The following is a 144,179-nucleotide window of genomic DNA, read 5'->3' on the forward strand; positions in this document are numbered from 1 at the left end:
TGCTGTTTAGAGTGATTAACTTTGGATGGATCAGTGGCTGTGGCGGTAGGCAGAACATAAACAACAAATAGGGACCCACATCCATGACTATAGAGTGCTGTAGTCACTGACGTTATGTCTTTATGGCACTAATGACTAAAATGACTCAGGTTTTATTATCAAGACAAAGGCAATGCTTTGTAACAGTCAGCGTACACTATGATGTCCCCAAAATTCTCCAAAAATCATTATTTTATTCAGTCTTAACATTTTTAAGTTACTTGTTCCAGAATGTGCGCAAATAATTCAAACCCTTATGTAGTACAAAAACCTTGCAGTCACTGATATTTTTAGTAGAGACTGTAGATGTTAACTGATTCAGTTTGAACACTCATTTTAAAGATGCAGAATTGTAAAATATTTTGATGTAAATATCTCAAGTTCTTCTCTTAGTTTAGTTCAGTTAGATTTTATTCATAAACCACAGGAAATTTAAAATTTTGTGGCCTTACAGAGAAACCAGCCTAAATGAATTTTGCAAGCCAATACTCACTTCTTTCTCCCTCTTGTATGAAATAAACAAGCTCCTAGTTGCAGATTAAATTCAGGACTATCCTTCTAACCTCATTACCTGCACTTGCAGTATAATCAAGCCACAAAAATATGGGTCCAAGGCCTGTCATGTCACTACATATGGAGGCTACAGCACACACCCTGGGGGCAACACCCAAATCTGCCCATGCAGCTCTCCTGCTATTCTGCCCCATCTTCACTTGTGTAGTATTGTACGTGACACGGGTGAGTACATGCACACACACACACTTCAGTGAAAATGCATCACATGCATGCACACGCTGCTGTACGCCAGGCCACACTTAAGCTGTAGGAGAGACCCAATCTGCTTGGTCGGGACAGTTGTCTTGGGAGGTGTCCTACGCTGACTGGACATATGCTGACCCCTTCCAATTTTTTTTGTGCTGACTTCCTCATTGGTTCGTGTTTGTGTTACGACTTTGTGCTGAGTTTTGTTTAGTGGGGTATGCAAAGGGAGGAGGGGTCTAGTGTATGAGGGACGAGAGAATAGTTCTTTTGCTTTTTCTGTGTAGAACAATGCTACTGAGCAGGATATTGGTTGCTTTGTACATGCGTGTGTGTGTAGTTAGAGTGTTTGGTAGTTCTGACAGAGCCGTGCCACTTGAAAAGTCTAAACTGATCCACACAAATGCACGTACAGACACACATTCACTTGTTGAGTACATGTAAGAGTACACAACCTCGAATATAACAGCTGTATACTAAAATACAGGCTAATCGGCACACCAAAACTCACAGCGGTCCTCCACTACAAGTTCAATCTCTGTCTAGTCCCTGTGAGTGACACCTGACAGCATGTGTGTGACTAGAGTTAAAGGTAAACACACACACATGCACTCTAACACCTCTACAAAACTTGTCACCTGCTCTCACCAGGCGAGTTGAAGAAAGGAAACCGGGATGGGCGTAGGGGTTATGGGGACAACAGCCTAAGCGTGTGGACATTGGTGCTGTCTTGTGAAGGTGTGAATCTGTCATTATAGAGCATAATAACTCTCTCACACACACACAGGCACATGGGGACACACACTGGCACAACAAATGCTTGCACACACAGGCAACCGGAGCCGTTATATGGTTAAACACGCTTGAATATCAACATGCCCCCTATGAAAGCAATATATCGTCATGTATGCCCAGATGTACACAGGCATCAGTACAATAAGTACACGGCAGTCCTTGGTTAGTACTGGGAGGTCACACACAGTAAATGTCTACTGTTCATCATGCCACGTCAAATCCTGCTGCGGCGTAGCTGTGCATGTCAAAAAGGCCTTTCTCTGAGAAGCCTGACAAGATGCAGAAGGATCAGTCATGCTGTACCGGAAAGATAACGTCACCAGAATCTGTTACGACATATTGAGGGGGGAAAGGAAAAAAAGCTGTGACACATTCCACAAAAGCCGAGCTTAAAACAGGAGCTGTACAGTTATTTGGTGATATTAATGTATGGCGACAACAGGCAAAGAAAAAAAAAGGAAATCAATAAAATTTTTTATGACATCTCCATCTCCCCTAGCCAGCATGTCTGTAATACTATTCAAATAGGAGCAATGATGATAAGGTTTGGCCAAGGCTTCTATAAAGGAGGGGTAATGGGAGACGAGGATGATAGAGGACCCCCAGATAGCTCGCTTGAGGCTGTCTGCAGTGCCATAAGCTGTTGTTTTATTTCTCATTTTGCGGATGTAATCAGAAAGAACAAACACAGTACGTAGTTGGCAGGGAGGTCTGAGGGTTGTCCCCATCTCTGAAATCTTACGGTACATGATCTACATACTGAATGCTACAAAAGGAATTACAGAGAAATGTGTCATCTTGGATCTATAGATGAGAATATGGCCAGAGGTTAAACCTTTTGTTCCAGCACTGCTGTCTGTGTAAACCATATCCTAATATATGTTTCATATATCAGAATTCAGAATGCAATAATACCATATACGAAAAAAAATACACTTGACTGAAATCATATGAAATCCTCAGCTGTCAGTGCCAAATATTTGGTTTCTAATTAAGAACACCCCTGCTGATTATGTGCAATTTACTGAACTACGTGTTCCCTTAATCTATGAGCACTTAAAGATCACTTGCTTCATGCATTTTATGTGTATTTGCTTGTTATGAGTGTGTTCTTCCTCATAGAATTAGGGTGCATTTTATCCTAATCTTCTGGCTTTACTTCATGCAAAGTCCAATGGCAGCTATGGCTCATAGGAATTTTTGACAGTTGACAGTCACTCCTGGTTGGCTTGTTAGAGCTCAGCAAGGCAAGCACAAACGCACACACACACAGAAGCGGAAGGAGAGCCAACTGTACACTAAATAAACCTGCTTGTCATAATAATGATGAGAGCCGACTCCATTATGTTCTTTTGAGTTTATTTCTCTGATTTACCGCAGTCAAAGCAACGCATGCCTGGGACGGTCTCCAAGGTTGCTGTCAGGGGGAATTTAATGTCCTTGGCTTTAGCGTCTTTCTGGGAGCCTGTCACATCGGCTCAGCACTGACTGGCATACCAGCCGGGACCTCTGGCATTGTGAATATTAATAGAATATTGATACCGCCAAAGCTCTGTGGTGGGATGCTCACGTCTTCTCCCCTGTTCTCTTTCCGCAGGACCTTAACCCAGCTCTTTCTTTTCCTTTCTCTCCTCTATGTCCTTGTGTTCGCCTTTTTTTTTCTTAATTTGATCAAACCTGACACTTCCGATGTTACGCAAAACCCAATTCATTAGCATTTTTATCACCTTTCCTACTCATTAAATTGATCGTTAACAAAGAAAAAAATACAGGTACTTTAATTATCAGCAGAAATGTTTACAGTCAATGGGAGCTACTCACACACACGGAAAATGTATACGAGTATACCTGCAGACTGGCAAACTAACACCTCTGCCACAGCTGTTGCATAAACCACACTATGCATGTACCTTCATGTGGACATTTCGTAAAAACGGTGACTAAGCTGTGAAGAAACTGGGAGCTCATCCAACTATCTTTATTCATGTTTCCACCACAGCTACAACAACAAGTACTGGCATGACCCCACAAGTGCTTCACATTTTCTTGTATTATTTAACTGATGCCGGTTTCCTTTCCCAGTCTTGTTTTGGATCTCATAAAGTGGTAGCGAAGTGCAGCAGATTTTAAGCACGAGTTGCAAATTCATCTTCAATTTGCTGAGAGCTGGATGTAGGTTTGACATGTCAGTTATTCTTGTTGTATAGAGGGTTGCAGTTACACTTTAAAGCCTGTGAAAAACTTGGCCTCAGTGCTTAATATTTTTTTGAAACATTAAATATTTAGGATTAAATTAGCAATTATAAAAGCCAAAATCTGTTTTAAAATTACTATTTTATAAATATACTGTATTTAAAGAAAAAAGTAGCTAATCAGTTTCAGCAGGACTGTGTGGTTCATTCAAATCTCTTGGGTGCTGACAAAATGTATGTGATATATTTTTCTAACTGAGCTCCATCCACTTTAAATGTGTGGGAAGACAAAGAACAAGAAGAAAATTGCAGATATTTCTCATTTCTCATATATTTATCATTTCATAGAACTCCATTGTTCACAATAACAAGCTGACTGACAAAGAAGGGTTTTAAATGATAGTTTTCCTGCCATATATACCACACACACAAACTTTGAAAACATTTTTATTACAACTTCACTGCATTGCCTTCATATAGTATTGAGCCACGTGATGAATTGTAATACATTTCATCACAAGGGGCATTGATTTTGATGTAAACATAATTATCAAAGAGCGTCAGACTAAATTGGCCTGACAAGATAGAGAGTTCATTATCAGCCAAAACACTTGGGAGTGGGTTACTCTAATTAATTTTCTATAATGAACCCAATGTTTTTGTTAAGCTCAGAAATACCTCAATGACACTTTGTTTACTGAGAGACCTCATACAGCACAAGCTCCGCTGGGCTTTGCGGGGGAACCTTGTGTTGGCTTACATGTTGCTGTAGCCTGGCGTATGTTTCATTAGCAGCTCAGAAAGAGAAAATTAAAAATAACTTTTAGAAAATCTGACATTCTGTACCATGATTGAAAAAGGACGCGATAAGGTTATTGTGTTCTGGGACTCACTTCTTGTCTGCAAAGCAATACTTCAACATGATGAAAGTCAAAGCCTGAACTTAAGGCTGTAGGTTTTCTATCAATTAAAAAACATTTTAAAGTTCGCCCCACCTTGGTCAAGTCAGTGCTGTCCCCTCTCTGCATGCATTTTCACTCCCCCATACCAGGCGGCGTTGGCATCAGAAACTATTTTCAATAATTGATTCCGCACTCTAATTGAACAGCAAGACTGAACGACATAGCTCATTACTTTACTCATTAGTTAATTATCGGAGAAGTAGGACAAGTCAATAAAAGTGAAGGCAGTAAATTCCGATACTAATTAGCCGAGCTTCCTTCGAGACATATTTAAAGGCAGATTAGTTACCTGAATGTCCCGCGACGGGATGGGTGGGGGCTCGTGCGGGGTGGCGGGGAGGGGGGAGGGCGAGACTCAGATGGGGAAGTCGGTTAAGGTTAGCTGCCTGGAATCATTAAAGCGGGAGAGATCATAGTTACAGCAACGTAATGGGACTCCCCGACAGACAAAGTTTTCAACCGCATGGGGATTCAAAGTGAGGCGAGCTGAGGGTGGCAAATGAATCCAAAATTGTGGCATTTGCTGCTTCCTTTTCTTGAAAAATCATAGTGATATAAAGATTTTATTGTGTTAACAGTCCAGTGTCTGCTTTGCTTAATAACATGAATAATAATCATCGTATATAAAGTAAAAAACAACATCTAAAAACTACAGTGATTCCTTGTGAGTGAAGGCTTTCCAGAATAATGTTTTATGTGACTCGACTGCAGCATCAACTGGGATTTTGTCTTTGACATATTGCTCCGAATTGATTAATGAGGAGAATTGATTAAAACTATTTATTCCCTTTCATTATGAGCCTCTCTGCCTCTATTTGTTTTCCTGGCTAACGCTGCCAATAATAACCGTTTGACATATTAGGCCCACTGCGAATAGCCGTGACTGGGTTCATGCACTCCTAACAGGGGGGCTTTGCAACAGTGTAGCACAGATGCCCCGTGAGCCAATCAGAAGGCAGGAAAAAGGGCCGGGCGAAGCGAGCGCTCGCGTCTTTTTCACATGCAAATGCTACAATGTGATAATAAACACCTGACATGGAGCATGACTGAATTATCCTCCCTGTTTAATCAAAGACGCTCCTTATTACAGCTCCCAACCCTTTGTTGCCTTCTTTCTTTCTGACACCTTCCTCTTTCCACCTTTTCTTTACTGTCTTCTTCTGTCCTTTTCTTCATTTATATCCCTCTCTACATCTTTTTGAATACTTTTTCTTTCCCTCCTCACTTTCTCCATCCTCCACTTCCAAGCCTGTTAATCTCCTCCTCTCTCTCTCCCTCCCTGCCTTCTATCACTCAGCTGTTTTCACAGTCATACATTATCACTTTTTCCGTCAATTGGCTTTAACAGTGCTAAGTTTTGTGAGAAACCATTGGCGGGGGCCCCTTGGGGACAAGGAAATGACAGAAGGCGGCCTTTATTTACCTCTGTGGCCCCTACCATGTCATCTGCTTAATCATGTGACTAATCGACAACACTGTCTCCCCGCTCGCCCGCACCCGGACAATGGGGAACCTCATTCATATTTAATACAATGGAGTGTTTAAGTCATTGCACGCGTCTGAGGAGGAGGATATTGTGTTTCATTGTGAAGGGCTCCACAGGGACCTCCTCCCTGCCCACCCAGGCCTCCCTATCTGCCCTCCTCCTTCCAACTAGCATATGCTTGGCACTTCTGGTGTTAAGCAGGCGGGCCCCAGCCAGTGCAGCTGGCTGAATGTGAGGGCCGCGGCTTGATATCAAAGCATTAATTCCCATGATTAATTCAAATGGTTAATTCTGCTTTATCACAGCTTAAGAAAAATAACCAAGACAAATATGTACTCCACTGAAGAATGAATTACGTAGAGGTGTGTTTAATTATGCAACAGGGTGTATAATAGGGGCTCTTTTCTCTGCACTAATCTGCTTGCCACCTCCACTTTAGGGAGCATGGTGTCAGATGCTGGGCACCATGTGCTGCCTCAGTTCTCTCTAAAAGGGGATTTATCCCACAAAACGGATCATTGTGTACTGTATCTGTTTACGTGTATGTTGCTACTTAACCACTCCCCAAAGCCGCTCAGTATGACATTTCAGCAGACCAGCCTGTCTTCGGCAGAAATCTTACATAACTGCAAACACTTGTTTTGATGTGAGCAGCTGATATCTAGTCCCTCTCTGTCCTTCCTCTCTTCCTATCGCTCTTTCATTGTCTGCTCTCCTCCTGTTTCTTTAAAAGATTAACCAGGGTCATTAAGGACACAGAGAAGGTTCATTTCGTCATTATGAGTGGCAAATTAATCATGGGGGGATGCCATTTAATGACACACTTCCCTGGACTGATTACTTGTGTTCTTGCTAATTACATTGGTTAACTACAGTGCACCTATGATGGTCCTTTTGGTATTTGGTCTCTCAAGTCCATGGGCCTCCTTAAACACATACTCACATGCTTTATTTTCTCCTCCGAGCAAATTAAAGAACATAAAAGAAACAGCTGTGTACGGCACAGTGCCCTGACGAGCCCATTACTGACACGTCTGCCTGTGCCACGGAAGGAACTTAACTGTGTCCTATAACCTTAAAATGGGCCTACGCCACTCACCGCAGTTTTACTGTCGCAGTGTTGCGGCAGTTTGCCTCCTCATCTCTCACTTCTTGCCTAAATGAAAGGAGCACAAAAGCTCAGTGTCATTAAAAACCACCACCATTAGGGCTGGCTGCCTTCATTTGTCCTCCATTATTACGGAGGACGGCTCAGCCTTCAGAGCCTCAGAGCGGTGGAGGGGGTGATAGGCAATAGAATACAGGTTAGACAGAGGGCCACAGCCCAGTTAATAAGGGAGGGAATCTTGGGGCTAGGTAAGGGTCAAACTGGACACTTCCTAGCATGCAGCAAAGAGCCATTCATCTGAATGGAAATGTCAGCGGAGACCATCAGGTCAACAGCTCCAGGCTAACTTGGACCTGGGTGTGACTCCTGACACTCAACAGTGGACAGGGGCCAGATAATGGGTTTAGGACCCTGATGGTTATCTCTTCAACTCTGGCTTTTTTCATTCCTCTCCTCCCCTGTCCTCCCCTCCTTCCATCCCTCTCTCCCCCCCACTCTAATGACAACTGAGGAGGGGTTAAATGGTCTAATTCCACAGAGATTTTTTTTGGGAGAAGATACGTGACAGATGTATTCCGATAAACACGACGCTGGCGTTACTTAGAAAGAGCAACTCAGAAGCAAAGAGACATGAATGGGAATGTTGTTTCCTTTGTGATGTGTGCCAGTACTATTTATAGGGTGTGTGTAAACAACAAGAAGCCCCGCCTTATGGCTATCATAATTGGTAGGTTTATTTATTTATTTTTTTTAAGATTAGAAGTATTCTTTTTTTCATCACTCAAATTCTCCCTTTGACAAGTGATCTGAGCCTCAAAGCTGTTTTACAGATATTTTAAAGTGTAATAGATTTCTTTATTGATTCATATAATTCTTATCATCCTCATTTAAAATAAGTTGATTGTTAGAAGAAAATTGCTGCAATTTAAATGTGACCATCTGTAGTTTTAAATGACATCTTTGATTTGAATTTCAATCCCAAGGGGAAAGAAATTCTTCTCCAACATGTGAAATGTGGAGCACTTTTCTTTTTTTTTCAGGAATCCAACCCCTTTCTATGGAAAACAGCAGACAAATATCCACATCTTCTTCATGTCAAAATCTGTCGAAGCATTTGGAGTCCTTTGATTTTTTTTTTCCCCTCTTATTCATATTGAGACGGCTTAGAGGAGATCCTGAAAAGACCTTTTGAAATGGACCAGAGCTGGCAGTCTGGCTATTTGGTAACCCCCTCCTTTTCCTCAGCCTGTTTTACAATCTCATTAAATCGGCCCTTTGTTTTGCCACTTTCCAAGCTCTGATCTCTGGCTTAGGACGAGTCAAGAGGCCGAGACAGTTTGAAAAAGGCTCCCTCCGCCACAAAGAAGCCGCTTGTTCACAATCATTCCCCTCTTCAACACCACCCAGACAAAAAAGAGAGGGCGAGAGCAAGAGGGTCATTCACTGGCGCGATATCGTGAGAACTTAATGAAAGTTTTATAACTCTTGAAATGTTTATGACCTTCCCACTCAGCAGCTTGTCCTACCAATTAATGGCTGATTCTGACAAGAGTCCTTGAGCCCAGCTGGTCCTACCGGGCAATGGGAAAAATATAGTAGAGAAAAAATATTTCACATATTTGACGTTGTTGACGTGCATGTGATTTAATAATATCATGTGATGTGGTAACGTTCAACTCTGAAAATATCACATGAGAAAGGAAATTATTCTCCCATTCTAATCTAGGTGAGAGTATTGCTACCTGGCCTGCTCCTTACTTCCAGATATGCCATCAGTACTTTACCACGGCTGTTCAGCTCCTACAGGGAGGCACAGCACACGCAGATATTCTAATCTCTTTGGCAGCCCTGGCCTCTCAGGCACAGCTAACAAAGTCTTCTTCCTCTTCCCTGCCCAGCAGCTTTCTAGCTCTTGATAAATACTGCTCTATTGTGGCCTTATTATGCAACATTCCACTCGATTATGTCACTATGTTTACAAGGTGTAAAAAAATGGGGAATTGAAAAGGCCACAATCAAAGGCAGACTCTGCTGCTGTTACTGCATCGTGTTAAGATCCAAATAATGCATTCAGAAGTGTTGCATCAAAGACCAAAACGAAAACTGAATGCAGCCTCTTTCACCCACTAGATAGTAGTTACTGAATTACTCATCTTGCAGGGACTTAGCAGAGATCCATCTTGGTACCGTGAACCTGTCATGGAGCAATGAAGGGGAATCCAGCGCCCATCTGAAACAAATGACAAAGTCTATCGCCCAAGGCCCCTCTCTCCCTCTTCTTAACAGCTATGCTGAGAACCCATCACTGTCCACAAAATATGATAAACCCCATGCCATAATAGGATTCATAAACATGCCCAAATACAATTTGCTGAGATGTATTTCAGGAAAAGACAATCATTTACAACTTCTGAGGGGGATTTAGAATAAGTATGTTTGTATGCAAATCCGGCAAACACGTTTTATGTACTCCGCTCGCACAGATCATGAAAGCGCATTAGATTTATGGCAATGCGTGTGCATAATTGTGAAAATGGTGGGGTGGGAGAAAAGAAGAACAGGAGAAGAAGAAGAAGAGGTCTCAGGATTTGTACTGAGACCTTTTTGGGGGTTTTGATTAGTGTAAAATGAGCCCAGCTTTCATGCCCCCGACATGGAAAACAATCGCTGCCACTTGGCTGAGTCCTGGGCATCCAGGCCCCCATTGCTTCCACATGGGATGCCGCCAACATTCGCTTTTGGCAATAAAGATAGCTGAGGACAAAAGACAGACAGCAAGTACCTCTTGGCAAAATCTTATTTGCAAGCAGGGCCTCTTAATTTATAGTTGTTGTTTTTTTCCTTAAAAAACAGTTATAAGTGAAAAGTTTAACAAGGAGGTAATTTGAGAGGGGAATTATTATACAGTTTTATTCCTGAAGAAATACAACTTAAACCATTGCTTGACTTTAATTTAATGTCTCTGAAAATTAAATAAACTGGAAATCCAAAGTGGGTGCATGTGCCTAAAATTTCCTTGTTGGGGTTTAGATTTTTCAGTTTTTTGAGACAATCCAAAATTATTTTTCAGCTGTTGTCGTTTGTTTTTCTGTGTTCCCTGTCATACCTGTAAAATCTAATCCTTCATGGCCTTCATCTGAGGAAACTACTAACATTTAGCATTTATCAGTTCTTTTTTAAAAGAATGAAGAAATAATCAGTGTCCATTAATAATGACACAACTTTAAATGAAGACACTGTTACAGTGTCTAACAACTTCATGCTGCCTTGGCCTTATGTAAACACCATTAGAAAGTTTAATCCAATAAAGTTTAATTTACAAACTCATTTATTACCAATAAAGAAGAAGAGAAACACCTGCTTCATGCCACCTTAACCTTGTTTTGATGTGATGTGTTTTCCCTTCTCACTCACATCTTGTCTGAAGAGTCGTTCTGTGCAATGTGGCATGAATTTGGGCGTCGGAGACAACAGTCTCCTCTTCCTCTATCTGAACCACTGGTGGGAGAGAAGTAGGAAAAGAGTGGGGGGGATTGACCCAGGAATCTGGAGATTTTTGGAATGAGAGTTCAAAGGAACTCCCCGCAGCCTACATAAACCACCCTCAATTGGCACAAAGAGGAAACTCAATTTGCAGGGAGCTGTGCTGTATACTTTTTATAGAGGAACTTTTAGTCATTAGGCCATATACTCCATCTCACTCAAAGAGCCAGGCGACTCGGCAGGAGGCCGCAACGTGCTTCTTCTACAAAAAAAGCAGGACAGAGCCCCTCAACTCCAGAGAAGAAAAAAAAATCTGTTAATGAGAGCCCAGCTAGTTCCTGTGTCTTCAGATGGTGTCCTGTTTGTTCAGCAAAGCAGGGGGATCTGTGTTAACCCTTCCACAACGAAATCTGCTTAGAAGGTGTAATCCTATCTAGTATGCATGTAGCAGTCTTCAGGCGGGGCTGTGCAGGAAAAACAGCCAAAGATGCTGTATCAAATCAAACATATGTGTGAAAAAAAGCACACTGTTTTGGGCAACAATCAGACCGCATTGAAAGAGATTGAATTTCTTCTGAAAATCTAGTTTAAGGTTGTCATATTCATTTTAGTCAAATGGGATTTGAGAACAAAACACAGTTTGAAACATGACAAAAACAGACCCAATAGTTGATCTGTTTACAAAAACATTCACATTCACTATGCATTACTGTAGGACTTTAATCAAAGCAAGGCCACAGCAGCTTACATGAAATAGGGAAATATAATAAACACATTTAATTATAAAAAGAGCAGATACATTTGAATATGATTGAGTTAAATGTTTAAATATATCCTACTAAACATGAAATGAAAGTTACTACTACAGAAGGTCAAATTATATGAGAAATGAGGCAAATTTTGATAATTTTGTACCAAGGTGGGCAAAATTTTTTGAAGTCTGGTCCTGTCATGAAAATCATGAAATCACACAGCATTTCTATTTTATTATTGAAGGTTTCTAAAAAAAAAAACAACAACAAAAAAACAGCCTCATGAATCATTTGCCCCAATTTATTTTTATAAACATTATACCTTTGAGTGTATAAGTCTGTACTTGTAGTTTTTCCACCTTTGTCATCTTTTTTTGTTTACTGAAATGAGTTCTCTTAGTACGATTTTTTTTATCCTTTTACTTGGAAATAGCATACACAGGAAGCAAATGTTTTATTTAATTTTTGACTATAAAATTTCTTTTGGTAGAGATATGTGAGAATTGGTAAAAGTGTAAAAAATTGCTGTACTGAACAAAAGTGATTGTAGTCGACCTATCTTTGCGTTTTGTCCCCTTTGTTCACTGAGCAATTTTTAACTGTCAAGACTCTCAGTGCACGTGATGAAAATTAAGTTGCTTTAGCCTTTTGTATGCTGCAATAAACTTTAGGTCTATTCCCAGTTTAAGGCCTCATGCATATGCCATCTTTCATAATGTACACCTCCTCTGGCCCACCTGGGTTCTTGCTAACCCTTGTGAACTTTGACCTTACCACACAGCCCTCGCCAGCCATCATATTTGTCTCTTTGTGTCCTTTGTTGCCCTTCTCCCCCCATTCTCCCCCTTTACTATATATGGCAGATTAATGACAGCTAATAATATCTGATGTTCCTGGACATTGCGTCTGGTAATGAGATGCATTCCCAATGGGTAGGCAAGGTGTCACCACTAACAAATTCACCATCGCTGTGTGCAATTAGCCTGTAAAAAGGGTGGAAAAATACACTAAATCAGTATCGGCCAAGATGGATGAAGCGCGCTGAAAGAAAAATACCCCTTTGTTGCCAAACACCCAACATAGAAGAAGTGAGAGAGAGGGAGAGAAAAAAATGTCTCTTTTCCTCCTCCACATCTTTCTCCTGGAGCAGATGTGGACAGGTTACCTTTATGGAAACATTATTCCTTGACTGCTCTCTGGCAGGAGTTCATTACAGCACAGCCTAACGTTGAAATATTCTCTGCAAAATGTCAGCATATGTAAATGAGGATTCAGCACTCATTCGCATGTCATGTTTTGTTAAAAGTTGTTGCAACCTTTCTTTGCTCCTTATTTCTGGCTTTCCTTTCCCTATTCTTCCTCATCACCAGGGATTCGGTCCACTTCCAAAATGATATATATTCACTCTGGATAAAAAGGAAAATATGTACCTATTATTTGATATTGATCTTTTTGAGTCACTGATGATCATTATGTGTTAAATAAATAATGTTCTTCTTTATTTCTTGGACATTGTTTTTAAATGTTTTTAAGATTTCAATTTGAAATGAAACCCATATGATTTCTTGTCTGCTTAAAAAGTTAAATCAAACACCAAATAATCGATTTTCTGTGTTATGTGGCTGTATTTATATCTCTACTAGTAGGCCATATTAAATCATGTTCAACAGCATTGATCCCTCAGGGCAGTTTAAATATTAGTGAGCATTAAATCAATATCAATGCAGGCTGTTGTTACGCACTAAAAGGACTCTGGCATGATTCAACATTTATGCAAAACAACAGCTAAACTCTGGCATAATGTCTTGGCTGGTGCCATCTTCACTGTACAGGCCCTGTGGCTACTCCAAATGATGAGAATGGATAGAGCTTCCATTCACAACCATCCATGTGTGCCCAGTAGCTTAAAGCATCAACTAGTTGCCCAGTCATCCCCCAATGTGACAGCTAGCACCAGTCAGAGTGAGCCACTAATGCTATGCTAATGTTGAAACACCATCCATTTCTTCCTATATGCTTGTATTGTCTGTGCTCATTGGCACTGCACTCAAAAACTCTTTTGCTTCCCAGGGCGAGTGTAAAGCCGACTTGGATTGGGGGCAATATAGTAAATTATTTCCCACTTTTTGAGGCTTTGTAAGGGGGTTTGCTCGGTTTACGCTGCTATGCATGTATGAATGCATCAACTACTCAGTGCTGCACTGTCAAAAATTCATTTTATGCAAGGATACAGAAGATGCCAACTAGTTCACCTGGAGCTGCAAGAAAGGGGGATGTGGTGCATTGTGTGCCTCTGAAAAGAATGCTGCAGTACTCCCATATTCAGCAGCCAGCTCCCTGCTCTGGTTTGTGCCCGTACTGTACCCCTATGCACAGGCTGAATCTGTGGGGGCTCTATCAGCCTGATGAAAATTACATTCACACCCGCACCACTCCTGCCTATACAACCTACATTATGCAACAGATGAGCATTGGGGCCATGGTGTCTAAGTTTCATAGCATTTCTTAAGCAGGATCAAACTGGAAGCGCGGGAGGAGTGTTGGCAGTGATGTGAATTTGATGAGTTCAACAGTAAAAATATTCACTTTTCACGTATAATGAGAATGACAAACAGGTCGGCGCTGGGTAGACTTTTAGAGTTGACTTTTTAGGGGGGAATCTTCTCTCCAATATCATTATGTGGGGTAAAATTGATATAAAAATGAACTTTTTGGAATAATTGACTCTGTGCTCATAAGGAGAGGGGATCCCATCATTTGTTATGAGCCAAATGTATGCTACAATATAGGAAATCCAGTTAGAAGAAAAGTGATGAGTTTCAGGAAGGCACTGAAATCTACATGCAAATGCATAATAATCATACATCTACAATATTGCAGTGTTAAGAAAAAAATACCTTGAATTCAATTATCATGTGGGCTGGAATAATCATAATGTTATTGGAAACTCAATTATGGAGGCAGCCATGTCTGGAAATTAGCTGAACTTAGCTAAGGCAAGTCAGCCCCTTGAATTCATCAAGTATGGATTATCACAATATTACGTGTTCACTTTGATTCTGTTGTCCAAAGACAAACATTCACAGTCACTGCTGCATAGTCCCCACGTTTGTTTTATTCATGAACTGCGCTCTGATCTATTATACATACAAAACTGATTCTATGCTGATCGCCTCGGGGTAAGAGGCTCAGACATAGAATTAATTATATTATATACACATGCATGATAATTGTGTACGATTTGGTCAAACACAGAGGTATTTCTCTATGTGTGATTACCATTGTTGCTTCACCAGCAATTATTTTCATTATTGTTGCTAATATTGTTAATGTTATTGTTTTCTCATTACAGCATTTCTCAGGGGCTTATTTTTAAGATATTAGGATGTATGTGACCGCTACTCTGGAATAAATCATGGCATTGGCTGACGAGGCCCATGACATTAATACATAAACGGCACGCTCATATAGCAAGAAAATTACTTTGAAATTAAACACCAGGCTAGCACAGGTCGGGCACAGGAACTAGAGATAAGGCTGCTAATTCATTAAAAAATATTAATGAAATATCCCCCTCTACACAGTGTGCATGGAGACAACCATACTTTTGAATATTGCAACATTACAAGCATTTCCCCTGGCTGATATGAAGGGTAGATCTTTCTTTATTATTAATATTATATTGGTTGATACTTTTACTCTGTCTTCCATGCCTGAGCGTGATTGGAAATATCATTTCCATTTGGTACTTGGAGCTTCATGCGTGGTTTTGTTATCGAATTCCTACACACACGGCAAGGTCCAATATGATTCCACCCCAAGATTGTCCAAAGACATTTATAGTAACTACATTGGGTTTATGCAGAGTTTTCTATGAAAAAAAGCACTGCACCTACAAAGGTCAATTGCATGCCTGGGTGGCATTTCTAATAAGAATAATATACAGTATTTAGGCATGAGCCGTGGAAAAATGGTATAAGGATCTTAATATTTGCATAGATCCATCTACAACGTGTGTGCACTGGTAGGTCAGAGTATTGTACAAGTGCATGGAAGAAAAAGCCTATTGTGTTCACAGAATAAATTTCTCCTTTTTAACCGCTTTTGTATTAAAACTGGACAGAACAATTTTTTAATAACTTGCACACTGAGGCTAAAAAATGAAAATCAAGTGCTGTAATCTATTTATTTATTTTTTTTGCTGCTGTCCAGCATCGGTGATTCTTGCAATTTATATGTTCATGTCTGCGTATCAGTGTCTGTTTTCCGTCAACTTCGAGAGTTCCTTTCAGTTCGCTCTGTCACCAGTGTTACCCCTGTTCCCTCTGCACCACTGCCTGCCATGGCTGAGCTGGGGAACATGCAGCCTCGCTCCGAGACGACTTCAATCCCCTATTATCAGGAGAGCGCACATTGCCGCTCACAAGGGTTTAATTTATTTGTGCCTGTTTCAGCCCAAGATTAAAGTTTAATTGGCGCTGACTGGCAGCTCCCAAGTTTTGACTAATTCTCCTTATCGGGAATCCTTACCGAGTAGCTGTGGGCAATGTGAGGCCTAGCTTGCCTGTGTGCGTGGCAGCAGTTGCCCACACACACACACACACACACACACACACACACACACACACACACACACACACAGACATTTATGCACAGAGGCACACATGCAGTCAACATAGTAATCCCTTATTTTAATTGGTCGATACATTGAGTACCTGTGACTTCATGTTTATTTGAGTTGTGTGTTTCTTAGGTGTGTGTGTGCGAGTGTGAAGGCAATTATGCGTGTTTGGATTTGTGTATACGTGTGCGTTTGAGTGGTAATACATGTGTTAGCTTCATTTCTTCTTGGCAAGGCCCCCAAAAGATTGTGGATTGTTGGGTAATTAGACATGCATCGTATTATTTACTGCAGACTTTATAATTGATTTGTAAAGGTGGAACCATTGTGCTGTAGTGCCGACCACTCGTGTTTCCGAAATGCAACCAGAGCCTTTGTGACTTGACATATATGGATGTACACATTTACAAGTAATCAGAAGGGAAGAAAAATGCTGGGTAAAAAAAAAACAACAAAAAAACATCAACTTTGGATTGTGGTTTGATGCTGCTTATGTTGCCACATTTTCCATGAATCGTTCCAGCATAAATCATTATAAAGTGTATTACCATAGAGGGATTGCATTTCCATAAGTGCGTGTTTATGCCAGAGTGATACACAAGCGTAAATAACACTGATAATCTCAGCCTGTGTTTGATCAGCCAAATCTGAGTCTGAGGGTGCAATCATTTGTGACCTGTAATATTAGTGGCAGCTATTAAAAGCTGTAGAGGATTTGCAAAGCTTCATTTAGTCAGTCGGGGAGATGTGCGTGAAATAGAGTGCCTTTGGTCGTAACTAATGTCTCTAATTCTAATGAGCGGAGCCTCTGTGTTGCAGCTACATGCTCCTAAACTGGGAAGCACTGGATTAAGAGAGTTCTCATGAGGGCAAATGGACCCTAGTTCAAAGTCATCAGCTTTGATCAGGCGTGCAGATGTACACACTGGCACAAAAGCCTGTATCAAATCATTCTACTGATGTACTTTATATGTGTAGCTGAACACACACACTCACTTTCATCCTACTGAGTTTAGGCACATTTGAATATATGACATTTTTCCAACATTAGATTTATAATTTGTCAGTGTTCCCCAGAAAAGCTTTGGCTGCAAACACAACAAAAGTGACTCATTGCAGGGTTATGTCCTCTACTAAATTACAAGCGTTTGACAGGCTTTAATGAATTCAATCAAATGATTTCAAAGAAAGACCAGGGAAAAAGGCAGAGAAAGGAGTAAACAGAGATCTATGGTTGTAATTGAAGACTGAAAAGAAAAGACAGGAAGGAAGGAGGGGCTGATGCAAGTTAGGAGTGTGGATAGGAATAAAAATGAGTGACACACATAGGTGCTAGAAGGGAGAAAGGAAGGGAAGGTGACGGAGCCAGCCTGACTAGTTGAAAGCAGCTTCTCACCTGCCAAAAAAAAATCTGGGATAATGCCAAACTCAGAGGGTAGCATGTGAGCTGTGTCCAGCTTGAGACAGCAGGCAACCCTGTGATACCAGTAATGTGTTAATGTGCCATCCCTGACCATATTACCAAACTGAGCTGCATTTTGAGATGAAATATGTAGAGAACAGCATACAAAGTGAAAACATCTCCCTGCTTAGTATATATAAAGATACACACTGATTAACCACAACATTAAACATTTAACACTGATCATTTGTTACAATGCAGTGTTGAGCTGCTGTCATTTACCACCTACCTAAGCACTGTTTTAGATCATCGCAAAAACTGCACAAGTCAAAGAGCCCAAAACCAGCCTCAGAAATCCCCAGATCCCATCAGATCAAGCATCTGTGGGATGCACCAAAACCGGCCCTGTCCATAGAGATCCCATCCCATAAACCAGAGGTCCCAGAGGATCTGCTGCCAGTGTCCTAGTGGGGGACACAAAAGGAGACCCCAAGGGGTCCATCCATGCCCTGATGGCTCAGGGCTGTTTTATCTACTTAGGGGGAACTACACAATATGAGGCATATGGTTTTAAAAGTATGGCTGTGTGGTGAATCTGCATGTAATGCCAATGTGGGAAAAGTTCACACTTAACAGGAGCTACATAAAGATTAAAATGAACCAGTTCAAGTTAATTTCTTTTTCTTTGCCAACTGGGTGCAATTTTGAGTTTTAAAACATGCGGGTTTTGTATGTACCCCATGTCACTTACAAGCTGAATGGGGACACTGTGGTTTACACATTTCAAACTAACAAATTTTCTCTGACCTGCTGATCTGACTTGACTGTTAAGTACATCCATGTCCTCCTCTCTGGTACTGCTTTGTGTTCTGGAAAGATCAAGAAGAAGAAAACAAAAATTAAAGATCTTCATTATTGAGTTATAATGGTGGTCTAATGGTCTAACCAGCCTCTTAAGCATGCATTGTTTATGATTTTCATGTTCTTTATTTGCAAATGATTCACATTGAGCACTTTCAATGAACACGCTCTTTTTAGTCAAGTTGAGTCATCATTATATAGGACATTTGAAGTAATACATGTTGACCCAAAGTGGTTTCCAATAGACAGTGTTTAGCATCTTCATGCAAAACATTGTTTATAAATATGACCACAGACTTTGTAAAGTTGTGCTGATTCAGGACAAAGTGTTCCTCAAGGCCATGATCAACATTATAATGTACTTTAGGTCAATGATACGACATTTTAAGTTTTAGTGACTTAAAAAATAGTTCAACATTTAGGAGATGCATGTAATATTTTTCCCTCCAAGAGTTAGATGAGAACTTTATTACTACTATCATTTATCTGTTACATATGAGGTATATAGCTAGGAAATGGTTTGCTTTGGTTACCACAAAGAAAGAATTCAGGGGAAACTAGTCTTGAAATGTCTAAAAATACGTAAGAATAAAAAAAAAGGCTGCAAAATAGTGAGCTTTAGAGGTGCTTGTAGGTGGACGTTTGTTACCTTCGACCAAACTGACCGCTTGCTGATTCCATCCATCCATCATCTATACACCACTTAATCCTCATTAGGGTCATGGGGGGGCTGGAGTCTATCCCAGCTGACTTGGGCAAAGGCAGGGGACACCCTGGACAGGTCGCCAGTCTGTCGCAGGGCTACATATACAGACAAACAATCCCACTCGCATACGGGCAATTTAGAATCACCAGTTAACCTCAGCATATTTTTGGATTGTGGGAGGAAGCCAGAGAACCCAGAGAAAACCCACGCATGCACAGGGAGAACATGCAAACTCCTTGCAGAAAGATCCGGGGAAAGCCGGGACGTGAACCAGGGATCTTCTCGCTGCAAGGTGAAAGTGCTAACCACTACACCACTGTGCAGCCCTCACTTACTGATTCTAGCAAGATATTTAACAGACATATGTGAAGGTGGCAATGATGCGCTCATCCATCTCCCAGCAAGAAGGTGAGATATTTCCCTTTTTTACCCTGCTTGTCTCATTTAATTTTTTCTCACCTACTGCTGTCTAGCCATGCTGATAGTTTGGTGTGGTGTCAGAAGTCATAGGTACAACGAGCTTAAACCAATGCCTAGACACCATGCGAGAAAGAAAGTCTTTTTTTTTGGCAGTTTGGGTATAGTGTACCTCACAATGTCAAATCAGTATAAAGTAGTACAATATAACATGTTGAAAAATTGACACATTCCTCGCAATCACCATCACAACTGATCCAGCTCTGGTGTTGTTTTATTGGAAGAGACAGCAAGCTTGTTGGATTGTAGAGGCAGATACTTGTGAATGATGTTTTGTAGTCGGTGTGGTGTTTGCTGAAACGGCCCTGAAGCATCACACATTCGCACAGGGAAAGACAGAGTGGGCCAGGACACATGCACATGCACTGATGAACACACACACGCATGAATATACACTCCTTTGGACTTGGTGAGACTTTTCGCTGGGAGTCATTATTTGGATCAGACAGGGATGGAGTGTGTGTACAGTGTGTACAGTGTGTACGTGAGTCAAGGGTGGAAGTGTGAAGGGCTGTCAGTGCATCGAAACGGGGGAGATTGTCCCTAATGAATCCCCCAGGTCTGAGGGTCTTTCATTGACGGCTGCTAATTTCACCTGACACTGCCAAGCCGCCGCTGAGCACAGCCTGGCAACCAATCGGCACACATCAGTCTCAATCAGAAGGAGATGCCCCCACACACATACATAAACACTTCACACACAGGGTCAGGGCTGATATCAGGGTTTCCACATCGCACATCCGCAAACATGAGCACCTGATCCTGACCAGGAGGAAGGTTTTACAGAGTCTAACTCTACCTGACCTCCAGGTGCTAAATACTGTTCTGACTCTGCTGTCACGTCTGTCACACCTGGGGAAGAGGGCTATCAGTTCTGCAGAAACACACTGATACAACACTCAAGGCCTCTTCTTTGCTCTTGTAGACCAAAGCAGAAACTCTTGATAATATCACGTTGGCTTATTGCTACATTTGCACGCTTCATGACAACTCCTCTAAAACACTGTGTGTACCACCTGAGGAGTGCTACAGTGGATTCCTCTCAACCTGAAGTCAAGCAGCACCAAACAAACAGCACCCCAGTAGACAGATGGTGTCACGCTGTTGAGCCGAAGCGGGGGAGGTGGTGCCAAGTAACAGGGGTTGCCAGTTATGGTATAACAGACTCTATAGAAAGTGTGTGGATGTGTTTGTATGTTGAGAATTTAATAGCCTGTGTTTGTGTGTCTCCTACACATGGTTTCAGTGACTTGGATGGAGAAAGTGTATGATATTATATGCCGCATAACAGAGAGACACGTTGGCAGTCTCTGCTGGTCATCTGTGCAACAATAACTCAACAAGCATCTCTTTTATTCAGAAATCTGACAAATGCACCATCGTTGTCTGCCTTCATCATCCTCCCACTGGTCCATTTTATTTAGGCTTTTTTCAAGGTCGTTACTCCCGGGCACAAAAAAATGTAGTATTTTTTTGTGTTGTTTTTTTTTCTTTTCTGCCATCCAGTGTCGGGTTATGATGAACAAATTGTGAGGCAAGAGTTGTTTACAGGAGGAACGAAAACAAGAAACAATGTTGAAAAATGGGCACCGCAGTTAGCTTTTGTGAAACAATTAATGTTGCTTGTGGTGGGCAAAAAGCGCTCGCGGCCAAAACCCATCTCTCGTCCTCCTCAGCCGTGTGTATGCAGTTGACGTTGTGGGTTTCTCACTGTGTCAAGAAAGAACATATTCAAATGTGTATGGCTATTAAATGTTAATTTGCACAACAGATGAATGTCAAGTACAGTACTTTATCAACGAAATGCCCCTTTGTTTCAGCTTGCAAGAAGCCGGGCTTTCACCGAGTTAAATGAGCTCTTGATTTTGGCATTATCAAAACTCATAAAGCATTTCAACAAATTTCATTTTAAGCTTTCAAAAGTCTGAACATGTTTACTAATTTTTCACCTACCTTCACATTTTAATACAGTAGGTGTTTTTCTCAAGAGTAAGCTTGACAGTAATGGTGAAGTTGCAAGGGAGAAGGAGAGTAGAACTACTTTTTAAATGATTTTACTATTCCTCGTTTTTTTTCTTTTTCTTTCTTGGCTTCAATTCAGCTTTTGAACAGTGACTATCAAAACACTTTGCTGTTCTGCTTGTATTGACTCAAGGTTTCTCAGTCTCTGCTGTTTGGAGAATTAATCTTGAGTGAGCAGTCTGAATAGACCACAGACGTGAAGTGACTAATGTGTCTGCCCTCCATGTATCACTGTACAGAATGGGGCGTGTTGAGCCTTTATTGAAAAATGTTGACTTTCACTACAGCAAGCTTAGTGTGCTGATAGATGGAGATTATCAGAGTGGTCGTGAAAATTTGTACCTCTCAACGCCCGATTGAGAATTTTAAACTCAAACTCAAACACAGTGTGGGATCCACTAATGCCTCGTGGCTTCAGCTAAGGAGTATGTTGCGTAACATTTTGTTAACAGTCTGTAAAGCTACATAACTAAATCGAAATAAATCCTTATTATAAGTATTATATGGGTCAGCATAGAATTGTGGGACTTTTTGTAACATGACAGGTATCATAGTTGACATTTTTGCTGTTTTCAGGCTTAAAATCAACATGACTGCCTATAACCAAACACCACGTGGCATTTTTAGAGAAAGATTCTTCTAAATATTATATATACAATTGAGTAAAATTGAGATTGAAAGCTATTTATAAAGATATTGTAGTAAACCTGTTGACATGCGATAAATCCACACTTGACTCACACACTACTTTATATTAAATAACTCAGAAAGCCTTGGAGTCTTGCCAGTCTTTTCTTCAGGAGGAAATGACATCATGTGGAGCAGGTCATATGACTTGGAATTATCACACCTCCCAGAGAGGTGTTTTTGTAATGAGTAACTTAGTTGAAAACTGATTTCTCAGACACAGATACGATTTGTTATTTTCCATATAAAATTTGATATATTGCCAAAAAAGAAATATCTGTCATGATTATCTCAACTTAATAAAAAGAACACAATCAAAACTATTTTGGAATAAGGTCATTTTATTATTGTTTAGCTGATTAGAAGGTGGTTGTTGTTAAATTCAGACAGTTATTTAGTTGACATTTTAGTAATGTCCAGTAATTTTTTTTTAATACATGATTGTTTCCATAATAACTAATTATGGAATTTGTAAAGACATGATCAGAATGAATATAAAAAACATTAGTTTTTTTAAACTTTTAATAAAATATATGTACGATATATCCTATGAACTTCAAAAGTCCCTCAATTATATATCGACCAATATATATGTATATAACTATAAATACACACTGTGTTGTGTATATACTGCCTCTGTTTTAAGTTTACTATAGAATCATGTATGACTCAATATTTTTGGCTCTTAACCGTAAGTCAGGCATGAAGCATTGTCCAGAGGTGAGTCAACCCTCCTCTCTTTCATATACACACAAGCACTAAAGTGCTCCTGTCAGGAGTGCTCTGATGACCACCAGTGCATACACACCTGACAGCTTCTTCCAATTACATTTGCGATGAAGACACAACACACGCTCGCACTCCAGATGCTGATACAGAGACTCATAGAAGTAAAACAGCCTCCTGTGCCTTACACCGGAGCTTGAGCTGATGTAGCTTGACATGGTCAAAACAAAGCTCAGTGTTTCTTCACCGCTACGTTAAGCATCAAGGCTGGCGTGTCAGGCCTTACCTGCTTCCTGTTTGAAGGCTCCATGGAAACCCACAGTGACGACGCCACCTGGTCAGTGTCAGCGGAAGTCAGTATGAGCGGCACAGGGGGGAGATAGAGAAGAAAAGGAGAGGGAGAATAAAGGAGCACCAGAGCCTCCTACTGTATCGCTTTAGGAAACTGTTGTCCATTTTTACACATATCGATTGTTTTGGTCTGGAGCAGCAACATGCTGTACATACTGGATAGTCCAAAACACTGACCTTTGCTCTTAATTCAGACGATTGATATTCAATTTTTATTAAATTCTAAGCATGCACTGTAAATCACACCGGATTTGAGCATAAAATAAATGCTTAAATGTCTTTAGCTCTATTTCTTGCCATGTAGGAGAGTAATACTGTGCACCTGGATTTAAAGCCAGTTGGTTTTGGGAGACACATTAGAGGTAAAGCTCTGAAAAGTTTCATTCTTCCTTATCCCACTGCTTATTCTTTTGGCTGCAGTGTTGTCAAGTGGTTGCACACTGAAGATAGAGAGCCATGAGATGCATTAGGGGGAATTTTTTAAGCTGCTGGTGCATTTTGAGGAGTTACATATATAAAATTTATTCATTGTCAGCCCAATATTTATGATCACTGAAGCTGTGGAACATGCTCACATTTTCTATAAGCTGGAGGAATAACAATAATAGTCTTAGTCATAATGTTACTACAGGCTTAATCTAAACTATAGATGATTCAAATTAAAGTTGATTATGTCAAGTGTCAACCTGAAGTGTTTGTGAAGAAAGGCAAATATAAAATAGGTATGACATCTTTTTAGTTCCTGTCAGTGTTGCTATTTCTTCGCCTAATCTGCCAAAGGAGGAAACACCAATGAAAGAAAGCTGCTGGTCGACTTGCAGGGCATGCATTAAATCTACATCCACTTTGTTGAGATCAAAATTTGTGAACAATTGCCATCCAATAAAAGTCGGGCACTGCAACAGAAGTGGAAAAGAGAAAGAGGAGCGGAACGCTTGTATGTGTTTTCAGCCTTCGCCCAAATTGAGGCCACACTTTTAAGGTCAGCAGAGTGCGAGGAAGTGCAGCGGGTTGCAGAATGTTGCTGGCACTTAGCTTGGCGCACTTCTGAACCTCCTAGACGTCTGTGGCAAGGTCACTGCAGGAAGCATAAATGGGAGTTGATGGCTCCGTTGTTCCGTGTCATCCGCCGTGCTCTCCACCATACTATTTGGGGACGGCACTACTGAGCACAGCTGACATCATGTACATATATGCACAAAAGAGGCAGGCAATATTAAAAAAGCGTGGTGAAAAATAGAGCCCAGCCTGACATCATTAAGACACAAGCTTCAGTTAGCCCACACAATGTGATGATGGAATATAATTGATGCATTTCCTGTTTTCAACCCCAGAGAGCTTTTCATTCTGGCCTACACAAACACACATCCTTGTGTCTGACAGAATGTTAGTGGAAGTTTTTTGTAAGTAACTGTTGGATTTTTTTTTTTCAAATCTCCTTTTTAAATGCAAAGGGGTAATGGAAATTCATGATGAGAGGCCAGAGTGGTCCTGATGCTCCGCTCATCCTTTTCCCACTCAAGACTTTTTCTACTTTGAGAATGCATTGTTTTACTGCAAATTATAACCATAAAAAAGCCTCTGATCCCCCATTCTGTTAAATTAATAGAATTACGCAAAAAATGTAATGATAGCAATTAAGTCTTGAAAATGCAAATTTTATAGTCAAGGACGATTACCTCATTTATAGCATGTGCTGGAATGATGCCAGACGAAGGTAATTTAGATCCGGGTTGCTCACGGTTACATCATGATGAATATGAGACGAGTGGGGCCTCATCACGCACCTCCAGTCACCCAACTCTCAATCAAACGGAGAGGTGGGGGCGGAGTTTGGGGGAATGAGGAACATGTATGCTGTCAGGGACAACTCTTCCTCAGGAAAGAAAGACATACATCAGGAGTTAATGGGACTGAAGGAGTATGAGGAGACAAACTACAGGTATTCTTCAAAAGATCTGAGTGGTAGGACGTCTAAAATGACTGCAAAGGGCACTTCCGCACTGATCATAAGTTTTAAAGAGTCTGCTCTTGACTTTCGTGACTTTACAAATATTATGTATTCCAACCGCTTCACACAGAGAGTAACTGTAATGCATTTTACAACTAATCCTGACATTTCAGACCAAAATGGATTCCAACGGAGGTTTGATAGAAGTCTCTCAGGATAACCCCGAATGCCCTGTTAACCTCATAATGTTTATTGTCTGAGATTAAAAATTCACATCAAAACTCCATGCCCAAATGACATTTAAATGCAAGGATTTTTAAACCATAACTGCGTTTGGCTGAGTAAAATACTCACATTAGTTAATTATTCGAGCAGGCAGCTGTGAATGGCATGAATCTTTTATGGGGGTCTGCCTGGTGTCATGATCTCTAATAGCTTAACATTTCACTTTCGCACTCCCTCCCTGGTGCAGTGCAACCCAGGACTGCTCCAATCAACAACTGTTTTACATGCTGGAGTGTGGTGCAGTGGTAGCCTGGTGCTGAGGTCCAAATCAAGAGTTTTTCCTTTTAATATGGTCGACACGCTGAGATCAGGACAGGATCATTTTGCTTTTCATCTCAAAATTTCCAGTCAGATAACATTATCATCAGTATCACTCATATAATGTTTTCAAATATATTGATTTTGTGTGATTTTCACCTCCAGGGAGATTTAATGGTGAAAAAGCACAGAGATAAAATAAGAGAAATAGCAGAAATATCCCTCTTGGTTCTTTTAAAACTGGAAAGCCATTTAACTAACATTTCACCCAGGCCTGGCTATTACACAGTCTATTGACACACATTGCACCCGGCTTGGACTCTTTCTCAACCCCATCCATCGGTCACACTGATTGTCCCCTGGTAGGCAGAGGTCTGCAACGTTAATGGAAATGGGGCGATGCTAGGAGCATAGAGCCTGGAGAAGCCTGGATGATCCCTCAGGCCATGGCTGCCACGGGATGAAATAGAGAGACTATTACAGCAGAGTTGTAAAGCCCCACACGCTCCACGCACTATCATAATAGAATATTGATTCTATCAGATGCCAGGCCCCGGCCTGTCCCTGCAATGAAGAAAAGAGCACTAAAGGTCATTGTGTAAAAGAACAGAGTCGGGGAGAGAGACATAGAAGAGCAGAGAGGTAGAGGAACAGAATATTGTGGACTGGAAAGAAAAACTGGACTGTTGTTTTGATACTGTGTTTCTCAAATAATAGGAACTTATTATGCTGCATGCTGTAAAACTATTAGAAAAAAAGTAAAAGGACAAGCAGAAAGGATTTCAGTAGTGTATGAATGAAGTTGAATAAATCTTAACTCATTTCTGTTGTTCAATTAAACTCCCTTTTCTCCTTTTATTTATTTATTTATTTATTTGCATTGCCGCATCTGTCTCCACAGCCATAAGTAACAGGGAAGCAATTTCACCCATTAATTGTTGATCAAGGCGGTTGGGAAAAGCGCCAAAGGAAAAGGATGACAAATAAGCGCCCACCACGCGAACAGCAGTACAAATTACACCACAAGCAGGAGACGTTTATGCTTGATTGGACCAATTTAATGTTTTCTTACAAAAAAGCCCACAAATCCTGGGAGGACAGTTAAGGAAATGACTTTTTAATCATCCAAGGAGCCGCTGTGCCTTGTCTCTCCTGATGGGCCCATATTGAAGACTTAGAGCCATTAGGAGAAGGACTTCATTGGTGGAAGTCGTTGTTAGCAACAGTTGGACTTTTTAGGCATGAACTTCAGTCCAAACTGAGCAGTAGCTGTTCGGATTCAGGGCGAAACAGCTTTTTATGGTGATTTTTTGTTTGCTTGTTTGTTCATTTTGTTGCTTGGCTCGCTCTCTGCTTAGATTAATATAGGTATACACTACATTTTATACGATTTACAGCAAGATGCTACTGCCAATGCCATTAAATTTATGTACTATTGTTTTAATTATGGGTCTAAATAATTTCAAAACAGGCCCAAGCTACACTTTTGTCAAACAACATAACCCTAGCACCAGCCTGCAACCATCACACTCTGTAACCAAGTCAGGCGAGGCATATGCTTAACAATGACACAATACCTTAGGAAATTGACTAATCTTTGCTGTGACATTATGGCCTGTATACAAACTTCATGATGAATTCTGTTTTTCCCTGGCCCTTGGAAAATATATTCATGAAATTTCAATGTCTGATGAAACAAGTCATCTTTTAACCAGACCTTGACTGTGACATACCATTCCTCATTTCTATTCCAGGCAAGGCTTTATTTTAGTCAAATAAATATCCATTTGTCTTGCTGTATTTCTTTTTTTTTTTCGCAATTCACACAGCTCCAGTAATTGAACAGTAGTTGTTGTCGAGGGCCCCTGCAAATGAAACTGCCATTGTAGAATCAAAAATAATCAATTTGATGAGTCTTGTATATACTCCCATACTCAAAGTAATGTGATATTGATTCGGCACTCTGATATAGTACTCCTCTCCTCCACCAGAATGATTATTGGCTTTTGACAAATTCCAGCTTTTATTCCCCCCCTCCTGCTTGGCCCAGCCATGTCTTTTGTCTCAAAGCACCGATGCCAAAGCCCTCAGCTCCAATTCCGCTCTGCAGCCCGACTCTCTGTGTTTGTAACACACGTGAACAATAAAAGACTCTTTTTATTGCTGATCAACAGCAGGAATACAATTTGACCTGATCAGTCTGCATCAAGCCATTTTACACGCAATTCAATTTGCATCTAGAAGACATGCAATTTTGAATCCTTTGCCTCTGCCTTGCTTTCTTTCACCTTCACACACACACACACACACATACACACACACACACACACACACACACACACACACACACACACACACACACACTAGTGCATACCTTTAAGTTATTATGTTTCATAGCATTGTGAGGCATTGTGGATGGTAGCTCTGAAAAACTAATACATTATTTAAATCCAAATCACCCTCCCCTGTCCGGCCATGTTATAGATGACAATAATGCTGCCACCCCACCCTTCTCCACAACCCCTCCTCTCTCACACACACACACCTCCATACACATTCTCACGCCACCTCTCTCACTCTAGTTGTCTCTCTTTTCTCTCTGAATCAAAGGGATGCCAGGGACCAAGACAATGGTATGGATGGAGTGATGGTTGGGGCAGATGAAGATGAAGGGATGAGGATGATGGATGCGCGGCTGGACGGCTGGATGGATGGAATTCAGGTGTGTGGAGGGGCAGAGGAGGGATGGAAGGAGGGATAGAAGAATGATGGACGGTGGGGGAGGGAGGGGTGAGGAGGGGGGCGAGAAAGCCGCAGAGGAAAGATGAAAAGATGGCAGGCCTCAACACCAGGCCAGTCTGTATTGATTAGTGTGTGTAATAAAGAAAGCGAGACACCTGGCCCCAGAGAGGACATGGTTCACTTGGTGTCTGCTTTAACAAGGAGTGTATGTGTGTGTGTTCGAGTGTGTGTGTGTGTGTGTGGTGTGTTTGAGATCTAAAGCCACTAAATATGCCGATGCGTGCATTTTACTCACAGAAATGCCAAAGGGTGTCTACGGAAATGAATAAATGAACAAGTACAGTATGTGTGCGGACACGTGTGCGCACCTGTGTGTGTGTGTGTGTGTGTGTGTGTGTGTGTGTGTGTGTGTGTGTGTGTGTGTGTGTGTGTGTGTGCGTGTGCGTGTGTGAGTCTGTTGGTTCATGTCAGCCCATGTACAGTGAATGCAGGTGTGTGTGTGTTTGCACACGCTGCAGGCTGCATCCCCTATGCGCTGTGTGTGAAAAAACACTTCACACACGCACACAACAACGGCCTGCTCATGGAAAAATCAATATGATGGTGATAGAAATATGCTTGAATGTTCTCTAGGTGAGAGATTGATCTGAGTTCCACAGAGGGTCTGTCCAAAACCAAATAATGGTTAGGGGCCAGCGACCTCCAGATCTCCACAGAAAACAATAATTAGAACCACACTGGTTATGCTTGGACTAACCATAAAGGCCAGAGTCAATGAAGGCTAAGCGCTAATGCTGCAAAGGTTACGCTTCAGCATAAATAAAAAAGGAGCTTTGGACAATATGTTCGCACTGTAATGGTCAAGAATGATGTTTTAAATCATATTTTCACCTAAACTTCAAATAAATAAATGAATTACAAAAAAAAACATATTTCCCCTTATATCTATAGTGGTGCGGTTCAGTTTGATTTTATTTGCAATAAGTATTAGATACCTGCCTCTAACCCCACCCCCAAGGCTCTGACAGTAAAATGTCATCATTCCAATTGTACATTGTGTTTATAATGAATTTCTTTGGCACAATATTGTTGGTACTGTAAAAATAAAAAAAAACTACAAACCAACAAATCTATATTTTTATTTAACTTAGGTGAACTGACCCTTTAACGTGGCAATTACTAAAATATAATTATTTTTTCTTTATGTTGCTTTTTTCCGTCCGTACTTGATACTTGACAAAGTTTCTGCTTTAGAAAAATATATCATAGTTCCATTTTGAACAAAATTGGCCATCACCTAATATTGAAACTATTCAATCCAAAAAATGAAAAAATAGACAGATTTTTTTTTACACTTTCCTTTTGAAATTTTATTAATTAACAGATCATGTCTTAGGAAGTTCAGCCACAACAATCTGCACCACAATAACCTCACACTACACATACATGATCGATATTTGGTACGGCAGCAACTTCACCACTACTGGGCTCTCCAGTGTTTTGCATATAGCAACACCTACACATATTGTTGCTCTTCTGAGCATAAACCAATATGTTTGAACTTCGATGTTCTCCTTAGCTCACTGACTGCCAAAAACTGCCTCAGCATTATTTTGCTGATCTCCATGTCCAGGTTTTCACTTGCAGGTGCAGTAACTATGACTTTCTATGCAAAAGGGTTCAAGACAAGCAGGACAGGCTGATAGTGAGGAACAGTCAAGCCAGAGATTATGTTGGAGGTGCTCTGTGTGGCACAGAAATATCAGGGTCCAACCACATAGTCAGGCATAGCCAAGTGAAAATAAAGTCCCTCAACCATATTTTATCATTTTATCCAATTATGTTACAGGAGGCAAAAGGTTTCAATATTAAAAAGATTTCTGGGCAAAGGCTCAGTCTTTAAAAGGGTTTCATGGAAAATAACAAGATATTAAAATGTCCAAGTCAAAATTTTTAAGTACTTCCTAATCTTGGAGGAAAATATGCACACATATAAATTGGTCTTACTCTCCCAAGGCTGGATTGGCCAACAGAAATTCCTGATATTACCTACCCAGCCTATCATCAGCACAGCCACTTTTTGAGTGATGAGTCTCCTACAGGAACCAACAGCTGTATGTGCAAATCATGCATATAAATCAATTACCAGGGCCCTATGTACTTTAAATGCACCCATTAATTAAGCAATGTCAGACACAATGAACCGTGAAGTTCATTGCATTTTTAACATTCAAACCCAGGATTATTTGAAGAGTGCATGAGAGAGAGGGAGATGGGTTTACCTAATGATTAGCCCCATAGCTCAATGTCGGGCAGACGCCAGCGGAAATTTCAGGAAAGCTGTTGCGAGAGGAGACAGAACAGCAGCGAGCTGTCTCAGCAATCTACAGAACACGGATGGGTTGATCAAAAGGAACGCAAGGAACAACAACAACTAGCCACTTTTAAACTTTCAACTCAAAACAGCTAAATGCTCCTACACGATACATACTTGGTCTATCTGGTGGACTGATACGAGTCCCATTTTTCATCTTGTCTGCATTTTCTGAGAACAGAGTTTCTGTATGCAAATACTTGCACAAATGAAACATGTAATACACAAGTACAGTCTACAGAGAGTGTTTAGACCCCTTTACTTTTTAGACACCTTGCTTCATTGTAACTTTATTTTTTAATTTGAAAAAATTACTTTTTGTCATTACATACACTATGTTAGCCTTCCTTTATTTGGCTGAATTCAAACTCCCTTACATTTTGAAAAGTTTCCTTGTCCCTGCTGCTGAGAGGGACTCTATGTTATGATGCTGCCACCACCATGCTTCACTGTATTAACCAGAAAAAAGAGCAATGCCTCGGGTTTGTGAGACAGGTTGCTTAAAGTTCTGTCCAAAAGTTTCTGACTCATTAGAATATTATTTTTCTCATGCTCTTGGAGTCTTTTAAATAGAGTTTGGTAAACACCAAGCAGGTTCTTATATGCACCTTCACTTACAATATCTTCATTAAAGTCATTTTATAATGCAGATGACATCTAAAACTCTGTTAGTGATCATTGCATCCCTTGTCACTACTCTGACCAAGGACCTACTTGCCCTGTATTTTTGCTAATGTGAAGGAGCGTTTTCAGTGTTGGATATTTAATATATTGGGGAAAAATCCTAAAACATGTTTTCACTCTGTTATAATATGTTATTAAGTGTGAATTGATGTGAAAAATGTTTTAAATTAATGCAAAAAAAAAAAGGAAAATAGTGAAGGGGTCTGAACATTTTAAGATGCAATTGTACAAATTAAATATTCTGTGACTGTATGACACGTGCGATGATAGTCTACACTGAGATTAGAGCAAAAGCACACAATGAACAGCATTATAACATTTTTATTTATTCAGTAAGTCTGTCTTAAAAGCTCAACACTTTCAAGAATTGTTGTAATCCCTTCAGTGAAGTGATGAAAAAGAAAAGTAAATCTACAAGGTTTTCTTTCAACAACTGCAATAAGCAGGTGCTGTGGATTTGTGCGTCTGCATGTGCATGCTTGTGCGTCTGTGAACTATGTGGTGCCAGGCTGTAGTTTGGTTCAAGTTGCTGTGAGATGACAGGAGAGGTTGGGGGGAGCTCAGAGAGAAGAAGCTGGGCCCAGCTGCCTGGCATTAAGCAATGACCTCTGCATAATAAAAGATGGCAACAACATTTCCCACTCATTACAAGGTTCCACACTGTGACAAGATTTGCATATTCATATATTTCTCCCTTCGCCTCCCCTCCATTTTTTTCACCGCAAATTATTTTTCCTGTGAGCAGGACATCTGCCTCCCTGACACTGTTCTGGAAAAGGAAAAATAAATAAATATGTGTGTAGGGAGGCACATGATCTACCCAGATGCCACAGAAATATGGCACGATGTTGACATCGTCACACACCCCATCCGTGTGTGTTTTCCACAGCTTAAGCACCAGGAAATCACGTTTGGGGTCAGTGGACAAGAATACAGCTTGGGCATAAAAACCTGATAAAGGTCTGGAATGTAAATCTGTTTTGCATATTACTGTTTTGATGCAGTGCCATAAAATACCACTACCGTACTGGTTTTGCAGGTTCCACATTTTTAGGACCGACTAAAATTTATCACAAAGTGGTAGACTACCATACTGTTAAAGCTGAGGCAGGTGTTCTTTCAACACTATCCTAAAAATAAAAGATGGAAAATAAAAAGGAGACTTGGATCATGCTTTTATTTTAATCATAATGATCAATCAATTATAAAAAAATGACCTTCTTATTAATTTTTAAGGAATGTGTGCGAAAGTATACAAAGAAGTTGAAATTTAAATGATTAATTTGGATGTAATATTTAAGATTACACATTTTCAACATTTTTTTTATTATAGGTGCTCCCAGTGCCCCCAGATATCCTTAAGGTTTGTAGGTTTTCTCTGATCAAAAAATCAGAACAGAAAGTTCTTTCTCTTTTTACAAAGCATAATTATATTTCAACATCAAACACGTGAATTAAATGAACCTGTGTAAATAGAAAACACAGACATGTATGCAAAGACAGTAAATGGACAAAATTCTTCATCAAAAGAATTGCTTTAGTGATTGCCTTAAAAAACAATCAGAGAAGGTTTGGAAAGAAGAAGGAAAAACAGCAGCAGAAGGGGGAATTTGAATCCCTTTTATTTAGTTGAGCAACTTTAATTCAAATGAATCAGGCTGAGCCGCACCCGCCAACCGTGCCCGAAGAGTTGCCGATCTCAACGTGCAGCATAACGATCACCGCAGCACTTCTGAATACAAACTGTTTTATGTGAATACCTCAAGCTGAGGGCTACATAAATATAGAATTAGACAAAGTGTTATTTTTTTCTTTTTATGTTTTATTTTTCCACTCTTTTCTCACTCTCCAGCAACATCCCCAGGTTGGGTTGGCTCTAAGCAGATGCAGGCACTTACTTCAAAAAGTTGCAGCTCCCTTATGATAGCACTGCAAAAAGGTTTTCTTTTAACTTAAATCAGCAAATGTGTGGAGCAGAGACCTAGCGGCATGTTTCTCTCCCTCAGAAATAATTGCTCCCAGGGATCAATTTGAAATTTAAATTGTGGTGAGATGGGTGTTTGTCATTAACAATCAAATATTTGAACCATTGTAATACCTTTGCCCCCTCTGCATCTGCACTCTTTGCCCCAAGTTGGAAAAAAATACTACACCAGGCGTTGTTTTGATGAATAGAAAAGGTGATGATTCTCTCAGAAAACATCACGAGAGACAGCAGGAGGTGAAACAAGAGCAATTCATCAGTTTTACAGATTTATATAAAAGAGTAACATATTAAAACAAAAAGAACAGTGGAATATGTCTGTATGTTATTCAGCTGCATTTCAGACCGACATCGTGTTGCATATTAAATAAAAACAGGCAAAGTATGCAAAGACCAAACTGAAGAGTTGAGTTAAATGATCCCGGCAGTAAGGTAGGACAAATGGAGAAAGAGAAGAGCTTCCTGTCATCTCTGAAAGGCAGCGTCTCTGCTTAATGTTCATTAAGGGGCTGATTGAATTGGGGGTGTAGCACTGTCACTGTTAATGGAGTGATCTCTAATTGGAGCGCATTAGCTCTATAGGTTCTGGCTTGTGTCAAAGGCAGGCAGAAGGGCAGGATGCTCCACTGGTCTATGTTGGCAATGTTAAAGGTGCACCAAAATAAACAAATGTTGAGCATTTGCATATATTAAAGGTTAACCATTGATTATTTCTCTGTAGAATTATGTCAAAATGTACTTTTCGTCATTTTCTATCGCAGATGGACAATAAACCACAAAAAATGTCATCCAGTAATTTTTCTCTTTTCTCATTTTCAATCCTTTTATGGGGACTTTTAGGCTGGGACGGCATATTGCTCCATCAGAGCTCTATGGATCTTAAGGGTGTGTGTGAGAGTAAATGTGTTATGTGTGTGTGTCCATATGCACTGTGCACCGTGCCCCAGGGCCAAGACTGTGATGGTTTAAACATGGAGGTGAGGAGCAACTTCAAGGCCAAAGTAAGGTGTGTTCCTGATAATGACGAGCACAAATGACCACTATCGCCATTCAACACGACCCAGAACTTGATCTGTAATGGCTGCCCATAAAGGAGAATCATCATCAATGAAAATGACAGGTTATTAAGATCCGATTTTAGGGGGGCTATGGCTTTAGTATGATAGGTTAGCTAGCTATAAAACCTTTAAAGCCGAGCCCTCAACGACATCAGTCCTGATCCCCATCTTCCTGCACCCTGTGCCAGAGACACATGCTAATAAGCTCACAACCTTTAATTAAGCAATATGTGTAAGTAGGCGGCCATTACGGCCTGATTTGTGAGCCACTTCATTACACTAAGCACCGGCTAGCAGACACATATTCAATACAAATCAAGCTGGCCTGAATATTATCCTGCTTAATGTGAGGCCAATATTGATATTTTATCACTCGTGTTCTGATTAGTGACTTTAGGAATCTTCATATTTCATTGTGTTGAGGCAGTGTGGGTCACTTAACAACCTGCATTCATTAGAAGTGTTGCTCAAGTGTTTATTAGGTTTATTAGGTCACAGATAGTTTATCAGTTCGCATACACTACTTGTGTTTACTTGTATAGGTTTTGAAGAGCAAAACACTGTAACTTACAGTACTACCACTGAGGTTGGTATTAGTCAGCTATTGGCGTGGAAGTTATTTCTGACTGTAATTCTGTTTTGTATGACACAAATGATACAGTACGTGTAGACGTGTAGAAACAAGTTGTTCAAATTTGTTAATGAGACACATTATACTGCATTTCCAAGTCAGCAATACAATCTAAACTACTTATAGCTGGGAAATTAATCAACAGAGTTTTTAATATTTGAATCTAACAACTATATAAAGAGCAGAAACAATTCCAGTATTCAAAAATGAAACAACTTCTACAGTATATTGCAGACTTTTAAAGTCAGATTATGGTAATCAGTTTAAGGTCGAAAGATCTTCATTTTCATTTGATATCATTGATTGAGGTCTTGCAGTGCAAAACTAGAGCCGCATCCGCTTCCCCCTACTGGCTCAACACGATGGAACCCTGAGGGCAACAAAACACCTGATGAACCTATACATATATTTGTATAAGATAATGGAACATTTCCCCGTCATGTGAAAAACACATATTTGACAATAATAACACGTATTTGTAAGAAGAAGCATCTAGGTAACACTCACGCCCAAACAGTTTCTTCCGTTTCCGTAGCTGGAGTGAAGCGCTTGCACCTCCCTTATCCTCCCTCTGATTGGCAGAGCTCTGACTGGGGCATGGCACCATCCTGGTTGCATTGTCAACCCCCTCCACGTCACCAATCACCTTCAGATAAACAGCAGTGCATGCTTAAATCAGCCAGGCAACATAGACTGAAAGGTAACACAAAAAAATGAACAGTGTAACAATGATAAACCCAACAGTTTCAGGCATCCCCGAGGCCATATGTATCAAGCATCACAAAGTACAGGTTGAACTTGGATGACAGTGACTGAGATTGGCAGGAGAACTGCTATTTTCCTTCAGGCCTGCGAGTAGTGTTGTCATGCATAGTCTCTACTTCTGTCCTGGTGCTTAGAGTGAAGTTGGAGGAGAAGCAGAAATGGAGACTTTATATGACACACTACCTCTTGTCCCAGAGGGGAAACAGCTCTCACAACTCTAGGTTGGCCTACTTATGCACAGTGAAGGGAAATACAACTTAAATCTCACTGGGTATAAGCCATTATAGAATGATAAACCATACATTTGCCCAAAATACTAAATATATAGGGAGAAAATAACATTTATTATACTGTTACATAAATTATAATCAGCGGAAAGTATCACAACAACAGCAGCATCAAATAGTCACGTTAAAAATGTAGACAGGCACTTTTCTAAAGTTGTAAATTACACAGATAGAGTAGCAATTGGAGAAAAAAAAAACTGGAAAAATGTTCCACCAAGTGCTTCTTTATCTAAAACTAGTATAAACTTGCCAGATAATTGCATGTGGTGTACTTTGGAGGAGTCCTCTTGCTAAGCAGATATGGCTGCCAGGGAGGCATTAATCTCCTCATGCAACATATAGTACGTAGCCAAGGACATTCCCTCTCTCTCTCCTTCTCTGTGTCTCTTGTAGCCACACACACACACACATACACACACAGCATACAGAGCACACTCACTTCCTGTATAAATCAAATTCATATTTCTGAGGGCTGCCGATGACCTCACGGCAAATGAAGCGTAGGTCCTCGGCTATGCAGCGGCAATCAAACATGCGGCAGAGTAATTACAAAAGAGGGGTAGGAGGGAGAATTGATGCAGTTTGTCAATTAATGTTGCTGCAAGGTGTTTCTTCCAAAGGTTAACTTCTTCATATTCTCTTGCATGCTAAATTAGGTCAATATTGGTCCGGCAAAGACTCATGGTCATGTGGAGACTGGCAGTAGGCTGAGTCATGGGGAGGCAAGAAAAAAAAGCAACAGAGATTTGATGGCATATCACGACGATGAAAGCTCTTCCTTGCTTTGTATTGCTCTGCTGCACTATTATCATCGTCATATTTATTAGATTTTCACAATAACAGTGTTCACCACTGTTATTGTGAAAATTTGCAACCTATACAGAGAATATCCCCTCTTAATTTTACAACGCATTACTCAGAGTAGTGAGCAAACTAAATATTATACAGTCGAAACCTCACTGTGTGAACAAACTGCATACCTTTTGTTTCTACAAACAGTTACGTGCTCCCCCTCCCCAAAAAAAGAGAGGAGAAAAAAAACTCTCAGCTGAAATTGCAGAGAAAAGTGTTTTTATTTATACAAGTCGCTGGAGATGCTCATCATCAGCGTTTTTTCCGAGCCATAAATAATTTGCGGAGAGAGGTAATATTCAAGCTGGCAGAGCCTTAGTTGTGCATCTTTAATGGAAGTTTTACAGAAGCTGAGCCAGTTCTTGCATATGCTGCTGCCTCCCATATGGAGGAAAGGAGACAAAAGGAGCACAGTTGGCTTGTCCTATCTTTTTATAAGTCCATCGACACTTAAATGCTAGCCCCGGAGAAAAAACGACACAGGGGGACATAAACCCACTGTGGTTTTAGGAGGGAAGATAATGACTTTGCCTGCATTAATTTCTTCATCAGCCATCTTGTTTCTACAGACAGAGTGGTTATGAGTCCTTCTCTGAAGGTCCTAGGTTATATAGATGCATTTCCCTGCATAATTTTGGCCCTAACAGTTGTTGTCAGCAGTGCATTTTGTGAGTTGGCAGCTGTGGAACATCTGTTTATAGGTAATGAGTGTTTGAAAAGCTACACCTCACTTTACCTTTAATGTCTTTTATTGGAGCACACTGATGGGAACGTAGCTTTAACTTTTTGTATTGTTGTGATTCAGCGAGAAGACTCCTTCAACATGGTCAATATTACAGACACCTGCCTTGGGCAACAGACTGAATGAGAGCATATGATGGATCATTAATATTAACTTTCTTTAAACAGAATTCAATATGCAAGTCAATAAAGACTTCATTATCGTTATATTTTTTACTGCACACCCACAACTTCAACTTTACTCCTTTCACTCCATTCCTACTTATTGCATCTGCTTTTTTTTCTTCTTTTTGTGTTGCATCCCTAATGCAACACAAAAAGAAGAAGACAAAACTTTCTGTCAACATAACTGCTTCAATAATAGCTGAATAAACAACAGAATTATTTAGTTCCTCGTGACTCTTGCTCAGTCTCTTGTTCTGCAGTAAATCAAACAGGACACACCTAGCTGTTGTTCCTTCCAAACGGTGTCTAACAGTGTCTATAGCTCAGGGCTCTTCTTCCAGGACTTCCTTATTAAGGTGTTCATTTAGACAAATTTTGGGTGTAAATGTGTGGGTATTATGCAAAGCTGCTTGCCCCTGGAGCTGTGGTCATGTTAGTCTTAGGGTGGAACAAGTCCTCCGGGGCATTGGTGTCCAGGACACTGCCTGAGAAAACAGAGCTCTTTAAAGGAAATGAGCTATCCGTCAATATTTCCTCAGTAAATGGAAACAGACTTCTTAAGTAGCAGGATTAGTCTTTTAACTAACTGGAACAGAAAATAGAGTCACGTCAGTACACACTATAATTAAGTTCAATATTTTTGTCACTGTTTTTGAAATGTCATCTGCACTAAGTTTTCAAAATAGACAATTAAAAGCAAAGGATATACTGCAGATAATTTTCTATTGCACATGGTACACATCCTGATTTGAAGGTTTTTTTTTCTAATGCTGCCAGTAACATGGTGTGCAACCACATCATCATAAAACATGCTGTTCGTGTTATTCTGATAAGTGAATAAGTTAATAAACCCATACAGGAACACCCATAAAATTGGAAAAAATATCATAAATGTAAGAACAGAGGAACAGAGGGAGCATTCTTTTTATTACTGTGGTCGCTGGATCTTACAGTCGGGCCTTTTTCTATTTCATTCTATATATTTTATCAATTTAATTTTTGTAGAAGTGCCTGCCTGGCTGTTCTTCTCTCTGAGGAGCTGTCACCTTACATCTGAAGGCCAGTTTGTACATAGTACCGTGTCGCAGTGTGTGTATCACTGCCAGAATTATATAAAGCACTAATAAAATCAGCTCAAGTTTTCCTCCAAGTGCTGGGGATGCCCTTTGGTGATTCTTAGATCTTGCTCTATACATAAAACCAGTCTATATATTCAGGGGAGGATTAGTTTTGAATATGTAAAGTGGGGGTCTGTGCTGCAAGGCGAAGGGGAACGGCATAGTGCTCTGTCGGCGACGCTGCACATCGGTGTTATCGCTCCCCGCTACCAGCGGGTGAAAGAGGATGCCATCGGCATCTTTAGCTACTGGAGGTCCTTGCCTGTGAAGTTACAAGGAACAGACAGCAACACCCAAGGGACACGGTGTGTATGAGAAAAGAGAGTAACAGAAAGATTATGAAATGTATGTGTGTGTATGTGGGTGTTTTCCAAGGACGGTGACACCTATCTTTCACTTAAGGTCTATGAAACTTCCTTCCACAATTAAAACAAACAAACAAAAAAAACAACTGGGCAGGGTGGGAAGGAATTCTCATGGCAGAAATGTCAGGGATGAATTCTGTTTCTCACAGTAAGCTCAGGCTGTGTCTGTCAAGGTTAGAGGAATAGAACATTTGTGTCAGCATCTGCATTTGTGTGTTCATGGAAAGGGTGAGTGTCGAAGGTTTTTGTGAATGCCATAACATTTTGTGTGTGAATGTGTGTGTGTCTGGATGCTGTGTGCTGTGTTTGGCTATCAACAATCCCCCCAGATGTCTCATCTGCTATGCACAAGACTAGAGGGTGTACTCACACACACACAAACAGACAGTGTGACACCAGTAATAGATAACCACGCCGTGTTTTTACTCACACAAACTCACCATCACTCATATTATGATTGAGAACAATTAGAACGCAACAGTGCCTCAGAGCTAATTGTTAGTGTATCCAACAGCCTCCTTTCTCACTCTTTTGACATTCAAACTTCAAAATATTAATTTTGTTGCGATGATCTAGGTTGCTCGGGGAGTGACAGAATGATTGAGGAAAGGAATACATTCTTGCGACTGCAGCAGGTGTCACAAAGCACTGCTTTTAATTAGGTGACAATCTGTGATTCAGGCAGTTTTTCTGACCTGCCTCTCTTGCAGGTGCTTGCAGGACGATGTTCAATAAATACAGGGTGGAAAAGTAATGTCGTGTTGTGTTTTTTTTTTATCCTGTTTCAAATGTCGTCATAAGTCAGGGCTCAACATTAAACACAATGTCCTAGACTTTAGATATTACCATAAAATGTGTAATTGTTGTTCCAGGCAGAAGAGACAGAGGAAAAGCTTTTGTTTGCAAAAATTGTGTAAGGAGTTAGAAAGTAGTTGTACTTACATGTTGAACTAAGTCAAGATTTTTTTTCTCAAGGCAAATTGAACTTGGTACTGAATCCATTTCAGTCCTTTCCTATTCTCACTCTCACTGAGAGTGTTAGGGAATATGGGAAAAGTAAGGGTAAAACTGAACAAACTGGTTTCAAATGTAATCAGTGCAGATTTTAATCTAAAACCTCACCTTTTATGGTACAGTTATATGAATCACAAAGAACAAAAATACTTTGTCATATTCCTCATTGATTTCTTTTATGTATAAGTTTGCAAACTCTTGGCAGCACTGTCTTTTTGACATAAATTGCCATAATCCATAAATGTTTGCATATCAACTCTGGGCAATGCAAAATGTTGTGTATTCCACAGTTAGCCCCAATATTTTATACATTGTAGATGAAATATTAAATTGACAGATTTAGAGCACTGTGCAGCCTTGGCATCAAATCTTAAATTTGCAGTTAGATTATGTAGTGGACAGACTGTAAAAAGGCAGTTTTATTCCGCAAATGCTGCTGGAAACGACATTTTTCGAGCGGAAAGAGAGAAAACTCTACAAAAACACCTTTAACAGGGAAAGAAACCTCAGAAAGAGCAGCAGAGGAGGGGGCCCTCCCTGAGGATGAACAGACATGCAATAAACAATCAGTACGCTGTTTTATTCATGATCAAAAGTAAGAACAACATTTTTTTTTTCACCATATTCAAGCGTATTGTAAACATGTGCATTATAAATGTGTCGTTTTCACCTACCTCAATGATAGCCCCATCCGGTTGTCTGAGGAAGTGCCTGTATCTTTGCTTTAACCCACTCTGGTACAGTGTGTAGACGGTCACATGGGTGCTGGTCTCACCCTGTGGCAGGGGTGCACCTTCCCTATGGGGCTCATCACTAGGAGCTGCAGAGCCTGACAAAGGGTCCTCTGCTGTCCAGATATAGTCATTAACAGCCACCTAATCAACAACAGACACGAAGGAAGAGAATAATGTATAGCTGTTAGCAGGGTTGTAAAACTCTTCCTTGCTGGTGCTTTTGAAGGTTTCTGGGTAAGCTCTAATGTGCAGGTCCTCAAAGTGGGAACTTCAATAGTACTGCATTCACAAGTCATGATTTGAGGAGAGAAAAAACAGAAATGCATGTATGTAGGACTGAAGCCACCAGATAAGCACCGCTGGTGTACAGTACATCATTACTCTAGCAGTGTAGGAATCCTATAGGGAACGATCTGTGGCAGGTAAAGAGACAGGTTGTGTTTGTGATTATGTGTGTTGTATAATCCGGGTGGCAGGCTTGTTCATGACTCTTTATCTCTGTGTATACATGTGCATGTATCGGGGGCTTACACACCTGTAATGCACTGCCCTTCCCTATTAGGGTGAGACATGGGGAGCAAGCGGGGCGTGTAACATGTTATGTAGGTCATGTAACTCGAAGTCACCCATGTGTGAAGATCATGGAAGCTCTCACCCTCTCTGAAAGTATGTGCGTGTCAGGGCTTGAATGTCTAATGATCATAGATCTAATGCATTGTAGTTAAAAGTGGTAAATCCTAATTCACCACTGATTTAGATGCGGCTCAAATAAAGTCCAAATCAATGCTTAAAAGGTTGGCCCTAAAAGGGTAAAATAATTGTTGCACACAATTATACACAAGGTAAATAAACATTTATACATATTTAACACATTTATATACTTAATACATATTTTTAAACTTTTGTGAGTGCAAGAGTGGTATAGTAATAGAATGCTAAATCAGTGAAGTGCTCTCTTTAATGTCTGCATGCTTAAAGTGGTACACTGGATCATAATTTAAACTTCAATGCAGAGCGTCAGACTCTGCTCAGTGAAAAATTCATCCACACACATACACTGAGCCACACACACACATAGTAAGAGTCAAAAAGAGGAGCAAGTTTTTCAAGGTGACCCCCTAATTGGCTGCGTAATTATGATTCGTCTAGAAATACAGAAAAAGGAAAAAGGCAAACTCATTCAGCGGGCCATGAGTGGCAGGGTCAAGCTGAAGGAGAGGTTTAATTTAGTGGTGTATCGATGTCACCCCACACTTATAAACGGTTAGCCAAACACAACTCTAGGCACTTCACTGTGAAAACAGTGGGAGCCGGTACCCCCACTTGTAATTAGAGACATATCATAAACTGCAAACCAGACAGCCCCATGAGTAGAAAGGAACTCATTGTCAAAATGTCAAAGAGTCACGAGTGCAGAGAAAAAGAAGACTAGCCAAGAACACTCAAAGAAGGTGCGTGTGTGTGAGTGTGAGGGGTAGGTGGGAATGCCGGGATGCAACTCTTCAATGCTAATTCAGACGCTCATTAGTGAAATCGCCTCAACTGTGCCTTGCCTCCAGCTTGGCCTCAGCCCACACTGGAGGAAACTGATTACTTGAATTTCTTAAGTAATCAGCACCTCTGCAAGGCAGCAATCAGTCTGTTTGGATAGCATGTGTATGTTGATTTGCTGCATGTTTTTTTTCTTTTCTTTTTGGAGAAGCGCAACTGGGAGTGTGCAGAAATCATAGATCTCTTTACAGCTCACAGCTTGGTCATGATTCAGTAAGAAATCACAAACATTTAAAGTCACGAATGTTGCAAAAAACTGAGTAAGAAAACATCCTTTTGTCCTCTACTGGCCATAGGAAGTGTGCCTATGACCCAATTATGGCCCCGCTCCAGGATTTTATAAGCCAAGCTGTACAGTGGTGATAGAAACACTGTGGATTGTGCCTCTGTACTCTAAGTCACTTTGGTTAAACACACCTGCTTAAATTCCCCGGTGTGCTGTGCATGTGTATGTATTTTGGCTTGCATGAAAATAGATTTTTTTGATGTTAGCCATGCCACCATCCTACGCTAATTAGCACGTGAAATCCAGTTGACAAGACTAGACAAAAGCCTGAAAAGGTGTTTGTGTGTTCGGTTTGGGTGATGCCATTTCATGCAATGCACCATGGCTCTCCGGAAGCATCATTGCTGAGACACAAAAAGCAAAGAGCATTAGAGGGCCTGTCTGCTCTATACTACTCTGTTCTGGTCTGTTGTGTTGCGTTATGGTGCTAGCCTGGCTTCTAGCCCTAGCTTGAGTGCTCTCTCCACTCCACCATTGTTCCATTTGATAGCACTAAGTGACTGATTTAGGTTCAATGTCTGCACGGAGCAGACAGGCCAGCTGTGGGTTAAGCAGATAGCATTCAAGTGAGCTAACCCAATTCAAACCCAATCAAGCCAGGATTTATCGTTGGGGTCTGTATTTAGAAATCTGATAGAGTCTGCATCAGTCCCTTGACTTGTATCAGGAGAGACGGGCCTTATTTCTTTTTGTGGAGGACTATAAACGGCAAACCATGTTTTCCAGCAGGGACATAAATTTCAGAATTTGTAGACATTACCGCAAATGCACATTGGGAATGGGAGGGAGGGACAGGGGCACAGGAAGTGGGGATGGCACAGCTGCAGACATGGCTCCATGGTTCACAAATATAGTCTGTCTGTCTTTCTGGGAGAAGATGCGATTTCACACCTACCAAATCATACCATACCACATATGAATGCAGAATAAAAGCAATCAGTCTTTAAATACAGACGCCTGTGGAAAGGTTTTCTTTTAAAAAATCCAGTGTGACTTGTAATAAAATTTGACTGACCTGTCAATCATTCTCATTCAAGTGTGTGCAAATATAAAGTCTGTCAAGAGATGGATTTAGAATTCCTGTCACTGATAACATGACGCTTTGCTGTTTTGTTCATTTGAGGCCAAAAAATAATCATCACTGCCTCAGAGATAAAAGGACAAATGCACTACATTCTAAAAAGGATATTCTTTTGTGTTATATTTGAAGAGTGACCCATATTTATGCCTAAATTGAACTTGCAACTAACAGCTAAAAAAGAGGGCAGACGGATTCAGGGAACCCTTAAATAGTAATTTTCCACTGGGTGACACGCTGGTCTAGTAACAGGACTGATGCAGTGTATTTTGTATATTTGTCTCACATGTCCTTGACTGTCACATTAATCAGTGTCTGACATTTTTCTCAATTTTGTGACATGCCAGATATAAACACAATGTCTAGAGTTAAAAAAAGGCCATTTTCACAATGACCTAATCTGGCATGTCCCTAATGACAGCCAAAAGGGTTCCTAAGCTTCACCCCATGACCTCGCAGTAAACTTTGCTATTTCTCGTTGATCAAAACACAGTGTCAAATAGGAACTAATCACAGGACTCTGGCGCAAATTAGAAATCACCCACAGTCAAGAAAAGTGGTTGTGGATCCACGATTTCAAAAACACTGCCACAAGGGTGGATGCATCACTGATTAATAAACACAAACTAACACAGCCCCAGAGTGAGGTAATTATGTCTTAATTATTAGGATTTTACTGGGATAAAGGTGTGTTGACTATACATACATATACGTGTCTGTGTATGTTCACCTATGTTTAAGTAAACTTGCTTGCACCTGTACTGTAGACGCATCTGTACATATGTATAAGTGTGTGCCCTGCGTGCGACTGAAGGGAGGGGACAAAGAGAAGTCTCCATGGGCAGGCAGGCTGAGCCAGCCTGGCTACGGTCCAGAACAGGAGCCTAAGGCATGGGCACAAACAGGCTTGTCAGTCCCCCTGATCCCTTAATGATTGATCCAAACTAGATAGCAATCATTACCATTCATGTACTCTCTTCTCCAGATCTCCCTTCCTCTGTCTAATTTTACCTCCCATTTGCGTGTTCCCATGGACTAATTAAACATTTCCCCCCCTCTCTTTCTGTCTCTCTACCTCTTTCTTTCTCTCTCTCAGTCCATTGATATGAAAAATAATGCAGCACATTTTTGGCACATTATTATGTATGAAATGTGAGGGAATAATGTATTCCAGTTGGTTGGAGTTCTCTAGACCCCATCTGTAATGAGCACAACAGAACTAGTCTTGCCGTACAGCCAGTGCGAACGCTTTACCTCTCTTTTCTCCCCCGTCTGTCTCTCCCACTATCTCCCCTCTTAAAGACAAAAGCTGCTGACCTTCCCTCCGTCTACCACCCACACATTTTCTTCAGCTATTTCCCACCCTGCGCCGGTTCCTGCATACTGTGGGAGCGTTGGGGTTTTCTCCACTGCCATGATCCTTTTGGTTTGTAGTTCTGTCCCACTTGGCTTTAATTTACAGTGGGAAAATAATTAGAATCTCACTTTTGCAAAGAGTGGAGTGAAAATGTAAACAATGCTTCCCTGCGGGCGGGTGTTTCATCACTTTGACAGGTGCATTTGAATTTGCCTGGGTGGCGGACAGGCTTGGTTATTTATGTGTCAGTCGCACATGGAAGCCCCGGCTGTGGCTGTAGTTGGGAATGAGACTAGGGAAGAAATTGAAGCTCTGTGGAGTGGGGGATATGGGTTTGGATTTTGGGAGAACACCGAGGATGTTGTTGGTTCTGGACCTGGTGCTTAGGATGGGGCTGTGGCTGCTGGCACTTTGAGAGGGGCAAGAGGCAGGATTAGGAATGAAGCTGTATGTGGAACTTGTGCTATGGCTGAGAAGAGATTTACAGCTGTAGTGAGGAGAGAGATGGGAAGAGTGCTAAGACTGATACATGGAATTGGCTGGATTTGGGGGATTGAGGTACGGCTGGGACTGGGCACGGGATCTGCACATGGATCATGTTTGAATTCATTCTATGAGTGGAAATCAACATTGAAAGTCTAAGTTTGAGCTTGGCTTTAAGGGCTGGCATGTTTTGATATCTCTCCAGCTTCTTGTGTAAATGTCTTTAGAATACATAGATCATGTGAAATGATACAAAGGTCAAAGTCAACAGCCACCTTTGTGTAAATAATTGTTGATGTTGTAATCCAGATTAGGGTCCAGTTGGCTGGAAATACTGCACAGCAGGATTGTCATAGTTCACCAGGAAACATTTTGAGGTATTTGTGCAGTTCCAGTTGTTGCTGGTTGGGATAGCTCATGGATTACTGCATCAGATTAAGATAGGCCTGCATGATTACACAGGTTTATGAAGAGGAGAGGTAGGAATGCCACAGAAACTATCATCTATATTAGTGCCCCCCCAGTTAGTGCAGCTTACAGGGGGGGCTCCAAGCCAAACAGGTTGGGAACCACTGATCTATATCACAGTAAAATTATATAAGAGAAGTGTTATTTCATTTTATTATTATATTTAGGTAGAATATTGATATTTGGTCACCAAGAATGTCATTACTAGTTTGTATTTCCACCGACCTTGCTTGCCTCATTCTTTTGTATCAAGAGAATATAATGGCAAAGAGCAAACTGTATGGAGATACTGTCATGAACATTTCTCATACAAAGATCACCACTGGATGATGAAGCCAAGGATATTGTGATGATCATGTATCAGTGTTTTGAAATCTGTGTTTCATCAAAACAGATTGTTTGCTCATGACAACTTTATCAACCTTGGTATGGATGATAGTGTATCTTAAATCAGACAACACTAATTTCATCAACAACATCCTTTCAATTTTTTGTATTTACACGACTGCACCACTGTCACTGTGTTGTAAACGTGATATTAGATATCGCTATTTGACGCAGGTTTTTCTGTACATGGCAAAACAAAGGACAACCCAAACGTGAAGATGCAGCAGACACGCTAGCACGGATAGAGCTGAAAGGAGCATCAGTGATTATTGCCAAGTGACAAAAGAGGTAGACATGGTTGCTTCTTTTGTCCGCACACACATGCACACAAACACACAGGGAAACAGTAACACTCATCTACATGCTAACACACACATACATCCTTGCTTGCAAACAGACAAAGCCCCACACAGTGAGGCAATGCATGCGTGCATCTCCAACGCCTGCGGGCGCTTGGGGCTATGCAGCAGGGAGTGGGGGGGTGGGGTGGGGGTGGGGTGGGGGGGGGGGGGGGGGATGTGGGGTGAGGGGGAGGAAGGGGGGGACTGTGTGTGTGTGTGTGTGTGTGTGTGTGTGTGTGTGTGTGTGTGTGTGTGTGTGTGTGTGTGCGTGTGTGTGTGTGTGCATGGAGGGGGGGCTGTGTAGTGTGCACTCAGGCTCTCTAAGCTATAGAGGGTCAATCCCTCCTCTCCACCACCACCACCACCGTTTCTGTAAGAGCTGGCCCGGGTTCAAGGCCTGGTTGCTAAACATTGTGTTCATGCCACAGACACAGACAGGCACATACACACACATGCCAACACAGGCTCATGGACACATGCACCAATTTATATTAATAAACACATACTGCAGTGCAAATGCACAAGCTTTATGCATCAAGGGTCAAGCTGCACAAATACACACGCTTATTCTCAGAGATATCAATGCACGCACATATACACACTTCTAACCTGTATTGGGGAAGATGGAGTCAAATTTTAATCATAATTTAAAATGTAAATGCATTAATAATAACTACAAACCAAATGTAATGCTTTACTTGTTACTTACTCAACTTAAATCTGTCAAAGATGCCTTGAAGCAACTCTAAATCCATAAAATCAGTAAAACTTTCTTGTTCATCTTTGTTGTCCAGCAATGGAAAGTTGTATTTTATCTCATACACATATATAAACTAACATAGATTTACTGACCATCCAGCAGCTAGCTTAGCCTCAGTGATGGCACACAGCTCTCAGTAGTTTTCACAAACACTTTCACTTTTCTTCTTCTGACAGAACCGAACCTCCTTTCCCTACCTCAAGCTCCTGAACTAACACATTTTGGACCAATCTATCCTTTGAATGAAGACCGACCAAACTGATCTCCCTCCATTAAGCTCTGGATAAGACAACAAATTAGCTGTCAACAAATATCAAAGTAATAGAGAGTCACTGAGATTAGTAATTTAAATATAGTAACTAAAATTGGTATCCTTTGTGCTATTCATAACAAAAAATAAATCAAAAATCCCATTAATGTAACTTGTTGCTAAATAATGCACTGGTGCATTGTACAAAGCCACACACTGGGTTCTCACAACATATACACAAAGCCAAGACAGGCTACAACACATTGCACATGGCGGGGAACAGACCAAACCACAAAGCATGAAAGACCACCGACATACATGCATGGATAAGCCAAGCAATGTCAGCCATTACAATGGAAATAGATATGCTATTATTGTAAATTTGGCCAATATGCGGACGGTCGGCAGATATAATTGGAACAGCTTGAAAATGGCATGGATGCACACCGTCTGCGTTGGGCCTGATTTGGCTGAAGCAAAGGTCTGTGTCTGGTTAAACGCACCACTGGACAAGACAGGCCATCCATTCACATTTGCATGGAGGGACACACATATGTGCATGCACACACGCATACACAGTGACAAAATGGCTAGTATGCTACAGTGGCTTTCACCCACTCTCTTCACATTACTGTGACTATAAAGCAAAGATCACTGTCTATAAATATTTCAACCTGAATAATCATAGTTAATGTACAATAATATAAGCCATCCAAAAGTAGCACAGACCAAGATTGGACTTCGAGAAAAGATAAACAAGCAAAAAATGATTGTATTTACAGTCAGAATAAACCAAACGACTTTAAAAGAGATTATCCAGTGAGATAGTATCTCTGAGTGCCTGAGATAATCCAGTAAATAAGATATGCATAATTCACTGTTACTAATCTCCTTTGCAGAAAGCCTACTCCCAACCTATAGTAAACAACTCAGATAGCAGCCCATCTTTTTTCTTCCACGCCATGTCTGACTCACACTAGGCCCTAAGGAGATCACTCTTCCTGGTTTGTTCTAGAGCATATTGAAGTTTACTTGCAACTTCAATTAACAAAGAAAAATAAGCCTATTCCACATTTAAGTGCTTCTAATATTTTCTGTTCACAAATGACTGACAAACACATTTCAATCAAGTTTCCAAACACAAAAGCCAGATTCAATCAATTACACTAACAGATGAATATATAAAAAAACGTGCATCCATTAAAGCACGTCTCTGTATAAACTTTAACATTTCGTCTTTTCAAAGCCAAACCAATCTTATCACCAATACTTTCCACCTAACTAATTCAACACTTGTGACATGCCTCCTTCGGGTAATCCTTTTGTGGTGGGAAAACATATTTCTCTCTCTCTAACCGCTCGGAAGACATGTTTCAAGATGTTGTGTTCAGTTCTCAAAATTTCAGGAGACCAGGCTTCATATTAAGATGCTGCAGACAGATGCCAAAGTTGGGTATTGCCTTTGATATCCAGAATTTGACTTTGGAGTAGCTTCAACCTAATCAAGCCTCGGAGGCTGGAGGTGATAAGTATCCAAGCCAATAACCAAAATGAGAGCTGGGAATCAGTGGTAAGACTTCACACACATTTCCTCTCACAGAGATACAGTAGGTCCACGTGCGTGCGCATGCGCACGTACACCCACACCCACACATGCACTCTCTCTCTCTCTATGCTGTCTCTTTAAGGTTATGAGTAAAACCCTTATGAAGAAAAAAAAGCTCCAAACGTCTATCTCTCCTCGGGATGTCATGTGGGGCTGTTAAGACGCGACACCTGTCACAATCACCAGGACTTCTTCATCCCCTCCGGGCCACAGGAAACGGCCAAGGTCAAACTCTTTAAAGGAAAGGAAGGGAGTGAAGGGAAAAGAAGTGACTAACGACAGACAGTCACAAAGCATCAGATCTGTCAAGTTCAAGCTCTAAAACCTCTGTGGAGTCTGGGGCTGCATGCATGTTTGCATGTATGATACCTACATGCTCCTGTGTGTAACACTTCTTCAGTGGCTATAATCAACTCCAATTATTACTTCCACTGTATCATGAGTTAGTTAAAATGTTTGGCTAAACCACAGTCTGTGCCGACTACACACATCTGAGCCAGGTGGTTTGGTCACGAAACCTCTGGAACTGGCGTAAAATGAGTCCTAATTTTGTTCCGTGTTTGGAGAGCTCCTGCTAAAATCTTTTCTCACTCTCCAACAGTCCAATTTGCTGCCTTCTGTTTCACATTATGGGATGGCAAGGGAACAAGCAAGGACTCTCCAGGACTTGGCTTGATGGGAGACGAAGGAGGAGAGCGAAGTAAAGGAAAAGCACCTAAAAGTGGTGAAAACCTGGTGTCAATTTAAACTCCTCCAGCTGCACATGTTTTGACAGCTGATGGGCGAAGCTTCACATTATGAAGAAATATAGGAAAAATCTCTTCTTCACTGATGAGAGTCAAGTGTCTCAGATATTTAAACACAATCTTTTCGAAACAATATCCGAGCATCTTAGCTTGATCCTTTTGTGTGACACATTGGTTGACATATTATAGGCTGCTAACCGAAGGCACTTCCTTGTTTGGACTCATTCTCCTTTTCTCATTCCCTCCCTCAGACAGAAAAGCCTGCCCAGGCCCAGGCATTGGTAGATAATGACGTCCTCTCCCTGGATTAATTGTAAGGGACACATTAAGCAATGGGGCTGACACTCCCTGTAATTAAACTGTTCACACCAACGAGTTCGTACTGGAACACTTTCTCCTTTCTCTACCCACTGACTGCTGGAAATGTGGGTCTGTTCGAATTACAAGGAGTTGTAAGGAAAGTAAGAACATCATCTTGTGAAATTTAAACAAAAATATGAGGTAGTTTGCATCTTGGCCTTTTTTTATGGAGTGCTGATGATCGTATGATGGATTTAAAAAGAGCTGTTATGTGAACAGTTGTTTTTTAAGTCACTAAATAAAACTAGATGCCCATTTACTTCAGTGGCTGATCATGCAATACATACATTTTCAATTTGTGCATGCAAGAGGTTAAATTGTGTAGAATATAATTTTGCTGGTGTTTCATCAGACAACATTTATTTTGCTTTAATTCTGTCACTACATTGAATAGACTGGCTCAGGTTGCATGGAGATGCTTTGCATTTGAGTCCAAAAAATCATATGTGTAAATTGGAGGTGAAAGTGTTCACGTGTTTGATCTTTATCTAGTTTTTTTTCTCCTCTTTTTTTTACAATGCACAACTTTCACACATTACTGCCCAACAAAGTCCATGACCTTTTCAGGAACCCAGGCATGTAGCCTTTGCAGTCATATCTCATATTGAGCTCCCTAATGCTCTGACTGTGGATGCTGTGCTTGCTGCTGTGCCGCTCCTGTCCTTGCCTGCCTGCTTGCTATCGCCTCGGGCCATTGGGGCCCTCAGCACTGTCCACTAAAAAAAAAACAAAAAAACATCCACTGTAATTGAAGATGCCACTCTAATATGACATGCACATGCAGGCAAGCAGAAAGGTTTGCATGCACATGCTCACACTTGTGCATGACGGCATACACACAGATGTACTAAATGCACATGAACAGGTTTGCATTCATACACATGCAGCCAAGCACATAAATGCACACACACACACACTTGTCCACACACTGACCACTGTGCTATCTGGTAGAGGTTATTAGGAGGTTAGGAGGACTGTTTGACCCATGCTTACACACACACATGCACGTACGCACGCACGCACACACACACACACACACACACACACACACACACACATACACACACACACACACACACACATACACACACACACACACACACACACACCATAAACTAATAGTTGCCCTCTGACTCCAGACAACTCTTCCTGTGCCACTGAAGCACTCAGCTCTTCATCTCCTCTCCTGGTGTTCCTGTTTTGCTGTTATGGGTTCCTGTTCAGGAGCTGAGGGTTCTATTGTTGTGTGACAGCAGTTCCTGTGTATCCTGTCATGGTCTGCCGCTCCCTCTGTCCACCTTCCTCTCGAAAGCTTCTTCTTCCTTTACTAGAGTTTAGATTTGCATCTAAGGTGGCTCATACTCACGTTACTGTACTGTTAGCAGAGCACATGAGTGATGAACACACTCATCAAAATGTTGTATTATAGCGGGAACAGATGACTTTAGGGCATGTAGACTTTAAGTATAGCGGAAGATCCTCCTTCTATTTATTTATTTATTTTAAAGGCTCACCATTAGTTGATGCCAATGGCACCAGCTAGTCTTCCTGGGGTCCAAAGAAAGAAAACAACCTTACATCAAAAATCATATTTCCAGATCACATCAGTCAAAATAGACATCTTAATATACATCATGTTTATGGTGATACTAACAACATCACATTAGTGCTGTGCAATCTTACATTTTATTACATTTAAACAAGCTGATATTATTCTCCAAAGAATCATTCAATCAACAGGAACAAACAGAACAAGAAACAACACAGAAATAGGACATTATACTTGTCATGTAATGCATTAATGCATTCTAAGATGGTATTTGAAGGAGGCCTTGCTGTTAGATTGTTGCTATTCCAAAGTTTGATGGCACGATAGATAACTGCCTTTTTCAAAGCATAGGATTTTTGGCATGGCAGTGTAATTTGACCATCATTTGCTAATCTAGTGGAATGACTATGAATCTGACTACATCTGATAATTTGATTGTGTAAAAACTCAGGTTTAGTGGAATAAACAGTATTGCTAAAGAAAGTGACTGTACTTAAAGAAAGCTGTTTTTCTACTTTTAACCATGAGAGTTTACAATGCATACTTTTTGTGTTTGCTCTGATGGGGCTATGTAAAACAGGTCTGGGCAATTTCTAGTTTGTTCTATTGTATATATTGTGCTGGTGATTGTATTTGACAAGTTTGTTTTGTACACAGCTGTATCTGCATCATGTTATTTTTGTCTGGAAGTTTTCGTAAATTATCTTTTTCAATGAGATGGAAACACAAACTATATTTTTTGGCACTAGGTAACAGGCATAAAAAAGGATGACCCTGATATATCTCTCTGGTCAGGTGGCAACAACAGTGCGCCAGCTGCAGATTAAAATGGAGAACACATCTCGTATGATTAACAGCCAGCCCCCCAGACTCAGGTTATCATTACCACTCCAATCTGTGCTGTTTGACTCTCAACAGGTTTACTCTCCACCAACCATGCTGCTGTTGCAAAGCACCTTGGGTGTTCCCAAACTCGCCCGCTGGTAACCCATTACCTAGACATACAGAGACAAACGGCGCAAAGGTACGCAAATGTTGATGCAATCAGGTTGAGAAAACATCTCCAGGGCCACCATACAAACCCCCTCTCTGCTGTCTCCCTCCTTCCCCACTTCTTTTAATCTCTCCCTCTCTCCTTCAATTATCGCAATGTCACCAGCACCACTGGGAAACTTTCTTTTTTGTGAATTAACAGCAAAAAGAGCTTTGCAGCCGGGTAAGCTGATGCTCCACTCTGTCATTGTCATGGCGGTGACTCCGACAAAACAGTTTGCGTACCTGCTTAAGTATTACAGAAATTAACACCTCCCTCCCAGGTACAGTAATCAAGGGGGTGACGGGAGACAATTAATTAGGTCCATCTGCACCACTGCCTTTACATAATTAATGGGGCTCATTACGGAACCGCTAGTATGATGTGGAGCATGCTAGCCCACTCACTAGCTCAGAGCATTATAGTAATAAAAGCACTGGGAAAATGAAGATTCTTTATTTGTTTCAATTTGCTCAAATTTGCCTCTAGTTGACTGAACTGCAGTATTGATTGTAGTTTCTTGTTGAATTCTGTGAACTTTTCATGTGCTTATTTTACAAGGGTTCAATGCTAAAGTTTTAAAAAAAAACAGTGATACACATCATCCTCACCCTGCAACTAAACACATATATAATTATTGTCAACTCTATCCCACAGAGGGGGAAATAGAATATATAAAATACATGAAAAAAAAATACAGAATATTCACTCCATTGATTATAGAAATAATACAAATCACAGTTTTTCCTTGCAGGTTCAAAAAGATTGGAAGGCATAATGTCTTTTTGTTTGTTTTTTTTTATAACTAGAAATAGCAAAGAGGAGAAATAGTTTGAGGAAATTATTAAAAGTCAGTTATGAAAAATCCTACAATTGTGAGCTAAAGCCCCCCTCTCTCAGCTGTTATCCACAACTCAAACTAAATTCATTCTTCATTATTTCCTTTCTCCATTTGATCAAATTGAAACTCACAGGTCTAGTTGGGTCTTCAGTGTATTCACCCTTTTTGCTTAGTCAGTGAGCTCCACTGCTGACATCTTAACCTGAGAGTAATATTTAAACCTTGAAGCAACTCAAATGATCATATGGCATGGAGGAATCTTTAATATAAAGTTAATTGGTAAGAAAGTAAAAATTAGATTATGTTTTATGACCACCTTGTGAAAATTACAAGTTTGATAATAATAGGTCGTTTGCAGGTTGGTTATTGAATGTGGATTCTTTTTTTTATTGTTTCAGTGCTGGAGGGAGATACGGTGTCACAGAGATTTTTGCTGAGTTCTAAGTTACAGCACAGCACATCCAGGAAACTAGTTTCAGCCTAATTGATTACTGTCACCTTTCATTTTGCTTCACGTGTTTTAGGTTTTTGTTTCTCAGCCTCTCGTTAACAATAAAACAATCTTAAGACTGTTGGTGATAATTTGATGGAAGAAAATCTTGGTGTGCACACTGCAAATATAATTTCTCTACTAATTTATGTTCTCTGAGGGTCAACACTGTGTAAAGGTTTTAGGCACTGTAGGAAAAGAGAAAAAAACATTGAATAGATTTTATTTATCAACTGACTAAATCAAGTCAATATTTTGTGTGGTCACCCTTTGCCTTTAAACTGCACCAGTTCTCTTAAAGTTTTTTAACGTACTTGGTAAACAGGATGTTCCAACATCTTGGCAATCTCGCCACAATTCTCCTGTGAATTCATACAGTCTCATTGTCTTCAGCTGACATCAGAGCTCTGTGGTGAACATACCAGCTGTTCGAGGACTCTGCCCAGTACCGTACACCTCAAATGACAAGTGTGTCCATTGTTATTAAAAATAATGCAAAAGTCGGCTTGTCCTGGCTTGTTTTCTTTTTACAGTTGATAGTGGAGGTGATATAATAAGTGATGACAGCTTTGATACAAGACACTCGTAAATTTCAAACTCTTACAAACGGTTGCCTGCTTATGTACAAACTGGTGACTGATTTCAAACTTCTTTCTGTTGAAGGCTTTCTAACTGATGAAGCAACAAACTGTTGCCTTTAATCCTATGTGGCTGTAACACCTGTTTGGGGTGCTACAAAAGAGGTTCTAAAATAAAAGTATCTAAATCTAAATGGTCTTTCAGATGTGATTTTCCCAAGAATTGTCTATTATCAGTTGCTCTATGTGACACCTGACACGAGTAACAAATTAGACTCAAAGAACCAGGAGGCATTTGCATCTGTTTTTGACTGAGATATGATTTGTTGAAATCGTCATAGTTTATCCTTTACGTGTACTGTTCAGTAACTTTCTAAAATTGGCTGCAGACTGCTGCTGCTCCTGTGAGTACCTTGTTTTACTTCTCCTCATCCCTCCTTTCTCTCACTCAGCTAATGAAGACCTCGTAGCCCACTGTTATTAAAATTACGCCCTTGCCTCTGATATTAATTGGGTCCATAATAAGGAATGCATCGCATTCATTATTTAATTGCAAGGGCACATTTGGAATACAGTTTCTGAAATGTATTTTTAATGAAAAACACTACATCCTGACCTAATCATATCAACCTTATTCTATCTAATTAAGGATGCAAAAAATCATTAGAGTTGCAAAATATTAGTTTCAGCTCTGTCGGGCTGCTCCTTTGCTCGCCTTCATGAATATATTTTTTTCCCTGTCTATGATAAATAGTTAATGAGGGGAAAATGACAAAAATTTGCATGTAGGCAAATTAGTCTAATAGGGATATGTCTTTGCTGAGTTAGGAAAGTGACCCTTTTCATAGGAGAAATTGTTACAATAATTATGAAATAATGGCAAAGCCCATCTTATTTTGATGAAATATGGTCTGCTTGAATAATGTAAAAATGTTAAAATGCAATAACCCTAAATTTTCATCATGCCATGGAATGTGTTAACGTGTTAGCATTTTATCAGTTTAATAACACCAAATTAGGTACAATATGAAGTATGCTGTAATTGTTGCTGTGGAGGGAGATATGCAGTAATGCAAGGATGATTTAGCAGTGCACCACAGCAAGAGGCCATCAGCTGCTAAATGAAGCATTTTCTTAATCACAAACTTTGGGGATGTAATTTCTTTGAAAGTCTCCAAACATTGTGAGGTTCAATTTTCTTCCAATAAACAGGTCCATCACCATCCCATTAGCAGTGGTGTAGTCACCTTTAAGAGCCAGGGTTGCAGGTCATTAAGGCTTATAAGACACATGTAAAACAGAGGAAATCCGAAAAAATAACTTGCCACTGATTGTTGTATCTTGTGGGTTTAAAATTACATAGTGAAACAGATTTAACTGAGATAAAACGTAAGATAAATGTACATTTTCATATAATGCAGTCGGCCATTCTCTCTCCTTTTAATGAGCTCAGTTTTTATGAAGGAACACAGTAAGTAAGGTCGAGCTTATGGTACAGCACATCAATATCATGTAAAATGAACTTGTATTAACACAAACAGAAGAACTCTATTCATAATTCTAACTTGTCTGACAAGTCACAGTCAATTCAACTGAATGCTGTTTTCAGGAACGATTTTTCTCATTAAGTGAAAGCTATGAATGCCATCTCATTTTTATTAATATAATAATGCAATCATGTGTTTATCTTTTGAAAAACTCCAAATGATTACTTGAGAAATTTTTGTGAGTTGTTACCCTTCGTTAGTGTTTGAAAAGAAGTGGATTGCTTCTATTCACACTTAGGAAACTAGAATTTTAAAATATAGACTGTAAGACAGACTTTCACAGGGCATTGATATTCTAGGGATTCATTCATTCAAATATTAACTGCTTTGACCCGCAAAAAATATCTTTTGGCTCTCACAGGCCTACTGTGACTCCTCTGTAAGACAAAATAATGCATAATTTCCTGACACTCCATCCAGATTTTACTGGAAACTGAGAATCTACTGTAGTTTCTGCCTCCATATACAGTCATGTGAACTTGTGCAAGCAAAGAGCAAGGGAGTTAATGAACATGGAGAACAGCGAGCGATGTGTGCCACTAACAAATCCTACAGAGTAAATTAAAGAGGGGGGGCTGCAGTTTGAGCACCGCATTCTATTTCCCTTATCTCAACAAGTCACATTTTCAATCACTATGCAAAGATTTTACATCGGGTGTAGGCTCGGTGCTAATACACTGCCCTTCCCTGTGTCATCACCATCGACCTACGCTGGGCTGTCAAACATGCAACAGCCTCTCTCCGTGATAGTAATTTCATGGGGACATGCATTTATTCAGGCTACCTTACCTGACATAAAGATTCAACATTAAGAGAATGCCCACTATAGCATGCACAGGCATCCCGGTATATGTGTTGATTGAGCAGTCTCTCTTTAATGAAATATCTTCGGAAATTGGTTTGCACAGACTAATCAGGCAGCCCGCTAGCCGAGTTTCTGTTTTGGTAATTATCTTGTACTAATTAGAATGAAGCTAAAGACCTCTGAGATGAATTCTCAGCTTTCTCAAATGTAACTAAAGAAAATTTAATGATATAAAATGAGCCCATTCTATACATCCGCTCAGATGTAATATCTCCTTTAAAATGACCACTGAATATTACATCATCTTGCCTGCTGTTTAATGTTTCTTACATTGTTCCACTCACCTCACCCTAGACAGCTCTTTTATTCAGCACCCACCATGGCAGAAACCTCTCTGAGTTACAGACAATCAAAAGTAATTCCTCTCCTTTACACAAACTAATCAAACAGACTAGTATCAATTACCTTTAGCTCATTCTCTCCTTAACAAAACAATCATTAGCCCAATTAATCACCAAGAGGTTTCACAGTGAAGAAATGTGTTTACCTTGCGTCTCTCCCCATTGAAGCCTCTCCACTGCTCTGCTTTCTTGACAATGTAGCTCAGTTCCTGATTGGACAGCTCAAAGTCTTGAGGCAGGAAGTACATCCCCTCCTTGGCTGTGAGCCGCTGAAAGATATCCAGCATGCGACCATCGTTGTGGAATCTGGAAGGTGCATGATGATAAAAAAAAAAGTGAGGAGGGGGAAGTGTAAGCAGGAGTGACGCCAAACCAAATCACTGTCTCCGCCCTCAAAGGTCACATGGGGTCACCAGTCAGAGCATTAAAACATGCATCTTTGCCATGTGTCAAAGAAGATAACTGTGCACAGCTAGCTCTGTGGCTACCTCTTTGCCAAACAGAATAGTTGGCTTTCATGGAACAGGTCAAATCACGATGATCCCAACTTGCTGGAAGAACAGACAAAACTTTTATCGATTACACAGAGCAGATTTACAGTGTGATGCTCTATAAAAGTCTAATACATCAATTGAAATAGCAAAAGGAATCAAACAAATTGGCCTATGAGTGGGAAGTACTTTGTTAACACAAGCTGACTGTATCAGTGTCTGTGTTTGGCCGGGTGTCTCCATGGTTGTACATCTGTTAATGTGTGGGAGTCAGATCCTAGAACCCTCTTCAGTGTTAATGCTGAGCTTCAAAGATGGCAGATACAACGGACGTGCTGGTTGCAGATGTGTCTGGAGAGTCCAGCTTGAGTCACAAGAAAATGTTCTGCACAGCAGAAGGCATATTGATTCATACCTCCAGATGGGTGCATATCACCAAAGTGTTATTTTTCTTTTGCCACACAAGGATGCATGCAGCCAACTCCTAAAAAGAAACACCATGTCTGTAAACAAATGCCTTGGCTGACCATCAAAACCAGCAGACCTTGTGCCCTTCCATAGAGATTCTAGCCTGTCAGAGGGTAATCAACTCTCAAATAAAACCAACATCAAGGAGAAAAGGATTTATACAAGAAGCTGGTACGGCGCTTTGAACCCAGCATCATTCCCCATCGCTCTTGGGAGAGGGATGTTTGTAGAATCTTGACCTCAGACACAGGAATAACATGCATTCATTTTAATCCTGCAGTTGAATTGTGCTTCTCATTCATTTATGCAGTCTCTCTTTTGGAGGAATTCACCGTCTTTGCATCTTTGTTCTTCAAAACAGACTAATTTCCTTGCTGTTGGAAGGCCCCTGAATTTCAGTATGTAATTCTTATATGTAGGGTATGACCTGGATGAGAAGGCTCATATTAAATGTTTTCCAGTGTAGAGGTCACCATTAGGACAGACGTATGTTAACTTATAGAGCATATTTTAACAAAGCAATAATGACTACAAGTGTTACAAATGACATTAAATGCATAATAATAAATGTGTCTATAGACCTCATAGTCATGAATGAGATGTGAATGCTTTTTATACCTTTGACTTGGAAGTGCAAATTAATAATTTTTCTAGTCTTCCACCTTACAATCATGAAACTGCACCACTATCAATGCGGCATCACTTCTTTTTAAAATAATTTTTTGCTGTTTATGAAGTTTCAAAGAGGCTAAAGGTGTAACATGTATTTTTGCGGGCGGTGAATAAAGCCTAAAATGTAATTAGAAAAGGATAACAGTCCATTCTCTCTATACATATAGCCCGAGGCATTTTTTTAGAAATAGGTCATGGTCTGTGTCAGAGCCCCTTCCTTGCAGCCAATAGGAAACTGTAACCCATAAAATTATCAGCCTTGCTTCAGCTTCGTGGCCTACATTCAATACAAACCCATGTGGCGGTTGAGCGACAGAAGTCATTATTCCCGACTGCTGTTTTAATATTGTCCATTTAGCTGGATCCCGATAAGCGTCCCGCTTACTGAAATTAGATGGCACCCTCTCCTCGGCCGCCAATCTCAAACTGATTAATTCAATAAGGTTTTTCTTACATTTTGTGCCATTAATGGAATTTGGTCTTATATGAGGGTGTGAAACCACACCTTGGACGAATACTGAGTTACATTATTCCATAATTTATCACCTGCCCTTCTATTTTGTTAGTTCCATACTGTTAAAAGTATGTCCCTCTGTTTTTTAAAGAGTTCAACAGTCATCTTTTAAGTTGAAATCAGTGCTTTGGCAGTGAGTGTTAAAGTTTACAAAGCAAACCCGCTACACGAAACTAAAAAATCAAGGGCCAGCCATCTCAAACTAAGCTCTGGGAGATTCTTTTGAATGTGTTTTGTTTTTCTTGTTCATCCTCACTAATCAGGAAGCTTCTACCAGCTCCATAGAGGACATAAAGTCTTAGTGTCTTCTGAGGTGCTAAATTACAATTAGAAAACTAGCAAGCAAATGCTTCAGCATGCCTGACCTCAATCTGCAAGACATGAGTGGAACACGCAGTGCATTGAGATAGAGTCTGTGTGTTCATCACCATGTATACGCAGTCCATTTCAATATGTATGAAACCTGCAGTGATCCCAACCATGGAAAACATACAGCCTAATCGGATAACGTAAGGAGGTTACATGTTCACGCTATATCAAAACACATCTAACTTTTGAATTAGAAACGCTTTCCATTTTCCAGCCAATTGCAGCATATGGTATGTTCAGAAAAGGCAACCGTGTGGTACGAGTGTGTAGTTCTGCTTTTGTGCTTGATAACATTGTGTGTGTGTTGATGTGCGACTTTGATGCAAACCTGCATAAGTAATTCCATGCGACTTTAAAATCAAAATAGATTAGATCAGCATTTGTTTTTATTTCCTGTTGTTTTTTGTGCTTTTTTGTAGACAGAGGCAGGGGATAAATGGTGGATTGGGTGGAGTGTAGCGGTCGGAAGGTTACAGGGGTGAAAGGTTTAAAGATATTTCTGAAGTGGTGCTTGAGAATAGTGAGACCCAGAGTGCCTCAGAAAAGGCCTGTTGGGACAGTCTGCATCAGTTCAAAAAACACTCATATGATAATTCCCTGGTAGTGATGTTTTTCAGCCTCTGAGGTGAAGGAGGAAGCTCAGGGTTAGGGGTGAAAGGGCAAGATGACATAAGAAAAATGGGAAGTATTTAACTCTAAAACTGAATGTACTGACATGATAGCTACTTGCTGCCATACCTTCAGTTAAACTTTGTGCCAGAACATTGACTCTTAAATTATTGTCACATACAGTGTGACAAGGGCAGAAGTACAATTTATTTTGGGTTTTAAAATAAAATTTTTCTCCATGTTTCACCTAGCAGCAAGTTTGAAGGTGTAAATAAGGACACAATTTATACTGTAAGCCTATATAGAAGCCTGATGTGTAACAAATTCACTATCAAATATGTATTTGTCTTTAGAATATAAAGAATAAACACAGCAAAGTAGCTTGAATATATATTTTAATGGTCATACTGTTTTCTGCCCATTTGATGTGATCAGCAAGGTGATTTCAAGCAGGAAAGAAAGACAGATACTCATTCAAGGCATCATCTTTCTACATGTCTGACCTGAGCAGGTAAATGGAGAGGATGGTGATGGAAAGCAGGAAAAGAACGGCGTAGAGGAACAGAGTGATGATCACCCCTGCTGCACCTGACTGGTCAGCTCGATAGAAGTGCCAGTAAAGCTTGGCTGCGTCAGCAACCGGTGCATCGGGGCTGTAGGCGAGACGCTGAGGAAACAAAGATTGAACGAAAAGCAAAAACACACAAATTGGTACGTATTACACTTGACATTTGCAATATGGGAATGCCCAGGACAAACTCTTGCCAGGAAGTGATCAAAAGCAACTCATATCACAGCTCAAGGATTAACTTTTCACATGCATTATGTGTTATCTTGCAAAATCACAAATATAACAAGAAAAGCACTCAGAGAGCGCAGTACTCTGCCAATACTGTTCATTCCCCATATGGCATTGTCAGAAATGCAGCATATTTCTGTAGAAATGCCATATTTTTTTTATTAGTTATTGACGATCAGAAATCACAGCAACATAGAATGTGGCCATTTAATATAGATATACCCACAAACAAAATGACCTTGTGCTGAGCACAGGTGTGTGTTATGCATGTGTACATTATGTACGGATACCGAATTGTGTGGCCTAAATATGTAGCAGGTGGCGGGAATTGATGGGACTTGGAAACACCCCACAATTTAATCAGTTGTTCCTTTTACCATTTCCGAAAAGTCTGCAGTAGTGGATTTGTAGTAGGATCGCAATCATGTGGTCGTCCGCAGGGAGCTGACGTGGTGTTCACTTGTTGTCATAATTACAGTGATGCCATGTGGATCCAGACTATAAGCCACAACACTGCCAAAATCTAATCAGGTGGTCCTTGTGTCATTTCTGACCTTCCCTGAAAATTCCATCCTAATCCGTTATTGCATTTTTGAGTAATTTTGACAGACAGACAAACATACACTGATCGTCACATAACTCTGCCACATGCCTTGGTGGAGTAACAAAGGTTTGAATTTCTTTCTTGGTAATTAGTACAAAATATCAGGTGTTATTTGGTCAGACATCACTCTTAAAATGCAGACATCATCTCCTGTCAAATGATGACAGGAACGGTGCAAATCATTCATCTCCCTAACTGACAAAATCCATCCCCCTGCCAAAAAAGGACACCCATCTAACCTTGCACATTTCCTTTCTCACCCCCTACCCTCCCACCCCCCATTTTTTTTTGTAATCTAAAGTCACTTTGCTAAGATAAAGTGAACTCCTATTTAAAGTGCACAAGTGTCCAAGTTATTTTTAAGTGACTTACCCCGAGGACGGCGTCCACTGCAAAGACTGCCAGGGGGTCGAGGACTGTCCACACTCCCTGAGCCATGATAAACTTTGACGTGAAGGAAGGGAGTGAGCCAAATATCTGTTGACAGCCCCATCTGATCAGAACCAGCAGGAACGTTATTGCGTTCAAGGTCAGGGGACCCACCACCACCATTGCCAGCTCCTCCCGGGTGTGGAGCACAGAACTCTGGTACACGAGGTCTACCGTGTGTGCATGGAAGTGGAATCTGGTAAGAGAGGAAAGTGTCAATATGTGTGTGCCATATTTGTGTTTGTGATGCTTTGCAGCTCAAGGGCAACTAGTTCCAACAATCCACACACAGCATTATAATATTAGCAGTTAAATAAGTCAGATTTAATTAGTTTGATGACAATTACCATTCTAATTCATTGTTATCTGCCTCGCCGGCTACCGATGATATGTTGTTTTTTTTTTTTTTAAATGCATCAGGAAGTTATCAAAGTTAACAGACAAGTACAAGTAAAAGTATTAACACCTTGGCTGAGACAGTGTGTTCCCACCCCACTGTTGTCAGACTCCCCATTTACAGCAAGCCTCATGAGTTTCTTAATCTTCCCATCAGTCAGGAAGAGGTAGAGCCAGTGGTGGGAGAGGAGAGGTCCAGTTTTTTCTCATTAATTTCCATTTGATTTGCTCCAAGAGTCAAGCATCTCTCAGATTCTGTCCATTAATCTGACAGTAGAGGTCCATTGGTGTTTTATCTGAAGCAAATCTGCTACTAGATTTAAGCCTGAAACAAATTTTCTGAGAGAACGGGGATTACTTCACTGGATGACCGGTACAGATGTAGGACTTTCATGTCATTTTGTACATTTAACATTTTAGAATACTATTTTCCAGATAAATTGCACTATTGAGTCTCATGACATGGGGATTTTTCACTTATTGAGTTTTGATACAATGAAATGAAACCATAAATGCATTGAATTTTGTCATTTTTGGATGATTTTAGAAAGTGCACTGCTAGTGTCAGGTATTGTGTACCTTAATTAGTGATGGAAAATAACAACATAACAAGTACAACTTCGATGTACTTGTTCTTTCATTGAAAATTTTTATTTAATGCTTGTCTATATTCTACTCCACCACATTTCAGTTTGGATTTCAGAAACCGATAATAAGCTCAAAACGGTAAACATTGTTTTAAAGTACACTTAACTAACCAGCTATTTCTTCTTGTAATTAAGAAACATCTTGAATGCAGAACTTTTAACATTGCATCTTATGTCAGTCAGTGTGCAACAGAAAAGAAAAAAAAGGAGGAAGGTGACTGAAGCAACATTTGGGCCAGAGACTCTGTTGCTTCCGGACACAGTTTGCTGTCCGCTGATGTCCAGGGGTGGATTATGAGGAAGCAGGAAGCAGTGACAGACAGTGAGGCAGAGTTAAAAAGGAGAGGAAAAAAGAGTGTGAGATAGAAGCGAGAAGGACGGGATGCCTGTCATCACGCTAGCCACCCTGACTGTCACTTAGTCTCTCTCTCTCTCTCTCTCTCTGTGGGCACCACCAGCTCTGGCCATTGCATGGAGAGAGAAATCCTTGGAGGGAGAGCAACAGATTCAGACATGTGGAAGTTGTCATCCAACGTTGACACCCTCTGTTTTCACATTTTTGTTTTTTTCACCTCCTATCCGCCCCCTCAGTCCATTCTCTCTCTCTTTTTTTGTTCAGCCAAATTTTTTCTCCTTCTGCCTTCCTCTATCACTTTCCATGATTTAATGCACGATGTTTGCACCCCCATGTTATTGTAATAAAAACCTGCTTGTATGCATGTTTGCAGCCAGCCCTTTTTATTGTGATGAATTAAATCAGCACCATATGCTATTGCAATGTGATTTAACAGTTCTGTGGTATCTTATTGCTGTTTATTATCAATGCTGTGTACCGAATAATAACAATAAATTCCTTCCAAATAATGTAGCCTTTTGGGACTTAAAGCCGTGTGGTGCGCAAACTCCCCCAGCAATGGTTTGTTAATATTGAGAGAGTCTTGTTAAAATGTTAATGGGGGGATTCCAAACAGATGATTTTGTGTATCCAGCCTGCATGTTTGCCAACACACCCACTTAGACACACGACACATCCTGATTCTCTTCCTTGCTCGTTATCCACTCCTCATCCTATTCCACCACAGTCGTACTTTGCATGTGCGTGTTTCTGAGCACACGAGTGTCTGTTGTGTTGTGTGTGAGTGTGTATGGGTGTGAATTTGCAATTTTCCAATACACTACAGTGATCTACTCTATGTACCAGCCCTCCATTTTGATAATGGATTTATGTCAGCACCAATGTGCATGTTCAAAAAGTGTAGTTCTGTGTGTCTCTATCCATACGCTCCTCTTCCATGCATGTATATGTGTGTGTGTGTGTGTGTGTGTGTGTGTGTGTGTGTGTGTGTCTGTGTGTGTGTGTGTGTCTGTGTGTGTGTGTGTGTCTGTGTGTGTGTGTGTGTGTGAGTTCAGGGCAATATCAAAGGAAGCAAACTCACTTGTTGACAGGAACTGCTATGGCCTGGAGGTAGAGCCACTGGCTGCAGTAATGCAGGTAGAGCCTCACAAACCACATCAAAGCCAGCAGCAGCGTAATGAGGCCGAGCTGCTGAACGGAGCCATGCCAGCTACTATGCAGTTGTTGTTGTTGCCGCGGCAACGGCAGGCCCAGCTCGGATGGCAGCATGCAGAGTGCCAGGCGGGCTCGGTTGGACAGGTTCGGAGGACAGGAACTAGGTCCAGTCAGTGCTGATCTGTTCACAGAGAAGGATCATATATTGTAACCATACACAACAATTTCCTTTATTTTTTTCTCTTCTCTTCTTATAATGTAGATAAAATAATGTATACTAATGTCATACATGATGAAATTTCCCAGATTTCAGCTTTCAAAAATTGATTTCCTTTTTTTGACATTACATTTTCAGCTCAATGATTTAAATACAAATTGTTGCTGCACATGGGCAACAGTAAAGATAATTTAAATAGAAGTATGTATGATCTGACATTAAGTATCAAGACTTCAGATCACATTGCAGATACTTCCTTGTCTTTGAATTACATATAGTATTCAAATGTTTTTTTTCTTTCCATATACATGCAGTAAACATTAAAGGTAGGCAAATGTAGTATTCAAATTGACACACAATCACATATGTACACAAGTGTTCTCTCTGTCACACACACACACATACCACCCCACACACACACACGCACGCACACACACGCACACACACACACACACGCACACACACACACACACACACACACACACACACACACACACACACACACACACACACACACACATGCAGAAACAGATAGGAATCCCTTCCAGCGGTGCTCAGCTTCCCTGAGCACCTCTGCCTCCTCTGTGCCGCCCTTTGTCAGGCCTGCTCAACTATTCCCTTTCATACAGAGGGCACAGATGGAGCAGTGGAGGCAAGTGGAGGAAAGGAAAGGAAAGGAAAGGAAAGGAAAGGAAAGGAAAGGAAAGGAAAGGAAAGGAAAGGAAAGGAATGGAACATTTTTATGTTGAATTGTGTTGCATAAAAAAAAAACAATACACAAAAACCCTACCAGAGTGTGTGTTTGTGAGTAAAGTAAATGAGTGTGTACAGTTACAGCATGCATAGACCTGCATTTATTATAGTTTGCTCATGTCAACACAAGCAGATATTGATGACCCCTATCGTCTGGCTGATAGTAATTAGAACAAGGCTAAAAGTGGGTGTTTACAGTACAGCTATGGTGAGCATCCCAGAATGTGACTTAAGGCCTATGCCTGTGGACATCCCTGTGTCTCACCACTGTGTCCCACAGCACAGTTGGAATTCACTTTGTAGTGTGTATCTGGGGAAAATGGTTCATTGCCTAAAGACGAAAAACAGAATCAATTGTATTGCTCATCCACCCACATTACCAAATAATTAGGCTAGACTTACATCAAAATGATATGAAACCTCACACAATTGTGCCTAAAACAAAAGAGATCATCTTTGGTGTTCCTCTGAGGTGGGCATACTGTACTTTCTGAAGTGTGAAATTATCTGAAGTTGAACCAATTTCCTCAGTACACAAGAGCAGCGGTACAGCGCACAGTGCATGTGGGAAAACTCGAGATTCATTCAGAAAATGCTCAGTCAACAGTTTGGGCTGATAAATATTCATAGTGGCTGAAATAAACTCAAGCAGAGAGGATAAACATGTGTCATAAAAATCAGTTATCATTCAGCTCGTTGGCTGAGATTTTAAAGTGCAACACATATTCCACTGCAAATATACTGTATCTTCCCTATAGGAGACCACATGCTGTACATACAGGATAATGGGAGCATAGCAAGGATAATACTGCATCTATTGCTTTTTCATCATTCATCTGAACTCATTGTTTGATGTGTCACGAGTAGGACAATAAAATAGCATGTGACATGTTAGATTGAATTATTTAATTAAAACATTTAATTTCAGTACCCTAAAAATGCAGACTACATGACTACATAAAGAATCACAGACATTTAAAGTTTACAGAGGATTCAGCTGAAAGTGTTTCTCTTACACTATGATACTGAAAACTATAGAATTCTACTGTCGTGTGTATTTATACAAGATTTTAAAGTATAATCTGAAGAGAAAAGATGATAATGTACAAGGAAATGTGTGCCCCTGTTTTTCTATTATGATTTTGACAAAGGTACAGCGGTTCTGTTTCAGGCTTTATTACGACTTGCTTCTCTGTGTGGTTTCAAACTGCTTTCCGCATGTCTGCAAAACTGGAATTACAGAGTAGACAAAAAAGCCTTGTGTCACAGACACATGCAAGATGCTAGCCTGTCAACTGGCACTGAACGAAAACAGCAAACACAACCTGACGTCCATCTTTCATATAATGAAGATATTGATGATGCATGAAAGAGGAATATTTTTAGACGTCTTCATGCGGCAGCCTCTTCCAAAGGAAACTGGTAACGTGATGTGAAATCTGTTATCTCCACTGAATTGATTTCATTATGGCACCTCCAATTACAAAAGTACAATGCAGTAAAAGAGGGAAAGGCAGGGGGCGGAGGTGTGGGGTTTTTATCTTGCAGGAAAGAAGGATGTTTCATTCCAATATCACAGCTTGTCCCCTGAACGACTGATAGCATGTGGCATAGCGGCCCAGTGATGAAACTAACCATTTCAACAGGCATGCACTGGCACATAATGCTATAATTTAATTGTAGTTTCTATGCTTCGGTGAAATCTGGGCCAGAAGCTGTTCCCTCATTATCTTAGTTTTGATATGTTTGTTGTTCATTCCCATGTCATCAAAACACATTGCAAAAGGACTCATCATCCTCTCTAAACCTTTCCAGAGTGTGCCAAGGCCTGTAAATCAGATTTAACTAGCGTATATCTGTCAGCCACTGGAGTAAGAACCATCTCCTGGACTGGTTTTCCCAGGCTGTGTCGCCTAATGTTGTACGGCATGACAACAAACGGGAGCTCTGTGCTCTTAAAAATAGCACAAAGTGAATAGCAAGTACAGACAAGTATTAAACCTTTAAGACAGCATAGATAATGAGAGACAGAGGGGTGGGGGTGGGTGGGGGGGTGGGTGGGGTACAGTGGGGTGTTACATTTTAAATAGCACATTTATGGTGACAAGGCTCCAGGGCTGTGGAGAGTGAAGGTAACCCGCAGACTCCCTCTGCAACAGCCCTGATGGCTTAAACCCTCTAGAGTCAGACCACTTAAAGTATTGGACTTATCCCTTTATTTCGAGGATTAAGATATTTTCTGTCACTTTCTTATTTAGGCCACCGGCATTGTTTATAAATGCACTAAAACCACACAGCTTCTCCCTCATAGTCGAACAATGGCTTGCTTTGGGCAAATAGAGAAAGCAAAAATAAAAAAATAAAAATACAGTGTGGAAATAGACTTAAAAGATTGACAGATAATGTGATTGTTTTCTTAGTGGCCCAGATGCGTAAGTGTTGTGGTGATTATGGAAGTGTGATTATCTTAGGTGTCAAGAGATAGGACTGAAGATACCGTACCTTTGTTTACATTTCATTTTTGAAGAATGCTGATAATGGAATGAACTGGGAGAGTATCTGTCATCTGTCCTTTGTGGTTTGCACAATCGGTGTCTTTGTGAGGCATCATTAAGGCTTTGAACGTGGTTAAAATATTTCTTTGTGTAAAATGTAGTTTGCAACTCGTAAACAAATACAACACAGAAGGTTTAGTTTTCGACACTGCAGGTTTTAGGTAATATGAAAGGAACTTGCCATTTTACTGTTACAGTGACAAGAAACAAAAACTACAGAGCCCAGAATGAATGAGTGTTCATTTAAATCCTGTTCAGCTGCTTAGGAACCATTGTGTTTTAAAGAGAAGCACTGAATAAATGGAAAATAGAGGTTCTCCTGTGTAGTGTTTTTGCTCAGCAATGTCACCTTCATTACAGGTACCAATGGATGCATCAGGACTGGTTTAACTGAAAGAAAGAATTCCTTCGAACAGCTAATGGAAGTGGGAGTGAGGAGAGAGACAGATTGTTAATAAATAGTAGCCAGTCTTCTTGACTGAACTTTTGTGAAAGTTCAAAAGTCGTAAATCTTTAAAAGTAATCTGTCAAACTACAAACTTCACCGTATTTTGCCAACATGCACAGGGATTAAAACATGTCTTAACAGGCACATTAGAAACTGCCTGGTAGTGACAATAATATTAATGAACTTCGTGAAGTGTTGAACACCACAAGTCCATCCTTAAAACTGCCTGATTTGCCCTTTTCCCAAGAACACAAAGGTGTGCCTTAATGCAAAGCAGTTTATTCATTCAGTGGCAGTTGGTAATCGCAGTTAATTAGCTTTTAATTTCTGTTTTTTGAAGAGCTGTTCAAAACTGTAAGGCAGGTTTTGTTATGTTTGCCAAGGAACATGAGAAATGCTGTTTTTGATTACTCTCATAAACACCTTGGTAGCTTGTTTAATTATGCAGGTATCTCTTATTGGACTTCTTGTCCCATAATTCACAGCACATGTATTTAACTGTAGAGGAATATAAAGCCTTTTCAGTCAGATTACACGCTGAAATGAGTTTTGTTGTATTCGTTTAAAATATATATGTATCTAGCTGCACAGTGGCGTAGTGGTTAGCACTTTCGCCTTGCAGCAAGAAGGTCCCTGGTTCGCGTCCCGGCTTTCCCGGGATCTTTCTGCATGGAGTTTGCATGTTCTCCCTGTGCATGCGTGGGTTTTCTCCGGGTACTCCGGCTTCCTCCCACAGTCCAAAAATATGCTGAGGTTAATTGATTATTCTAAATTGCCCGTAGGTGTGAATGTGAGAGTGCTTGTTTGTCTTTGTATGTAGCCCTGCGACAGACTGGCGACCTGTTTAGGGTGTCCCCTGCCTTCGCCCGAGTCAGCTGGGATAGGCTCCAGCCCCCCCCCCCCCCAGCGACCCTAGTGAGGATTAAGCGGTGTATAGATAATGGATGGATGGATATATATGTATCTATAGGTGGGAGGGAAATTAAATATTAAACTTGGACAAAAGAGTGGAGATTCTTACACACAGGTGCACGGAATAGTACAGGTAAACAATTAGCCTCCCATATTGCAAGAGTTAAAAGATTGAAGTGGCTTTGAAAAAAGGCCTATTGTTGGGGCACAGATGGCAGGAGTTTCAGTTACAAAGACTGCACAACTGGCTAATGTTCTAGTAGGAACAGCAACTCTGTTAAGACTGAGAATGTCAATATGATCAGTCAGCAATAGTTGTTCAAGTGGCATGTGATGGCCAATGCTTTTTACTAAGACACCTTGTGTTGGGTTTTTGTCACCCCTTTGTTTGCATACACTCCAAATTATTAGGTATATTTAAAAAAAAAATCCAATTAAAAATTAATCCAACAGCTCATCAGTGGTACATTTACTGAAGCATGTGCTTTCTGTACACAGTACCTTATGCCACTGCAGCTTGCAAATATTGTGCTTTTTACACCATTAAAATTATTTGACAGCTTTATTTTCTAGCTCTGAGTTCAGTTACAAGTTAAACTTTTTCCGAACACAATATAAAGAGTTTTTTTTTAATGCCAGCAAACTGAACTACCCAGATGTGAAAGCTGATTAATAAATCATTTGACAGAATTAATGACTATTTTGACAGTCATTAAGGGCATTTTACACACATCCTAATTGTGAGGATTGTCTGCCGTTACATTTGGTAAGTGTAGTCTACTTTCAGCAATTTCAAGAATAACAAACAAGCATTCTGAGTATGTCACTATGAGTCTTGACTAATTGTTGCAGACACTTTAAACAACTTTCTGATTTTTTTAACCATACATTTAATCAATTAATTGTAAAAATAGTACGCAGATTTATTCATAATGGGATTAACCATTAACTGCTGCCTTATACAGTGACAATTTAGCTCTGTCTCAGATTCATACATGCATGTTAAATGGACTGCACTTATTACATTTTTACTGTACAGTTTAGAGTGTTTTTCCTCATTCAATCATTTACACACATGCTAACACTAATGGTGGGGTTGCTGCCTTGCCTTCTGATATTGGTAACAACTTTGAGTTCAGTGTCTTACCCAAGGACACCTTGGCAGGTGGGGGGGCAGCTGATCGAGCTATAACTGTCCAATGAATGTTTTGTATAAATGTGAACAAACAACAAAGTCCAAGTTTACAGTAAGTACATATACTATGCTCATCCAGAAGAAAAAAAGGCATTAACTCCCTTGTTATGACATTAATGCAGAAGCTTGGAACTTTATAACATAATGACTGGCATATATACGCAGGTCTTTGCACAGGTGGGGCAAATATAACGCAGGAAGCTGTGAAACCTCACAAAGTAGAAATCCCACAGGATGTATTAAATGATAGGCATTGGTTACTAAGCCGGTATAATTTTCCAGAGCACTTTGAATGTGTGTGTGCATGAAAAGAACTTGAACAGAGCAGCACTTTATACCTGCAAGGCTTTTAGATAATTGAATCATTTTATATTATCCTGTGAGAAGTTTTATTTATAGTGAAAAGAATCACAAAAAAATACAAACAAATTGGCTCAGCTTTAACTGTGCTCGCTCTCTTTCCTTTTCCCTCCCTCTTTGTCCTTTTGACATTCTATTCTCTTCCTTTTTATTCTATTTTCCTTTATTTGTTCCAAGTACAATTAGGATTTGGGATCTGTATAAGCACAGTTTTGTGTTTTTCTTTTTTCTTTTCTTTTCTTTTTTTTTTTTTTTTTTTTTACAAATTGGCAGAGCGAGAATGCACATAAATGAGATTCATTGACAAATAGGGAGCTCAGTGGCAGGTATTTAGGGTGTAGTTAAAAATAAATATGGAATTTTGACTCAGAACAGGAGTCCACATATAATTAAAATTATATAACAATGCACCACCAAGCTATCAGAATCGTTTGCGATATAGCATCAGAGAACAAGAACAGAATTAGAAGCATTGGAAGAGAAATATGTTACACTTAATTAGGATCCACGTTTGACTAACACCTGGCTACAGATGTTTTTAAAATGTGAAGCAGGTTCTCACAAGCAAATGAGAGAAATAGAAACAGCCACAAAGGTTCTATAACTGGTTCATGAGCACACCAGTGATGTAGCTGTGGATACAGTAGTCTAAGATGAGTGATAATTTGTAAGTCCTGCATTGTCAAAACAAACCCCTCCTGCAAAAATGTGTTTTGGCCTCCTCACATACCTTGGAGTACTTTAGATGCATACATGAGGTAGCTCTTTCACTGCAACATGTGGTGTTTTTATGGATACTCTGACTTAGCACGAGAGGGAATTAAAACATGGAAATGGCAGGTCCCTTGGTGCGCCATAAACTAGGGTGGAAACATTTCAAATGCAGATGCACCTGGGATCAACAAACGCAATGGGACTTCTCAGGCACTAGTTACACAGACAGCTACTGAAACTACCACCACAGCCTTCAACAATTGAGAACAGGTTGTTGTTCTCTCTATAAACTTTTTTTTTGGTGGGGGAGGCACTGAGAAAATGCACAAAACACGGTGCCAGTAGATGTTATACAATGTACGATTAATGCAGAACAAATAATAAATGTTCTACAGTGATCTATCTATCTATTCATCAGCTTGGGTGAGGCGTACAGGGAGGGGTGCTGCGGAGGCTGAGTATGGGCCTCCAGAGAGTTGCATCAGTATTTAAATGGATTTCACTTCTCTGACCTTGCCTCATAACTGCAGGACATTGTCACCAGAGAGATAGAGACAGGATGGAGAGGGAAAGACAGAGAAAATTAGAGGCAGAGAAAGTGAGATAAAGACGGAATTAACAGGAGGGAGTGAGAGGGAGAAAGGAAGTAATTATGAGCGAGAGAGACCAACTATGTGTTATGTGTGCGTGTGTAGCTAGCAATTAAGTGAGTGGTGGACAAAGACCAAAAAAAAAAAAAACTGGAAAAAAATATATCTGCCAAGACATGACCTCAAATGTCATCCTGAGTAGTCCGGGCATCTGTAACTCTCAAAGCACTCACTTGTTCTATTCTAACAATTGTTTTTACAACATTACATTAAAATTGATGTAGCAAGATTCTTTTATCAAAATCTCTCTTTATTTCTAGAATGAAGCTATTCAGAGATTGCTTGTTGCTTGGTCATAAAATACCCAGAGCATATTGTCAGTGTTGTACATGCATTGCATTTTAAAATGTTCAGTGGCTGATTCCAATGTTGACCATGAAACTGATGTGTTACATCTTCAATCAGAGGATCAAACTCCAGTGCAAATATGAATCAACAAAGATGACATATATATGAAGCTTTCAAAAACACCTTAAATGGTCAGTGGGCGAGCAGACAAGCTGTGTGCATTTTTACAAATGTGTCAGTCAGATGCATATGTGTGTCTAAAACAAAGGCAAATGTTTAAGTTCATGGTGTCAGAGCAATTACCAATCAGGCATGCTGTGGCTTTAAACTGACAATGGCTAAAATGGGTGCTGATGACATCATGCTGAAATATACACAAATGCTACACGGTGTATCAAATTCTGATTACATCAACATCTAGAACTTGTCAGTTATATTATCAGAGCTGCCTGTCAGTGATGTTTTCCTAAAAGTTCATATTTATTTGCACAGGGCTCAGCGCGTTAGTGCATGTTTGTGCTCCAGTGCATTAGCTATATAGCCGTATGTAAAAATCTCTCTTTTAAACTCTTGAGAAGTTATTTGTTGACTTTTGCCATCTATGTTCGATGTTTATATGAGGCTCGGGAACAAATGATTACAGATGAAAAAAGAAGAGCATGAGGAAAGTGTCACCTCTGGCTCAGCTCTCTTTTTCTCAAACGCACACAAAATTTCTCATACACAAATCACACGCAATCAGTCATGTGCTCTTACATATAGTTCCTCTCACTTTCCCCTATCTGACACCTCCCCCTCTTTCTTACGTGTCAGTGGGAAACACATTCATTTGACCTAAACCACCAATGGGACCGCAGTCGTCTCTCACTGACACCCACATCACTGCAGATTAACCAATCATATTGAAGTGTTAGCCTGTCAGAGAGCTGACAGCTCTGATTTCCATAAAGGAAGCAGCACACTGATTTTGTATGTGTGTGTCTGTGAGATCCAAAGTGACCCAGGGCGCGTCTGGCCACAAAAAAACCCTAACATGTGCACTCAGGCTGAGGTAGCCAGGGGCCTCTGTATCACACATGCATGCACGCACTTGTGCATGTACACAGATATATTCCTGCCCCCTCAGCACAGGAAAGAGCCCTGAAAAGCACTGGAGACTTCGGGGTGACCAGCACTGCCATCTCCACCCACCTCTCCTACCAGCATTACATCAGAATTGATTGACCCTTGCACTGAGTTTTGATTCGGAGCTGCAGTGTACAGTGGATTGACAGCCTGAAACTAGTTGTTATTTCAGGTGATTTTCTCTTTTTCTCTGTTTGTGTCGGCAGGCTGACCTCTCTTTCTCTCCATGATACTTATTGGTCGTTTTTAGCAAAGTAATGACATTGCAGGGTGCATGTTATCAATGTTTTATGCACAAGATTCAATGTAATTAATACCATAAACAGGAAAAAAAAATCTGAATGGAATAAGTATACACTTTACTGCTGATCTTATACTTGAGCATGGGTAGGGACTCAAACAGATGGAGGGCACAGAATGATAGAAAAACAGAGACACACACTGAGGTAGTGCTCTGATAGGCTCGGTTGGGGGAAACGGGTGGAGAGGAACGTTGGTCCCCAACGAGGCGAGCTAACTGGGGGAAATTAGGTCAGTGTGTTCCCTCTGACTCCACAGCAAGAACAGGCTGTGCGTGTGTGTGTGTTTTGCTGGTGCACCTACAGTGTTGTACTGCACCACTATAGCAACATACTGTGCAGGTCTGTGCTTGTTTGTGTGTGTGTGTTTGTGTTCACTACTTGCCACATATTGGCACATGAGTGACTGTGCAGCCAAAAGTTGAACCTGAAAGGTTAATTCCCCTACAGTCTTAATCCAGACTTCACAACAGTGTATGATAACTGGCTGTAACCCTAAATGCTCAAATTGTATTTACCGTAATTAATCATTAATCTAATTGAGACAGAAAACAAGGATATAACTAATCATAGCATCATAATTAGTAACAAAATAGTTCAGCATATGAAACAAATGAATAAAGGTTAAGTGACATTTATCCCCAAATGGCCCCACAGTCTTTTGTAATAAAAGCTTTGGGGGACAGACGGAGTCAGTTCTGCAGTCGTTTGTCCTCCGGAGGATGAGGATGTTCTTCTTTTCTACCTTCGACCCAGCTTTGTCTTCATTCTGTCTCACTTTCTCTTCATGTCTCCTGATCAGGACAAGTCACACATACTATAATTGATATGAGATTTAGGGGGTATATTTTAATGTAATTAGAATCTTGATAATTGGACTAATTAGATCTAATTGCTATGTGAGAATGACTTTGATTAAAACAGGTTTCTCTCCTCAAAAGGAGAGTAGAAAAAAAATAGTTGGGTGACATTGGTGAGATATAATGCTAAAGCTAATTGACAGTAATCATTGATGCATGAACATAAGGCCTGAGGTACAGTGGATAAAAACAGTTGTGTTTTTTTCTAAAGAGAACAACTGATATTTCTTTAGGACTACCTAAAGATTAGAGTACAGGTTTAGTTTTTTTTTTTTTAAAGTATGATGTGATGCAAGCTACCATCAGTAACTTATCACTGTGTTGACTGCATTTAGTATAAAGTGCATACCCTCTCAACTGTAAAATTAGTTCAGTCTGAGTATGTTTATCTTCACCCAAAAACATTAAATTGGCCCGATCGAATTACAACAGCCGTACTGAATCAGGTGCTTTGATTTTGCTCTGTGCTATTCTGTGAGAAAAAAGGTGGTTAAGATTGCACTTGTAGACATCAAATAAGCTGGAAGGTCGGCGAGAGTCTTTCATGCATGTTCAAACAGATATGAGTGGCATAGCAACTCTTCACACACAAAAAACGGATCATTCCTGACTTGTTTTCATACTGTTTTTCATTTTCCCAGAATTGACTGGCAATTGTCAATACTTGCAGTAAAAGGTGTATTGTGTTGTGTTTGAAACAGTATTTTTTTGGTTTTTATGGTCACTATGATTCCCTGTACAGTGTATGATTTTTATCAGATGTACTTTTGAGATTAACCCGAAACTCTAAATGCAATCTTTTAAAAACAAAAATAACATAACAAAATTGTTAACTTTGTTAAAAAAGCAGGGATAAGCTGATCCTGATGCAATGAATGATACATTTTAAATACAGTTATGTATTTTATGTGTAAATAAATCATCTGTAATTGTAAAGATGTATTTCTAAACACGTCTGTCAGTCTAAATTGATGTAATAATCACAGTCATTATGTACTTTATTCTATTGTAAGTTCATTTATCTGTATTGGAATTTTTCAGAAGTTGTTACCTTTACTATACATATATTATTATAATTTTAGATGGATAATAACTTAAAATAAAATTGTTTTTTACTCTGAAATTACACAAGTCTTAGTTCTTGTGAACATACCATATAAAATACTTGCCCTCTTTATACAATTTCATTTCAGTACATTTATTTTACTTGGTGAATAAAGTGCTCCTGACTGTGACTTTTATATATTGAATGCATTGTGTTCAAGCATTTGTGTGATTCCCACACTATCTGAACTGAATCTTACTGTTTCTAAGTGTTTGCTTAATAATGCATGAGCATCTGATTTGCACATTTGTATCAGGACGCCCTATAAAAATCTCAATGAGCTCAGTCTCTTGTGGCTCAATAGATGGCAGTAATATCCCTCAATCACTGCAGTATGAATCCTCTTCCCACTTAAAATACATGAACACACAGACATGTGCATACTGTACACAGTCGTGCAGTCGAGAAATGCTGTGCACATAAACACACAAACGCTGTCGCACACTTGCGCAAACAAACTGAGCTCTCACAATGCCAGAAGAGATGGAGATGACATCATTATGGCAAATAAAATAATAATAATAATAATAATAAATTCTGTAAACAATCCCTTTTGTCTGCATCTTTGTCAGTCCTCAGGTGATGCAGGGAGGCCTGGAGTAAGTCAAACAAGACAGTGGGAGAGATGGGTGAGGGTATGACTTTGCCGCGTCTTTAACTTCATTGCGAAAGCGAACACTGGCACTGTATCTTTCTAATAGTCTGATTAGGTGAGGGCAAAATAGCAGCCTTTAGCTCAGAGATACAGTAATGTGTGTGCTTGTAAAGATGAAATCAATAGCTGCAGCACCTTCACAGGGCATCAGGGAACAGCCGAAGCTTCAACTCAATACAATCCGTACCTATAACTGACAGAAATGTCTCATCTCACGGAATCCGGCAACTGCTCAGAGGTAAAAAGCGGCACTATGAATAATCGTGAAAACCATTTAATTGTGTCCCTTTGTGTGCAGTCTGCCTGGGTTCTGTGTTCGTTTTGTATTCACTCTCCCTCAAGATAGTCCCTGTGTCGTCATTTGTTGGCAGGATACGCTGGTAATCATTTGAATTCCCCCAGTATGTTCAGAAGATGTCAGGGAGTAGTCTCTGATCTTGTTTAATATGTGACCAGCAGCTATAAATTACGAACTCCCAGAAATGAGGAAACATGGGTACTTTTAAATCTCCGGGGAGAACTCGCTTTACGTCTCTCTTGCACATACATAGACTCCCTCTCTCCATCTCTCTCCCCCCTCCAGTGTAGCAGTGTGTCTGGTAATCTCCTCCCCTTAATTTAGTTGACGCTCAAATAAAAACAAATACCTGTGACTTTTTTGTTGAAATAAGCAATTTTGCTTTCAGTCTGTTTTGATGCTCCATAGGCGTACAGTGCTGCACCTTGTTGCTTTTAACAAATTTGGCCAAGGTGTTTGAAATTCTGTGTTTCCTGTTCTTTTTTATATTTCATACAGACTTGTTTTCTAATTAAAATCTAATGCTGTAAGCTACAGTGAGGAGGAAAACAAAATTTTCCAAACCTCCTTTATTGCGTTTTGTTGTGCAACCAACTAAAGCACATTATGGTTATAGGTTGAGCAATGTTTGGTTTGGCTTCATGTGGAATATCGTTATAAACCAAATTAGTTTGGGAATAATTATAATTTTGTCTTAAAACTCAAAACCATTAAGTAAAATTTTTACTTAGAATTGACATTTTATTGCACACATATCAGTTGATGTAAAATAAAATTCAGACAAGTTAAGATTTAATCGAGGGACAAATAGGAACACTGATCTAAAGTATGAAAAATGAAATTAAAATTCTTGTGGAATTTTTGTGCTTTCTTACAAGTTTGCTTCCTTTGACTTCAGGACAGATGAGGCCATGAAGCTCTGGAAATGACTTGGCTTTTACCTTGTTTATGTTAGCAAATTAAAACTGAGTTATACAGAATTAAAACTATATCAAATGCAAACTCTGTTTAGTTAAGATTTCCCTTGAAAGACATGCGACTACTGTATCTATATCTGTACAGGAGGTGTTCTGGGCACAGTTTGTTGTCAGTGTCTGTCTGGTTGATGCTGTACACATCACTGTCTGTGAGGCAGAAACCACTTGTCATCCACGCCCCCCCCACCCCCCCCCCACCCACACACACACACACACACACACACACACACACACACACACACACATTTGAATTTTGCCAGGCTGAGGCAGGATAATGAGTGGTGAGACTTACTGTAGGGAGAATGTATACTCCTCCATCTCCTCCGTGGAGAGGCTCTCCATTGAAGGCTGCATCTTCTGTTTGTCTGCCTGCCGAGGCGGTGCACTTCTGCCGCTCATGCTGGGGCCACAGCTATTTGTCTTCTTGATTGGCTTCTTCTGTGAGGAGCAGAAATCGGGGAGAACACATGCGGATGTCATTTGTAATCAAAGCAGGAAACGGGCCTCTGAATTTATCTTGGGGGATGCACACGGTGACAGTGACAGTGTGCATGGCACTTTGGAGCCTCTCCTATATCTCACCCGCGCCTCAATTGACATGAGACAAGAATGACGGCAAAATCGCATACGGCAATGCCATCCTTCAAGTTGAGTTCATTTGGGAAACATGCGTACAGTGACGGTGGTGTTAAATATGTGATATTTGAGCAGCTGGCACTGTTTTTTTTCCACACAAGTCGTTTACTGTCATCGTCATAAACACAGTCAAATGGAGTTAGGAAGTAGGGTTTTAAATTTTTCACCAAGGTACTTGGGAGCAGATATTATTTGTTAAGCTGCCAACATGTTAACGGCTTGCTTTCCCTGGCCCTGTCAGCCCTGCTTGTGTGGCCCTTGGGTGGGCTTAGTGCCTTTCTGCTTGAAGTTGTGAAATACACACTGATGTATGTTAATGAGATCCACAGTTGGAATAAGCAACCTCTCTCTTTCTTCTACCCCTTTCTCATTCTACCTCTCTCTGTTTCATTTTTTTCATCTTCTCCTCTCCTCCATCTCTCTCTCCGTCTCTCCCTCTGAGATAAACTAGGCCAAGGAAGTAGTAAATGGGCAGAGTCCCATAAAAGCTCCATCCGTTTTCATAGGGCAATCTTTGCCAAAGCAAGCTTGGATTCCAGAGTGATGATCACAATAAAAAGGTGGAACGAGAAAGAAAGCAGGGAGAAAAAAAATGCAGGAGATATATAAACCACAATGTTCTCCAGTGTCTCCCCACAATAAATTTAATGCAATACCTTAAGAGTGGATTCCGTATATAGCTGGATTCCTGCCCTGTGGGCAAAGTGGTCGCCTGGAGAAAATTCATTTTAATTAGGCCTGCACTGCAGGTTGAAGGGCTGAAATCTGATCCCTCGTGCTCCCAGGCTGGGGCAGGTTGGAGATCACTCCACTTAATCATTAGACAACTGGGTTCCACACCACGACATTTGACAGAGTTAGCAAGGTTTTAAAGAGAGGGCAGAGAGGGGAAGAAAAAGCCAGGGTCTACAGAGGCTGCAGAGAAATAAAACCTTATATCAACAAACTCATTTATTTAACAGGTCGTCACTGATTAATGGTGGTCTGAAGAGCCTCTTGTACATCAGCAGAAGGAGGTTAGTGAGAATAAAGAATAGTAGGGATGGAGGAGAGAGGAAGGAGGGGAAGATGCGTACATGTGTGTGAGAGAGGGATGCTTGATGTTGTTCATAGGCTTCTAAGTACCTCAACAATAACATCACAACAACAAAAGGCCGCAGCCGAGGCACAATGGTAGGGGCGGGCCAGGAGGCAGCAATGCCAGATCAGCACAAAGAGTAATTTTGCAATTACCACTTCAAAGTATGGCAGGTAACATGCAGGCTTTGATTAATTTGCTTAAGTCTTCTGTAGCACAGGAAGAGGCGTGTTTAGAATGGTTTGGAGAAGAAGAAAAAAAGGGAGGCCTGGCTGGCATTGCTGATTTCACAGAATTTCAGCTGCTTTGGCTTGTCAAGCAGATCAAAACTGGCTTTGAAGGCTGAAAAATACCTGTTAGTGTGAAATGTATTTTGACAAATCTCAGATAATAAGCCGGGGAGGTGTGTGTAGGGTTGCAGACAGGGGCGGGATGGGAAGGGAAAAGAAGGGAAAGGGGAAAGCAGACAGGGTACTCATTTTTAGGGTGGGAACACTTCCCTTTAAATCACAATGCTACCTTGTAGTGAATCCCGCTCTCTGCTTTCTCCCTATATGGATCACTCTTCTCTCCAGTGTTTCCAGAAAAGGCTCCTGAGGAGAAATTCTTCCCTGCATCACAAAAAAGATATGTGCAGTAAGTGTAAAAAAATTTGAGCAAACTAGCAAACACTTGGTAAATGGTAAAATAAGTAAAAACATAGCAATGCAAAAGAGACTTCACATTCTAAATTTTGAAACTAATTTTCTTTTATCACAATACAAATTAAAAGTTTAGATTTTACTTATGTGAAATTAGTGTAAAATTTAATTTACGATGCTTAAAAAAAATCCTGTAAAGAGATTCCAGTATGAGATGAATAGTTGTTTTTAAAAAAAAAAAAAACACAAAAAAGAAAACTATGTTGTTCGCAGTGTTCTGAGAAATCAAATCAAATACTCTTTGCATTTCTAAACACAACTAAAGTCTCTCTTTCGTCTTGTTTTTCTTCTCTGAGGCAGGTACTGAAGATGTTTTTGGTGTGCTATCTGGAGACTTGTGAAAGCAACAAAGGGTAATTTTCGTCAGTACAGAGAGAAGAAGGAGTGTTAACTTATGGAGCTCCCTCTACACAAGTCATCTGTGTCTCCTCCAGTCACAGCTGAACCTTCCCAGCCTCAACGCTCTAATGTATGCAATTAGAAATGATGAAAAATCAAAAAAGAAATTAAATTTGGTTGTGATACATTTTCCCATTCTTCTCTTCTTTGTACAATTACTTTTGAAGTGTTTTTCATACTCCATTTTTTTCTTGTCTCTCTATCTGTCTCACTTTTTTTTTGCTGTAATTTAAATGGTAAGCCGCCAGATGTGTGTCTCATGCTTGAAGAGTCGAAGATCTGCATTATTTAGCATATTAACATTCACAGAATTTAAAAAAGGGTTCCTGCTTTGCCTGGAGGTTGTAATTAAGTAAACCTTAGCTTGATACATGTAAAAATCTCACTATGTGAAACTTTTTTCTCCCGTGGAACCAATCACATCTATATAATACATATGGAAAGCTCAGCAATGATATAATTTTTCTCTTGCTGCAGGATTAAATATATCAGTAATAATAACTTAAATATAGGCCACACATCAGAAATCCCTCTGACAGCTAAATTGTACTAGATGTAAATGACAGGAAGAGTCTGCTCACCGCTATATTTAAAGGAGTCTGAAATCAGATTTCACACAGATGTAGGTTTTAATTACGACCACTCTGCTGGTAAACATTCAAAGTGCCTACAGTTATAGGGTAATAAGGCTATATTTGTTCTATTGTTCTATTCTCAGGATTAAAAAAATGTTTTCATGACATTACATAACTATAAGCTCAATTTTGTGTCAACATTAAGATCAGTCAAATGTCTTGTGCACACAGTGTAAACACAACTTGATATCGGGAAGATATTTTCATGCACTTTGAAACTGCATTAAATTTTTAAAAATGGCATGCAAAGCATTGCCATGATGAAATGAACAAAAAAGAGATAGCAGTTTAAAAGTGAAGGTGAACTGTAGCAAGAATGAACAATTTTGAGACATTTTTGTAAAATGTACAAAATGTAAATTTGAAAAATTATTATTTTTTAGATTCTAAGAAGATTCTGTATTATTTACTTTGCATAGCTTCTAAAATATCCCAAGCCTTCTATTTGTGTTTAAAGTTGTTGTGCATTGATTTAATAGTTTATATACAATTACAATTAGGTAAACGTACTCTTGAGTATATTGTACACTTCAGCAAACTATGTCTACGCTCCTGTGCAGACAGTCTGAGACAGAGCAATGCAACCTATGGCCATCATCTTTTGCACACACACACAAACACACACATACACGTCAACCTTTATCAACAACAACAACAGCAAATGTACGGACTCATAGAGTTGGCCCACCATGTGGATTCGGATGCTTTCTTAGACCGCACAACCAAATAAATAAGCACACACACACACTCATTACACCAGGCCCTATTTGCTAATGCTCAGACGTGGTGGAACCAGAATCAGTGCGGAGGCAGCATCGACAGCTTTGACAGCTAAGGGCTACGTCCGTGAACTCAGAGTGCTAGAGCTGCCACAACTCCAGCCTCTCCGGGCACTCAAGGCCAACAACAAACTCCTTGTTATCCCCTGCGCTCTGAGCTGTGTTAAGACCAGCACACATACTCATCCAGTACACACACCACATTGATGCACCCACACACGCACAAAAAAAAAAGGCAAAGATATTAATATGTAGACACTTGCATATATGCACAAATATTTTCCAGGGTAGAAATATACGAGTGTACCTCACAAATGCATAACTCAACATACCTCTTTTCTCCCCTGCTAACACACAAAAACAGGCCGAGTAAAAAGAAAAGCCTGAGGGCTGTAACACTGTTGAGACCCCATCACTGTGTTACCGGTGAGATGGAACCAGACTGAGATGGCGGTTCTTGCTCACCTAGGCCCCTAATTGCCTGATGACTGGTCCAAAGTTACAGAGGAATCGAAGGTTAGCGACTCACGGATTACCCCTGAGTCCATGTCACGATCTTGTGTTAAGGTTGCTATGATACTGTGAGGATTCGGTGTTGCTTCACACGAGAGTTTATTTTCTTGTAATCCATTGCATTTTAATGACAATAGCAGACACTCGGTGCATACTAATACCTACATATTTGTATGCCATTTTTCTCCATCTCACTGGTGAAGTCTGTTGGTCCTGAAAGTCAAATCTGTCTTTATGATGTTTGCTGACCCAAACGTTGGCTGTGTTTGTCTTATTACACAAAAAATGTGAATTTTCAAGTGCATTTTGAAGACAAGACACTTTCACTTTTGGGTGTGTTTGTCCCATACACCCTGTATTTGTCCTCCACATGTGGTGCTTTAGGCTTGTTTACCCTAACATGAGGGTTTACATGTGTATCTCTGCAAACAGGCTTCAAAGGTGGAATCCAGCCTTTTGCAATCCGGACATTGTTGAATTAATCGGCAGGATGCAGAGTGCGACTGATTGAGAGGGTATGATGTAACATTGTGGTTTGAAACTCTGATGACTGGGAGTGGGCTGGAGGGAGAACATCCTGAAAGTGCAGGGCAGCTTTCCAAAGAAGACATTAGATGAGGAATCCTCGAAATCACCATCCGTGCTCTAGCGGATGGATGTTAACATGCATTTGTTTAAAAAAAAAAAAAAAAAAGTAAAAAATTAAAGAACAAAAATAAAACAAAATGAAAAAAAAGGAAAAAGGAATGTGGTGGTGATACAGTTATGGCAGACTCATTTGCGTGCTCATAGTGATCCACTAAAGGCGATCATGAAACAAGACGCTAATCTAATTAGTCATTTGGGTTCAAACAAACCCAATGTAACTGGATCATTCAGTTAATGTGAAAGGTCACTTAACCCAGTGTGCCTCTGGCTCATCGTTACGTTAAGAAGCCAAATACACTCCATTATGCTTGGACAAGTCAACTGAGGTAAATCAGATTATTATCATCCAATAGCAAGTTAATCTGAAACCCCAAAACATTAATGACCACACAATAGGATTTACAATAATCTTTTTTTGATCAAAACTTGTCAGAGTTATTGTCTTGGATTGGGATGTCAGGTTTTGTTCTGCACTAGACACCTCACAAGCACTGTGATTTTTCTGTGGGGATTAATTAACTTAAGGCCTCAGGAATGCAAACTTCCAGTCTTACTGTCAAGCTCTGCTCTGCGTACGTTATCGCACTGACAAGAGGTCCCCATGTACTTTTCCTGACTCTGTAACAAACGGGTAATGAGGAAAATCCAGGCGTTACATGCATAGAGAAAGTGATCTCCACAGAGCACACATCAGAGATGGGGAGCCACGAAATAGGAAGGAAATGTCTGAAAACCCTCAGACTTGACAAAGAACTAAGGAAGGGGGGATAGTTCACTCTTCTGTTCCTCACTGAATTAGATTTCCATTTTTGGCTAGGTTAAGTTGTCCATCCAATCGTTGCCTTCAACCTTGACGTATCAGCCCATCTGAGTGCCATAATTTGCTCCAGAGGTAATGCAACATGAATGGATCTGTATGCAAATGAGGCACAAACGTCAGGTTGGCTTAGGGAACGGCTCGAATGAGGTGTTGTGCAGGACACCTTTTGATCCGTTATTTCACTCGCGGATCAGGTTCACTTCCCAAGCAACCTCCTCACCTGGCTGTGAGAATGTGTATGTTGACATCCATGCCTGTGTGTGAGCCACAGCTTGCAGCTGTGTGTGGTGAAGAGACCTGGTACCTTTTGCCTTGTGTGGCAGAACATAAATTTCCCATAGTGAGTGCTTCTCTCCCTCCCTCCTTCTCTCCCTCTCTTTCTCTCTCTGGAAAGGCAGTCAGTTCGTTGGGGACACTTCCCTTGTGGGCGTTAGGATCTCTGTGGGGGGTCACAGGTCAGCCAGCGGAGGAAGCGACAAGCTGTGAAATGTAAAAGACCAATTTCTTCCACATGTTTCAGTGCTGGGAGAACACTGCCAAGCTGTCAGCCGGCATCACGTTTAAAATGGGCCAGGGTGCTACCCAGCAGACCTGTCACAACTCATTTGTAATTAAAAAGCCTGTGTGATGTTTAAAGCAGAGCACCCCAGAAACTTTTGAGAACTGTTAAATAAAGATGAGCTGTGCGTGCAAAAAAAAAAGAAAGGAAGAAAGAAAGAAAAGGGAAAAAAGGACGATGTATTAATAACAAAGACGCTAGCCATTCGTCTTTGTAGTAGATCAATACCAAATGAGCCCGTATTTGATTTCTGGCAATGGTCAGGATGTTGGATGACTTAGGTGGGAAACAAGAATATTATGTTTTTCAAATTAGGATGTGGATACTTATTACAATTAACAGAGTCATTAGTCCCTTTGGATGTGGTTGCAATTGTAGTGTTGGAACAGTTCATCTGTGCATCTGATGGACATCAAACTGGATCTTATTCCAACATGCATGATAAGTAAAGTAAAGGAGCACCTGTCCATTACAAGACTGGTGAAAACATACTATAATCTCACGTGGGGATGTAAGTTTGCAATAAAACTGACCTGCAGGTCTTTGGACTGTAACCAGAGAGCCCAAAGGAAAATGAGACAAACATGGGGGAACATGCAAAACACTCAGAACTCCACGCTCTGAAGCACAACAAGCCACCGAGGTGAAGTCCCTAACAGCTCATTTGCAATACAAAATCATTTCATCATCTGCCTTGTGTCAGATTCTATTAAAAAGGCCTAATATGAAATGAACAGGACAACATTTGACACTTAGTGTTCTGGTGTATAATGACAAATCCAAGATAGTAATCAGACATGTTTTATGGATTGAAGTTGTTAAGAGACCACCTACTCACTGGACTGCAGAGAAGGGATTTCAATAAACTGGCAGAAAAAGACCAAAACGACTATTTTAACTATTTTCTTAGCTCAGTGATTAGAGGTTTAACCATCTCTGTAATGTTTTTAGTTTATGTTTAAAGTGAAAATAAAATTATTCTATTACTTTCTTATCATATCAAGGAAACAAATAATAAAAGCCAGACTATGTTTGTACAATGAATCACACAATACTTTGAGTCTGCCAAGTCAAAATGTTTAGTTTAGTGTAAATAGGCACAGAATGGATTAAACTGCAGTGTATTCTATAATTAGAAGAGACACTTGCACTTCTGTACATCTTAGTGAACTACTCTTGATATCTTTCATGATTACAAACATCACTTGGTGTGCAAAACCTCATTTGGCAGATGGATATGATAGTTTAGTCAGCCTAGATTTCACATTAATTCGTAAATTCTTGTTGGCTCAATAGGAAGATGCTATTTCAAAGTGAGATCTGTCTGTATTTCATTTGCAGATCCATATAACATTATGTAAAATGTTAGCACACAATATTTTATTAGGTGTAAATCTCCCCTGCTAAGTTTCCTATTCAAATAAATGTTTAGCTAAAGGAGCTTGCTGAATCATAAAAACCTTCATGGCTTGCTGACATGCTAAATGAATTTTGTTGATTTTGTTGGCTGACAGTGTTACTGTCACTAAGCTAGTGAAATTAAAATATTTACAATCTGCCACATTCGAGACAGCTAGCTAAGTGTGAAAAAGTAAGGTATTAGCTGGCACTGATTATAGCTAAGGTAGCTTTGCCCTTGCAATAAATTCGTTCTCAGTAATAGTGAGATCCTCTACACTATTCCAGACCACAAATTGATTTTAAATATGTCCTAGTGGTCATCAGTCACATGGCCCTACATATACATCTATCCCATAGAGAAACTTTGCATCTATACAAAGTAAAATTTCCATGCATAAGCCACATAAGTCCTTTAAATGGCATGGATCCACAATCTTCTTCTGTTCTTAGCAATGGCATGTCATCCCCTCAGAATATTGAATGTTTTCCATCCATCTTTTTTGCAGATGGTGCAGTATACTAAACAACAACTCCTTGTCATCTCTGCTTGACACTGCTGGATGCGCTGTGAGGAACATTGCTTTCTGCCCCCTAGTTGCACATGTGTCTCTGTGATGACATAGGTTCGCACAGAAACCAATCTAGAGCAGACTGTAATTGTGCCAGAATATTTCTTAAATATGATCTGTGAATGGCAGACAGATAAATGACAAAATAAAGCTGTTAAAATGAAGGAACTGAAAAACATTTTTACTGTGAAAATAACATTTAAACATACCAGCCAGGCTAAGTACTGACTATTTACAAAAAAACATGTTGAATAGCTTAATTACAATTTTATAACCTTTTTTTATGTGTGGGTGCTAATTGGACTCATTCTCCCAGTGCTTTCCATGTCAGTGCACCATGGGTTTGTTTGCTTTTTTAAGTGGTGGTATTTATCCGAATGTGTTACAAGTCAATCAGCTATCAGGGTCAGCCAGTGTTGTTTTTGCAGCTTAAATATTTGCCTGAACTAACACTAATGCTACAGTGTATCTGTTGGGTTTTTTGCATGTAATCTTTCTGAGGAGAAGTCCTTTGTTTGATGTAACTTCTGTCTGTCAAGCTTGGCCAACACTCTCTACCCAACCCTACCCTGAAGCGCATCCACCTCAGTGGAGAGTTGCTGTAAGTGAGACCTGCCATTCTTCTTTTCCCAGTACTCGTGACATTAGGGTGACATTTTCTCCCCACTGTGGCATAGTTGGGGGTTTTAACATTGGACCCCTACCTGGCAGAGATGAGGAAGAGCAAGCGGAATCAGCTGACAGGTGGAGAGGAGACCCCCGGTGAGAATGTAGCACAGTGGGCTCTCCTGATCTGCAGCTGGGGCCTGTATGCCCCTGCTGTTGGGACTGGGGATGGATGAGTTGAGGACAGAACTGAGACTGTGATGAAGGCTGGAGTGGCAGCTGATTCTGGGGTTGATCATGATGGACTGCAGGTTGAGGCATCACAGGAAGGTTTGAAGGGGGTATCAATACGGTGATGCAGTGTTCTGGCCCCCCAGACATTCCTGGTGGGAGCCTTTTTACCTGAAATATCAAATCTGTAATGAAGCAGGTCTGCCTGTGTGTGTTAGAGGTCTACATATGTGTTCAGTGAACATTAATATAACCTCCTCATGTTAATGTCATCAGTAGTTATGTTCATATTATTCCATTGCATCACCATTGTTTGTTGGAAAACAACATGTGTATGTCATTATATTACAGGTGTTAGTGATCAAACTGCAGACATAGAGAACTATTAGTATTTGTCATAGTGTACCATAAAATAATTCAATTAAGCCTCGAAATGTGACAAGAATATTGTACATCCTATTGTGCTGCGCATATGCAAAGATGCTCAAAAATATCCCTCGGGAATCAAAGGAGCTGTAGACAACATTAATGATAATGCGGTAATACAAACCGCATGTCACAGTGAAGGGGACAAATAAAGAGGCAAACCAAGACAAAGAGCTTTGTTCTGGTTTTTAATTCAATTAAGATGTTTACTAATCTAATCAATGCATCAGCTCAAATGCATCCGGAATTGCTGGGTAAAGATGTGGTTCTCGTTTGCTCTCTGGGGCCAATTTCCAATTTCTCTGTAAAAGCTTTTTATCATAGAAAATCCCAAAATCCAACCCCCATCTATTCATATCCACCACTCTGCCTCCCAAACTTCCCAAATAATAGGAGAGGATCAGAGCGAGGAAAAAGACGTACACACAAGCATATGGTTTAAATGTTAAACTTACACATAGCTGCACACAATTATGAATGCAAATGTAGAAAAGAAAACTAGAGATAAGATCTTCAAAAGGAACATGCGTGTTTTCTAATCGCAGACACGCACCTGAAAATACAGGTTGCACAGCCAGTGGTCTAGATCAGAGGAGATGAGGGCTTCAATTTTTTTAAACTGGTCCAGTTGCGTGCTGGGCTCCCCCCTGAGCAGTGGAGTTTTGAACCTAGGACGAAAGACACATTACCGGTAGTGGTTTCTGTACGACCACATGTTTGATAATCAAAGTGCTTGGGTACAATTATCTTACCCAGTTGGACTTCATTTTGTCAAACTTAAGGCCCTTTCCAAGAAAAATAATTAGAATTTCATGTGTTTTTATGTGTTCGTAGTGGTTTAGTGACCCTGAGATGCAACTGACGCACCTGCCCTGGATGAGACTGAAGCTCGGTCCACAAACTGGAAACGCCCCCCAGGCCAGTACAGAGCTGATGTGGCTGCTGTCTCCTGCTAGTGTGATCAGTTGGAATACCAGGACCATGGAGGGGACGATCTCACAGGCGGCAGGTAAAATCTGCAGGAACATAAAGAGGCAAAAAGTCACTAACAGTTCTATTCAGGTGAGCACACATGCCTGCAGGCTCATACATATACCATACTGACCATGCATAGACTTGCTCGTAAGCATGAAGCCAATGACAAACAGACACACAGAGGGTAACAAACAGGACAGGAGCCCTCAGGGAGCCATTTAATTTACATCCTAGACTTGAATCCTCCCTTATTTTCTTGTTCTGTTTAGAGCCTCCTTAACTGCCATTCTTACCCGTCCAGCTCAGCAAATTGCCTAAAAGGAGATGCTGAAGTGATAAAGACTGTCGGCATCAAACATAGTGTGAAGGAGAGCCAGAGATTGCCATTGTAGTGTACGAACTGACAGTTACCGAATTTGTGATTCAGTGAGGCCACCATCAATCACATTGATAATATTAAGGGTGTCTTGTGTGAAGCTAAAAGTGTTAGTGGTTAGCAGTCAATGGAAAACACATGCATTCTTATTTACCCAGAGAGTGGTGGGTTTGGCTAAAAAATGAACTGACAGTGAGGTGCATGTGACTTCATCCATCACTGGGTGGAAATATTTTATCCCTTTATTAGTTGTAATGGAAAATGCAGAGGACTTGTTTTAACACATAAATCATGTGTATCCCTCTCACCTCCCTGCAAATCTGCTTTTGGTAGGCACCTGTGAAATGATGGGTAGTAGTGTCTGACTCAGGACATAAATTTATGGCATAATATCACGGATTATAGATATTGAGGATATTCATATTATTCATTTACAGTAAGATATATGACCTACATAAATAGCAATTTGTGTGCATGTGTGAAGTGCCTTTGTGAGACATGAGCACATGTTTGCATATGTGGCAAGTTTTACTGTAAAGAAGTGTGGGGACTGTTACTGTGGAAGGTGAGGTTTTTTTGAGAATGGATGATGTGCTTTGCAATTTTCCTGCTTCCTCTGTTTACATGGGAGCCTCTTACACCATTAGAAATATCCAGTTTAGTTAAAAACAGGAGTAAAGGACAAAATAATAGCTAAAACTGTACAAGACACTCAGTTCACAGTCAAGTGACTAACTCTCTTCATGACCAAAACAGAACCAAAGATTCGAAAGAGCCAAATTCGTTGGTTGAAAGATTCTATACTTCCTTCTTCGTGTATTAGAATGTGGAATAGTATACTTTAACTCATTTGGTGTAAAAACTGCACAAAGATCGTGGGCCTATCTCAACTCTTCTCAAGCATCCCCACTCTCCTGCATATCCAAAACATCTCCAACTGAACTGTTTCAAAAATGTCAAAATCCAAACACACAAAGCAAAGGATGAGTGGAGAAAAAAAGTGGGAGAGAGAGATAGAGAGGGAGGAAAGGAAAATAAGCTCCTGGCTTCCTCCTACCATCACTAATTCCTCATTTCCTCTTAGAAGGCACTGCAAGCACTCCTGAAATCACACGCTATAGTGTGGGCAAGGGGAGAGAGTGAAAACATCTAAGCCAATCCTGGTAGTCTCAGACAAATCTGATCAGCGTTTCCACCACTATCAATGAGAACAACAACAACTGGTTTGTCTATAAAGCACAGCTGAGGGTTTTTTGGGAGGAGAGGAGGGGAGGCAGAGTGACATGAGGCATTTACCATGCCGTACTTAAACCTTTTTTTTACCTCTGAATCAGATCCCAGGTCTGCATTCAGTTTATGCCAGCTTTTACCCCATCCTTTATGCTTGATGGGAGCTGGAGACAATATTATCAGGATGCTCTAGTTCAGTGAATACACCCACCAGCACATTGACAGTGTCCACATGTGCTAAATGCTCCAGCTAGGCCTTTAGAGTTGCCATCAGAACAGTGAAGAAACCCTTTCTGAGCCTGAACAAGACTCTATGGGATCAGGAGGGACACTGAATTTAGTGGCTTCTGTTTTAAGGTTTCGCTTGTGAATCTTTTGTACTGCGCACACACCATCAAAGAATCAACACAACCAAAGAGTTCTAATCCACTGGTCAATATCGACCATCCAGAATAAGTATGTGGGGTTTTTAAGATTAGTGCAGCTTCTATTGAGGAGGCTTTCCTTCATATCAAGAGGTTTAGGAAAGTGGTTTTGAAATACATAGGTTTCATCTAATGTAATCTGCTGTGCTGGTTTGTCTAAAGAACCAAATAGGGAAACATATTTAGTTTTCTATTATGAAATGGAAATGGAGGTTGAATTTTTTTAATACTCCTCACAAATATTGTATTTTTTTCAATTCTGCATAACTTTTCTATTTTTGCTTTCATCCTCCTCCTCCGAGCTCAGCTACATTACAGATGCTGAAAGACACGCAGGAAAGAAACTAAATGTTTCAGTCCATTTGTACTTCATTTTCATTTCCAATAAAACATTACTTTCTTATATAAATGAATAATTGATATTAGGTTTGATTTACATGCATGGATTAAATGTCATGTTTGAGAAGTTGTTGTTTTATTCATATAGAGATCCCCAGAGAAAAACCTAGAGGCTGCATGTGGCATATTTTCATATGCTGCCTTTTACAGTAATATAACTGCTCATAACCCCTTCAGTCTAGAAACTGCTCCACCTTCCCTGCAACTGATGAAAACAAAGGAAACAGAAACAGGAAGACAAAATTTCCTAAAAGACATGCAAGAGCAAAAACTAAAAATGCAGTGTGATAGTTACTTTTTATAATAACACAGCATGTTTTGTTGTTTCTTCTTGAAGTTAACGTTTGACTATAATTTTCCATAGAATTTCATATTAAAGGCTTCATTTTGTTTCACTGAAAGTGACCATGTTTTAATGTGGGGTTCCACAGTGTCAAAATGGCTTACAGATGAAAGCTGTGTTTTATATTTATTGAGGGGGAAAAAAGGAAATATTCAAAACAGGTGCCCTTATGTGCATAAAGGGGTTCTAATTTGATAAAATATTTAATAAAAACAGTCACAAATCACAACTAGATTCTATCATCCCCCTGGTAAATAAAACATATTAATGTCAACAGAGGAGAGAAATATGTCTTTGTTTGTTTTTTAATATGCAAACCCCTTTGTATTTTTTCACATTCATGGTTCTCTTTCAGCAACTCTGACTGTCAACACTGACTGCAAATCAAACATTTGGAATTCATTAGCTAAATGTTGGCTCATTTAAAATTACTCCATAGTCCCATATTACATGTTTTCCAATCGATGCTTGGAGTAATGGGTTACAAAGTAATTTCTTGGAGTTCTCTGCTTACTTTTTGTTGTAATGAGTAATGCAACACCCTACTTCTGCAGTTCATTCAGTCACTTAATTAGTGACTTGTATATTCACATATACACAATCCATTACTGTTTTAGCATATTATCTGTTTCTATTGTTGCCATAAAACAACATAAAAGGAAAATCCTTGACAGATTTGCGCTGTTGCTGTTTTCTCCTACTCCTTGGTAGCTGCACACTAGTGGAAACTATCCCATCTTAGACTTGTGTCAGTGCCCATGTGTAGCTCTGCTAGCAAGAGGGTGGAGAGGACAGCCTTTAAAATGTGGAAGCATTCACATTATTTCAAATTTATGAGTGAAAAGGGCAAAAAATATCACAGTGCAGTGCAAAGTGTGAGTCATGATAAGAGTGCATCATCTGAGCTCTACTTCAAATTTGAAGAACCTTCAAGGTAAGCTACAGCTGCAAAACAGCCACGACTGAAACTCGCAGTTACGTTACGTGTAATGAGTTACTTTCTTAATAGCAGTAGCTTTGCAATGCAACAAGTTACTTCTAAAAGTAACATTACCCAACACTGTTTGCCACATTCCAAACAAAGCTTAAACAAACTGAAATTTTACCCACCATGAACAGGCTCTGGTTAACGTGCAGGTCATTGTCGTAGAAACGGCCCCGGTGCTCAGTCGGCTCAGTGGATGCTGCCAAGGTTTGCTGTTTTTTCTTGTTGTACCAGGACAGAGCTGGACCCCCGAGACGGCTGTGAAGGGCCACACTGACGGTATAGAGACCCCTGGGAAGCTTGTCTCTGGTGGCTCTTAAGCAACACACACACACCTCCAGAGGCTGGAGAGTGTTGCTCTGGTCGCCCTGTAAGACACAACGGACAGTGTGTTAATTTTATTAGCACTATTTGGCTACTTTTGTTTGCCTATTTTTCATGGAGGCTCAGTAATTGTGCAGATCCTGCATTGTGTCAAACATCATTTAAATGGAAAGAGGAGAAACCTCCGCTATAAGAAATATCTTGTATTAGACACAAACCACTTATACACAGTGAGAACACTTATTATTAGATTATTCCAGACAGACCATATTGACAGTATGTGCTAAATGTAAAAACTGATAATCAACTGTACTTAGGAACTGCCGTTAGGTCAGTTGGCCGGTTACTGCCACTAAAACATCAATTACTGGACCTCACACCTGTTAATGTAAATAGTTCAACTCCCTCTAAGGCAAACAATTCATTTGCAGTGTATTGACATCAGTTGTAAACGACTGGTAACAGTTATGTTACGTAATCTACACATACCTGACCACCGACCCCCACTTCTGTAGAGCATCATTTTTATTTGGAGAAGTTCTGTGTAAATAGTTCTTCTGTCACTTTCCATTACTTCCACCTATTTTCACAGAGCCTTCTCCATACACAGCTGTTAAAACCCTTCCAACCCAAAATGCTGTCTAGGTTATGAAACCAAAAATAATACTTTTAAATAATTTTTCTGTCTTTATTTGTGATTTTGAACACCAAAAAATGCCTATTCAGAGTTTGCCAAAGGGCATTTAAAAGACTTTGAGAACATAAGGAAAAATATTCTCTGGACTGATGAGAGAAAAAGTGAACTTCTTGGACAGGATTCCTAACACTATGATAACACCCAAACCTGTATTCACAATTTCTTGTTTGTACACAACTGCATACAAATACATTCCTAATTTTCATATCTTTGCCACGTGTTTTATGTTTTAGTCTTGTCATACATGTTGTTTAAGGGTTGTGTTTTATCCAAAACTGTAACCCTTTTTCCTCTTACCGTAAGCAAGTCAACATACATTGCTGGTGCTTTGTTTGTCTCTAGTTCAAATACATAAAGGCCTTTTACTTTATGAATCCACTTGTCTGGTGTCTGGACTTTGATTTTTGATGCCCTTTCTGGCCTCCCTAACATTATTCCCTTCCATGAGCACGGGTGGTTTGAGGGACACCAGCAGCGGTGTTGGTTACTTTTCTCCCAACCAAGTAATTTTGGTGCCTAAACTTACCCAGGCTCCTAACATGTAGTTACTGTTGTTGAAGTTCTGTCCAAAGTGTATGATTATCCCAACCTAATCACATGAGTTTGGTGCCTAAACCTAACCAGAAAGCTTGTGAAAACCAAAAGCAATCTTCTAGTGAACATGGAACTTAAATCTAAGACTAAAGGTCCCTCTTGGGACATGAGCCCAGGTCTCCTGGTTAAAAGTCTGGTTGATGACTTATGTTTTTGTCCTTTCCTCCTGCCATACACAGACTTTGTGGTTCTTTTAAACCTCCTGTTGTCTTCATTTACGGGCACCAAAAAATATTGTTTCCTTGTCTGAAAAAAAAATCCCAAAATTTAACAAAAACATTCCCCAAATTTCTGAAAATTTGCAAAACCTTCAGGAAGAAAATTCCAATAATTCCTTCAAAGTTTCCCTTCAAAGTTTTTTTTTTTATATCCCCCAAATTTGGCAAGAAAATTCTTGTAAATATTTTCAAAAAATTTGTAAAAATCTTCCACAAAAATCCTAAAAATATCTAAAATGATTACATATATCAATAAAACTTCTGATACTTTCTTTAAGAACATTCACAAAAAATCAACCAAAATCCAGTGAAATTTGCTGGATTTTGGTTGATTTTTTTTTGTGAATGCTCTTAAACATTTTTTTTCAACCCTTCTTTTTGTCCACCAAAAAATGCTCAAAAATTTCCCAGAAATGTTGAAAATGTGGACATCAAAAGTTTCACTTTGAAAATGTTTTTTTTTTTCACCTTGCAGGTCAAATTGACCTGCAGGTAGGGTTGCCACCCGTCCCTTAAAATACGGAATCGTCCTTTATTTCACAATTAATTGTTCACAAATTGTTCCATATTTTCATAAATGTCCCATACACGTCTGTCACACACTCATCCAAACTGTAGAATGAACAAAATAAAACAGGAAATATTAAGGGCAGCCAATTTCATCTCCGTAGGACCTATTCATTCCTTATTCATATCTATGTAGCGAGGACCCGATGCGAGGTCCAGCAGATAGACCTTCTCTGTGTGCCTGGTCCTACCCAGTCCTGCCCGGTCCTATGGTCCTGTCTCTGGTTGCCTGGTTACAGAGGCTGCTGCTTCCGTGCGTTTAAAAATGTCTACAAGCAAAACTCCACCACGTCCACAGAAGCAAAAACATTTGCAAATGTACAGACATGAGTGGGAAGACTGGAAGCCCTGGCAATGGTGCAAACTGTGTTTTCTGTTGCTAATGGACTGGATGAAGTAAGGCAGCATCAGGAGACCAACATGTAAGAAACATGAGAACAGAGAGAACCCAACGAGCAGGTCACAGTTTATCATCATCTAATCATCTCCTGAAGTAGACATGGTGAGGAACATCAGAATCTGGCTGTGAATTTACCAGAAGATGCTTAGAATCATGCTGATGTGGTCATAGACTCTACAGTATTTTAGTGACTCAATAAATGCCTAAGTTGTTTATTATTATTTTTTTTAATGCTTTTTCGTTTTTAATAAACATTTGTTTAATAGCCTATATGTAATCAATAAATGGCCTTTGCCTATCTAAAGAAAAACTCAGAACTCTGATATGTTAACAGGACTAAATAAATCGGTAAATACATGCACACACACATAAATAAGTCAATACATTAATTGTGTTAAGATAAGATTTAGATTTAGATTTTTAAAAATGTCTGTAGAGAATTTCTTTGTCCAGTATTCTGCATTCAGTTGTTTATGTTTTTGCAGAATCCAGTATCGGTTCTTATTCCATTTCATCTACCTCCCATATTGTAAATATCTGGCCTCCTTTTCACACGTTGGTATTTTTAATATTGTTTTGTTATATATGTACATTTGATTTTATTATTTAATGTTGATATTTTATTACTTATTGCTTGTTGTTGTGCACTGTCCAGTGGAAGCTATTTATATTTTCGTCATGCCATGTATGAATGACAATAAAGCCATTCTAATTCTAATTCTATTGCACACTGGTTGCTCATTGCATTTTATTAGTTTGGTTTCACTGTTTAAAATGATGCCACTTCTTTTCGGACAGAACCTGTGATCATAAAACAATACAAAACTCTTAGTTCCATCTTAATAAAGCACTTAAACCTTTAAGTATGGCTAAATGCTTTTTCACAAATTAAATATACCACTTCTTGGGTGGTAGTGGCCCCTAGTTCGGTAAAGTTGGAAGGATATTCACAGATTCAGACTTCCAGCATCAATAACTCGTTAGATATAGGTTGTCAAACGGTGCCTCTTTCCCATTGTTGTAAGGTAGACAATGTGCTACAAGGCCAGCATTATCAAAAGTAGCTGTCTTTCAAGCTGCAGGAATAACATTGGTGTCTATGGAGTGAATAGGGACCGTCTGCAAATTGCAAAACCGCTGCATTAGTGAACAGAGACAAAAATATTCAGTAACTTCACTCTGATACACTGTAGTGTCACCAAAATCACTGCAGCCTTCAACTGGCTCCTGTTGACACCAGTGTTATTCCTGCAACTTGAAAGACAGCTACTGTCGATAAAACTGAGCTTGTAGCACATTGTCCACCTTACGACGATGGAAAAGAGGCATCGGTTATGTTTTCACAACCTATATCTAACAAGTTATTGATGCTGGAAATCTGAATCTGTGAATATCTTTCCAACTTTACTGAACTGTGGCCCCGAGGAGCCGTGATGGGCGTCCTTTATTTTCATTTCTGAAAGGTGGCAACCCTACCTGCAGGGCGAGACGAGGGTTAAACTGAAAGCCAAACTGGGTTGTAACACCATGCTCTGCTCATCTACCTGCTAGAAGAATTGCCAGGACGAATGACATAAATTGCCAAATTCAGGCATTTTAAGCCACAAAAACTTCTAAAATACTGATTTAACTTAGGTTTTTCAAAACATTGGTAATAATTTATCAAAGCGTGTTTTTATTTTTTCATTTAGGACAAATTTATGTAGAAAATAAAGCCACAGCACAAATTGAAGTGAAGGATACTGAGCTTCAAATCCACTGTAAATTTAATGGAAGCACAAAAGAGCTACAGGCTTCTATCTGATCTCCGTACAACCATTGGGGGTGAAGGCCTGTGAGGCTTGCTCAGGGGCACGTCAGCGTTCCTTGTTATCAAAGTTAGATTGCCCATTCAGATGGAGGTTTAAAAATGCCAGCTTTCTGGTAGTGAGATTATCCCACTAACCTTCAGGCTACATCAGCCCACTTGTTGTTTATTTGCTTGTTTGCTTGGTGACATGTGCCTTGTTTTAGGGCTTAGGATGAGTAATAGACTAAGCTGGCTAGACAGTTTAGTTTTTTATGAAACATAGTCAGAGAACAATATAAATACATATTCAGCCTTTTGTCCCCTATGGCATCTGTTGAACAGCACTGAATGAAAAGTCAATCTTGTTTAAAGAGAGCCACTTGGTCTTTGTCAACGTTTGTGTTTTTAAACTTCAGTAGCAAGGTTAGTCTACTGTTTGACTTGCTCAACGATCTGTAAGCCCCACATTTCAGAAGAGGTAAAGGTGAGAAGTGACCAAAGGTTTGCCATGCAGTCTGATGTTTATATTACTCAGAAGATGATTCCTGACATTTCTGTGACTCCTGCCACTGCCACATCAAGTGAAATTCCTAGTTTGATGGAACACATTTCAGAAATGTAGTCAACATCTTATTATTCCATTCTATGTAATCTATCACAGCTATCCTATGTTGCCCTTTGACAAACTAGTGTCCAGTTGTTCAAAGTCAGAATGACCCAGATTTGGAAATCTCATGTTTTGCTATCCAGTATCAGGTAATTCATCTTACATTCTTGCTGTTTTGTTGCAAAGCAACACTGGATTATATCACTCTGATCCAGATACAAACTTTTCAGGATTCCAAAATCTGGAAAATAGCTTAAAAAAAATGAAAGTACATATCACAATCTAGGCTAGTAGCTAGAACAACAGGTAGAATAGCTAGCATGGGGTCATTTTAAGTGTTTTCATTTGACAGAACAATGAAACAATATAAACATCCCTTCCATTTTCAATTTCATTGAACCCTATATAACCATTTGTATCATATTTGCTGCATGAGTTTCTGAAATCTCTCTCACCAACATGATAAACTTTTAAATAAATAGAACAAAACTAGTTTTTGCCTTCTAAAATCAACATTGTTGTGAGCAAAAAGTTGCCAAAACTGCCCAATATATCAAATGTGATGCAAAAAATTTATCATAAACAAAATGATGCGTCAGTTTTCTCTTTTCTTTTGTAATTGATTTTGTTAAAAGAGTTCATAAACATCTCAGAAAAAAAAAAACCAATAGAATTTTCTGGGTATTTTTTGATGGGTCAGGCTTTACAGGGTTACATAATCAGACTTCTCATCTGACCCACACCAAATATATATAAAAACATCTTTTACTCACAAATTTACTGTAGATAGTTTAGAACATGTGTGAAAAGCAGGCAGAAAAAAACGCATGCATCCCCGATGACAATTTTAATAATATACTATGACAAATGGCAGTTACAATTAAATATATTATTTTTGTTTAATATTGACTGGCATTTTTGGTATTGAACTGACAGGTCTAATAGGTAGCCTACCTTATCTTCTTTATCATGATGGTTACACAAATTAAATGTATAAAATAAATAAATGTATATTTTCTCCATGATACAAATGTTGCACTATTTGACCAATTTTAAAGTTTTATTACATTTTGTTCCCTAAATCCATCCTGAATACAGCCTTCTGCTGGGATCAGGATAATATTGATTTTAAACAATCCTACTAAAAAGTTTTGAACACACAGTGAGGGTTTGATCCAGACCAGTACATCTCGCTAGCAGGGCCTATTCTAGCCTATATAATTCTGTCCGGTCCTGTCCTATCATTTCATGTCCTATAATATGGTATCTTAAGTATAGGCATTTATCTAAGTTGCATCTTCTAATTCCTATTTATTTTATGTGCTCAAATTTACACCATGTTAATCAGTTCCCGAGGTCAAATTCTGAGTGTCTGGCAATTAAAGCCCTCAGTTCCAATCAGTGATATAGTAGCACTCAGGGGCTACTGTGTACTCACACACACACATAAACACTGTATCCCAGTGTTTGTTTTACAGTACATGGTGTTGTCTGTACCTGAGACTGTGCACAGATACACACCACACATATAATCACCTAGCAAGGGCTGGTGATGCCCATTGCTCTAGCAGGCCGTGAGGGGGGGAAGGTGTGTGCCGAAGCCTGTAGTGATATCCCTCAATCTCCCCACTGTGAGCATCTTTGCATATCAAAACAAGCAAAACAATTTAGGCAGAAGTGAAATTAGTATAATTGGTGGCAAAGCGGTTTAGCCCACACATCTCACATTTGGGAGGAGGTGATGGAGGCCTCCAAACCCCCACACTGGAAAGAGATGTATGCATGCAAACTAGAAACAGAGAGGAGGAGGAGAAGAAAGGAGAAGAAAGAAGCAAAGAAATAAAAAATAATAACGTCACACCGGCGTCCAATTTGTACTATGTATGTCTTGAAGAAGTATTGTTATTATCTGGCCCACGTGCTTGCACAGGCATCATAAGAGACAGTCAAGACAGCAAGGCAAAGGTAAAAGGTGAAGTGAGCCAATTTTCCGTATCAGAGGTGGTTTGTTTGCCCCAAGCCTGAGTTGTGCCTAAAGTGCCATAACATTACAGCACTCCTACAGATGAGATCAAAGGCTCTAGTGAGGGATCCTCCATGGTTTTGCTGGCAAGCGGCCGTCCTTTCGCTGAAAATCTTTTCAGGGCTTTCCACACATTGACTGATCACACAAAATGCACTCTTAATAGAGACAGGAAATGCCACATACAAAAACTTCCTTTCTTTCTAAGTATGGGCTAATATTCAGAGATTAAGCTTTCTCGTTAATTATTTTCATTTTAATTAGTAAATCTTAATTAACAATGAACATTTACCCTTAAAATTTTTTGGCGTCGGAATGAAGGAGGGGGGTGAAGAAAGGGAGAATAAATATGACAATCTTTTTGGGACCTCCGGGCAGGATTACTGATGCAGGCTGCCTTAGTTATTAAACACGTTCTAAATTAAATGCCTCCATGAATTTTGCACAGAAATATATTTTCATAGTTTTGCATGCCAAATGTGACATTTTATATTTCAGATTCATCTCGCTGCAGTAATTTTAGGGGAATGTCATATAAACAAAGATTTTGTCATTTACCAAAGGAAATTACTATGCGTGGCAGGTTTGGTCATTGCTTTCTCTGTTTCTCTCTTTCCCTCTCCCTCCTTTGCCCCCTATTCTGCCTGTGCTAGTTGTTTCAAGTCAGCAAGCCATAAAAAATCTTTATCTCAGTGAAACACAGCAATTTGGGAGATAATCGAATGGTGACTGGGGGGCACAAACGCCAGTCTGAGGAATTATACCACAATCTCCCCTGCATTTACAACCTTCCTCAAAGCCAGTTGTCACCCTGGAAGGAAAGCCCCCGACTGAAGATTCATTACATCTTTAAGCCAGCACGGTGGCATGGCAGCCTCATCCCCAGATGCAACACAACAGCACACTCCTCCCACAGCTGGTGATGCTACCGCTAAAGCTGCAGTCCCCTTCTCTCTTTCCCACTTGGTTCTCTTTTCTCTCCTCTCCCTCTGTTCCCCACTTTTTTCATCTCCAAAGACTCCTTTTTCCTCCCACTTATATTCCTCTAACCAAAGACACCATCCACACAAAGCAAGGAAACAAATTCTTTATATACTATATAGAAATACTGTGGCTTCATAGTTACCATACTATATAGGGGAGCCTTTTTACTCAGTGTTGTATAGAACCTGCATGTGTGTCTGTGTAGGCATGTGCACATACAGTAGGAGAGAATTTGAAAAACTAGAAAATACACGGATATGAATTTCCCATTCTCTATCCGGCCCCATTCATTACAGGATTTCACATAATTACATCATTTGACTGTTTCTTAACAAACAACACTGCCTTTTTTTTCTTTTTTTTATGAATTGTAAACACCTCAAGGATCTTCTCCTGTGACACCACCCTCTTAGAGATTAAGGGCTGGGTCACTTTCTGTTTACACTCTTCCCTGTGTGTTTCTCAGTCCACTCTCAGAGCGACTAACGGATCTTACCTGCCACAGGGGCCATGATGCTGAAGAAGAGGATTGTGGGAGCTCTGTCATCTGGCTGTATTTGGCTATGGCTTCTTCTTGGCCTTCCCCCAGCACTCTGAGTGAAGGGCTTTCAGTGTTTCTGCTGCTACGTACACAAACACACACACATATATGACACACACACTCACACAGGAGGCTAAACCCTGTTAACAGCCACCTGCATTTTGGACCCTCTGTTGTTCCACTCTGTAGTCAACAGCAGCTCAATCTAATAACACCAGAACAAAACACTTTCCACCGGGTCTCTCTCTCTCTGTCTTTCCTTCCCCCCCCCGCCTTTCTCTGCCTTTCAATCTTATCAGTGGTAATGTAATAAGCGGTTGCTTTGCTCTGTCTCCTCGCCACCTCTCTTAATTCCTCAAAATAAAGCAATATCACAGGGGCCCTGGCCTGCCTGTGACTGGGGATAAGATGCTTGTAAAAGGAAGGATAATTCAGCAAATAAATGCTCCGCATCAAAGGCAGGCACTGGATCTTTCTTTCCTTTCTCCCCTTCTCTCCCTCCTCTCTGTTTGCCTATCAAAAGTATTACATGTGCTTTCATCAGTTCACAACAAGGCACAATGTGCTTCCTAATGCAATTACTCAACCTCCATTAAATCAGAAACAGTGGAAACAAATGAATTACACATTTGTTACAAAAACCACAAGTCAGCTCCACGTCTCCGCTCTTTTTTTTTCTTTTCATTGGCGTAGGGAGAGAAAAAGTGAAATAATTTCTCATTCAATTTCAGGCAGATGTAGCCCTAGGTGATGCATAGAAAGTCTCCCATGTCTAATAGCCACCCACCACTGATATCAGAAGGAATTTACAGGGTTCAAGGCTGTCGAGAGGAGGTCATCTTGCTAAACTCCAAACCACATTCATCTGACAGGGCTGGTGTCCGACTACCACCCACCCATAATACAACCCAACGCAAGACAAGATACTGATGTGTACAGTAGTTTCTTGATTTTATCATGCCAGCCAGCGTGGTAGTCCATAATTACTAAAAACTTAAACATGCTAAGCCGATTGCCTGCAGGGTTCTCGCTACGAGATGTGATGTGTGATCTCTGTCTAAAGTGGATGGACCAAGAACTGATGCACCTCCAAGCCCAATGACATGGACAGATTTCTGTGCCCTGGAGCATACTACCCACAATGCAATGCCTGCCGACAGGAGAAGCCATGCAGAGGACATATAAATTACATGCCTCCTCGAATGTCAGTGGGAATACAAATGCTTTTCACACAATTAATGATTACAGTCATGTGACATCAATTTTACATATGGAAAGAAATATGAAATGGGCTGGACTTACCACTGGAGCAGCGTGTTCAGTCTGGGTTGTGGTCTCCCTGCCTCATCGCAGTCTCTCTGTGAATTGGGCTGCTTTGAAATATTAAAGTGGATATGTTAAGAAACATAGTTAATGTGTGACTCATTATTAAATGTATCAGATAATAGACAGTTTATTTAATTTAAGCCACATCATTGGAAATAAGTTACGGCAGATTGTTGAAGCTAAGCGCTGAAGCATTAGGAATAAGTTTGTTAAGTTATGGACAAACAGAGTGAGAGAGAATATGGTTGGATGAATGTTCTCAGCTTGTAAAATGGTCTGTAAGCAGCACTGAGCCCCATTGTTAATGCCTTAAGGACAGTTATAGCTTTAGGTAAAAAGCAGAACATCCCTCTTACGGTATATATACAGTGCAAGGGCCTTTACCTTAACATTGCCAGTGAAGAGGGCCATTAGTCTGTTTTTTCTGTTTGCCCACTCACTCCTCTTCAAGGGTCCCTTCTTAGCCGCTTGCTAAAAATATGTGTAAAAACACATGCACACTTTCTTTGGATGCAGCTTTATGAAACAGTGCAGTGCACCATAATGGCAGAATTAAGCACAAGGAGCAACTGTAATGCAATCTGCAGGCAATCGATACTGAGCCAGACCCTAAAGACATGTAGCGTTTGATGAGTATTTCTGCCAGTTTTACATTCAGTCAGCACATTCACACTCCCCATTCAGACACATTGACACTGCTAAGTGACAGCGTCTCGCCTTGTAGAGGCTTTGTATGGCAGAATAGAGACAGAAGAAAAATGCTATTATTTTTAAAATAGATGTGAAATCTCTGGTGGATAATGTGCTTTCAATGGGAGGTGGGTGTGGAAACAGTAGGAGAGCGCATATATATTATGGTAGAATAAGATAAGGCTGATCCCAATACTGATACAGTACACAGTAGATGCCAATGATTATCCAGTATGGGAAGATGAGTCAACTGTTGCTGTGTCTTCCAAGTGACAGTGAGACATTGTTAAACAATTTTTTCCCAATTACATATACTTTCTATTCATGTAATGTGGTACTCCCATTCTCTTTTCAAATGAGATTATGACTAAAAATACAGTGGATAGAAGTTTTGCGTTCTGTTTACATTTGCGTTAATGTTTGTGTTTCTTCACGATCTAGATTTGCAAACACAATGGAAACTCGATGTTCTTGCATCCACTACTGTTTCTCTTCTGACTGATGGAATACAAACATTTGTTTTGAAAGAGGCTTCGGATCTTAATGCTAGTTCACAAAATCCCTACTCCCCAGTTGGGAAATAAAATGTAGTCATGCTCTATTTTTTTCTGAAAAGACTATAAGACGGGTAAAGAACCAAGGAAATTCAGCTTCTGTCAGAAACAAATATGCATAATAATGCACAACAAAGTTGAAAGACAGAATAAAGCAGTCTCCATAAATAAATTAATTGTGTGAGCATATCGTATGGAGTTTAAATCCATGCACTAATTTTGAGATGAGGATGAATGAGTTAGCTAACCTCTGAAATACCTTGAATGCATGTAGAACAAAAAGCAATTTCATACGAGTGCATTCAATCAAGAACAGCCATAAAAATAATATGCAAAAAGAAGAGATAAAACAAATGTTTGGTACAGCAGAGAAAAGGAGCAAATATGGCAAGAAAGAGAAAGAAAATATTTAAGTCAAGTAAGTCACACATACAGAATACAAACAGGCATGTGAACAGACAAAAACAGATACATGTACGTGCACACATCCACACACTCTATGTTCATTATCCCAGCCACTGATACACAGCATAATGGACATGGCTGATGTGCTGGTGAATATGGGATGATGACATAGATATTCCTCTTTGTAGCCCTGACCTGCTGCAGTGAAAGGCTGCCAAGCATGATCATGTCAGGCCGCACACGCTCCCTCAGCTGCTGGGCGTAGTGGGGGATCACCTCCTCAGCTGTCCTCACTGCAAGAAATAATACACTTGCTTTCAAAAAAACCTACAATATTTAACACAAATACATTATTACTGCACCACTATGCATAATTCTCATGTTATGTCAGATGTTCTATTGAGTTCATTCGCCAATATAATGTGCAGAATTAAATTATTGTCCTGAAATGATTCCTCAGTAGCTTTAACATCGATTTTATATCTTTTTATCCAGTAAGAAAATACATTTTCTACTATCTGTCATAGATTTTATGCTATCATATCATACATATAGCAGAGGATAACATTGCACTATTACAGTAATGCTGTAGTAACGCAGTGTCTCTCTGCATAAGAAATCAAACGTCAAAACAAATGAAAGGATAGCATTACTTTTTACAGTGCTTTCTCTGCCCATTACCATCCTCCCTGCTTCGAGTCCAGCCTCTCCTCCCAGCCCAGCACTATCCTCAGCCTGGGTTTTGGCAATGGTACGGGCCTGGGAGGGCCTGGAGCCCGAGGCATCACCACCACTGTGGAGCAGCAGTCGCCGCTGAAGCACCAGATCACCCACCTTCACCTCCAACACCTCCTCATCCCTGGAGGCTTGCAGGGTACCTGCAGAGATACGCATCAGCGGGCATGCACAGACACACGCACACATACACACACAACCGAACACACACACAAACACACAGAAATGAATCTGCACTCATAAACATCGGCACATGCATTCACATACTGATGGATGAATGTGCTTAACACATCCAGAAACAGACACGTACTGACGGAGATGTGTGTGTTTTTGCAGACATTATGGAAGTGGACAGTGATGTACTGAAACTGTAGCTCACACAAAAGCACAGTATCATATTACACACACACACACACACAGACACACTCGACCTTAACATATTCTAAACTGAGACTTTAGTATTATTTAGGTAAAGGCTGTTTTTTGTTTGGTTGGTTGTTTTTTTTTTTTTTTTTACTGGAAACATCTCCTAATAATACCCATCTGAAAATTTCACAAAATCCGTCAGTGGAATTTTATAATGACATATATCAAAGGATTTTTAAACAAATGTACCATAAGGTTGAACTGATGCTGCAGAACAAAATGCAAATTTCTAATATGTTACTGTGGAAATATTGAAAGAACATATTTTTGCATGTTGCTCTACTACAAAAAAATTACAAACAAGCCCACATATTTTTTTAAAGAATCCTCTTGCACAGTATGTGAAGCAGTTTTAAGTTAGTAGCCTAAAATTCAATACTGAATGCAGAAGAAAAACATCATCTACAGTCGCTAACATGCTTACTGCACTGCCACATTGGTAGAAAGCATGAGGTTTTCTTTGAGAATCTGTGTATTCAACGTGTGCAGTCCAATATGATGTAAAAGCCAAAGCTGTTATCACTGCCTAATGCTTTTCACATAGAGGCTGATATCAGTGCCTGACGCCTTACAGAAAACTAGAATGAATAGAATGCCAGTTTAGTGGTCTTTCATCTCCAAGCCAAAGCAAAGGAATTTATCAAGATAAAAAAGGAAGAGCTGAAGATCTTAGACAGACAGACAGACAGGGATTTTCCAGGAATTTTTTTTTCTGAAAAAATAAAACATATCTACAGCACTGGCCACTGTCCATTTCATTAATACCATGTCTTATTCATGCTTTGTCTTGTAAAATGTGTATGGTGCTCTGTGGCAGGCTTTGAGAAGCAGTCACAAAATGTCAGGATCAGTACCGATATACTCCGAGCCGGTTCTGCAGCTGCAAAGAAGACTTGCAGCCTACACCGGTGGGAGGCATCCATACAACTGCATAAGGTGATTGTCTTGAAGTCTATTTAGCTCAGTGAAGTGCTCACTGGCAGTCTCCACTGTTGGACTCCAAGTACAAGCGCTCTCTCTTTTCGTGTCTCTCCTTCCTTCCTACCCTGTCTCAGCCTATTGCATGGACCAATTGTTAATCCAAGATCCTCTTTACTTTCTCTTTTTTCATTTCATGAACATTCCCAGACAATGGAAGGGGCTGCTAATCTCAGTGGTACAGCTAAATCCAGAACAATGGCAAATAATACGAGCCAGCTAAATTCTACCGCGTTGAAGCGGGCCTAAACCCATCACTTGTGCGCTGGAATTACAAGGAAGATGTGCGTCATGTCAACAGGATCTGGTACGACTGTCTTCACCCAGAACAATGCTAAGCTTAAACCATCTCAATGTTGCTTGGATGGCTACATATTTAAATGAAACTGAGCTAATGAGAAAAAGCACGCCTACTGTGAGACAATGGCTGTGCTTGGAAAGCACTGACTACTAGTGAGGGTCCATTTCGATTTTATTCTTTGTTTTATGGCAGTGCTGCATTCAGTGTTAGTGGAAAATGTAGCATCTTATTTTTGTCTGGTTTGCTTATGATATCATGGAGCTTTACTGGATCTAAAGACTGTGTAATCACTGGAAAATTTAGTATTTTCAGGACTTTGTTTTGTAAGTTTAAATATGAAGTTTTTATGGATATATTGCTATGCAAATTAAAACACACATATTCTAAATTGTGAAAACTGAATCAGTGCTTCTAGATCTTAACCAGCAGTTATAAAATGACCTGGACAGGAAAATAACATTGGTACATGTCAACCAAATAGTGATCCAGATGGATTAAATGTAATGTAACATGAAATCCAAATTAAAGTTGTATATTTGTGTATGAGCCTACAGCAGTACAGAAATATTGGAATACATACCGGGTATGTCTATGAAGGTATCATCCTCATCCAGCAGCGCAGCCATCCTTTCATACAGTCTGTTTTCATCACCATTCAATATTGCTATAAATCAAAACAATTATAAAGTGAATACACCGACAATGGTGCTGGAAAATTACATGCATTTGTGTGCTTCAGAATTAGTTTCTGTTTATCAGACAAGTCAATCTAAACCACATCTTAACATGCAAACCAGAGATATTAGCCATGGCTGGAAAAGGGTGAAAATCAAGTGTATGTATAGTGGTAATGAAATAGGAGCATTAACATGCCTGTTAGCTGGCCTGTCATCAGGTGATGAGATTTGATTTGGTGAATCCTTTGATATTACACGGCAGTGATATCCAAAAGATACAGGTGAAATGGCTTCTCCATTAATAGCCAGGTTTCATTATAACATGCATATTACTTGGCTCCCAAGAGCTCGCTTTTAATAGGCCTACTTTAGGAGGGGGCTGCAAACTATTGATATGGCTCTGCATGTGTCATCTGACAGGGGAGAGAAAACGCCACGGTGGAATGAAAACTGACCAATGATACGTGACCTTCGTCAATGACAACGAGTTGGGTAGCCAATCTAGTGATGCCATCACTTCGTGTATTTACATAGACTGCCATGCCATCACAAATGGCGGCCTGCTACCAGTGATCTCTCTCACCCCTCTTTAATGAACCGAGGAGAACCATTATGACAGAGAATGGCATACTTAATTCCAGCTCATCTTCAGCGCTGACCCCAGCCGTCCTGCAATGCCTTGGGTCTGTCTGCTCTGCCGACGACGGGTCAAAGTAATTTTGGGCACGCTCATTTCCTGTGGAAAGTGCGAGGGGAGAGTGAATGAGCGAAAGAGGGGCTGGGAGTTGATGGTGGGGGGTGGGGGGTGGCGGAAGTGAGAGGGGAGTTGTACAGGTTCAGGTTAGTGGTTATTAGAAGCACATGAAGCAAAATGTTAATTCTGAAACCCACACAGTCGAAGGGCAGTGGCAGCTTCTGCTACCAGATAAGGCAGAGCCAAGATGAGACAGGAGTTCAGAGGCAGAGAGAGAGAAGTGGGAAAGAGACTGCTGGGCTTCTCAGTGCTCCTCACCACGGCCCGCGGTGCTCTGGGGCCTAATTAGCATGCCGCAAAAGGTCACGGCAGGCAATCTCTTAAATACGACTGCCATATGTTTGCCGTGTTCAAAAGGAACTAATGAGAAAGTCTACAAGCCCAAAAGTACCTGGAATTTCAAAGACAATACCTTCTAAATACTCTGAGGTCAGTGGCCTAAAGGACCAGGCAAGTTTGGAGGAGCAGATCCAAAGGAAAATAACCTGAGCCCATGTCTCATTGACTTCGTATTAGCAATCACTGACCTATGGGTATCAAGTCTGCTCCACAGAGTTTATGGGAATCGAATGGCTCCGGGGCTCTTTCTATTAAGGGTACACCCCCACCAAGCAGCTTTCTTAACCCCAAATCATTCTCATTACAAGCCTTGAATATTTCACTCCAATCTAAATTGCTTTACTTGTATTTCTCAGGTTGTGGGGTAAAAAATGCATGGTGCATTAAATCATGTTATATATTCCACACAAGGACTGCCTTTATAGACGTCTGAGGGTATCGATGCTTGTATGCATAAAAATGTGAGTAAGTGTGTTTGCATAGGAGCACCAGTGGCCCACTAGGCTACTACCCAAAAAAGTTCATGGGGATTCTTTCATGTCCATGTGAAATATCTGCATGAGGTTTTCACACTCTGTCCATACCCTAAGTTAAACACTCAGTCTGAAATACTTATTAAACGGGGAGCAGCCGTATGACTCTTCAATGGCACCATAAATTGACTGTGAAATTCACATGTTAAATCCCTCTATATTGTTAACAGAGAGTTTGAACAATTTCTCCGCAAATAGCTCTGAGGTTATGAAGCCCTTTTTTCAAATACAAATTTGCATAATGGTAGTAGCTTCGTGAATCGCCTTTTGAATCATAGCTGTGATTTACCTAAATAGTCTGGCTGCCCTCCAATTCATCTCTCTAATGAAAATTTCAATTATCAGTTCTTACATGCACAATATCAGTAACTAGCACTCCTTGGCTGCCAGAGATAGTGTTAACAGAGACTGAGAGATAATGAAAGATTCTGGCAAAGGCCAAAGTGTCACAAACATGGAACAATCTGCTTTTGGATCTTCCAGTCAAGGCAAGTCATAGAACTGGTGGGCATAATCACAAGCACTGCACAAAAATGCTTGCAGTGGATATATTTAGTGATTTAGTTTGTTTGTATAGAGATTGTGTGTGCTAAATGTATATACATATACGTGTGTGTGTGAAATTAATACCATAATAATGTGTCATGTGATGGTGGATGGTCCCAGAAATTCAAAACACCCAAAAACATGCAGGCAAAATTGTACTTGATGCAGTCCAATGTGACTTTTTGACAACGGATAGACAACTAGAAAGTGGTTCACTTTTTGACAGTAAATGCGAATCAATGTCATGTAGTTTCTTCTCAGTAAACATGGCAACAGTAGATCCCATCGTCCAGTTCCAGTATTACTTTCAGTTACTGCTGGTCAACATTCCTCCCCAGTCTTGCTCTATAGACACGTTCAAAAGAAAATGAGAGCAACTGCAGAGAATTTTGTAATTTCACATTCCTGTAATTTCACATATGTTGATACGAGACACTTTGCGTCTTTAATTCAAACCAAAATACACGTGACATGAGGGTGAAAGACAAAGAGAAAGATGACTGCTTTTTCACTTTAAATTGATTATTTTTCTCACAAGTATAATTCTACCTCTTGTGCATTAAAAAACATGACATTATTGATGATAATTAGTAGCCATACACAGCAAAAGCAAAATAAACCACATTAAATCAAGAATCTAACATGTGACTCATCCCTGAGAAAACTGGCACGCTCACAACCTCGAACGCATCCTAATTTACCATCCCATTCCTCAAGAGTTCTCCCTGACATACTGAATTATAAGGGGGCATATTCGTATGCCTGATTGGCCTTAAGCCGTGTTTCGGGGGCGTTGTGAGTACACCACACAGACAGCGGATCGGCTTGGTAGCGTAGTAGCGTATGTAAATGCACTCTCCCATGACTCCAGCCCACCACAAGGCATGTAGCCGAGAGTGGGAGTCAAGGCTGATTGTGTCGAGGGTACTTCTAGATAGAGATAGAACACCCAGTACTGTAGCATTCTCCAGTGGAGGAAGAAGTTATACGAGGGTTGCTTGTTAGGACAAGCTTGCTTTGGAATGCAGGGACCAAGGGCCCCCCAAATCGAGAGAGAGAGAAGGAAAGAGAGAGTGAAAGAAAGGTTAGATCAGGAACACATCCACTGTCAACAAATTTGAGGCTAATGAAGAATGAAGCTTCACCTCTTTCTTTGGCAGGGGCTTGCAGCTCCATTTTTTTTTGGTGAGCTGCAAGGGTGCTATCAGGCCTGTCACCTCGAATTTCTCTCCCCAGCCAAATCGAAGGAATGGAAAGCTCAGTGCTTCCTCCTTCATCGAAGGCTGGGTTTTCTACGCCCACCACAGTAGCTCTCTCTTCCCTTCCTGGCAAAATAAGCAGAAACATAAATGAAAAGACACCGACATGAAGGAGCAACACAAAACAGTTAGGTCAAAGTGATTCATTAAAAAAAACAAAACATAACAACAAAATTCTGTTGGTGATTTCTCTGCCCCAAAATGTTTAAGCACATCCTCCTCGAATGATACTAAAACACAATTAGGTTAAAATTAAATCAGAATCTTGCAGGAGGAGGAGGAAAAAAAGAGAAGAAGAAGAAATGATTAAAATAATTACAAATTGCGCCCTGACAAGCAAGAGCAAAATTTAGCCCAAAGCCATTTGTCTGTAATTAGTTAATTAATCCTTACACAAATTATGAGCAATAACTCATCAAGCAGGACTCACCCATCAGAAATTCAGCCGACTTGGATTTCTTCTGCTTAGGTTGCTGCAGAGCCTTCTGCTGTAACTTCTGGAGGGAAATTGTTAAATGAATAAATTAGCTGCAGAATGAAGATCATCATTTATGATCCGCAACTAACGCAGTATTTTAAATATGGGACGACACTGAAATGTCATTTAATTTACATCGCCGCTAAAGGGGTCAAGCACTAATTGAACAACAGGAGTGGAAAAGAATTTAATCATAAATAGATAAGAAAAGTTGACATGAATGTGTAATGAAGGTCACATTAAAATACTTCCTCCTTGTTTCTAAAATGAATGGGCAACAACACTCTCTCCTGGAAAATCATGTATTTTTACACAAGCTGCAGGAGAGTACACAGACGTGGTGTGCAAATGAGTATGGAAATCCCAGCACACTTCTCATTACTTCCATTCACATGAGCTCAACCTAAAAAGTCTCGAAGGAGAGAGAAAAATTGTATTTAAATAACACCATGCCAGGTCCCTTGTATTTAGTAAAGCCTGGAGACTTTTGATACGCGATTTATGCTTAAAGATGTTAAAAATACAAATGTAATATAAATGCAATACAGCACATCTAAAATATATCTATCTACATACATACATATTTGTGTGTGTGTTTGTGTATATATATATATATATAAAAGCATGCAAAGTCAACACTATTTTGACTGCTGTTGTAGGTGGTCTTCACTGGCATGAAATGGAAAGAAAGAAAAAAAAAGGGATGTAAAGAAGCAACTATGGGCTTTTCTTTGAAATCAAGACTATGTGGAACAAACTCTGAACTCCCACATTTCTTTCATTTCTGTGGACAAGCAAGAACAATAAGAAAGCTGAGGTAGATGGCATAAGTAGTTGTTTTTGTTATTGATATGTTTACATAAGAATGCGCCATATAAAAGAGCTCTCTTGCTCAAAGCGTATGGAGCTTTTTAAGCATCATTTTATGCAGATTTCAGTGATGAACTGTGCTCATGCCCATGAACAGCATGTATTTGTATACAATATTTAATTTCAAAGGCAAAAATCAAGGGGGCAGAATGGGTGGGGGGGCTTATTTCAACTCAAATGACAGAGCAATTAAAATAGCTGAGGACTACTTCCAGACCAATCTGGTAAGAGGAGTTTTTGTAAATCTGTTTTTACATTCAACAAGCCCTACAGCAAGACATTCATTTATACCACTGAGATTAATGCTTATCTAATTGTAACTTATTTAAAAACCATTTTCTTTTCAACTGGGTACCAATCATTTTCTCTGAGTTGTACATACTATGTAGTAGCAAAGATGAGAGACGAATTTGGCATTGGTGGTGATTGTCTCCCTGTGTTTTCTTTTCTTGTCTTCTTCTCTTCCTTTTTTTTTTTAGTTCCATCAACACTTTACACAGCTTTCTACAAAAATTGCAATATTGTTTGGGTGCATATGCAAATTATGAAGCTCTCTGTAACAATTATGGGAAGATCAATCTGACAATTTTGCTAATAAAAAAAATACTCACCCCCTCCGTTTGCTTTGTATTATAACAGGCCATTTAAACAATATTGTCTTGTAAACTAAAGCAGTTGTTTAAATAAGCTACATGACATTTACATTCATTGAATGTTATTAAAATTTAGAGCGTTATTGGAAGCTAACAGCCAATTCTGCAAACCTTAATGACTAAATTTATAATAATATCCCTCTGCTGTAGATTATATTTTTCCTTGATATTGTAGGAGTGTTGTTCAGTCATTTTGCTCCACATACTGTAATAATAAATACTTCGCTTTGTCAGGTTAGAAGAATACAGGAGGACAATGTTTTTATTTTGTTTCAGTTTTGTTGCCTTCAGAAGTACAGGCACTTTGGGAAAGATGTAGGAAAATCAAAGGAAAAATCCTATTAAGTTTTATCTCAAGATAAACAAATGTATTTTGTTTATCTCTCTAATTGCTCTACAAAATTATCATGACATATCATCTATCTCATAATGTATAGCTGGCTTTAATACAGACACCACAGTGCAACATCAGTAATGACAGTTTAAGCATCTCACATGAGACTTTTTTCTTTTTAAAGTTCTGTAACATTCTGTTGTTCTGACTCTGATGCACTTTTAAAATCTTTCATATCAGTTCTGCATTATTCTCATCTCTGAAACTGTCCATGTTTCTCAGTATGCAAAGTGAATTAGCTCCATGTCCTGCAAATGTCAGTAAGTCCTCTGATTGCTATGAATGCATTTCTCCCAGTATAGACAGCCATACCAAACACACAAGAAAAAGGAGAAAGGAGTACAGTATACACACCGGAGGCTTGATGCTTTGGGTCATTGTCACTAAGAATCAAATTCACACGCTGCCATGTGAGCCTCTCTGCCTAGAGAGCTGAGAAAAATGCTCAGTTCTGATCTCGCTCCCGAGACCCCACTGACATTGACAGCATCCTCAATCCTCACAAGGACTGTTGTTTAACATGCCATAACTGGATGGAACATGCAGATGCTGCACTTCTAAAATGATAACAACAATTTAATCCCGAGGAAAAAAGTGTCATAGAGGTTCATGAAAAAAACTGGATGTTTAGAGGCAAAAATGACTGTTCGGTGCATAAAAACTGTGTGATAGTAGCAATGTAAACTTGCCCAGTTCAGGCTACAGTTTCTTGTAATTGTCCCGTAGCATTGCACATAAATATGCTAAACGCATGGTGCTACACTGAAATCATGTGCCAAGAAATTTGGATCTATTACAACAGACATACATATATAGCAGGAGAAAGCAATAGCCCCTGACTTCATTCTCTTGCCATCTGAAGGCATCTCCACATGCCCCCTTATATCCACCCACTCCTCTGTATTTCACTGTGAAGCATGCAAAATGCTTACTTTGCAGTCAACATGGGAAAAAAATCATTTAGAACTGGTGACAAAAAAATACACGACTTCTTTTTTTTCCTTTCTTTCCTTTTTAAATGTGATTGTTGTCAAAAGGAATTGAGCACAACAATGCCTTGTTCAGTTCTTGTTGCATTCAAAGGCATAGCTAGAAGGGCTTGGGGAAGACCGCTCGCTGCTAGGGGCTGGTGGGCACAGACCAGCTAGAAAGTGAATTTTGCATACTGTACGGATCATCGCCCAGTTCAGCCCAGTCACATTGAATCTGCCATCAACCAATTGTGCTTCATGAAACCGTCAGCCCTCATTTACGTCTGCCTGTTTTCTTCCCCACACCGCTGTAAACAAGGCCCCAGCTTTGAGCTGTCTTCCTCTGTCTCTGTGTGCGCTGCTTGCTAGGGGAGAGTAGACAGACAGCAAAACCTCGTCTTCACTGAACTACTTCCAGACAAGCACCCTGTGCACTATAGGCATAGGAGTCATGGACAAGAGTGTTTCTGGAAGTGACAAGAGTTTTAAAAGTGTTACACAGAGATCCCTGCACATGTTGTGCCTCTTCTTTGAGTTCTGATCTGCACTCAAGTCCTGTTTTTTATTTGTTCTCACATTATTCTGTATTCTGTTGGTCTTTAGTGGGAGGGAATGATTCGCATATTGACAGTTCAATAAAATAATCTTAGATTAATATAAATATATGTGTGCATACACAACATAATGGGGTGTGATAAAATGATACACAAGTTTGAGAAAGATGACTCCGAATCCCTTTGCTAAATCAATAAAGACATAAAAGTTGGGCTTTTTTATGTTTAGAAGGTCTCCTTTTTTATCTATCAACATAATGAAAATGGCTATTTCAATAAAGTCATAAAAATAATGAAAAAATCTACAAAGCATCTTAATTTAAATGACTAAAGATAAGGTTAGCATTTTGTTTCAAAGGCATGCAAAACCAATTCTACCCTTAAAATGTGAAACTGTCCTAATTTATAGAGCAGCCTTATATGTGCACGGTAATTGTGACCCACCAAACAGTTTCTTCTAAACAACAACCACGTCAGTTGGTGTAGACAGAAAACATAATTAGTATTCAAGCTTAATTAATCTACGCTGGCCCCCTTTAAGTGAATTAGTCAATTATTTATGCATGTGTGCTCCTTTGATGCTAACAGATTATGTATGTTACTGGAAAAAACCTTGAAAAATGACTTTGAAAACTTTCCACCATAAAATGTCACTACAAGCTTTTGCACCGACTTAGAAATGTCAGTGAAGGCAATGAATGCTAAATGGTTATGAAAACACAAAATGCTAAGCATCTGCAAATTCTTATTATTGCCAAATCACCATGGCAAATATTCTAGCGCCAGGCAGTAATACATTGCAATTCACTGTCCGAAATCCAGGGCAAGAGACAAAATAAATCAGCCAAATATGTACTTTTTGTGTGCCCTAATCCATGGAATGGAAATCTAACACAGGTCGGATCAAGGTCTTTCCTAGGATCATGGGAACTCCTTGGGATTTTCAAGAGCCTTTTTGTTTTTACCCTTGAGAACCAGGCACTGGCCTCTGCACCCCTCAATCCCCCATTGAGAACCCAGAGGCAGCGTGGAGGAATGCTAAATGTCAATGGTCAGACTGCACCAGCACCTTCACAGAGAGAGAGAGAAGGAGGCCTGACCTCCTTGTGTTCAGCTGCACTGTTATGAGGGCCAGAACTGAAACTGTACTCACATTGCCAAAGGTGTCCATCCCCACAAACTGCAAAAGATCATCACTGGCTGACCCTGATCTCTGAACAATGGCAGGGCCTGCAAAACAGAATGTGTGAAAAAACAGTGAGAAATGTGTCAAAACAAATAAGATATGTCCAGGCTCCCAACAATCTGAACTGCACATGAGCACAATCCGCTGCTGACCTATTCTTAAACTTTACATTCGCCTTTTAATTCAAAGTTTGTGGATATGATTAGAGCTGAAAATTGCTTTTAATAGCTTATTGTGCAGCACAAAATCCCTCATTCCAGGCAACATTACAGTATCTCCCCCCTGCTTGTGTGTTTAAAACTGTTATCTCTGCAATGCATCTCAGAGAATACAGGACAATAAACACCATTTATTATCACAGATAACAAATTATTTGCCCTGATTATTCAAATAGTTTATTCATTTACATCTGATACAATATCATTTGGTATTTTTATCGTCTTTTCCTATGGTAATTCACATGGCTTGCACAAGTTTCTGCTGAAATAGCAAAACAAACCCCAGGCAAAATGTGAAAGATTATCCCATACCATGTGAGCTAGGATGAAATGCTATACTTTTTCACACTGAACACTGCTCCACTGGGTGTGATTGAAAAACATGTAAAGCTATTGAATCTGTGGTTTGTATATGTGAGGGAAAATGAGTGTTGTAACAAGTGGGCCAGTGTTTTTGTAATTGTTTCAAATTACACTCGACGTAATAACTCAGTGAAAGCAGAGCCAGTGTGCGGTCCGTACACATTAACTAGGCAAAGACCACAGGATATCCAGGCACCTTATCACGGCCCACAAAAAAAACTTGATTGTGTAAACAACTGTGGAGAGTAAAACTCTTTAGCTATATTTCCAGCTGTGTCTATTTGTGTCCAATGGCGCTTATCACCAGAATAAGGATAATACTTTTAGATAAAGAGGTACTTTGTAGCATTTCCTTTACATGTGTATTTTATTGAATTAAAGACACCCTAACATTCCTGTTTTTAATTTGCTCAACTATTTTTCTGGGTTACTAAAGGAGATGTGTGTGCATGTGTGTTTGTGTGTTTTACACAGGCTGTAAAATTGCGATGCTGTGAGAAAAATAAGTCCATTAGTTGTTAAAACTGCACGCCTCCTGCCAAATACTGACTCCCTAACCAATGAGATTGCCAACACTTTTGTTAACCACATAAATGACTGACTCACTCTTCTGCTTGAGGTTCATGTTTTCTGTCAAAAGCCATATGCGGATATATTACACTACCATGCTGCAAAACTTCTGAAGTAATGCAGAATATAATGTACGAGCTGGACTTGAGTTAGTATCAATCCAAAGAGACAACCATGTGAGTTCACTGCCGTGTTTGATTATCTTATGTGCTTACTGAACAATACACCCATGCAAAGAGTCGACACCAGCCAGTATGTAGCTAAACTAGGGTTTCCTGCAAATATATTTGTTTTTGACCTGCACACCAAAAAACTGTTTCCCCCGTTTAATCAAAGCAAGATGCCTGGAATAAGCAGCTCTGGTCAGAGTTTAAACGGCAACACTACTGTCAATTGAAATTTGAGGCTGAAATATTTAAGATTTTTAAAGATTGCTCTTTGTGACTTTTTTTTAGACCTTTCCACACAAACTAGCATTTTAAGGTTTTCTGGCAGACCCATAAAATTCCTTAAACTTTTTAGCATTCAACATTGTAGAAATTGCAAAAAATACCCAATGAGTATAATAAATAAGGTAGTTGTACATAAATAATAACAGTATAAATACCAAAAGTGGTATTTGTACTGTGCATTATTCCACTAAAATGACTGGAATCTTTTTTACATTTGCCTCTCTTGCCCTGAGAATGACCATCTCCTCTGTCATCTAGTCAGCTAAGCTCAATCAACCCCTAATCTGGAACGACAGTGGGATCTGTGTTGTACCAGACAAGGCACTTCCCCTTTTTCTGTGGCACGGTGCAACCTGAAATCTTCGCATGACATTCTTTTTCTTTCCCACAAACACAGATCAGGGATGTAATTCAATAGTCACACAGGGACAGGGCATCGTGCGCGAAAGAATATTTTATTTGCTTGTGGACAGAGGCCTTTTCTTATTGTTTGACAACAGCCAGTCTCCCTCAAGACATGGAGTTCACACAGCTGACAATAACGGTAGAAAAAGGGCAGAGTCTTTCTTCTTGGCTGGGCAATGGAGACATTTTGCATGCATATTTACTCTAAAGGTACTCTTTGTACTTTAAAGTGTTCTAAAGGTGCACTTTAAAGTGAACAACAGTGGAGTGTAGTTAAGTGAATATATGCAAGTCTATTACATTTCATTTAGAAGAATCATGGGTGAATGTTTATTGTCAATGTGCTCTTGTTCAGGTAAACTGCAAGCAGGTAATGCTCTTCTAACAACGCTACAGCATGCAATTTAATCCTACTGGAAAAATAACCAGATCTTTTCCAAATAACTAGCACAGTATATTGGTAGCTGTATACATGCATATTGTTATTGCTAAGGATTAAGAGATATGTTACCTTATGAAGCCTGAATTCGCCCTTTTCATGGTCAGCTACACCTAAGTCGTCAAGGTGATAATGACGCAGCCCCTAACAACACACATGGTGTCAGATGACCTCCTCATGTTCACTTTCACTGCCGGGAACAAAAAGAACACAAGAAAGTCTTAATTAAATGATGCACATTTGAAATACGTCATTTAGATCTGCTACATGCATGTCTTTATGAAGTTAAATTAGGCTAAGGGGAAAAAAATAAATAAAAATGACAAAAAACATAGGAGCTGCCGGTAGTAACTGTAACTGTTAAGTTGCCGAGATGAAGTTTCATTTGTGTGATCGTCTCATCTACCAGATGGCATCACTGTTTGTGTTTTCAGCGATTCAACGATGTTGAATTATTGATGGGGGTGTGTGGCATGGCACTTCTTCAAAGAGATGTTCACTTATTGTTTCAGCAGAACAGAGATATTACTAGTAAAACAGTCTGCTTTGTCATCTCTGTGTCGATTACTGGGAACCACCTCACCCCCCAAACCGAAGTTAAAGTACTCACACTGCTTGGTAAACATCCAATATATAATATATGACAATTCACACAAAAGTTCTGCTCATGCATTATTTAGAGGGAACTGCAGACGAACGTATTTCTCAGCTAAAGACAGCCAAAGCGAGCTTTACAGCTGCTGTGAAGAATAAGTAGAAAATGCCCAGCGGATTGGCCCATTCACGTTTGACATAACACATATTAACACTAATGTCCCCTTAAAACAGATCATGAACTACAGCTAATGCTTCCCTGAGAACAAACAGTCACACGGTGCTTTATTTATGACAGCAAAGCCATCAGGCCATCGGTGGCCTTTTCAACTGAGGAAGAGAGATTGCTCATATGTATCAGCAATGAATAACTCTCATTTGTTCTGTGACTTTGCAGTCGATGTGTTGTTTTATCTAAAGTTTATGATAGCTGCTGTGAAGTCTTTGTGCAGTGCGACCCTCGTTACGATCCCTCTTTGATTAGCAAACAAAGCTGGAAACAATCAGAAGTTAACAAGGCATCATTACTGTACATTAGACAAATTATGCTTTACAGAACCTATATTACGAACCAATTGGATATTTTTTGCTCATTAAACTGGTTAAATGTGATCTAAATAAGATGCCCACCGATTTGGACCTCCTATTTTCTGGCTAAGCTGTCATTGATCGTTTGTGCGATTAAATATAGACCTAAATCTCCATCTTATCCAATTAATTCTCTGTGCAGGCATGAGAGTGGCTAATGATGTTATCTTACCTAATTAACCTGTATAGGGATTCAACTCCAGGACAGGGGATTGTTCATCCCTCTTCCAAGTGTTCATTATTATCATTACAATCATTATCATAAAAGGGCTAACTTATGATGTTGGCCATTCCGCCACCATTAATCTAGATTGAGTCTTTTTTTTTTTCTTTTTGGGGAGGGGGATCCTTTGGGTCATTTTTAATTATCACTAAAAGGATGGGAATTCTAGCAAAAGCTGAATAAGTTCAGTTGTGGTCACAGCAATCACTGGAATCCCATGAGGCCACATTACACGAATGTGATCTGACTGCGTAAGACTGAGGGGACATTTCTGATTTTGCTATGTTTGGGGCCCCACGTCCTGCTTGCTGCGAAACCGCCCGCAAAGTCTTCTGTCAGCTTTCCAATTAAGTGTCGGCTTCAACCTATTAACACAGCATACTTGGAGAAGATCAATAGCCCTTATTGGGTCATGTGTCATTAGTTAATCGGATATTGATGAGGGTATTGACACACACCTAATTAATCTCAGGCCCAGCGCAGGCTTTCATATGTTTCTTTAATTATGCACTTCATCTTAGACCTTACACATCAGCAGGTTGCCCCTTCCTGTTTGACAGTGAGTAAAAGTTGGCTGTCAAGTCTCACTCTTGTATGAGAAGTTTTTTTTCATTTTCTTTGCTCTTTTAAAGCTGTTATAGATTGTAGCAGCAATGAAACAAACATATTGGTTTATATTAAAGTGATTAAGTCAGATTATTTTAAATATTTATATGTATATAAGACTTACAATGAAACCAAATTCTGTTTTTTTCTAAGCTTTGTGGAATGCTTTTATATCCCAACAGCAACGTCTAATATTCACGTTTGATTAATCAATAAACAATCCATAAATACTAAACAACATCTTCATAATTAATACAAAATCCCATGTTTTTAGGTTTTACATCCTCTGTACTCTAGATTATGGCACTCATTTGGTGCAAAGTGTGTCTGTTTTAAGCTTTTTTGTGCAGTTAATGCATGCATAAATATGTGCGTATGTACGCAGTATGTGTAAGTGTAATTAAGTATGCATTCATGTTCATATACGAGCTCGTGTGAGAGTGCTTTGTGTGCACCTGCATATGTGTGTGTGTGTGTGTGTGTGTGTGTGTGTTGTGTGGACACATCCAGGCTGATCAATAGAAGTGTGCATTAGCACCCTGGTGTACAGATGAGAGAGCACCTGAAGGTGACCCTGACTACTGGCATCACCACAGGGCTCCAATAAGCTGCTCCTCAACCGCTGCTCTGCAAACCACAAATCTCCAACTTTTAGCCTGCTGCTGTTGGTTTGATTATTGTTTATAGATACAGCCGAGAATTAAAGCATGGCCTGCAGGCAGCATAATTATTTACAGCTGAAAACTCATATCATTACCAGCATGCTCCTAATTGCCAGAAGTAATATCAATGTTAGTTGATTAAGCATATTTTTTTCATCTTCAGTCTCCATAATGTGCAGAGATTGTTTTCCCTCAGCATATGGGGTGACGGTTTATCTCAATACAGCTGTTCATCTGGCTTGACTTCTATTTTCTCTCTCTCTCTCTCTCTCTCTCTCTCTCTCTCTCTCTCTCTCTCTCTCTCTCTCTCTCTCTCTCTCCACTGTTCATTCCATAATACAATATTGTGGTATCTTCAGAGGGGAGCGATCGATTGCTCCATTTTTTGTAGTTTGCTCACAAGGTCAAAGAAAACACAAGAGATTCATCCTTCATTGCTCAAAAATAATTTATCTCTGTAAAGATTTTCCCTAAATAGATACAGATGTGACTTACAGGAGCAATTGCAGACTTTTTGACTCAAGGTGATGTCAGAGCTACAGAGAAAGGCCAGTGTGATGTAAAGCTATTTTTAATTCACAATCAAATGATTAATTAAAACAAATGTTTATGTGGCCTGGACCTCTCTCCCTCTGTTCAGGACTTGTCAAAATATTTCATCCTGTATTTAAGGCGGAAAGAAAGATGAGGCTATTAATAACGTCACCCGTGAAGGAAAAATACATAAACCTTGAAGGCTGCTTTATTATTCACATGTAGATTACTCAAGCATGAATGTGGCTCTGCAGCACCAGAAACCTCTTTCTTCGATGTGAGCATAAAAATCTTACATCACAAAGTTCATACTGCTAATTTATGCTAAATTTTATCATTCGGTTTCAAATGGGTAAAAGTTATGTGTTTCATATACATATTCTCTAGCTCCATATCAAAATCCATTAAGAGAACAGGCAATGCTTTGCCATTTACACATCATTAAAAGGCCCTGTGATAGACTGGTGACCTGTCCAGGGTGTCCCCTGCCTTCGCCCTGAGTCAGCTGGGATAGACTCCAGCCCACCTAATGAGGATTAAGTGGTGTAGATAATGGATGGATGGACATCATTAAAAGTATTGCTGTTAACACCATCAGATGTGTTGCCTCAGATACGGGGACCTTAATGAACAAGGACAAACCAGTTATAAGAGCATATTTTGGTATGACACTGAAATCTTAGTGCAGTTCCCTCTGAAAACTTCTGCCTCTACTTGTCGAATATTGTTTTGTTTTTTTCTGGATTCTGTTTGCTTTCGTGTCTATTTGACCACCGAGTTCATGCAGCCTCTTAAGAGTGGGAGTGAGTGACATTTTTAAAAACGGCTTGTATGTGAAGCCTCAACTTTCCTTCCATCAAACTTGGGAGCAAATGCTACCAAAGTAAACTTGCTTTGCATGATACAGCACAAGTGGAAGAAAACTCACAAAAGGCAGCACTTCATTTCATTTTTTCAATGCGTCATACGTTGAAGAGAAAACTGATGTAGCCCCAAAAGATTGTGTCTATGAGGGAGTTAATCACAGGAACCCATCTCATGCTGCTACAGTTAAAATTGTGCAGAGGACTGGAATAATTGTTAAAAGGCCAATGCAAATAGTGATTAAAAGTGGGCCTAGGGTCATCATTAGGGCATGATCTCAGAGAAATTGAAAGCAAGGGGGAAGTGTTTGAGAAACGTCATACTGACCAACAAGGGGCCTCTCGCATGCAACTGACTCCATATGACAAGGATTTATTATGCGCTTTTTGACAGGCAGTGAATCTGCCCCTTTGATGAGCATTCTGACTACAAGTTCACGCATAAAACGCTTGAGGAAATTAGACAATTGTCGGAATGAAACTTGGTGCTATAAATACATTTTCTTTCTTTGCCGTATATTCTGAGATGCAGTGATGTCACGGCACAGTGAAGGTCTCTTGATCTCTTCTAAAGATCAAGAGGCCAGAGGCACTGGTGTGGCTCAAAGGGGCGGTATGTATAAGATATGATATAAAATACAGTCTGAGACATTAAGTTAGAAGAGCAGAGAGAAACTGCATTTTTCATGACTCACACTCTACTCAAAAAGAAACATGTATGTGCTTGATGTTAATGATGATACTGATTCTTAGTGGCTGTGATTCTTCTATTCAAACTTAGTTTGTCACCTTATTTGAACTGTTGTCAAAAGTGCAACATCAGAACCCCAAACATGTACTTCCAGTGTTGTCCAAGCTGGATATACAAATAAAGTCAAGAAAAAGCGCTGAGAGTAATCTTGATATTACTTTAAATGGAATGTATGCTTCAAACTTTGCAACTGCTGCTTCTTTACTCTAGAAAAGAAGTCTGAAATGTAAGTAGTTGCTTTACCTATTAGTTTGCAGCTCTGTTCAGCTCCCTTGGCTTGACAAGGAACCATATACCAATATTTCAAGTTAGTTATTTGCAGAAAAAGCAGGGCAATTACAGCTATTCAACAGTTTGAATCCCCACTGAGGTGATGTAAAGACACTATAACATTGTTTCTGCTGTAATACCAGCAACAGTTGCAGTAGTCGTAGTAGTTTTCAAAACCTAAAACTCTTTGGAGTGGTGTGTTCACATTTGCAGATCAGAGTAAATTCAGTCCCTTTTTCGTGTCCATTGACTACTTGAAGTTGATGATGGAAAGTCAACAACTTGATCTGCCAACTGCCAAAAAGTCATAAAGTTACTGGAGCTGCTGGTTCCGAAGTATTTTCTGCATCTCTAGTTTGTGTAAATTATGTGTCATCAAAAGCGTAAATTAGAGTTAGAATGAATTCAAAACTTTTGTCTCTGCAGAATCCCAAACTGAGGGAAATTAAGCTGAAGATTCTAGGAAGAGTTTTCTTAGCAATTCACTCTTCTTGCTATTTTCACAGTTCGACCTTTCAACCAAGTTGCTAATGTGATTTTAAATTAAAATCTGGACACCTCTGACACCTGTCAATACTCCTAGCTTTTCCATTTCAGCCCACGTCTGCCTAAATTTTCCAACTGGACTTTTTTCTTTTTTACTTTTTAGTAAAAGTGTGATTTATTGCATCAATGTGAACAGTAACAACTCCAATATAATCTACTGCATAGCAATTTTTAAGATTTCTAAGAACCACTGTCCAGAAGGTTTCTAAGCTTGTTTTGTTTTGCAAAATGCCAATTTTGTTCACAAGAATGTATCCTGTTTGGATGTACCTACCAGGAAATACTTTGTCTACATTAAAACCCTGCTGTAAGAGCAGCTGATCACCTGAAAAGAGTTCAACCATGATCCCTTCAATGCTAGCTAACCCACACATCTGCCTGAAATATCTACAAGAATGTTTGAAATGTAAATGTTCAATGGCCAACTCCGCTCAGCTTGTCTTCAATGGACATGCAACGCTGACCCTTCAGGCAGTAGCAAGCTCATTGGACTATTCATAGACTGTGTGTCCTCTGCTTCTTGCCTTTTAAGTTTTTTAAAGGGTATAATGTTCACTCTGTGAGTTTAACCTAGATCTCTTTTGAACTTTTAATGATCTATTTCCTACAGTTAATGATTCAACACTCAGTTTACTGCTGTGTGTGTGCACTGACATATTAACGCACAAGCAAAGCCAGGACACATTTAGATGTAGAAGGTAACTGAGGTAGAACTGTATCTCTCTTGGTTTGCCTCATTCTTGTTGCTTTCAACATTTATACTCATGCATCTAAATTTATTTTCAAATTGACAGTCACATCAGCAGAAGACTACACCCACCGCTGCATGTATCGGTGAAAGCAGCAGCGACTACTGTCTGTTCCACTGGAGAATTGTCCTAATGATTACTCCCAGAAATTGCACACTGTCAAAGACCCTTCCAGAGAATGACACCTTGATTATTGTTATATGATATGTTAAACAGTAGGTGTGCAGCATTTTTTTGTAGTCTTTACAACTTGAAAAAGCATCCTTTAGACAGAAAATTGCCTTTAGCATTAGCTCAGCTTAGGGTTGTAGAAGAGTCAAAGAGCGTAGTCAATACCATCTTAAACTGTGAAATAGAGTTTATGCAGTGGCCACAACATTCAATTGTTAAACCACACTTAGTGCAATTTACACTGTGCAAGTTTGGGTACTTCCTGATGCACTCTTAATATGTAAAATAGAGGATTTTTATACAGAGCCAGGATCACAGAGGAAATTAGGAAGATGCAACTGACATAAATTTAAAAAGAGAGATAAAGCAGGAGAAAGAATGATTCAGAACCAGCAGTCCTCAGTTAGGACAAGCTTTGAGAGGGTGGCAAGTCTGTTAATGTCTACGCTTATGATTTTTAATGCCTAATTTCAAAATACTAGTTTGAAATCTTCTATAAAATGACTGACATCTTTCAGTAAAGAGATGTTACTCGGGATGTGAACGAGGTTAGTTGAAAGTGATGAGTTTCAGATCCAATCAGTTAATACATCAAAAATTCAGATTCTCCATCTATAATGATAATATGATCACTAAACTGTAGCTTTAAACAAATGAATACCATCTGTCAGTTGTTGCTATTCCAATCAATTTTCAAACAATGGTTTACTTTAAGACCATTCAAATTGTTTTTGACTCGAGAATGTTTTCTCAGATAGCCTGATAAGTTTATCTTTCCACCATCACAGCCCTTCTGAGCCTGCAATAGAGTCGCTGAGATAATGTAGTGTTTACCCTCCTACTACGGCCCAGGCTAAACCGTGTTTGTTTCCGGCAAAAACAGAGGGAACAAAAGCCAGTCCATTCTCATCAATATGCTATGAGATCAAGTTCGTAACTGTAAAATGGGATAAAAATGTACCTGGAATCAGTTGAAAGACTGCCATATGGGGTTTAAGATGCCCAGGAGTGGACTGAGGAGCTGTTGCAGTACATTTGGTTAATGGTGAATCCAGTGAAAAAGTGGAAATAACTTAATTTTTCTTTCTTTATTTACATGTTTGAAGACAAAACAAGAACAATGTTCATATTTTTATATTCCAGCTGTTCTGGTATTTGAAGGTCATCGTGTGGTTATTGTTTGTACCAAGGACATTTTGCACCTTCAAAGGAACACAAAAAGTAATTAATTAATCTGTGTTTTATTGGGTTCCCATTTGATTAACTCCATTCACATAATTCATTCTTTTCTGTGGTAAATAAACAGCTCATTCATTTCACCAAAAAAAAAGAAAAAAAACCCGAGGAAAGGATTGTGTGTTGTCACAGGAAAGTAAAAGTACACAACACCAGGTAATTTTCAGTAAATCCTTCTGAGATGTAAACAGTGTTTGGTGATTTACCCTGACAGGAATTATGACACATAATTTGATTGTTTAGCAGTGCTGGTATTGAAGGCTCACGCCCAAAACTCATAGTTGCTGGATTTTTAAGAATGCAGTCTCTAAAGCTCGATAATCCCTAGACTTGGTTGGTTTGCTGTGAGATGAAAAGCATTAATAGTTACTGTGTGGAAGCTGTTTAACCAGAGATGAAAAGTACATAAAAGGCAGGAGTCAATATGAATGCAGTTGATGCATGTTGTCAGCATAGCCGACGTTGCTAATTCTTTAATTGCCTGCTTGTTATTCCACATTTCAGCTCAATGTTCCTCAGAGATCAGACTTCCTGTTTCTGTTCAGAACTGAAACAGTATTATTTGGTTGGATTGCATAGTATATTGGCTCATAAACAATTTCTTCATATACTCTGCATATAGCACCAGATTCAGTTTCTGTGAGTCATTTCAGGGCTACACTGTAGAAAAGCATTTTAAAAGCAGGTTATGTAACTGTCTCAGGGAACTCATACAGCTTTGTCAGTTGAAATTTCTATATACCTGTGATTCCAAAAGACACAGACAAGAATTCCTTGTAATTAATGACCCCTGATTACCCGACTTATAGTCATATTTTGACATTCCCTATAAACCTTGTTTAGATTTGTCTTTGAAAAATCTTATCTCACTTCAAAAGTATTGTCTAAAACTCCACTTAAACTCAAAAAATATTGAGCTCCTTTTGCAGCTTAATCATGGAGTAACTTAGAGTGATGACGGATGTCCAATTGTGCTCTTTGCGTGAGATGCTTTTTGTCATCTCTATCTTCTCTTTTCCTCCACAAGACAAAAATTGCAACTAAAGAGAACACTGTCAAAGCTGAAGGCAATCATAGCACCATTCTCACATGAGCGAGTGTTAGATGTGGGCCTGTGTGGGGCGAATCTAAGGGCTCAATATCTCCGGCACATGAAGTTATAAAGAAGACAGTAGCAAAGCATCCTCTGTTGTATAAAAGTCATACATCGCTCGCAGGCACCAAAACACAAAAGAAGTTGAGTCGTGAACGTATTATGAAACAAGATTGGAGAGTGGCAAATTGGTAATTAGCCTCTACGTTGCAAATGAGCATTACAGTCTTGCTTATGACTTTCCTCTCTGGTCCCCAAAGCCTCTTCTATTAATTTAGCTCTGAGGGGCCATCCATAAACAGGCTGAATAAGCTGTTAGCCTAAACGACGAGTGCAAATGAAGGGCTGGCTAAATATGCTGAAGGTAACAGAGATAGCAAAACATCCAATACACAAATTACAGTGGGTAGAGAGGGAAGAAGCCAGGACTAAATTAGTTTTCTCAGGTATTGCTGTAATCATGCACATTTCACGTGTAATTTTATAGAAAATGTCCTGTATCACTTTCAAAAGAGTTTTAACTATTTTCTGGTTGCATTTTGGAAAAAAAAAAACAGTACTACACTAAATATGTAAGCATTGCTAAATGTGGATGGCTAGATTCTTATTCATCACATAAAAACACAAACAAATCACTGTATGCAATCACTATCACAAAATTCTAAAATTTAATGTTTACATTGAAATATTCAGCAATGTATGAGGCACATTATATGTTAACTGCATGTTGAATTATCTTGTATGTGACAGAGAATTGATCAACTCCAATCTAAATTTTTTTCTGCTTGTACCATCTTGACACAATATGGCAGCACAGCATCATTTGTCACATATCATGTTCTGTCTTCCGGCTTTAATGGAAATTGCTCTGAACTCTTGGAATTCTGCCTTCCCTCATGAGGTCAGTTTCCTGCTTCAGAATTCATTCAGCCCTCTGGTTGTCTTGCATAAGAACAAGTACAGCCCATTACTACCAAATGAAAAGGAAGTAAGACAGAAACTTCCAAATTAATTTACAGTAGAACACACCTTACAGGTAACTGACTCAAGTTTGATGTAATTACTCTAGAAACCATAAATGGCTGTAATTGAGAAAAAGCCTACAGCATACAAGGATAATGAATGGCAAGATAATGGAAGCAGTGAAAGTCTTCGCTATTCAGATTGATGTGAGGAGGAGAGATATCTGCCTTCTTCGAGATGGGCAATTCTTGCAAATACACCTCACCAACACTGGTAGCACTGCTGCCCTGTGCTTGCCCTCCCCTAAGCATGGCGCTTATATTCAGATGAGCCAGCCATTAGCTCTAAGTGGTCTTTACCCCCAAATTCTGCCATTTCACAAATTAGCCAATTTTCAACATTAGATGTTAGCCAGTGGCTAGGGTCAAAAGGTCAGCTGTGGTAAACATGAGGTGCAAACCTGCAGTTAAGGGGATTAATAAGGGCTCCTTCAAAAGTACTTAAATGGAGCGTGTGGCAAATTTTAGTGAAGGAAGGGTGATGGCTATACAAGATGAGTGACATTTCACCGTTTAAAATGTTGGGAATCTTTCACTATGACTAAGGGTGAACTGCTTTGACTTCAGCTGTGGATGGCACAGGTTTTTAATGCCATCTCTGTCTCTGCTGTGGCCTACATCCTGGCCTAAATGGCCACTGCATGGTTTAATGCAATAGACAAAACAGCATTAAGCCTTTGCTCTGCACCAGAGTGGGGAGAAAGGCTTGTCAGCCCCTGCAAAATAGACTGGAAATGGAGAGAGAAAGGAAAAGAGAGAGCACTCTCGCATCCCTGCTCTTCCACTCCATCGAGTATGCACCAGGGCAGACGGACATATGGGTGACGCTACATTCTTTAAAGAGAGTGAAGCAAATTCCTGATCCCCCTCCCCTCCCATCCCCATCCCTCTCTCCCGCCCTGTCGCTCACAAATTGCCCATTCGAATGTCAGCCCTCCTCTTTATCAAACAAGTCCATTGTCTGCCAGTTCGTGGGGCACTGACAAGAAGAGGCTAGCAAACTGTGGAACCTCTCATCTGTGAATGAGTGTGTGTGTGTTTAGATATGCTTGCTAGCTGTCGTATTAGCAGTCAGCTTTTTGAACATGGGGGCACACAGTCAGACACACAGCCAAAAAATCAATACAGCTTCGCCTGGGCCTGACCCACATACAGTATGGGGAGGCCAGTAGCTACCCAGTCGAGGCTGTTTCATTATTTTGAAAGCAAGTGTATGCATGTGTGTGTGGATAATTTTGTGCATGTGCCTGCTTGCATGCCTGTATATTTGTGAATTTATGGGCATGCATACGAGCAAATGTGTGCACATACAATGTACATTTGCATATGTGCATGTGAGAGGTGTTTGTTGACTTGACCAGAAGAGTTTTCTTTGGGAAAAGACTCACACACACATAAATATGTGTGTGTGTGTGTGTGTGTGTGTGTGTGTGTGTGTGTGTGTGTGTGTGTGTGTGTGTGTGTGTGTGTGTGTGTGTGTGTGTGTGTGTGTGTGTGGTTGCAAGTCTGAACGTTGGGCCTGAGTGGGTGTTGAGTTCACACAAGCCCTTCCTGCTGCCTGACTTCACTGTCACTGATTGCAAGCGACACAGAGCTAATAAAAGAGCAAAGCTGACTGTCAGCAGCGATTAGGCTGGCTACACAGACAAGACAAAGAGAGGGGAGAGCACAGCAGCATTAGCTATGGTCATTAAACAACTTGAGTCAAGGAGATTTTCAGACTAACCTGGTCTATTAAAGGGGAGGAGGGCAGCAGTACAGGGCTGTAAGCTATAATTTTGACACCACACTTTACACCAAAATCTCAGCTGAAAACTCAAACATTTGAACAACAATAAGGAATTCAGAAGAAGTAGACATAGGTATACGTCCATGTAAGTAGGCCTATATCTTATAATATATGCAACAGCTACTGTACCTTCCAGTTTAGACACAAAAACATTACTGTATTTAACTGCATCTCTCTGCATCTACTGTCAGTTCCACATTTTGCTTAGCCAGAATTGTTTATGCCAACACCACAAGTAAAAGAGAATGCAACAGACAACATCACAGCAGAAAGATGAACAAGGAGCTCTAAGAAGAAATGTTGATACAAACTTAATCTTTCTCTCACATCTTGGTGTTTCACAAAATAATCATAATTCATTGTCTACTCACTGCCTTTTTTCAGCACTTGCAGTGAAATCTCATCTCAAGCTTGCTCTGCTGTCATATAATTGGTTAAGTTATGTGCTTTTAAACACAGGAAGAGTAGTAGTTGATATTCCATTACTGACCTACCACTGAATCTGCATAATCAATAAATGAATCAATCACAGAAAAAAATGCAACAAACATCTCCTGTCAGAACAAAGTTTCTTGCTTTAGATGAGCCATGCAGACCCAAGATCCAAATGGTAAACAAGGGGAAATTAATAAATGGATGAAGGGAGGCTGGGATGGACGGATGGAGGTAATTAAAGGTAAGAGGTGACCTGAAAGCCCAGACAGGAGGCAGTAAAAACAGCAGTTAGAAGAGCATGTGTGAGTTCTTAGGAAAACATGTCAGTGAGATGTAAACGGATATCTTTCTGTGAGTTGTAAACTTTGCTTCAAAAATGATATCATGGTCCTTATAACTGAAATTACTGTGGTCTGATCACTCACATTCAACTAGGCAATTCTATAGTATTTTTACATGCAGCACACCCACTTAAATATACCTAAAAGCGACTAATATTGAAAGATAGATCTTAATAATTCAAATGTAAAAACTCACAGTACAATCTGAACACAGTGTCTGAGTAACACAACATGAAATGTTCAAGTTTTTTTTTCCTGCCCCTGAGGCATTTTAGTCGAAATAAAATGAAAAGAATGAACACTTTCAAAATTTAGATTTTTTCCATTCTGTCACTTATACATTCACATTTTTCACTTTGATTAAAAATGAAGTAGCGACAAAAAAGTCCCACACAAGAACATTTGGAAATCCTTTTGTTGCATGTGCAAAAAGTCAAGTGAGGGTTGATTCACTTTTCAGAAACCATGAATATCAAGTTGTTTTTGAATCTTTCTTTGCTAATTCTCCTGTTGATTGCCAGTTTCTTACATATTTGCCACTTGTCATTTTAAAATTCCTAATTATAGAAGCATTTTTGCCTCCTACAATCCACACAAATGCAAATGTCCGTACGCATGCAGGCATGCAAACACAAGTTAACATGCAAATGAAAGCCCATATAAAATGTACATGCCTGTGATGCAGACACACTCACAAAAATACACTCGTTCATATAAAAACAAAACACGCACTCGGAGTGACTCAGAAGCGCAGACACGCACACACACACAAAAACCAAAGCCTGTTTTTCCAGCTTGTGTTAGAAATGACTGCCAAGAAGCAGGGGTATCCCACAAGCCCTGTAGCCAAGAGACCAGGGCTGATAACCAGATTGAAACTTTCTGTGTGTGAATGTTTGTTTGTGTGTGTGTCTGTAGTTGAAAGAGGAAGAGAGGGAGATTTTTTTTGTGTGTTTGCTTGCTATGTGCACAATGTGAGAGTATAGGTGAGTATGTCTCTTCTAGCTTAATGTGTTTTTGTGCTTCAAATTTGTAGACACTGAGTGTTTCGCATATGCAGGTTACGTCTCTGTGTTCAAATACAGCAAGTTTTTAGTTTGTTTTGATATTTTTGTGAGTTTGGCATGAATGTGCTGTAGGTGTGGGTCATCACTGAATCCAACCCTGCAACCTGCCTTTGAAGGTCTTATTGGTGCCCTTTCTGTCTGCAGGTCAACCTCCCTGTGAAGGGGTTGGAAGTCAGTCCCTTAAGTCTGGCCTCCCTGGAGGTCTCCTCCAAAAACACACAAAGAGAGTTTTGTATTTCTATTCTCTAGTAATTATTATTATTATTTGTGTGTAAAGAAAAATGCTACTGCAATTTAAGTTTTGCTGATATATCATTTGTTGCTTTAACGCAAGTCCGCTTGACACCAGAGTCCCAACAGGAGTCTGCCATTCCTGCTGCAGCAGAGGGCAGAGTTTTTCTTTTTCATTCATTTCTTCCTTTAATGTGTCTTGGAATAACACAAGAAAAATGTAATACATCTCATGCCAAGATAAATGTTCAATAAATCTGCATATGCACATGTGAGAGAATGAGACTAACAGTGAGTCAGACAGAATATACGAGAAATGTAAGAGAAAGCATAATTACTATTTTGCTCTTTGTTTTTTCTATGGACATTCAGACTGTTCTAGTCGAGTAGTTATCCCTATGCAAATCTGATTTAGCATAGCTTGCAGCAAAAGGGAGTATGTGAGTAAGAGAATAACTTGTCTATAGATGAGGAAATGTGTCTTTGAATCATCAGCCATAACTGACATTACCAGTTACTCTCAGTGATTCTGATTAACTGTTGTCGGTGACTTTGTTCAGATGCAGCCATGAAATGCTGCAGTGAAACCATGAACCATGAAATGATGAAAAACCATGAAATGCCATTTTATTTCCCATTTAAAGACCAAATGCATCCACAATATGGATTCCCACTGAAGTTCTTTATTCCACACTTGTTCACTGGATTGCATGAAAAGAGCAGAATGCTACTGTCACATTAACAAGAATAATTGACTTCCTATGTGCCAAACAACAGAGATGCTAAACTGCTTTCTTTTTAAACCTCTGAACTTCACTTTCTCCCACACTGATCTATATTTGTGCCTGCATCTCTTTTTCTACTTCATCTTAGTTTTTATACCTATAAGCTTCTTCTCAAACTCAAATTTAACAACCCACTGATCCATTTTATACTTGAAAACCGGCACTGGTAAAATCTGGTCAATGCAATATAAACAAACGGATGCAATCCAGACACACAAGCAAGCAAAGGCGCACACATGCATGCAAGCATAATACACATTCACAGTCTCAGAGCTGAAAACATTACCAACAGACACTTTTTGAACTGTTCCACATGCTCAGCAAATCAATACAATTATCTTTTGTTCTTGGGATGTGTTTTCTTTCCCCAATAAAAATCGAAATGTATTTTTATATGCCTAACACACAGCGGCAAAATGTTCAATGACAACACAGTGTCTGGGGAATGAGGGAAGTCTTCGTCCCGGCAAACAAATGTCTGCATGCTATTTTCTGCTCCTCCAAGATCAGGTATTTGGGGCAAGGTGTTCGCAGTTTCCTCGTGGGTCTCTCGGGGGAGTCATGTTTTGTGCTTCGTCTTCGGTCTGAGATAAATGAAAAACCTTTTGACTTTCCCTCCAAGGAGAGTGCAAGCAGGGAGGAACTGTGAGCTATGCTGCGCAGGATGCCTCCAACGGAGAGAGAAAAAGAAAAGAGGGGAAAACATTAATAAAACAATTTCTTCTCATTATAATACTGTTCGGTTTTCTATTTTTATTTTGTGTTGAGAAACCTGCATGTCACTTTAGTTGGGAATGATTTGACATAGCAGCCTTTGCCACTGTGGCATATTGTTGCATGTTTTTGTCATTACTCAATGTCACTTTTTTATGACATTCTATAATGTCACATATTTGCCTGTTGAAATAATCATAACAAAAGTTACATATTGTCACTATTGTTTTTGTGGAGTTTTGATCATGTCACTTTTAAACTTGAAACCACATAGTTTTTTATTCAGATTATGAACTGTGCCAAGCGTTTTTGTTTTTTTTTGTGTGTGTGTGTGTATTATTACTGAGGAAAAATCCATGGGGATGGGTTAACAGCAAAGAACTTATTTTTGCATTATAATTCCATCTTTTGCTTAAACTCTTTCAGCATCTGTTTGGATTGCAGAGTAGCCATCAATCTCTATTTTGCGCCATTACCTCAATTCTCAACTTTCCATCCCTTTATTTGTACACTCAATTCTCCATCCTTCCTGCTATCATCCCTCTGGTTATCTGTCTTCCAGGGTCTCAGTGCAACATCACTCCATTTCTCCATTGTAAGTGCTTAAAACATGAACATTGTGCTTAGTCTTTGACAGAAACCAGACATACTACTTCTCTGGAAACACTGTTTTCTAGTTTAAACTTTGTTCTTCTATGATTTAATGAGGAGGAATGGTTAACTGTACTAGCTTTTTCTCTGGGTAACCTGTCAGTGCAGAAACATTGACTGACCCCCCCAAAAAATGCACCAACAAGTTGTTGGTAGATTTAACTCTAACTTTTTAATGATGACCACAAAATGCAAGCTTGCTTATTTTGCTTAACACTGCCTTGTACTCAAAGGAGCCTAATATTGTTGTTTTAATCTGTAAACCACATCAGCCCAGATGAACACTTGAGCCAAGTCACATCTTTCTGGTTTTGCTTCAACTTCTCACTTACTTTTGCTATGACGTACTAAACTGTTGGCTCTTGGTGGTAAAATGACTTCAGTTATGTCTAACTACTGGACATGAGGTGTGGCAGACTAATGAGAGTTCAGCATATGAGTGTTTTTACTGTGTTGCTTTGTTAGCAGTTTGAATGACCTGATTGCAGCTTGTTAAAGGATTTAAAGTCAAATTATCATCATAAATAAACACACTGCAAAAGGTTAGCTCAAAGAAAACATGCAATTTCTGTAGAAACAATACATCTCTTCCATACACATAGATTCGCAGTTATTAATATGGGATTAAATATCTAAAGACAGTATCAGATATTCTACTGAGCATGGAACTTTTCTCTATTTTTCAATGAACCCTCTATATCAGCGTGTAATCTGTGTGTGTGTGTGTGTGTGCGTGTGCGTGTGCGTGTGCGTGTGTGTGTGTGTAGGTGTGTGTGACGGGGTGCAGGGTGTGAGATGAAAGAAGAAAAAGAAGGTGTGGTATTATTAACCGGCTTGTTGCCACCTGCCAGAATCACAGATGGGCAGCGTTGGGTCATACCTGAATGTGTTTATGTGTGGTTCCTGACATACGGGGTTAAATCATTGAAAAGAGTGACAGTTGACCTTAAATCAAAACGAGCTTCGGTGCAATCTTCCCACGATGTTAGATGACACACAAACAGAGACACACATGCACACAAACTTTGGTGAACCTGTCTCTTGTCACCTTTGATTTTATTTGTTCACCTTTTCTCCTTATCTCTTTCTCTGTCTCTGTTTCCACACTTGCTATGCATCACCTTCACCTATTAGTCATCAGTGTATCAGACTTCTCGTCTTCCTGTGCTATTGGGTCTGATTCAATTCAATTCAATTTTATTTATATAGTGCCAGTTACAGTCAAATTGTCTCAAGACACTTTACAGAACCCATATGCCTGACCCCCAGAGCAAGCCAAAAGGCGACAGTGGCAAGGAAAACACCCTTTTAACAAGGAAAAAAACCTCGAGCAGAACCCAGCTGTAATGTGGGGGGACCCATCTGCCTGCTGGCCGGGCGGGTTGAGAAGGACAGAAGAGGTAGAGGGGTAGAGGGTTAGGGGTAGAGGGTTAGAGGTAGAGGGGTAGAGGTAGAGAGGTGTGTGTGTGTGTGGGGGGGGGGGGGGGGGGCGGCGGCAATGACCATAATGTGATGTGATTCATACTTGTCTTTACTATTCAGATAAATAATTCATGTGTGGCACTATAGATCATATGAGTATGCCCTTGCAATCAGCTGTGTTGCAATGATCCAGTACCACAAAATATAAAAATTCTAAAAAAAAAAAAACTAATCAGAGCATGACGTCTCTATTATTTCTAAGCATTTGGTGTATATATACTGTACATGTGTGTCAGAACAACTGAACAACAGTGCTTTATGTCATGCTAATCTATACCACAATATTGTTAAACATTCCAAAAACTGATATATAGATACAGTTGGTCTAGTTTTGATTTCAAGAAACATCCAACAAACCACTACAAAAATAGAACAGACACATTTAACACTTTATCAATGCATAATGAATTAGACGCAAGGTGTTGGAATAATAGATTTTTCTTTCACTCAGCCATGAGAGGGAATTACCTTGAACATCATGCAATGTTCATCAATGTTGAATGAACACATCTCCAGCTGTGGTAAAAGGCACCAAGCTTGGTCATTTATTTCCTCCAGTGCATAGAGACTGGGGAAAGAGAAGAATGAGCAAAAAAGCCACCTCCATCATCTTCATCAGAGTCCCTAACCACATGTTGAGAGGAGAGAAATCCTTTAAACTTGCTCAAGTGGAGGTGTACGTTCAACTTAAGGCAGGGCAAAAACAGCATTAAAAAAGCTCAATGTTCCACAGTAATCCAATCGCATCACACCAGTCCCTAAATCTTTGTCAAGGAAATGCAATTGTTATAATGCATTTATTGAAACTTGGGCAAGGTTTTATTTAATCATGCCTTGCTCTAACAGCACTGGCGGTAGATGAGAAAAACACACAATCTTTCATCACACCATCATCCTTGGGAAATCCAATTTATTGCTGTTCCTCTCACCCTGGTGCGCACCACACGTGTGATTGCTGCGTGGTACAGCTTAGAACATGGAGTGAACACTATGTTCAAGTGTGTTGGATGTGTTTTTCTGTTTTGTTGCTTTTTTTTTTAAAGATGAACACTTTTATGCCTTTATTTCACAGTGGCACTAGAGAGAGACAGGAAATGTGGGAAGGAGAGTCAGTGAACAACACACAGCAAATGCTCCCGAGCCAGAAATCGAACCGTGGACCAGGCCCATTGCACCCAGCCAATCAGTTTTTAGGGTGCCCCACTTTATGTTTTTATGTTGTATAGTGGTTTCATTTTTCTCGTGCTCATCAGAGAAATTCAGTGTGTGAATAAGAAGGTCTCTGATAAGTGCATGTGCATCGCTGCATGCATGTAAATGTCCTCCAGAATTGGAGAACATTTACATCTCCTTTTTTGGTAGTTTTTTTCATTGATTCTCTTGTAATTGTGTGAACATGTTTTTTAATCTGTAAAAAATTTTTAAATAAATATTATTATGCATGGAACGTGTGTCCCACAACATGCACGCAGCCCGGTTAGCATAACCTTTTTAACAGAAGAAAACAATGAAACATATGATATGCTGGAATTAACATCATCAAACAGTATTCCAAAAGAATGGGTAGAGCAAAACTATGTCCTCTCTTCTATTTTTCATATTTTTATACCATTGTCAGCCTTCACTGAATGTTTCACTCTACCTCATGCAACGCTGTTATGCATATCATCAGGATGATATTCTTTTTACTTTTTTCTTTACTGTTTTCCATCAGTCAGTTTGTCCTCTTGGTCACAGCTAGCTAAATATCTAGCTTCTACTGCTGAGAAAAAGCTAACATTAGCATGGATTAGCAACCCTGTTACTTTGATTAGAGTAGGGTTAGCAAACAACAAATAAAACATGACATAGAAATTGTCCCTTTGATGTGTAAGCTGAGCTAATCAAGCCTTTGATAGTTTATTACCTATTATTGATGAATATGTAGCAGAAAATTGTAATTTTTAAAAAATTTTGAAGCCCAGATGTCCTCTAATTCTGGAATGACCCATGAATATTCATATTCAGACTCATTCTGTGCTACATTTATAAGATTTCAGAGGAAGATCTGTTTTGAAGCACAAATTCTGACAGAACTTAAAAAATGACACATATAGCATAATGCTAAAATCTAAGGAGAGGAAGAAAAATAGAGCTTTTTTTAAATGTCAGAACACACACTTAGTGGACAAAGTGGATTTGAAGCAGATTTTGCCACACTGACCAAATTATCAAATCATGTGAGTGATTCCCAAAGTTGCTGTTCCATGCTAAATGATCATATTAAAAGTATGGTTTGCAGCTTTTGATATATAACAATTTAGAAATCCAGTCTGGAGACGCATTCAAAATGGAACTAGAAAAATGTGTAAACATCTCCAAATGACTCTGTACACATGCTACTTCTCAAACGTGTAACCATGTGTTAGGATGACCGTTTTGCGGTTGGGTAAGAGAGGAGGCTTGAGACGGGATCAGATGCAGGTCAACCTGGCGTTTATTCACCAATGTAACAGTGAAAATACACAAATAGCAGAAGGTGGTGACTGGCATGTTGTGGCGCTCTCTTCTCTCTCAACTGCCAGTCTTTTATAGTCCTCTCCCTAATCAGCCCCTCAGGTCTACCAACATAAGGGTTAATCAAAAATAATCAAACAGGAATTTCATAAAAATATAATGTCTTCAATTTTAACTGTAATAACAAGCATTAAAACTACATATACATTTCCTAAAAGTAACATCCTCATCTAGCAATGTATTTATTTCATCACTTGATGAGATTTCATCTTTCCCTCTCCTCACCTACGCTTGTTTCCTCCCGGAACCTTTAAAAAGATGTTCCAGCCCAAAGGGACTCTTTTGACTGCAACACCTGTGGTGACAACAGAGAGGTGAGTGATAACACACTTCTCACTTGATACCTTCTTAAAACAATGCCCCAGACCCACTTCAAACTGGCATCCAGTTGTAAGTTAAGTCACTCACTTAACCATTATGCTAAACTATTATTACCTTTCCTGTAGGCCTCACCAGGGTTTTCACCCAGTGCTACCAGGAGAAGCCACTACACAGCACATGGCAGCACATGCCAGCCTCAAAACCACACTCAATAAATCAATAAAACAGTCATTGTCTTGTGTTTTATGTCGTGAATGTGAACTCTGTGCTAGTAATGAAGTTGACCTTCATTACACCATATAATTGTTCCATAGTCTTCCCCAACTTCTCCTGCCCAGGACAGACTTTCCCAGTATTAGAATTTAATATTCATTGTGTGTTGATTTTATTCGCAAATACTCCTGTGCATTCATCTGTGGGCCTGTTGCTTTGTACTCTGAGTTTTAACTGAATAGACCTGAGCTTTAGGCCTCCTCTGAGTAGCACACACACACTCACACCTAAGTCTAAACATTATTTATTAGAGCGTTTGAGTTGCTGACAGCTCCCAGATCTGGGGCTTGTGGTGCCTTGGGAGTGAAGGCCTGGGTGATGATTGAAAAACGGGCCGGGCCATGATCTCGTTATACGACGCCTCACAAATTTGTTGTACTTTTGTGTCCGTGTGAATGCAACACATACACTGACGTTGTACAGTGAAAACTGTCTTCGTTAGTGTGTTTACATGTGTGTTTAACTTTTTAGGACAAGTTGCTTGGCATCAGTAGCCACCACTCCTTGGCAATGGGAAGTCTCTCCTTGTGCAAGCACATGTTTGTGTGTATGCATGTGTGTGTGTAGGTGTGTGTGTGTGTGTGTGTGTGTGTGTGTGTGTGTGTGTGTGTGTGTGTGTGTGTGTGTGTGTGTGGTTGAATAAATTTAATGTTGACTGCCCTCACTCCTCCACCTGCCAACCTGGCATAATTTTCTCATTCTCCTCTCTGTCTCTCTCTCCCTCCCTTTCTCATAAAATTTGCCAGATGTTACAGATTAGTCAGCATTTCGCTTTGGCTCTAGTCTTAAGTCAAATGCCATCACCCCAAGCCACCCCTTGGTAACCATAAAGGCTTGAGGTTAACCAAATGGTGGAGGGCAACAAAATATAATTGGGTATTGTTTGCAGATGGGAAACCTTATTGGTTGTAAACCAGAGAGGCTCTAATCCAGCTGTGTTTTAAGCCATTAGTGTGATGTAGCCTAAGAGGAAAGGAATTTTACTACAACATTTCAGCCAGTCATGTTCTGCTCAATGCTTCATATGTGTTTGACAATATGTTGAAGACTAACGGTGGCAGTTTGCAACTGTGCTCATGAGGAAACGGATGGCTGAGTGTGACTAGCAACTCTTACCAGACATTGATTGTTCTCTCATGCATGGCAGTACGCTGGTTATGAGGATTATGTCAGCTTTGATCATATTCAAGACATGGCGTTTACATGGAGCACAGAGACATCTGGTTATTCGTGATAAATTCTGGCAGTTTGACTACTGTTTGCTATGCATTGTTTGAACAGATGCATATGATGTTTACAGCATAAAACAGCTATTTAATCTAACGTTTCCAAAACTGTTAGCCTATCCCTAAATTAATTTGACTCTGCCAATGTTAATCACTGGTGAAGCACCCTTAAATGTCAACATTGCATTTCAGAGTTGCCCTATCCACTTTATTGCCAGCAATGGGAGACGATTTCAACAACACGTTTTGACCTGAGACAGTCAGTGCCACCACTCTTGATAGGGGAGCAGTGGATGAAGATACACTGCCATGTCTAGTAAAAAAAAAAAAAAAAAAAAAAAAAAAGCATTGTTGGGATGATGTTCAGTGACCCCGAGTGGAGCGAAAGTTTCCATTGCATCCTATTATCAGCTGTGCCACATAGTCAAACTGTTCATGAAACCAGACAAAACAACATAACAAACAAATTCTGTACCCGATGAGTGTGGCCATAGCGTTGTACAAACTGACCAGTTGTGGGATGTTTCTGCAACAATATCCCAGCTTCTCTCTGATTATTTAAGCTAGGTAGGTTTCTTAAAAACCTAAATTAAGGGTTTATCCAAGTTTATGAAATTGGGTAATGATGTTTAGATGTATGGACACAAAAACAGTATATTTCAAAAACCTCATCATAACAGGATGCTTGCGTTTGTGTAAACACAGTCATTGTTTGCAGGATTTTTGCCATGAAATCATAACTGAAAAATGTTTGGATTCTGTAAAACATACTCTAGACATGTGTTTTTAGTGTAAGAAAAGTTGAGTATAATATGCTAGTTACTCCGCCAAGGAATGCGGCGGAGTTATCTAATGCTCAGCGTACGTTTGTTTGTCCGTCTGGTAATCCGTCTGTGAACAACATTACTCAAAAATGGATTTGGATGAAATTTTCAGGGAAGGTCAGAAATGACACAAGGACCACCTCATTAAATTTTGGCAGTGATGCAGCTTATAGTCTGGATCCACAGATTTGTTGAAGATTTCTGTATCATTGCAAGATAGCTGCGCGGTGTCTTTTGATATATTTGATATATATTTTTAATTACTAGTAGTATTTTCTCAAGCATATTCTTTTAACTAGCCCTGCTTTGTTGTATTAATTACTAGTTACGTTGGTCCTAACATTTTTGGCTCTATTAACCAACTCGGTCGTGTGTGATGTTTTTTGTATTCGTTTTGTAATGTTTTTGATCTGTTAAAGCGGTTTTATCTGATTTGAAAGTAAGAATATGTATCTGAACAGTTATATATTTTTCCTCTATAAGTTTGATTTTAACATTTCTTTTGAGCGCCTCTATTATTGGCTTTTTTGTTTTTGGATTTGATGGATTGTGCAGTTATAGATCCACAAGTGGGATGTTTGGAATATTACATTGTACTTTTGGAACTACATCAGCTGCCTGCTGATGATCATATGATTGTGATCCTACTACAAATCGCCCACTGCAGACTTATCAGGACTTATCCATTGGAAATGATGGAAGGAACAATTGATTAAATTGTGGGGCTACATATTTAGGTCATGCAAATTGGTATCCGTACATACCGTATACATGCATTACACACACCTGTGCTCAGCGCAAGGTCATTTTGTTTGTGGGTACATCTATATTAAGTGGCCACATTCTGTGGTGCTGTGTTTTCTGATCATCAATAACTAATAAACAAATGCTGCATTTCTTAAAAAAAAAAAAAAAAAAAAAATGCTGCATTTCTGACAATGCCATATGGGGGAATGAACAGCCTTGGCGGGGTACTGCGCTCTCTGAGTGCTTTTCTTGTTTACTATTGTTTCACCTAGAATGAAGAATTTCTGGAATTGTATATTGTAACCTCTTGCCAAATTACGCTCATGTTTAGAGGGATCTATTTCAGGTAGACATCCTGAACTTTTCACTTGATGCTTCAATGTTTGAATGGCATAGTCATTTAATCTTCACATACCTCAACCTTAACAGTTATATCAAGTTCTTTTCACGGTGATTATTACAATTGAAAAGTAGAATTGGTAATTTATTTGTTTAGCAGCAAAAGGATTACTGATAGAAATTGTAGTGACAACAGCACAAAGAGTTGTATTAATATTCATGGTTATATTGATGATATTTGCAGCAGCATTTCTGCTAGTGTTAGTCATTTCTGTTTTTCACTGAGTCCTCTAAAGAGAAGGTTTATATTGATTGCATTAGTTGCAATGTCTATAATTAAACCATAAATAAATTGGTATGACAGGGATACATAGAATAAGATTGAAGCTGGGTTAGGCAGTATTTCTTCTCTGGCGTTACTGGGCTAAAATACTATTCTTTTACCATATTGTTATTCAATTGGTTTGAAGACTTCAAGACTCAATTTTCCGGTTTTAGAAAATTCAAATGTAGTTTGTGATGGAGATTTTATGCAAAGACAGGTCTTTTCACCCAGAGCAGGTGAGTTAGTACAAATATTAACAAGTCCACAGTGTGGAAGTGGTGAAGTTGGTGAGATGGAAATGTTCCCCTCAGGAGATCAGGACTTGAATCTGAGGTGAA

At 39.8% G+C, this 144,179-nt stretch overlaps 1 protein-coding gene and 1 long non-coding RNA gene across 2 annotated transcripts; one reads left to right on the forward strand and one right to left on the reverse strand.

The window, feature by feature from the left end:
* Window positions 1-31,997: 31,997 nt before the first annotated feature.
* On the reverse strand, window positions 31,998-119,958 carry ofcc1 (orofacial cleft 1 candidate 1). Its single transcript, XM_055006958.1, has 24 exons — window positions 119,900-119,958; window positions 117,348-117,424; window positions 112,705-112,771; window positions 112,161-112,340; window positions 109,475-109,579; window positions 108,747-108,830; window positions 106,380-106,604; window positions 105,922-106,019; window positions 104,462-104,548; window positions 104,054-104,124; window positions 102,707-102,833; window positions 94,133-94,375; window positions 90,142-90,290; window positions 89,828-89,942; window positions 88,716-89,019; window positions 81,507-81,598; window positions 79,566-79,711; window positions 65,789-66,043; window positions 63,253-63,505; window positions 61,981-62,144; window positions 58,501-58,660; window positions 41,378-41,578; window positions 35,904-36,042; window positions 31,998-35,766 (listed from the first exon to the last, which is right to left on the reverse strand). Exons 2-24 carry the CDS (start codon window positions 117,363-117,365, stop codon window positions 35,693-35,695), a joined length of 3,357 nt encoding a protein of 1,118 aa, XP_054862933.1. The 5' UTR covers window positions 117,366-117,424; window positions 119,900-119,958; the 3' UTR covers window positions 31,998-35,692.
* Window positions 81,450-82,217, forward strand: LOC129347971 (uncharacterized). Its single transcript, XR_008600342.1, has 2 exons — window positions 81,450-81,623; window positions 81,989-82,217. It is a non-coding gene; the product is annotated as an uncharacterized LOC129347971 (long non-coding RNA).
* Window positions 119,959-144,179: the final 24,221 nt, after the last annotated feature.

The sequence above is a fragment of the Amphiprion ocellaris genome, chromosome 22 (genome assembly GCF_022539595.1).
Source record: "Amphiprion ocellaris isolate individual 3 ecotype Okinawa chromosome 22, ASM2253959v1, whole genome shotgun sequence".
NCBI classification, from domain to species: Eukaryota; Metazoa; Chordata; class Actinopteri; family Pomacentridae; genus Amphiprion; species Amphiprion ocellaris.

What these genes read in the sequence shown, in the direction of transcription:
- ofcc1 (XM_055006958.1), bottom strand. An exon ending in GTCGGCTGAATTTCTGATGG is followed by an intron (nt 112,341 to 112,704) that starts GTGAGTCCTGCT and finishes TTATTTTGCCAG; the next exon opens with GAAGGGAAGAGAGAGCTACT. An exon ending in AGAGCGGGATTCACTACAAG is followed by an intron (nt 79,712 to 81,506) that starts GTAGCATTGTGA and finishes TGCTCCTCACAG; the next exon opens with AAGAAGCCAATCAAGAAGAC.